The sequence below is a fragment of the Oncorhynchus keta genome, chromosome 5 (assembly GCF_023373465.1).
Source record: "Oncorhynchus keta strain PuntledgeMale-10-30-2019 chromosome 5, Oket_V2, whole genome shotgun sequence".
Classification (NCBI taxonomy): domain Eukaryota; kingdom Metazoa; phylum Chordata; class Actinopteri; order Salmoniformes; family Salmonidae; genus Oncorhynchus; species Oncorhynchus keta.
Genome location: NC_068425.1, coordinates 27,178,120 through 27,321,222, shown reverse-complemented (window position 1 = coordinate 27,321,222; position 143,103 = coordinate 27,178,120). Strand labels below are relative to the sequence as shown.

At 44.8% G+C, this 143,103-nt stretch overlaps 7 protein-coding genes, 3 long non-coding RNA genes and 1 gene segment (V, D, J or C); 5 read left to right on the top strand and 6 right to left on the bottom strand.

Moving 5' to 3' along the window:
• The window catches only part of LOC118384737 (Ig mu chain C region membrane-bound form-like), a 5,594-nt gene extending 4,488 nt beyond the window's left edge, over positions 1–1,106 (top strand). The window contains 2 exon segments of the C gene segment in view: positions 379–533; positions 829–1,106. Coding sequence covers positions 379–533; positions 829–867 — 194 coding nt within the window.
• Positions 1,107–25,184: 24,078 nt separating this feature from the next.
• Positions 25,185–32,832, bottom strand: LOC118384744 (Golgi-associated RAB2B interactor protein 3-like). 12 transcript variants are annotated; one of them, XR_008136768.1, is made up of 5 exons: positions 32,694–32,832; positions 28,961–29,036; positions 28,227–28,297; positions 27,844–28,081; positions 26,236–26,917 (listed from the first exon to the last, which is right to left on the bottom strand). XR_008136768.1 is itself a non-coding variant. In XM_052519348.1 (3 exons), exon 3 carries the CDS (start codon positions 26,104–26,106, stop codon positions 25,438–25,440), a length of 669 nt encoding a protein of 222 aa, XP_052375308.1. In that variant the 5' UTR covers positions 26,107–26,917; positions 27,844–29,036; positions 32,694–32,832; the 3' UTR covers positions 25,268–25,437. The 12 variants fall into 12 exon arrangements, 3 of the variants coding, with proteins under 3 accessions (XP_052375308.1, XP_052375310.1, XP_052375309.1); XR_008136766.1 differs by adding an exon at positions 29,156–29,201 and having other exon boundaries at positions 27,844–29,036; XR_008136765.1 differs by lacking the exon at positions 32,694–32,832 and having other exon boundaries at positions 28,961–31,366.
• Positions 31,960–38,415, top strand: LOC118384738 (aldehyde dehydrogenase family 3 member B1). Of its 2 annotated transcripts, none has more exons than XM_035771486.2 (10): positions 31,960–32,401; positions 33,196–33,359; positions 33,535–33,648; positions 33,801–33,921; positions 34,142–34,227; positions 34,390–34,471; positions 34,663–35,055; positions 35,263–35,429; positions 35,603–35,702; positions 35,806–38,415. In XM_035771486.2, exons 2-10 carry the CDS (start codon positions 33,198–33,200, stop codon positions 36,003–36,005), a joined length of 1,425 nt encoding a protein of 474 aa, XP_035627379.2. In that variant the 5' UTR covers positions 31,960–32,401; positions 33,196–33,197; the 3' UTR covers positions 36,006–38,415. The 2 variants fall into 2 exon arrangements, with proteins under 2 accessions (XP_035627379.2, XP_035627378.2); XM_035771485.2 differs by having other exon boundaries at positions 31,961–32,300.
• Positions 38,416–40,551: 2,136 nt separating this feature from the next.
• Positions 40,552–45,381, bottom strand: LOC118384214 (ATP-dependent Clp protease proteolytic subunit, mitochondrial-like). The gene is made up of 7 exons (XM_052519342.1): positions 45,249–45,381; positions 44,261–44,362; positions 43,995–44,066; positions 43,453–43,549; positions 42,729–42,916; positions 42,390–42,495; positions 40,552–41,059 (listed from the first exon to the last, which is right to left on the bottom strand). The coding sequence occupies exons 1-7, from the start codon at positions 45,258–45,260 to the stop codon at positions 40,842–40,844; spliced, it is 795 nt and encodes a 264-aa protein (XP_052375302.1). The 5' UTR covers positions 45,261–45,381; the 3' UTR covers positions 40,552–40,841.
• An 806-nt stretch (positions 45,382–46,187) lies between these two features.
• LOC118384747 (guanine nucleotide-binding protein G(I)/G(S)/G(O) subunit gamma-5-like) lies at positions 46,188–49,994 on the top strand. The gene is made up of 3 exons (XM_035771487.2): positions 46,188–46,383; positions 47,702–47,828; positions 48,178–49,994. Exons 1-2 carry the CDS (start codon positions 46,291–46,293, stop codon positions 47,825–47,827), a joined length of 219 nt encoding a protein of 72 aa, XP_035627380.1. The 5' UTR covers positions 46,188–46,290; the 3' UTR covers position 47,828; positions 48,178–49,994.
• Positions 49,995–50,616: 622 nt separating this feature from the next.
• LOC118382175 (histone-arginine methyltransferase CARM1) lies at positions 50,617–76,186 on the top strand. 2 transcript variants are annotated; one of them, XM_052519341.1, is made up of 16 exons: positions 50,617–50,843; positions 53,265–53,387; positions 53,747–53,853; positions 54,013–54,117; positions 54,286–54,396; positions 55,968–56,145; positions 56,353–56,443; positions 60,472–60,553; positions 67,207–67,292; positions 67,942–68,031; positions 68,383–68,520; positions 73,247–73,336; positions 73,453–73,565; positions 74,002–74,079; positions 74,207–74,275; positions 74,481–76,186. In XM_052519341.1, the coding sequence occupies exons 1-16, from the start codon at positions 50,702–50,704 to the stop codon at positions 74,636–74,638; spliced, it is 1,761 nt and encodes a 586-aa protein (XP_052375301.1). In that variant the 5' UTR covers positions 50,617–50,701; the 3' UTR covers positions 74,639–76,186. The 2 variants fall into 2 exon arrangements, with proteins under 2 accessions (XP_052375301.1, XP_052375300.1); XM_052519340.1 differs by having other exon boundaries at positions 50,618–50,843; positions 53,262–53,387.
• Positions 76,187–76,870: 684 nt separating this feature from the next.
• On the bottom strand, positions 76,871–81,216 carry LOC118382176 (protein YIPF1-like). Its single transcript, XM_035769034.2, has 9 exons — positions 81,133–81,216; positions 80,757–80,822; positions 80,453–80,601; positions 80,245–80,325; positions 80,004–80,091; positions 79,687–79,803; positions 79,342–79,508; positions 78,919–79,101; positions 76,871–78,588 (listed from the first exon to the last, which is right to left on the bottom strand). The coding sequence occupies exons 2-9, from the start codon at positions 80,785–80,787 to the stop codon at positions 78,499–78,501; spliced, it is 906 nt and encodes a 301-aa protein (XP_035624927.1). The 5' UTR covers positions 80,788–80,822; positions 81,133–81,216; the 3' UTR covers positions 76,871–78,498.
• Positions 81,217–81,405: 189 nt separating this feature from the next.
• On the top strand, positions 81,406–83,994 carry LOC118382177 (mitochondrial import inner membrane translocase subunit Tim29-like). Its single transcript, XM_035769035.2, has 3 exons — positions 81,406–81,499; positions 81,766–81,924; positions 82,433–83,994. The coding sequence occupies exons 2-3, from the start codon at positions 81,795–81,797 to the stop codon at positions 83,179–83,181; spliced, it is 879 nt and encodes a 292-aa protein (XP_035624928.1). The 5' UTR covers positions 81,406–81,499; positions 81,766–81,794; the 3' UTR covers positions 83,182–83,994.
• Positions 83,995–100,189: 16,195 nt separating this feature from the next.
• LOC127930390 (uncharacterized) lies at positions 100,190–101,361 on the bottom strand. Its single transcript, XR_008138050.1, has 4 exons — positions 100,967–101,361; positions 100,599–100,808; positions 100,413–100,528; positions 100,190–100,272 (listed from the first exon to the last, which is right to left on the bottom strand). It is a non-coding gene; the product is annotated as an uncharacterized LOC127930390 (long non-coding RNA).
• Positions 101,362–104,545: 3,184 nt separating this feature from the next.
• LOC127930101 (uncharacterized) lies at positions 104,546–106,998 on the bottom strand. Of its 2 annotated transcripts, XR_008136762.1 has the most exons (4): positions 106,910–106,998; positions 106,365–106,530; positions 104,882–104,964; positions 104,546–104,631 (listed from the first exon to the last, which is right to left on the bottom strand). It is a non-coding gene; the product is annotated as an uncharacterized LOC127930101 (long non-coding RNA). The 2 variants fall into 2 exon arrangements; XR_008136763.1 differs by lacking the exons at positions 104,546–104,631; positions 104,882–104,964 and adding an exon at positions 106,118–106,212.
• A 21,573-nt stretch (positions 106,999–128,571) lies between these two features.
• LOC127930100 (uncharacterized) lies at positions 128,572–129,861 on the bottom strand. Of its 4 annotated transcripts, none has more exons than XR_008136759.1 (4): positions 129,633–129,861; positions 129,063–129,344; positions 128,827–128,873; positions 128,572–128,779 (listed from the first exon to the last, which is right to left on the bottom strand). It is a non-coding gene; the product is annotated as an uncharacterized LOC127930100 (long non-coding RNA). The 4 variants fall into 4 exon arrangements; XR_008136760.1 differs by lacking the exon at positions 129,633–129,861 and having other exon boundaries at positions 129,063–129,156; positions 129,204–129,408; XR_008136758.1 differs by lacking the exon at positions 129,633–129,861 and having other exon boundaries at positions 129,063–129,408.
• Positions 129,862–143,103: the final 13,242 nt, after the last annotated feature.

The window sequence follows — 143,103 nt, the reverse complement described above, 5'->3', positions numbered from 1 at the left end:
AGCCTACATAGTAGTATTATGCTTCCAGTAAGGTGGTTATGGATGTACTATTTAGTGTAAAGGTGTAGTTTGACATAATGTGAGTGGGTGTGCATGTTAATATTAGGCCAAGATATGAGTCTGCACAGATCAGTTTTATGTGTTCTCTGTGGGTTGATCTGTGTGTGTACATATCATTTGAACTCAATTAGCTGTATTTGTTAGAATATGATCAAGACTAATACAATACAGGTTTACAATACACAGACACACATGAACACGCATGAACACATACAAACACACATGAACACACAGACACACATGAACACACAGACACACACACACGCAGACACAAGTATACATCCGTTCCTCACCACCTGTCTCTCTCCCTGTTCTCAGCGAACATCCTACTGACTGAGCCTGAGGTGGGCTTCTCTCTGAGCTGCATGGACAACTTTGAGGATGAGTTCAGCAGCCTGTGGTCCACCACCTCCTCCTTCATCATCCTCTTCCTTCTCTCTCTCACCTACAGCACAGTACTCAGCCTGGTCAAGGTACTGACACCACTTATTTCACGTGATTGTAGACTTCTGATGAAGGCCATTGGCAGCTGAAACGTCACAACAATTATAAATAAAATAATTATTTATGAAGTGTTTAATTGAATGTGAGCATTTCACTACACGAGCAATAACATCTGTGTATGTGACCAATAACATCTGATTTGATTGGGAGCGAGAGTTGCTCCTTTCTGAGGAGAAGCTCTTTGTGGGCCAAAGGTAACCCACTTTGTTCCACTTTGCTGTCTGTTTATTGTAATAACCTGTATCTGTCTCTGCCTCTTTGCAGATGAAGCAGCGAAGAACACATGATGGACTGCAGAGATAGATGTGTCTAGATTAGAAAGATGGTTATGGCACAGTGTTCTTCACTAATAATGTTATGTATATATCCAATACATTATTGATTATGATTGATTTGTTTTGTTGATCTCAATATTATGCAAGCATTGTGGTGATGTGTTATTTTTCCTTCATTGATTTCTATTGTACACTATCTTTAAATTAAGTGTATCCTCTGATGTCTCTGTAATCTATTTCACTTGAATAAAGTCTAAGATTTAGCTAGTCATTGTCTATTTACTGAGACATTCACTGGATACTAATCCTGGGAGATATCCAAAAACATTACTGATTTCTGCTGGGAGTGTTTATGCTTGGCAGAGTTTTCTATGGAAACAATTTACAGCTGTATTCCCTCCCAGGACAGATTTAAACAACGTTAGGCTATATCTGTAATACTCAACTAAGACTTCAACATTCTGTAATCAGTTGATCTAAGGTGGTTTCTTGGTTCTCTAACTTGTCTAATAATAGTGTCATGCAAAAGCAGCTTCCTCTCTCTCTATCCCCTTGATACCACACCTGTGGCACTGAAACTGTCCAGCAACTGCCAGGGCTACAAATACACTTCCTTGAAAGAAGAGAAACACTGCATGTACGATAGCAACGCACACACACACACACACACACACACACACACACACACACACACACACACACACACACACACACACACACACACACACACACACACACACACACACACACACACACACACACACACACACACACACACACACACACACTTGGGCGTGCCGCTTTGTATGTCAATTATTGGGCTACTACGCACACAATATATTTTTCCACTTCTTCCAATAGGTTGGAATTATCTTCTATGTTAAGAAAGTCATTCAATTCCTTCAAACGTGGGTTTCTTTTCTAAGGTATTGATTATTTGGTAACTTAGATCAGTGGTTCCCAATCGATGTGCCGCCACACACTGGTGTGAGTGTAACGTCGTTCTTCGTTTGGAGAAAGAGAGTCGGACGGAAATGCAGCGTGGTGGTTACTCATGACTTTAATGGAAAAAGTGACACATGAAATAACTATACAAAATACAAAACAACAAACGGAACGTGAAACCTATTACAGCCTATCTGGTGAAACTACACAGAGACAGGAACAATCACCCACGAAATACAAAGCGAAACCCAGGCTACCTAAATACGGTTCCCAATCAGAGACAACGAGAATCACCTGACTCTGATTGAGAACCGCCTCAGGCAGCCAAGCCTATACAACACCCCTACTCAGCCGCGATCCCAAATACTACAAACCACAATACGAAAATACAATATAAAAAACACAAAATACAATGACCAAGGCGTGACAGAACCCCCCCCTAAGGTGCGGACTCCCGGACGCACCTCAAAACCATAGGGAGGGTCCGGGTGGGCGTCTGTCCATGGTGGCGGTTCCGGCTCGGAACGTGGACCCCACTCCATTAATGTCCTAGTTCCTCCCCTTCGTGTCCTGGGATAATCCACCCTCGCCGCCGACCATGGCCTAATAGTCCTCACCCAGAACCCCACAGAACTGAGGAGTTGCTCGTGACTGAGGGGCATCTCAGGACTGAGGGACAGCTCGGTACTGAGGGGCAGCTCGGGACTGAGGGGCAGCTCGGGACTGAGGCAGCTCGGGACTGAGGGGAAGCTCGGGACTGAGGGGCAGCTCGGGACTGAGGGGCAGCTCGGGACTGAGGGGCAGCTCGAGACTGAGGGGCAGCTCGAGACTGAGGGGCAGCCCGGAACTGAGGGGCAGCCCGGAACTGAGGGGAAGCCCAGTACTGAGAGGAAGCCCAGTACTGAGAGGAAGCCCAGTACTGAGATGAAGCTCAGGTAGGTAGTAGGCTCCGGTAGATCCTGGCTGGCTGGCGGATCTGGAAGATTGACAGGATCTGAGATTCTGGTTGAGCAGATCTGGTAGAATCTGGTTGACTGGCAGATCTAGAAGATCAAGGCTGACTGGCGGATCTAGCTGCTCTATGCAGGCTGACAGCTCCTTGCAGACTGACAGCTCTGACTGCTCCATGCAGGCTGACAGCACCCTGCAGATTGGCAGCTCCTTGCAGACTGACAGCTCCTTGCAGACTGACAGCTCCTTGCAGACTGGCAGCTCTTTGCAGACTGGCAGCTCTGGCTGCTTTATGCAGACTGACAGCTCTGGCTGCTTCATACAGACTGACAGCTCTGACTGCTCCATGCAGGCTGACAGCACCCTGCAGACTGGCAGCTCCTTGCAGACTGACAGCTCCTTGCAGACTGACAGCTCCTTGCAGACTGGCAGCTCTTTGCAGACTGACAGCTCTGACTGCTCCATGCAGGCTGACAGCACCCTGCAGACTGGCAGCTCCTTGCAGACTGACAGCTCCTTGCAGACTGACAGCTCCTTGCAGACTGGCAGCTCTTTGCAGACTGACAGCTCTGGTTGCTTCATGCAGACTGACAGCACCTTGCAGACTGGCAGCTCAGGCTGCTCCGAACAGGCAGGAGGCTCCGGCAGCGCTGTAGAGGAGGAAGGCTCTGATAGCGCTGAACAGGCGGAAGACTCCGTCAGCGCAGGAGGGAAGGAAGGCTCTGATAGCGCTGAACAGACAGGAGACTCCGGTAGCGCAGGAGAGGAGAAAGGCTCCGACAGCGCTGGAGAGGCGGGAGACTCTGACAGCACAGGAGAGGCGAGGCGCACTGTAGACCTGATGAGTGGTGTTAGCACTGGTGATAATGGAGCGAGGACACGCACAGGAAGCCTGGTGCGAGGAGCTGCTACCAGAGGACTGGTGTGTGGAGGTGGCTCTGGATAGACCGAACCGTGCAGGCGCACTGGAGCTCTTGAGCACCGAGCCTGCCCAACCTTACCTGGCTCGATGCCCACTCTAGCCCGGCCAATACAAAGGACTGGTATGAACCGCACCGGGCTATGCACCCGCACTGGAAACACTGTGCGCTCCATAGCATAACATGGTGCCTGCCCGGTCTCTCTAGCCCACCGGTAAGCACAGGGAGTTTGCGCAGGTCTCCTACCTGGCATAGCCATACTCCCTTTAAGCCCCCCCCCCCAATAATTTTTTTGGGCTGCTTTTCGGGCTTCCATCCGCGTCGCCGTGCTGCCTCCTCATACCAGCGCCTCTCCGCTTTAGCCGCCTCTAGTTCTTCCTTGGGACGGCGATATTCTCCAGGCTGAGCCCAGGGTCCTCGTCCGTCTAATCTCTCCTCCCAAGACCAGAAGTCCTTATATCGCTGCTCCTCACGATTAACAGGGATAGTAGGCTCAGGTCTGACTCCTGACTCTGCTACTCTCTCCCTGAGCCCTCCCCCAATAAATATTTGGGGGTGACTTTTGGGTTTCGCTCTGCGCCGCCGTGTCTTTCTTTTCGACTCCATTCGCCTATAGCCCTATTCGCACTGCTCCAGCGAATCCCAGGCGGGCTCCGGCATTCTCTCTGGGTCGGCCGCCCACCTGTCTATTTCTTCCCACGTCGTATACTCCAAGCCTCTGCTGTCCATAACGTCCTCCCTTCGCTGCTGCCTGTTAACACGCTGCTCGGTCAGAGTGTGGTGGGTGATTCTGTAACGTCGTTCTTCGTTTGTAGAAAGAGAGTCGGACCGAAATGCAGCGTGGTGGTTACTCATGACTTTAATGGAAAAAGTGACACATGAAATAACTAAACAAATACAAAAACAACAAACGGAATGTGAAACCTATTACAGCCTATCTGGTGAAACTACACAGAGACAGGAACAATCACCCACGAAATACGAAGCGAAACCCAGGCTACCTAAATACGGTTCCCAATCAGAGACAACAAGAATCACCTGACTCTGATTTTTTTTTTTTTTTTTCACCTTTATTTAACCAGGTAGGCAAGTTAAGAACAAGTTCTCATTTACAATTGCGACCTGGCCAAGATAAAGCAAAGCAGTTCGACAGATACAACGACACAGAGTTACACATGGAGTAAAACAAACATACAGTCAATAATACAGTATAAACAAGTCTATATACAATGTGAGCAAATTAGGTGAGAAAGGAGGTAAAGGCAAAAAAAGGCCATGGTGGCAAAGTAAGTACAATATAGCAAGTAAAACACTGGAATGGTAGTTTTGCAATGGAAGAATGTGCAAAGTAGAAATAAAAATAATGGGGTGCAAAGGAGCAAAATAAATAAATTAATGAAATACAGTTGGGAAAGAGGTAGTTGTTTGGGCTAAATTATAGGTGGGCTATGTACAGGTGCAGTAATCTGTAAGATGCTCTGACAGTTGGTGCTTAAAGCTAGTGAGGGAGATAAGTGTTTCCAGTTTCAGAGATTTTTGTAGTTCGTTCCAGTCATTGGCAGCAGAGAACTGGAAGGAGAGGCGGCCAAAGAAAGAATTGGTTTTGGGGGTGACTAGAGACATATACCTGCTGGAGCGTGTGCTACAGGTGGGAGATGCTATGGTGACCAGCAAGCTGAGATAAGGGGGGACTTTACCTAGCAGGGTCTTGTAGATGACATGGAGCCAGTGGGTTTGGCGACGAGTATGAAGCGAGGGCCAGCCAACGAGAGCGTACAGGTCGCAATGGTGGGTAGTATATGGGGCTTTGGTGACAAAACGGATTGCACTGTGATAGACTGCATCCAATTTGTTGAGTAGGGTATTGGAGGCTATTTTGTAAATGACATCGCCAAAGTCGAGGATTGGTAGGATGGTCAGTTTTACAAGGGTATGTTTGGCAGCATGAGTGAAGGAGGCTTTGTTGCGAAATAGGAAGCCAATTCTAAATTTAACTTTGGATTGGAGATGTTTGATATGGGTCTGGAAGGAGAGTTTACAGTCTAACCAGACACCTAAGTATTTGTAGTTGTCCACGTATTCTAAGTCAGAGCCGTCCAGAGTAGTGATGTTGGACAGGCGGGTAGGTGCAGGTAGCGATCGGTTGAATAGCATTCATTTAGTTTTACTTGTATTTAAGAGCAATTGGAGGCCACGGCAGGAGAGTTGTATGGCATTGAAGCTTGTCTGGAGGGTAGTTAACACAGTGTCCAAAGAAGGGCCGGAAGTATACAGAATGGTGTCGTCTGCGTAGAGGTGGATCAGGGACTCACCAGCAGCAAGAGCGACCTCATTGATGTATACAGAGAAGAGAGTCGGTCCAAGAATTGAACCCTGTGGCACCCCCATAGAGTCTGCCAGAGGTCCGGACAGCAGACCCTCCGATTTGACACACTGAACTCTATCAGAGAAGTAGTTGGTGAACCAGGCGAGGCAATCATTTGAGAAACCAAGGCTGTCGAGTCTGCTGATGAGGATGTGGTGGTTGACAGAGTCGAAAGCCTTGGCCAGATTACATTTACATTTACATTTAAGTCATTTAGCAGACGCTCTTATCCAGAGCGACTTACAAATTGGTGCATTCACCTTATGACATCCAGTAGAATAGTCACTTTACAATAGTGCATCTAAATGAATGCGGCTGCACAGTAATGTTTCTTATCGATGGCGGTTAGATATCGTTTAGGACCTTGAGCGTGTCTGAGGTGCACACATGACCAGCTCTGAAACCAGATTGCATAGCAGAGAAGGTATGGTGAGATTCGAAATGGTCGGTAATCTGTTTGTTGACTTGGCTTTCGAAGACCTTAGAAAGGCATGGTAGGATAGATATAGGTCTGTAGCAGTTTGGGTCAAGAGTGTCCCCCCCTTTGAAGAGGGGGATGACCGCAGCTGCTTTCCAATCTTTGGGAATCTCAGACGACACGAAAGAGAGGTTGAACAGGCTAGTAATAGGGGTGGCAACAATTTCGGCAGATAATTTTAGAAAGAAAGGGTCAGATTGTCTAGCCCGGCTGATTTGTAGGGGTCCAGATTTTTCAGCTCTTTCAGAACATCAGCTGAATGGATTTGGGAGAAGGAGAAATGGGGAAGGCTTGGGCGAGTTGCTGTTGGGGGTGCAGTGCTGTTGACCGGGGTAGGAGTAGCCAGGTGGAAAGCATGGCCAGCCGTAGAAAAATGCTTATTGAAATTCTCAATTATGGTGGATTTATCAGTGGTGACAGTGTTTCCTATCTTCAGTGCAGTGGGCAGCTGGGAGGAGGTGTTCTTATTCTCCATGGACTTTACAGTGTCCCAGAACTTTTTGAGTTAGTGTTGCAGGAAGCAAATTTCTGCTTGAAAAAGCTAGCCTTGGCTTTTCTAACTGCCTGTGTATAACGGTTTCTAGCTTCCCTGAACAGCTGCATATCACGGGGCTGTTCGATGCTAATGCAGAACACCATAGGATGTTTTTGTGTTGGTTAAGGGCAGTCAGGTCTGGGGAGAACCAAGGGCTATATCTGTTCCTGGTTCTAAATTTCTTGAATGGGGCATGTTTATTTAAGATGGTTAGGAAGGCATTTTTTTTTTTAAAAAATATCCAGGCATCCTCTACTGACGGGATGAGATCAATATCCTTCCAGGATACCCCGGCCAGGTCGATTAGAAAGGCCTGCTCGCTGAAGTTTTTCAGGGAGCGTTTTACAGTGATGAGTGGAGGTCGTTTGACCGCTGACCCATTACGGATGCAGGCAATGAGGCAGTGATCGCTGAGATCTTGGTTGAAGACAGCAGAGGTGTATTTAGAGGGGAAGTTGGTTAGGATGATATCTATGAGGGTGCCCGTGTTTAAGGCTTTGGGGGTACCTGGTAGGTTCATTGATAATTTGAGTGAGATTGAGGGCATCAAGTTTAGATTGTAGGATGGCTGGGGTGTTAAGCATGTTCCAGTTTAGGTCGCCTAGCAGCACGAGCTCTGAAGATAGATGGGGGCAATCAGTTCACATATGGTGTCCAGAGCACAGCTGGGGGCAGAGGGTGGTCTATAGCAGGCGGCAACGGTGAGAGACTTGTTTTTAGAGAGGTAGATTTTTAAAAGTAGAAGTTCAAATTGTTTGGGTACAGACCTGGATAGTAGGACAGAACTCTGCAGGCTATATTTGCAGTAGATTGCAACACCGCCCCCTTTGGCAGTTCTATCTTGTCTGAAAATGTTGTAATTTGGAATTAAAATTTCAGAATTTTGGTGGTCTTCCTAAACCAGGATTCAGACACAGCTAGAACATCCGGGTTGGCAGAGTGTGCTAAAGCAGTGAATAGAACAAACTTAGGGAGGAGGCTTCTAATGTTAACATGCATGAAACCAAGGCTATTACAGTTACAGAAGTCATCAAATTTTATTTTATTTTTTTATTTCACCTTTATTTAACCAGGTAGGCTAGTTGAGAACGCCTGGGGAATAGGAGTGGAGCAAGGCACTGCAGGGCCTGGATTCAATGTGTGCAAAAGGCATCTAATACAATTTTGCAGATTAACACTGGAGAGGAACATAGGAGGAGAAGAATAAATAAATAAAAACAGTATAAAAACAGTATGGGAATACGGCTAAAAGCAATAAGACTATGTGGTCGGTCTAGAACGTCTGGAACAGAGAGTAAAATGAGGTTTCTGGGGGCTGATAAAATAGCATCAAGGTATAATGTACAGACAAAGGTATGGTAGGATGTGAATACAGTGGAGGTAAACCTAGGTATTGAGTGATGAAGAGAGAGATATTGTCTCTAGAAACATCATTGAAACCAGGAGATGTCATTGCATGTGTGGGTGGTGGAACTAATAAATTGGATAAGATAAGGTATAGTGAGCAGGACTAGAGGCTCTACAGTGAAATAAGCCAATAAACACTAACCAGAACAGCAATGGACAAGACATATTGACATTAAGGAGAGGCATCCTTAGTCGAGTGATCAAAAGAGTCCAGTGAGTGGAGTGGTTGGTTTGGGGGGTCACAGCGATTTAGACAGCTAGCCAGGACATCGGTAGCAAGCTAGCATAGGATGGAGGTCTGTTGTTAGCCACCTCTTGCGTTCCGTCAGTAGATTAGTGGGGTTCCGTGTGGTAGAGGGGATTAGTCCAAATCACACAACAACAAAGAAAAAAAAAACAATAGATATAGTTATAGAGGCCCAAGAAGAAAAATAATAATAATAAAAATAAATAAATTGTCTGATTGTCTATTCTGAGAGCAGCCGGTAAGACAGCTAACGGTTAGCAGGCCGCAGATGGGCGTTCAGGTAACGTCGCGACGGAGGAGCCAGTCGGATCTCCTTCAGGTAGATAATGTCGGCAGTCCAGTTGTGAAGGCCCGGTGGGGCTCTGCGTAGGCAGTAAAAACGGGTCCGGATAGGTGACTGCAGCCCAGGAGTGATTGACGGAGCTCAGGAGTGATTGACGGAGCTGGCTAGCTCCGGAGTAATTGATGTTTGCTCCGGAATCGACGAGAGCAGATAGACACACGGATAGCAGCTAGCTAGCTGTGAGATCCGGGAATGAATGTCCAAAGAGCAGTTGAAATCCAAGGACATGGAGAGAAAAATTGGTCCGGTATGTTCCGTTCCGAGCCGCGCTGCGCCGTACAAAACTGGCGATAGATTTTCGAGCTAAAGGATAGCTGATGACCACAAACCGTGGTTAGCTGAATACTAACGATTTGCCAGTAAAGAAGCTAACTAGCTTCTGAACTAGCTTTTGATTAGCTTCTAGCTAGCTCCCGGCTAGCTTCTGGTTAGTTTCTGGCTAGCTTCTTGGAGTTTCTGGCTAGCTTCTGGCTAGCTTCTTGGAGGATTGCAGATTTGAGGTAAATAATACTTATTTATAAATATGAATTGGTGAGGCGGGTTGCAGGAGAGTGTTTTGAAGATGAGTTGATGGAAAATAAAAAGAAAATGTATGTGAAAAAAGTTGTAAATATATATATATACAGGACACGACAAGACGAGGACAAAAGACGTCTGAACTGCTATGCCATCTCGGGCAAAAAAAAATAAGAGAATTGAGAACCGCCTCAGGCAGCCAAGCCTATACAACACCCCTACTCAGCCGCGATCCCAAATACTACAAACCCCAATACGAAAATCCAATATATAAACCCATGTCACACCCTGGCCTGACCAAATATATAACGAAAACATGGGGGAGGTTTGGGCGAGTTGCTATGGGGAGTGCAGGGCTGTTGACCAGGGTAGGGGTAGCCAGGTGGAAAGCATGGCCAGCCGTAGAAAAATGCTTATCGAAATACTCAGTTATTGTGGACTTATCGGTCGTGACAGTGTTTCCTAGCCTCAGTGCAGTGGGCAGCTGGGAGGAGGTGTTCCTATTCTCGATGGACTTTACAGTGTCCCAGAACCTTTTTGAGTTTGTACTACACGATGCAAATTTCTGTTTGAAAAAGTTAGCCTTAGCTTTCCTAACTGCCTGTGTATATTGGTTCCTAACATCCCTGAAAAGTTGCATATCACGGGGCTATTCGATGCTAATGCAGAACGCCACAGGATGTTTTTGTGCTGTTCAAGGGCAGACAGGTCTGGAGTGAACGAAGGGCTATATCTATTCCTGGTTCTACATTTGAATGGAGCAAGCTTATTTAAGATGGTGACGAAGGCACTTTTAAAGAATAAAAATCCTCTACTGACGGGATGAGGTCAATGAGGTAAATGTCATTCCAGGATACCCCAGCCAGGTCGATTAGAAAGGCTTTTTCGCTGAAGTGTTTTAGGGAGCGTTTGACAGTGATGAGGGGTGGTCTTTTGACCGCAGACCCATTACGGATGCAGGCAATGAGGCAGTGATCGCTGAGATCTTGGTTGAAAACAGCAGAGGTGTATTTGGAGGGCGAGTTAGTTAGGATGATATCTATGATGTTGTTCGTGTTTAGGAATTTGGGGTTGTACCTGGTAGGTTCATAGATCATTTGTGTGAGTTTGAGGGCATCAAGCTTAGATTGTAGGATGGCCGGGGTGTTAAGCATGTCCCAGTTTAGGTCACCTAGCAGCATGAGCTCAGAAGACAGATGGGGGCAATCAATTCATATATGGTGTCTAGGGCACAGCTGGGGGCAGAGGGTGGTCTATAGCAAGCAGCAACAGTGAGAGACTTGTTTCTGGAAAGGTGAATTTTTAGAAGTAGAAGGTCGAATTGTTTTGGTACAGACCTGGATAGTAAGATAGAACTATGCAGGCTCTCTCTGCAGTAGATTGCAACACCGCCCCCTTTGGCAGTTCTATCTTATGAGGATTATGATTTATTAAAGGTGATTGTTAATGAAAGGTCCAGACATATAGCTTTATTTACAGGAGGTCTTGACATTCTGAAACAAAACCCATGCCTCTTAAGTAGAACCAATGAATGTTGAACATGTACAGACTTAAGTAAATGTAAGGCCCAGTCTATCCTGTCTCAGGTGCCAGACACCAGACAGAGCACTCCATCTACAGTGGATTGTTGCTTTTCAAACAGTTATGCTGTGAAGTCATGCAAATGTACAGAAAGGATAACAATGCTAATGTTTTCAGCTACAGTTGTGGTCTGTAGCACCAGCAAGGACCAGGAGAACTTTACCTCATAAGTATATGACTTTCTGGGCCTGAGAAATTGAAACTTTAATGTAATGTTTAAGAGGTAAAATGTACAAGTAACCAAATAGATTCTGACCAAATTGACTGAACATATCAATATAAACTGACTATTTAATCATACATACTTAGAGTATGGAATAAACACATTTATAGTTACTTTTGCCATAATTATTATTCTTTAAGTCACACAGAAACATGATATTTTCCATCATTTTGGTCAGGCTAAACTATGTTTGATAATCCATTCTGTTCCACACTGGTCCTGTTCTCCTTTTCTCAGTTGTGTCTGTTTCTCTCACACACCCCACCCCTCTTTCTTCCCCTCTGTGACCCTCACAGCTGTGTGGCACCACGCTTGGTGAACTCCAGTCTGTCACCTGGGTGTTTCAGGGTCCCAGTTTAGCATCTCTGATGATTCAGATAGACAGTTAAAGTAGTTAAGTAGCCCAGGAACTGCAGTGTCCCTATTCACTTTCATGATCTAATTCTCATTTGTTTCAGCTGAGGATAAAAAGCTTTTTTTTGCATAAGCCAGCTGGTGGCTGAAATCAATACAATGTTTCAACCACATGGACACGATTTGACTTTGATTTTATTAAATGGTGAGATGGATCAAAGAATCAGACAATTTAATCACAATTTAATTTATATGAAATACCTTGACAGTTGTATTAATTATATTATTTAATATGTTCAGTCATTCACTGCTAGTCACACATACTTTTATTGACAGTCCATATTCATGGTTTGTGTTTGTATTAAATATAACACACTTTTCAAGAATTGCATTGAACAATGAGCCCTTATCTAAAGTAATAAATTGCTCTATATGGTTTCTCATATCTGTCCTGGGCACCTCCCCTTAAGTACTTTAGTATGTATTGATTCTAATTTATAGGGAAGAGAGTTTAAGAATGTGTTTTTATCAGGTGGATCTATCAAAATGAGTGTTGGGCGTAGTAGTTCAAACCTACTCAAGCATGACTTCTAACCCAGGAAGCACCTGCACTCTGATAAAGCCATTTCCCTGATATAGCATCTTGATTAACCCTAAAAAATGACCAACATATAATTGTAAAAGTGCAGTAATATTTTAATCACTGCACCTCCATAAGAATATCATATTCATGTTGCTGTCCAAATCAATTTTGTATTTATCTCAACTCGCACATTATTTCCCCTTGATTCCTGCATAACATTTTGTTTGGTATAACAAGGGTTCATATAAGCTGTCTACCTATCAGCCATCGGATGACCCCCCCTGCAGAGTGAATGGTTGTGTTGCCCTGCTCAGACGTTGCATGCATCAACCAATGGTTGGGTGCCACGTCATTGACAGTGTCATGAGATCCTATTAAAGTATTAATTCCTAATTCTAGGCAGATTGTTTTAACCTGTTAATCCTACCCCCTACTTTTTCGAACATTCTGTTAAAAATCGCGCAACATTTCAGCGCCCTGCTACTCATGGCAGGAATATAGTATATGCATATGATTAGTATGTGTGGATAGAAAACACTCAGACGTTTATAAAACTGGTTAAATCACGGCTGTGACTATAACAGAACGTGCGTTTCATCGAAAAGTGCAGGAAAATCTGATCACTGAAAATGGAAATATATATCCATGCGCGACTTGAACCCATTGATAAAGGTGAACCACATTTAATGGGGCTGAGGTTGCAATACCTACAGCTTCCACACGTTGTCTAGAGTCTTGTCATTTGCCTAGGCTTTGTTTCTTGGTCAAACAGACGCAAGGCAACGCATTTCCTCCGGTCTCCGACCGGATATTTTGGTTGAGAATTACACAGACATTTTTTCCAGACGGACAGCTAAAGAAAATACTTCGCCTCGTGATCAATTTGATCGCTTATTAACGTTTAATAACACCTAAAGTTGCATTACAAAAGTATTTCTAAGTGTTTTGTGAAAGTTTATCGTCGACTTTTTTAATTAAAAAAAATGACGTTATGTTATAAGACGCTATTTTTTTCCGTTTATCACACAGTCTTCATAGATCGATATCTAGGCTATATATGGACCGATTTAATCGAAAAAAAGACCCAATAGTGATTATGGGACATCTAGGAGTGCCAACAAAGAAGATGGTCAAAGGTAATGAATGTTTTATATTTTATTTGTGCGGTTTCTGTAGCGACGACTATGCTAATTATTTTGTTTACGTCCCCTGCGGGTCTTTTGGGGTGTTACATGCTATCAGATAATAGCTTCTCATGCTTTCGCCGAAAAGCATTTTAAAAATCTGACTTGTTGCCTGGATTCATAACGAGTGTAGCTTTAATTCAATACCCTGCATGTGTATTTTAATGAACGTTTGAGTTTTAACTAGTACTATTAGCATTTAGCGTAGCGCATTTGCATTTCCAGATGTCTAGATGGGACGCCTGCGTGCCAGGTAGGACCAAGAGGATAACATACAATGTGGTTAGCTGATAGGTAAAATACCTATCCAGGCGTGGTAAGATTTGGCAGGCTTCACCAACGCACAGGCTATTGTGTCAGACCAAACAACGGCATTTATCTCTGACTGTGTTCAGAACATAACACGGCTTCTTGTGCCGTATAGCTTAATTACATAATATACACTGAGTGTATAAAAAATTAAGAACACCATCCTAATTTTGAGTTGCACCCCTCCAATTGACCTCAGAACAGCCTCAATCCTTTGGGGCATGGACTCTACAAGGAGTCTAACGCATTCTAGAACATTCTAGATAAACATGGAAAACTGTTGAGTGTGGAAAATCCCTACAGTGTTGCAGTTCTTGACACAAACCGGTGCTCCTGGCACCTACTACCATACCCCGTTCAAAGGAACAAATCTTTTGTCTTGCACATTCACACGCTGAATGGCACACATACAAAACTTTTTCAATTTTCTCAAGGCTGAAAAATCCTTCTCTAAGGCGGCTCCTCCCCTTCATCTACACTGATTGAAGTGGATTTAACAGGTGATATCAATAAGGGATCATAGCTTTTACCTGGATTCACCTGCTTAGTCTATGTCATGAAAAGAGCAGTACAGGCATAGTGAGGTGTTGAATCTCATTAAGCTGTGTTCATTCATGATGAACAAGGAGTCTCCTTGACAAAATGATGTCCATTATCTGCCATTTAAATGAACCCACAATTTAATGAAATCATGAAGGTTATCAATATTTAGAAAATCCTCATGTTCCCCACAGTTCCTCCAGTCCTTGAGTCAGTTATGTGTGTGGTGAGTAGGCCCTGGAGATTTTTCTGACTAAGTGACTAGACCAGGAGAAACTCTGTTTTTTCCTTGTCAGGTCATGTGATCAAGGACAACACCTGACCCAACTGATGAGCCATAACTTGACCTCTGATCTTAGAGTCATCAGCCCCTCCTCCATGACATCATAATGTAAATCCAGATCCCTCAGAGTTCATATATACTTATGTTCTGCTGCTGACTTGTTGTCTTGTTGTATTGTGTGGAGCAGCTGAGTTCATATTTCCACCCTCAGTATGACTGAAAAACTCTACCTTCTGCTGCTCTCTCTCTGTCTGCCATGTGAGTTCTGCTTGGATATACTCCTTATCAACTGTTGTTCGTAGAATGACTGAAAATTTAAAATATTTTTTGTAAACTCTGTTCTGATTTCCTTAAATGTTCTTCGTCCTTCCTTTTTCTCCAACACATTTTTCCTATGTCTTTCTCTCTCTCCATCAGGTTTAAATGGTCAGAGTCTGGAGTCCATTCCCTCCAGTCCAGTCCTGAAAAAGCCTAGAGAAACTCTCAGTCTCTCCTGTAAGATATCTGGATACACTTTTGACAGCCACAACACACACTGGATACGACAGCCAGCAGGAAAATCCCTGGAGTGGATGGGTTATTCTGGATTAGGCCGAGGTTACCATGCTAAAAGGTTTGAAGGACGTATGGAAACCACTAAAGATACAAGCAACAGCATGTTGACTTTGAAGCTGTCTGGTCTGAGAGCAGAGGACTCTGCAGTGCATTACTGTGCAAGAGAGACACAGTGGTGTGAGCGAGTGGAGGATCTGTACAAAAACACCTCAGAGAATCTAACTGGCAGCAGAGTCAACAGAGGGCAGTAGAGCATCAGTACAGCAGAGTAACATCCAATGAAAGTCTCAGCCACAACATGCCCCTGAGAGCCTCACAACCAGCATATTGTCAACACAACTACATGTACATGAACACAATGTACACCAGAGGAGGCTGGTGGGATGAGCTATTGGAAGACAGGCTCATTGTAATGGATGGAATGGAATCTATTTAAATGGAACGATGTCAAGCACATCAATCAAACATCAGTTTTAAGGTCTCTGTACTGGCTGCCTGTGAGTTTTAGAATTAATTGTACAATTATTCTATTGGTTTTTAAATCAATCCACAATTGTACACCACAATACATTACAGACATGCTTTTAATTTATGTACCCAATAGGTCCCTCAGGTCTTCTGGAACTGGCCTTTTAACTATCCAAAGCCTAGGACCAAGAGGCATGGAGAGGTAGCCTTTAGTTACTATGCCCAAAGCCTGGAATAGCCTGCCAGAGAACCTGAGGGGGTCCGAAACGGTGGACATATTTTAAAGGGATCTTAAAACACACCCTTTTAGCATTGCTTTTTCTTAGGGTTATTTTTAGTTATTCAGTCTTATTATTATTATTTGTATTAGTTTTTTTTCCTGTGAAGCAAATTGCATTGCATTCCATGTCTAAAATGTGCTGTATAAATAAAGCTTGATTTGATTTGATCATGTGGAAACCACATGTTTTACTCTGTTCCATTTACTCCATTCCATTAGTTTTTCCTGACCTTGTGACCTTAGCAGGAAAACATTTATAGACTCAAACAAGGCGCTCAGAGTTATTTCTGCCCAGATCATGTGATCAGAGAATACTACCCTGTATCATAGAGATGTATAGAGATCTCTACTTGGAAATAACCTGTTTTAGCATTGACATTTCCATTAAGGGATTCCACCATTTAAACTTCTTCAGGATCAGTGGGTCCCCTGCGGGACGTTTGAGCTAACGTAGGCTAATTTGATTAGCCTGAGGTTGAAAGTAACAAGAACATTTCCAAGGACATAGACATGTCTAATATTGGCAGAAAGGTTCAATTCTTATTAATTTAACTGTACTGTCCTATTTACAGTAACTATTACAGTGAAATAATACCATGCTATTGTTTGAGGAGAGTGCACAGTTTTGAACAAAAGTTATTAATAAACAAATTAGGCAGATTTGGGAAATCTTGATACAACATTTTGAGTGGAAATGCAATGATTCATTGATCAGTCTAAAACTTTGCACATGCACTGTTGCCATCTAGTGGCCCAAATCTAAATTGCACCTTGGCTGGAACAACACATTATGGCCTTTCTCTTGCATTTCAAAGATGATGGTACAAAAAAATGCAAAAACACGGTTAGTTTTTTGTTTGTATTATCTTTTACCAGATCTAATGTGTTATATTGTCCTACATTCCTTTCACATTTCCACAAACTTCAAAGTGTTTCCTTTCAAATGGTACCAATAATATGCACATCCTTGCTTCAGGGCCTAAGCTACAGGCAGTTAGATGTCTGTACGTCATTTTAGGCGAACATTTTAAAAGGGGCGGATCCTTAAATGTAGTAAACTGGTTGAGGTTGGGAGCAATCAGTCAATGATCAGAGCATTGACTTCTTCTTCAAATTGGGTTGTTTGTAAATGGCTTTAAGCTATATCATTTCCATCTAGTGGCTACAATACATGAATGAAACATAGGACTTGATTCAAGATTTCAGCAGTGCAGATAGTGGTTAGTAACCAATATCCACTTAACACTTTTTTTCAAACACAAAAGAAGAAGAAAATTGACTACTTTAATAGTTGTTATTTAGTCAGTATCATTATGAATGGTTTGACCTTTAATAGTTGTTATTTAGTCAGTATCATTATGAATGGTTTAACCTTTAATAGTTGTTATTTAGTCAGCATCGTTATGAATAGTTTAACATTTAATAGTTGTTATTTAGTCAGTATCATTATTAATGGTTTAACCTTCAATAGTTGTTATTTCGTCAGAATTTATATGAATGGCTTAACTCTTGGCCTCTAAGAACTGTGTGCTTGTAGAGACATCCTCAGTCGGGGAGAACAGGCCTTTCAGGGAGTCTGAGTAGTCTGGAGCATCTGTTGAACCAGAGTCAATAATCCCAATCCAATACCACCAATACATGACCATTTAACACCTGAGAAGGTGACTGATCCATTTCATCACAGCAAACTCCTGCAAAACAAAAATGTTGACACTCAGTTGATGATCTGATATTTACATACATTTTGAGGTTAACCATGATACTCAGACATTCTTCAGTCACCATGTAATGCTTTACTTACTGTGTATGGAAATCACCATGACAACTAAACTCCAGACAGTCATAAGCTCCATTGTTTAGTATTAGTTAGTACAGAACTTGTAATGTTGTAATGTCAGTCCAAGCTGCGTATAATGAGAAGGCCAGAGCTGTGTCTGATTATAAATGGGAGGAAGGCTTTGCATAGACCACGCTCTAAAGGTTTATATACAGACTGAGAGGTTGAGATCTTTGAGAGTTGGTATTATCAGCATTGGTTCTTGGAACAACACAGAGTGAGAAAATCTATTGAGCCCCACAGGGATCTATACTTTACATGATTATTTTACATGAATGACATTTATTGTACTGTATCCACATTGTTACCTTCTGTTCTACCACATTGCAGTAAATGACCACATAATGGATTTCATCTGCATGAGATTGGTACTTATTTATTTAAACTTTATACATTTCACTGAATGACTGCATATGTTTGGGGTTATTTGCTGTTGTCATCTGCCTTTGAATGGCTGTAAAGATATTCATACAGTTAGTTATCTTACAAAAGATGACCGGTATATTTTGTGCTTTTCGAGTAATTATGTTTATACTTAGGAGTATGATGTGTCTATTCTTTCCTATAGTGTTTAAGGGGCCATAGGATTAACAGAGAGCCATAGGTTAATGGAGATCAGAATGATCTCTCAGACTCACAGTGAGAGAAGTGCTTGATCAGTTTTTGTACAGCCCTGCAGCCTCCTGTGTCACTGTGTCTCTGGCACAATAATAAACAGCAGAGTCTTCAGTCTTCAGACTGTTCATCTGGAGATAAACCTGCTGCTTGCTGTTGTCTCTGGAGATGGTGAACCGACCCTGAACAGACTGGGAGTAGTACGTGCTGCCACCACTACTGCTAATATAGGACACCCACTCCAGTCCTTTCCCAGGAGCCTGTCTGATCCAACCCATCCCATAGCTATGTGAAGCCAGAGGCTGTACAGGTCAGTTTGTGGGATTCTCCAGGATTTTTAACTACTGGTCCAGACTCAGTCGATGTCTGACCATGAACACCTGTGGAAATTAAGTACCCAAAACTTTAGAATGCAGACATTCATACACATGACCAGTGATGTCTTAAAACATGTCTTTATACCTATTTGTAGCAAATGCCTTCTGAAAAATTACTGGAAATGATGGAACATTCATTCTAGTGAACACAGAATATTGTAACTTACTTTTTACAAACACCACCATGAGAACTAAACTCCAGACAGTCCTCATTGTTCAGTGATAGTCAGGTTATATGCAGTGCTTGCTATCAAATCAATCCACACTGCCTATAATGAGAAAGCCAGGGCTGAGTGTCTGATTATAAAGGGATAAACAGAGGGAGACTTTGCATAGACCACCCTCTAATTAAGGGCCAGAGCCAGCGTTCGGCAATCAAAGCTGTATCGGAGGCGGCAGAAGGCAGCAGTCAGTGGCTCTGGATGAAGAGGAAAGACCCCAGCTGGGCCCCGAAGTGAGAGGGCCAGGAGGTATGCGGTCAACAATGCTTGACTCAGGGAGGAGGACGCCCCTGCCATGCATAGTCCCATGGGATGTTGGCTATCAACAACAAGGCAACTCCTATGACTAATTGGGAATGGGACGCAAGCGTAGGATTGCTCACCCTGTCGCTGGCCGCCTTTGGGGAGGGTGTATAGTGTGAAAGGCCGAAACACCATAGGAACCAAAGGTACACTACTGATGATGCGCTCCCCAAATTTCACCAGGCTCACTGTTCATGAACTCTTGGAAGTGCTTGCACAAAGGATAGTAACATCTCACCCTGTGTTCTTGGAATCTAGAGGATTAAATATCCTGACAGGGAGAGATCTGCTTTATTCCTTTATTCTCTCTCCTCCCTGTCCTTTGTTCTTCTCTCTGTAGTTCAGATTCTACTTATGAGACATGTTGACTATAATGGCTTTAGTATGATGTGTTGACTATATATAATGGCTTTAGTATGATGTGTTGACTATATATAATGGCTTTAGTATGATGTGTTGACTATATATAATGGCTTTAGTATGATGTGTTGACTATATATAATGGCTTTAGTATGATGTGTTGACTATATATAATGGCTTTAGTATGATGTTTACTATATATAATGGCTTTAGTATGATGTGTTGACTATATATAATGTCTTTAGTATGATGTGTTGACTATATATAATGGCTTTAGTATGATGTGTTGACTATATATACTGGCTTTAGTATGATGTGTTGACTATATATAATGGTTTTAGTATGATGTGTTGACTATATATAATGGCTTTAGTATGATGTGTTGACTATATATAATGACTTTAGTATGATGTGTTGACTATATATAATGGCTTTAGTATGATGTGTTGACTATATATAATGGCTTTAGTATGATGTGTTGACTATATATAATGGCTTTAGTATGATGTGTTGACTATAATGGCTTTAGTATGATGTGTTGACTATATATAATGGTTTTAGTATGATGTGTTTACTATATATAATGGTTTTAGTATGATGTGTTGACTATATATAATGGTTTTAGTATGATGTGTTGACTATAATGGCTTTAGTATGATGTGTTGACTATATATAATGGTTTTAGTATGATGTGTTGACTATATATAATGGTTTTAGTATGATGTGTTGACTATATATAATGGCTTTAGTATGATGTGTTGACTATATATAATGGCTTTAGTATGATGTGTTGACTATATATAATGGTTTTAGTATGATGTGTTGACTATATATAATGGCTTTAGTATGATGTGTTGACTATATATAATGGCTTTAGTATGATGTGTTGACTATATATAATGGCTTTAGTATGATGTGTTGACTATATATAATGACTTTAGTATGATGTGTTGACTATATATAATGGCTTTAGTATGATGTGTTGACTATATATAATGGCTTTAGTATGATGTGTTGACTATATATAATGGCTTTAGTATGATGTGTTGACTATATAATATAATGTGCTTTATAATGTATGATGTGTTGACTATATATAATGGCTTTAGTATGATGTGTTGACTATATATAATGGCTTTAGTATGATGTGTTGACTATATATAATGGCTTTAGTATGATGTGTTGACTATAATGGCTTTAGTATGATGTGTTTACTATATATAATGGCTTTAGTATGATGTGTTGACTATATATAATGGCTTTAGTATGATGTGTTGACTATATATAATGGCTTTAGTATGATGTGTTGACTATATATAATGGTTTTAGTATGATGTGTTTACTATATATAATGGCTTTAGTATGATGTGTTGACTATATATAATGGCTTTAGTATGTTGTGTTGACTATATATAATGGTAGTGTGATGTGTTGACTATATATAATGGCTTTAGTATGATGTGTTTACTATATATAATGGTTTTAGTATGATGTGTTTACTATATATAATGGTTTTATGAGTATGATGTGTTGACTATATATAATGGCTTTAGTATGATGTGTTGATTATAAATGGCTTTAGTATGATGTGTTTACTATATATAATGGCTTTAGTATGATGTGTTGACTATATATAATGGCTTTAGTATGATGTGTTGATTATAATGGCTTTAGTATGATGTGTTGACTATAATAATGGCTTTAGTATGATGTGTTGACTATATATAATGACTTTAGTATGATGTGTTGACTATATATAATGGCTTTAGTATGATGTGTTGACTATATATAATGGCTTTAGTATGATGTGTTGACTATATATAATGGTTTTAGTAGTATGTGTTGACTATATATAATGGCTTTAGTATGATGTGTTGACTATATATAATGGCTTTAGTATGATGTGTTGACTATATATAATGGTTTAGTATATAATGTATGTGTTGACTATATATAATGGCTTTAGTATGATGTGTTGACTATATATAATGGTTTTAGTATGATGTGTTGACTATATATAATGGCTTTAGTATGATGTGTTGACTATATATAATGGCTTTAGTATGATGTGTTGACTATATATAATGGCTTTAGTATGATGTGTTGACTATATATAATGGTTTTAGTATGATGTGTTGACTATATATAATGGCTTTAGTATGATGTGTTGACTATATATAATGGTTTTAGTATGATGTGTTGACTATATATAATGGCTTTAGTATGATGTGTTGACTATATATAATGGCTTTAGTATGATGTGTTGACTATATATAATGGCTTTAGTATGATGTGTTGACTATATATAATGGCTTTAGTATGATGTGTTGACTATATATAATGGCTTTAGTATGATGTGTTGACTATATATAATGGCTTTAGTATGATGTGTTGACTATATATAATGGCTTTAGTATGATGTGTTGACTATATATAATGGCTTTATGTGTGATGTGTTGACTATATATATGATGTGCTTTAGTATGATGTGTTGACTATATATAATGGCTTTAGTATGATGTGTTGACTATATATAATGGCTTTAGTATGATGTTTAGTTGACTATATATAATGGCTTTAGTATGATGTGTTGACTATATATAATGGCTTTAGTATGATGTGTTGACTATATATAATGGCTTTAGTATGATGTGTTGACTATATATAATGGCTTTAGTATGATGTGTTGACTATATATAATGGCTTTAGATACTATATATAATGGCTTTAGTATGATGTGTTGACTATATATAATGGCTTTAGTATGATGTGTTGACTATATATAATGGCTTTAGTATGATGTGTTGACTATATATAATGGCTTTAGTATGATGTGTTGACTATATATAATGGCTTTAGGTCGATGTGTTCAAGATCAGCAACAAGGGGACAAAAGTTCACCATTTTTACTTGGAGTTTAAATGTCTGAAAATTGTTTAATGATGTATGGTTTTGACGCTTATGGTAAGGTTAACTTATTAAAATATAATTTGACAGTTTTTGAGACTGAGCATTAGTCTTAATATCTTGTTATCTTGGTGTGGAGATACATTTATATTATGTTGTGCTTGCATCATTCTTACATGGGTATCTGGGTATTTGTTCAGGTCTGGTGCTGGTTTGTATCACTCTGGAGGGTATCGAACACAGTAATACACAGCTGTGTCTTCAGGTTGCAGGCTCTGCCCTTGTAAAGACACAGAGTTGCTGGAGGCATCTCTTGAAATGCTGAACTTGTTTTTCAGTGCATCATTTTTGTATATTTCTCCATTATCCCATATATGTGAAATCCACTCCATTGATTTCCCTGCAGGCTTTCGAACCCAACCTGTGGCAAAGCTTATGCTGCTATCACTAACAGAATAACCAGAGACCTTACAGGTGATGCTCAGAGACTCTCCAGGCTTTACAACCATTACACCTGGCTAGCTGAGTTCAAGACCACAGTAGACATCTATGGGGAAAAACATAATTAGTCATATACTATACAGGATAGCTAAGTATGACTGTTAAGGCTATTGTTAAAATAATATTTCCTCAATATATTCTATTGCGCCTCAATCCATTCCTTCCCCAAATCCCAAGAGACTTACAGGAGGCAGCTGCCAGCAGGAGCAGCAGCAGAGATGCAGGTAACATGGTTTGTGCTGAAGCTGAACTGGTGGGAGCTGCTCTTCTCTACTCCAACTGAATCTGAGACAAACAGTCCACGTTTTATACAGAGAGGGGTGGTGTGTTAGGCTCCTTTGCATATAGAGCTGGTATAAAACGATATACTGTTTTAAACCGGGTTGACCTGCATTATGAACAGTAAAAATTAAATACAAAATGTCAACTTTGGATTGTCATTTTCTTTACAGGACAGTGTATTATCACTAATATTGTTATAGTCGTCACTGAACAGCTCTGAATCTGAACATAATAATTACATTTGGGGGTTTCTCAAGGATCTATCTTTGGTCCATCACTGATTTTAGTTTACATTAAGGACTTTCATGTGATATCTAAAAGTACATTTGATGAGTTTCATTCCAAACCCTATATCCATTTTTCAGAAATGTTGGTAAATTAGACATCCCGACAGTTGGTATTTTCACAAAGATGTCTGTAGTGTCTGAATGGTTATGTCCACTCTATGGAAAGGGGAGACTCTCACGAACATGATGGTGTTCGTTTTGCTCTATGACCCCCACAAGTGTCATGGAACTCATCTGAAGGTAACCGCTACCGTTTTTTTAAATGTATGGAAGTATGAAGGTAGTTTTTTAACTACCCAAAAAAGAGGTAGGTGTAAAAAATATATATATAGTGCATTCGGAAAGTATTCAGACCCCTACACCTTTTCCACATTTTGTTTATGTTACAGCCTTAACGTCTTCTGGCCTGGTCTGAAAAATTATGTTGTGTCTTACAGTAAATCCTTTGCCAGCAGATGGGTAAACCGAACGAAGCTATTAAACCTTTGCAACCTATTCCGGCTTTTGACTTACCTTTCAGCAGGGTTCTGGTAAACTGACATATGGAAATGTTTTAAAATGGTCATGCTATTGATTATTTAGCTATTTGATTTTGAATTTTAGGACCCCTTTAGGTATAAAATAATATATAAAAATAATACGATTTGATAAAATATTTAATTTGGCCTTTACTACTATAGCCCAGAGAAACGCATTGAATAACATGTTATAAATTTATTTGAGGGAATTAAGTATTTAACCCCTCTGCAAAACATGACTTAGTACTTGGTTGGCAATCACAGAGGTCAGACATTTCTTGTAGTTGGCCACCAGGTTTGCTAGACAGTCAAACAATAAATCAAAATAAACAAGTTTTGATTTAGGTTACAGCCTTATTTTTTCATTTTTTTTTGCAAAAGTAATCAAATTAAAATAAAAAACTATCTTATTTACATAGGTATTCAGACCTTTTGCTATGAGACTCCAAATTGAGCTTGACAGAGCTTGAGAGGATCTGCAGATAAACTCCCTAAATACAGGTGTGCCAAGCTTTAAGCGTAATACCCTAGAAGACTTGAGGCTGTAATCACTGCCAAAGGTGCTTCAACAAAGTACTGAGTAAAGGGTCTGAATAATTATGTAAATGTAATATTTCCGTTCATTTTTTAAAATACATTTGCATAAAATATCAAAAAACTGTTTTTTGCTTTGACAATATGAGGTTTTGTGTGTAGATTGATGAGGTATGAGATAAGATATGGTCATACGTCTTGTTGACCGCAGGATGTCCTGCCATACTACCATCATGAGCCAACCTCAGTATCACTTGTCGAAGAGAAACTGGAACGACAATTTGAGATACACTGGGCCAATCATCCTGCCCAGAAGTGGTGTGAGAACGCCATTTCCTCATTAGAACACCGTCTCGTCAAGGTAACCCACACGAACTTCATCAAACTCTCCTCTGGATGTATCTCAGCAAAAATATGGGAGATCGAAACATCTTTACTCTGTTCCGCAATCAACTGCTTCCTAGACATTAAGTATAAACTATAGGGACCCTCTCTTCCTTCAGTGGTCCTACTGGGATTTTCTAAGGAGAGGTCAACTCTCAACACTAGAGTTTCTTAAACATACAGTGAGGGAAAAAAGTATTTGATCCCCTGCTGATTTTGTACATTTGCCCACTGACAAAGAAATGATCCGTCTGTAATTTTAATGGTAGGTTTATTTGAACATTGAGAGACAGAATATCAACAAAAAAATCCATAAAAACGCATGTCAAAAATTGTATAAATTGATTTGCGTTATCATGAGGGAAATAAGTATTTGACCCCCTCTCAATCAGAAAGACTTCTGGCTCACTTGAACCTGGTAAGTTCTGGGTCCCATTTGTCCATTTCCCACCCCTTTTGTGCGGAGCGGCGACCCTCGCAGCCGACCTCGGACTGGGGACCCTTGCAGAGGGCCCCAAATAGTTGGCAGACTCCGGCAGCGCCGGACAGGCGGGAGACTGCAGCAGCGCCGTAGTGAAGGGCGACTCCGGCAGCGCCGTAGTGACGGGCGGTTCCGGCAGCTCCTGACTGACGGGCGGCTCTGGCAGCTCCTGACAGACGGGCGGCTCTGGCAGCTCCTGACAGACGTATGGCTCTAGCAGCTCCTGACTGACGGGCGGCTCTGGCAGCTCCTGACAGACGGGCGGCTCTGGCAGCTCCTGACAGACGTATGGCTCTAGCAGCTCCTGACTGACGGGCGGCTCTGGCAGCTCCTGACAGACGGGCGGCTCTGGCAGCTCCTGACAGACGGGCGGCCGGTCCCTCTCTCTCCACGGTAAGCACGGGGAGTTGGCGCAGGTCTCCTACCTGACTTCGCCACACTCCCCGTGTGCCCGCCCCAATACATTTTTGGGCCTGCCTCTCGGGCTTCCAACCGCACTGCCTCCTCATACCACCGCCTCTCGGCTTTCGCTGCCTCCAGCTCTGCCTTGGGGCGACAATACTCTCCTGGCTGTACCCAGGGTCCCTTGCCATCCAGGAACTCCTCCCATGTCCAGGAGTCTGGAGATCACTGCTGCTGCCCGTTACCACGCTGCTTGGTCCTTTGGTGGTGGGTGATTCTGTAACGTTCGTTGTTGGAAGAAAGAGAGGAGGACCAAGGTGCAGCGTGGTAAGTATTCATTATGCCTTTTAATGAAAACGAATACTCGAACAAAACAACAAACACGATAAACTAAACATTTCTGTAGGGTGAACATACACTACAGAAAATAATCACCCACAACTCAAAAGTGATACCAGGCTACCTAAGTATGGTTCTCAAACAGGGACAACGATTGACAGCTACCTCTGATTGAGAACCATACCAGGCCAAACACAGAAATCCCAAATTATAGAAAAAGGAACATAGACTGCCCACCCCAACTCACGCCCTGACCATACTAAAACAAAGACAAAACAAAGGAACTAAGGTCAGAACGTGACAACCTCTACAATGCTTGCAGTAGGATACTACTGTAAGTGATCAACATCAGATACTACCTATGCTACAGTGATCATGGAGGATTTAGGCTTTTTTTCCCACAGAGACCAGACTGAGAGAGTATTAATAAAGTACCTATCTAGTTTGTCAAAAGATAGCAGATCAAACCACCACCTACCCACAGCAGCACTACTATAGATTGCATAGTCAGATGTTCTATGTCAGATAGTTAGTTAGCTCAATGTATCATTCACCACAGAGATTTGGAGCAGATTTTGTGCCTGCGGAGAGAGTCTCATTTCATACAAGCACATTTCCGTCCATGTTCCTTCTCCTCGCCGCACCTCCTCGATTCCCTTTGGCCTTAAAAAAAAAGCAAGAACGACCCACTTTGTGTACATTGTCAATGCATTATTACAATTCAGAGGTTGTTGATTAAGCGTTGTGAACATATGTAATATGTAATGTGTTGGGTGTGAAGACTTTTACACAAACACATCTGATATTGACAGTCTAGGCCCTTATGCAGTGTCGCCTCTAGCCCTCTTGGGACCCTAAGCCAAATATGGTGTTCACCCCCCCTTGCCATGACTTATGACATGTTTATATGATATCTGTATGATAGTGACTAACAAAATCAATGGGGTCACCTTGGGGATCAGGGACCATGTGCTCTTGCCCTGTGCACACAATCAGTCATTTGGTTCTGATAGCTGGTTAGATTACCTTACCTAGCAATCAAAATAATGGTAACTGACATGGGCTTATTGAGTTACTGACATAACAAGTGGAAATCTGATGATGCCCTACCAATTGTTTTTTGTTAAATTGGTTGGGCGCCCCCTAGCGGTCGCAGTCTGCGTATAGGAAAAGGCGTCTCTGTCCTTATCATCAGCTTATTTAATTTAGATGTGTTAGCAAAATCCTGGTCATTGTGAAAGATGACTCCTACACATGATGACCTGTGCATGTTTATTGTCTTATTTTTCTAACCCTCCTCAAAATAATACTCAAGGCCCTATTCATGAAGCATAGACAGTGTTTCTATGGTAAGGACATCTCATATTAAAGCATATGGTTTTTTTACCCCAGCTGTTTACAGAGGAGGGTTAGTGAAGTGTGTCAGGGGAGTACAAGAGTGTGTACATGTTCCACATCCTGTCTCTATCTATGTCTGAGGTGGTGTACAGATCCACCACACATTCACATCACTGTGCCCAGCGTGCACAGTAATACACAGCAGAGTCCTCTGCCTTCAGACCAGACAGTTTCAGATGTGTCATGCTCACTGAGCTGTCTTTGGTCAGTTCAATCCGTCCCTCCAGGGTTTTGGCATAGCCTGCTGCTCCAGTATTGGTGTTGATCCAGCCCATCCATTCCAGTGGTTTCCTGTAGGTTGGTGAATACAGTTCATACCAGAGCTTGTAAAGGTGTACCCAGTTCCTCTGAAAGAGAGGTTGAGAGTTTCTCCTGGCTTTTTCTAGAGTGGACTGGAGGGAATGGATTCCATAGTTTGACCATTTAAACCTGAAGGAGAGAAGGAGAGAGAGGAAACAGGGGGAGAGGAGAAAGGAGAGAGGGTGGAATATTGAGTGAAAACAATGAAAAATTGTCTTCAGTCTTTGCTCAGCATAAGAACAGTTGATAAGGAGTAAAACCAAGCAGAACTCACAGGGCAGACAGAGAGAGAGAAGCAGAAGGTAGTGTTTTCCCATCATCCTGAAGGTTGAAATATGAACTCAGCTGCTCCACACAAGACAACAAGTCAGCAGCAGAACATAAGTATATATGAACTCTGAGGGATCTGGATTTACATGTACAAGTAGTTCTGTTGTTTTGGCTCTTAGGGGAATATTATGCTTCAGTAGATGTTACTCTGTTGTTCTGATGCTCTACTGCCCTCTGTTGACTCTGTTGTACTGATGCTCTACTGCCCTCTGTTGACTCTGTTGTACTGATGCTCTACTGCCCTCTGTTGACTCTTCTGTACTGATGCGCTACTGCCCTCTTTTGACTCTGCTGTACTAATGCTCTTCTGCCCTCTGTTGACTATGTTGTACTGATGCTCTACTGCCCTCTGTTGACTCTGCTGTACTGACGCTCTACTGCCCTCTGTTGACTCTGCTGCCAGTTAGATTCTCTGAGGGCTTTTTGTACAGATCCTCCACTCACACCACTGTGTCTCTTGTGCACAGTAATACACAGCAGAGTCCTCTGCTCTCAGAACAGACAGCTTCAGATACACCATGCTGTTAGAATTATCTATGGTGACTTATATCTGTCCTTCAACTCTTTTTGCATACGTAGTTTCACTAGCATTAATGCCTATCTATTCAAGTGCTCTTCCTGCAGGTTGACGTATCCAGGCCATGTTGTAGCTACTAAAGGTAAAGCCAGATCCCTTACAGGAGAGACAGAGTTTCTGCAGGCTTTTTCAGGCCTGGACTGGAGGGAATGGCCTCCAGACTCTGACCATATATCCCTAATAGAGAAAAGAGAATGAAGACAATAGATCACTAATATGTTTACTCAATGGATGTTATAATTATCTATATGTAAAATACCTTGTTCCAATGAATTGCTAGATTATTGAGTACATACTGCAGAGGCCCAGCAAGACCAGGAGGAGGTGTAGTTTGCCTGTCATCTTTTCAGGATGGAAGACAATTCACACATGGTAGGAAACATCACAGAAGGACTTGAGAGACAGAACTTACATGACAATCATGGTTGGGTGATAACCCTTTTTTTGCATGTGACAGGCTTTCAAGGCAATTCAGGATGGAAGACAATTCACACATGGTAGGAAACATCACAGAAGGACTTGGGAGACAGAACTAACATGACAACCATGGTTGGGTGATTGCCTGTCACATGCATTTAAAAGGGGTTTCAAGGAAATCAATTCTAAGACAAAGCCAGACATCAATGATCACTGTCAATCAGCAAACATTTTCTGTAATGTTTATACAGTAAAGTAAGTTGCTGCTCCAGCCACAACTGTTTTTTCACGTCTCTCATTCAAACCTTTCTTCATGTATTAAGAAGATTAATTAAATAATTGATATTAAATCATATTACATTTTGATATTTCTCACAACAATAAGAAATTGTGGTATGTTGTCTCATACGTTTTAGGCATAGTTTTGATTCTGGCCTACTGCCCTTTGGCACAACCTCTATCTTTCATAACTGTCATCCTCTCTCTCTCTCTGTTCAATAAAGTCAGAAAACACCATACAAATGTATTTCTTTAAACAACACACAAAACAAGTTCATTTAAAAAAATGAACAATTCAGATCCTGAAGTACTGTACCCTGAAATGTGTTCCTGTTGTTTCAATGTCCAATGATCAGCAACTGTCAAACCAATACATGGCTAAACTTCACTCAATGACTTTTTCAAATCATAATTTGACATTTTCTCCCACATCTGCAGTACATCACTGTTGTGTGTTGTTTTGAAACGTGTTACTGCACTTTCACAATGATATATTGGTCCTTTTAAGGGTTAATCAAGATGCAATATCAGGGAAATGCCTTTACCAGAGTGCAGGTGCATCCTGGGTAGAAGTCATGCTTGGGTAGCTTTGAACTACTGTGCCCAATGCTCATTTTAATAGATATGCCTGATAAAAACACATTCTTAAACTCTCTCCCCTATAAACAAGTTCAGTAAGCAAGATACACTAAAGTATTTAGGGGGAGGTGCCCGGAACAGCTATAAGAAACCACAAAGAGCAATTTGTTATTTTAGTTAAGAACTCATTGTTTTATGCAATTCTTGAAAAGTTTGTTATATATATTACCAACACAAACCATGATATGTGATGAGTGGCAGTGAATGACTGACAATATTAAATAATTGAAGTACTACTGCTGTGAACAAGGTCTATAATATAAATTAAATTGTGATTAAATTGTCTCATTGTTTGATCCTTCTCACCATTTAGTCAAATCAAATTAAAATCATCTTCACGTGGTTGAAACATTGTGTGGTTACCAGCCACCAGCTGGCTTATGCAAAAAAAGCAGTTTCTCCTCAGCTGAAACAAGGTAGTGAGAATTAGACCATGAAAGTGTATAGGAACAGCCCCTACAGTCCCTGAGCTACTTAACTGCTTTAACTGTCTATCTGAATCATCAGAGATGCTAAACTGGGACCCTGAAACACCCAGGTGACAGACTGGAGTTCACCAAGCGTGGTGCCACACAGCTGTGAGGGTCACAGAGGGGAAGAGAGAGGGGTGGGGTGTGAGAGAGAAACAAACACCTGAGAAAAGGAGAGCAGGACCGGTGTGTGTGTTTACTTCAAGATATCTACTACTGAACAAAAATATAAACTCAACATGTAAAGTGTTGGTCACGTGTTTCATGACCTGAAATAAAAGATCCCAAAAATGTTTGATACACACAACAAGCTTATTTCTCAAACATGTTTGTTTCCATCCCTGTTAGTGAGCATTTCTCCTTTGCCAAGATAATCCATCCACCTGACAGGTGTGGCATATCAAGAAGCTGATTGAACAGCATCATCGTTACACAGGTGGACCTAGTGCTGGGGGCAAAAGAACACTCTAAAATGTACAGTTTTGTCACACAACACAATGTCACAGATCTCAAGTTGAGGGAGTGTGCAATTGGCATGCAGAGCAGGAATGTCCAACATAACTGTTGCCAGAGAATTGGACGTTAATTTCTCTACCATTACAACACCTCCAACTTCATTTTTGAGAACTTATCAGAACATCCAACCGGCCTGACAACCGCAGACTTTGTGTAACCACGCCAGCCCATGAGCTCCACATCTGGCTTCTTCGCCAGCTGGATCATCTGAGGAGGGGGTAGAGGGGGTGCTGAGGAGTATAACTGTTTGTAATAAAGCCCTTTTGTGGGGAAAAACTCATTCTGATTGGCTGGGCCTGGCTCCCCAGTGGGTCGGCCTGGCTCCCAAGTGGGTGGGCTTATGCCCTCCCAGGCCCACCCATGGCTGCACCCCTGCCCAGTTGTGTGAAATCCATAGATTAGGGTCTAATGAATTCATTTCGATTAAATTATTTCCTTCTATGAACTGTAACTCAGTAAAATCTTTGAAATTGTTGCATGTTACATTTATATATTTTCTTGAGTATACATCTACCATTCATACAATTAAATAATACTGCTTGCAAGATAATGGTCTAAACATAAATATATGCAATGCATTATATTCAGTAGGCTAGTCTATGGCAACTAAAACAGTCTGCCCACTTGAACCTGAATTTGATTCCAGGGATTTGATTTGATACCAGGGATATTCAAATATTACCCAATGAGGTCTGGATTAGCCTACTGCTGTTTTTTGTTTTACCTGATAATTAATTTATCCCACCTGGTGTCCCAGATCTTAATCATTCCCTGATTAGATGGGATAGAATGAGAAACAAAGCAGCGGAACTGGCTTTAAATCCAGGGTTTAATTTGAAGGGCCCTTAGTCTATGGATACTCATGTTTCTCGTTAGCCCCCAGACAGGTTTACAGGCTTGTTTTTCAAGTTCTACCAAAAGTCTATTCTGCTTTCCAGATTAACTCGCCGCGTTGGTAGGAAAACCACTAGCACCCGGAAATGCGCCACTTTCTTCGGGTTCCCATAAGTCAAAGCCACCGGCAAATTGGAATGTGAATGATCTGAATTCAGAGACCGGTCTAAAGAGTGGCTCGACAGGGCAACATACGACCATTTAGGCTACCTTTGGGCAGAATCAGGTGCGCTTTAACTTTTTAATTTCCTCAAATTCCGAATAACTTTTTGTTAGGTTTCAGTTCATTTTTATTCATCAGCAGCATCTATTTACGGGAAAATTCAGGTAGGACTTCACAACTTCATCCATCCTGAAAAGAGTGCAGCTTGTACAGTTTCCTAACAAAGAGGGTTTCCGACGTAAACTGTTAATGTGTAACAATTTGATACTCTAGTTTAAATCGTTAAAGTTGCCTGTCCATGCCTGTCACTATTGACATCCCGCCCACGCTTTCACATAATTAAGGTTTTACCGCGTTCATTCAAATGTGAGCAATCAACCGTGAATAACTTTCAGCAAGACTTAATTTCCACCTTTTTATAGCCCATATAACGGACCGTATATTTGGTCATCTTACCTTCTTAGCCTGCCTTTTTGCGTTTTCTACACTTGACCTGAGCCAGGTGGTTCTAACGATGAAACCGTGCCCTGGGTGTAGGCCTATTCATTACACCTACGAAACGAAAACGAGAATTTCAATTGGACACATTTTTCTAGGTCCGTTCCGTTCTTAAACGCTAAAAGGTTTCTGTTAAAATATAATGAATACACCCCTGGATTCATCATGTGTTCTCAATGCGCAACAAACGTATCTTGACTGAAAATATAAAACAGTGCTCAAGGTTACTTCATGTGGGCGTTTTTAAAAGACTACTGAAGTTTAGTCAGACAATGGCCAAGACCAGCAGCCATTGATATCTGGAATTTACAACTCTATATTGCTATTGGCAAAGTGCATGTCCAATAGCCAGGCTCTTCTCTCATCACTGGTTATTTTGGTTGTGTGGTGTCTCAATCCTATTTTACCAGGTGACATTATCCGCTAACTCACTTTGTGTGTCTGTCTGTTGCGTGGACAGAGATGGCCAGCCAGAGCGAGGTGATTGACAGGTTGAGGGCTACGTTCCGCTCAGGCGTGACCTTTCCAGAGCAGTTCCGTATGACCCAGCTCCAGAACCTTCTCTCCCTGGTTGAAGAAAACGAGCAGCTGATACAAGATGCTCTCCACAAGGACCTCCATAAGGTACTAGCATACACTCAGACACGCACAGACTGCTGTACACTCTGCATATCCTCTGCCTCTCTCTCTCCGCCTCATCCTCTTTCTCTGTCCCTTTTTCTTCACCATAGATCTTCCGTTGTCCTGTTCCCTCTCTCCCTCGATCATTTCACCTTCTCCCCTCTCTCTCCCCCCTCAGCCCAAGTTTGAGTCGGTCCTGTCAGAGATTCAGATAACCCTGAATGACCTGTACTTCGCCATGGAAAACCTCAGGACCTGGATGCAGCCGGAATACAACATTGGCAAGAATCTGGTAAAGATTCCATCAACATTCACTGTCGACTGTTTGACTCTACCACCTTTTACTATGGCTCAACATGTAAACACACACAATTGGAATATTTTTTTAATGACTTATATAATAATTGTCCAACCATCTACTTTCCTCTCTCCATCCTGTTTTAGGCCACTAGGATGGATGACTGTTTCATACGCAGGGAACCCTTGGGGGTAGTTTTAATCATCGGGGCGTGGAACTACCCTCTACATCTTATTCTCTTACCTTTGGTTGCTGCAATTGCTGCAGGTACACATCTGTCATGCATTTGTATACCTAGAGGCTTTGTTAATAGTAATGGATTGGATTTTGTAGCGTTTTTACAGTAGTTCAAAGCATTTTACATCCACCAATGTTGCCTTATCAGTAATGTATGTGTAAAGTGAATGCTGACTCTGTTAGCACTTCATTATTGATTAGGTTTGATTTTGTGACGATTACATATTTATTCCATGATGTCGTGAACCAGGAAACTGTGCCATTCTGAAGCCGTCAGAGATCTGTCAGGCCACCGAGCAACTCCTGGCAGAACTCATCCCCAAATACCTGTCTCAGGTAGTACACACACACACACCTATGTGCTTTAATTTCCCCCTGCTTCTGTTACCTGTTGTGGATCATCAATGGAATGAAGGCCAACAGTGCCATATTTGCTCTATACCTGCCCACTTATTGTTTGTTTTTAATGTTTTGAGTTTTGCCATCTGACTATTGTAGGACTGCTATGCAGTACTATGTGGTGGAGCAGAGGACACCAAGTCATTGCTGAAGAATAAATTTGATCACATCTTCTACACAGGTAAAGTCTAACAGAGAGGACTCCTTAGACCAATAATATGTATTAGCTCAATCCCTCTTTTTAGTATGTTTTTGTGTTTAAAAATGTTGGCCTTATGCCCCTTAACTCACCTCTGCCATATCACCTCTATCGCACACTCTTGCATACCCTTTCCTTCTCCTCTTCCTTTCCCTTCCCCATCTCCTCCCCAGGTTCCCAGGGGGTGGCCCGTTCCATCCTGCTAGCAGCAGCACCTCACCTGACCCCCGTCACCCTGGAGCTGGGTGGCAAGAGCCCCTGCTTCATCTACGGCCATATCGACATCCAGAAGGCCGCCAAGCGCCTGTGCTGGTCCAAGTTCTTCAACACTGGCCAGAGCTGTGTGGCACCCGACTACGTCCTCTGCACAGCCCAGACCCGGGACGCCCTACTGCCCGCTCTCCGGGAGACCCTGCGGACCTTCTACGGGCCGGACCCCGGAGCGAGCCTGGACATGGGGCGCATAGTCACCCCACGCCACTGGAGACGCCTGATGGACATGCTGGAGAAGTCCAAGGGGAAGGTGGTGATCGGAGGGGGGAGCCGCGAGGAGGACAGGTATATTGGTGAGTTTTGGGGGTACAGGAAAGGACGATGAGATGCAGGCAGTGATGTTGAGTTTGGTCTGTATACTGCTGCCACCTTGTGGGTGTGAATGCAAGTTGAAATATGTTGAGGTGGTAGCCTTGCTGTTAAAGTGGCTTTAATTTCAAATATGAATAACTAATCAGGCATATAGAAGCAAATTCTTGCTGATCAAGTGGTGTTTCTAGCTCCCACAGTGTTGGTGGACGTGCAGGAGTCTGATGCTCTAATGCAGGAGGAGATCTTTGGCCCCATCCTGCCCATCCTAACCATAGAGTCTCTGGAGGAGGGCATAGACTACATCAACCGGCAAGAGAAACCCCTGGCCCTCTATGTCTTCTCTGACGAGACCTCGGTAAGACCATGACCTACATTACAGCACATAGATGTTTCTTCTCATATCTAGATTCTTGTTATAGTCATGGTGGTGTCCTCCACACAGCTATAGTTCAAAGTTATCTAGTTCTATGGCTGCCTGTGGCTTCACTCTTATGGAATAAATGCACATTCCTCCCCTCTTGCTGTCAGGTAGTGACCACAGTGTTGAACAACACCAGTAGTGGTGGTTTCTGCGGCAATGATGGTATAGTACACATGGCCTTGCCAGGCCTGCCCTTTGGGGGAGTAGGTAAGTGTGTGTCTGACAACATAAATAAAGTAGTCATTATCAGAAGAAAAGCACTAGACATGGATCTGATCATGGTGCCGTGGCATCTTCCTCTACCCTCCAGGTGCCAGTGGGATGGGTAGCTACCACGGCCGCTGGGGCTTTGAGACATTCAGCCACAGGCGGGGTTGTATGAACCGGAGCTGGTTGCTGGAGAGGGTCAACGTCCTGCGCTACCCGCCCTACAGCGACTACAACCTGGGCTGGTTGCGCTGGGCCACCACCTTCAAGAAGAACAGCTGGGGAGGCTGCTCAGTCATGTGAGAGTGGCACCCGGTGCGTGCCTGACTGTACTTCCAAAGCCGATGGGCTTTTCTTAAAGGTCCAATGCAGCTGTTTTTATCTCAATGTCAAATCATTTTGGGGTAACAATTAAGTCCCACCTTCCCACCTAAACGGGCTGAAATTTCAGGCGGTCTTTTTAAACTGCTCTTTCACTAAAAGGGTATTGTCATTGTTCACAGTATTATTCCTCCAACATAGTGTGGAAATGTATAAAACACAGAAGAAAAAAAAAAAAATGACTGCACTGGGCCTTTAAAGTCTGTCCAGTGTTCCAGATTTCTATTAAATAATTTACCTAAAATTCAAAAAATATAATTAAGGATGTTAAAAAACCAGGGTTTCTCTGTTCCCTGCTTTGCCTGATTGGAAACAGTGGTTGGGTGTATACTGGTAGAACAAAAAGCTGACATGCCAGATCAGCCAATGAAATGCACAAACACTTGGATATTCAAATGAACTACCAACTCCATGTGGAGCAGTGCTGTACGCACTGCCTAGTACACTTGCCTTCTTTTTTTGGGTGGCCTTGGCTGTGTATACATTGCCTGCCCTGTCCACTAAGAATCCAGATCACGTTCTGCACATGTTATTTTACGCACACTACATAACTGCTCACACTCTCCTTCCTTTACGTTTCTCTTTACTCACCCTCTTCTGAACTATGATACTATGATTCCTATCTCTGCCTTATGTTTCTGAACAGCTGAAATAAAATTAAAACTGCTGCAATTTGATTGAACATTCCCCAAAATATTGTTAATGCAACTCCCCACTTGAGTTTTGCATACGAACTCTCTGCGTTTTCCACACACAGGCCCTACTAACTGCTATTTTGCTTTTCAATTATCATGCAAGTACAGCATGAGTAGCGGTTCCACCTCTAGGCAGCCGAGCGTGTGAATCCGGACTGGTAACCTCAGTCTGACAATGGGCGAGTTCGTTCTGTGGTGACCGTGTGCTATTGCCTCATATTGTTTGTCAACTACTGCCTACTATACTGAACAAAAATATAAATGCAACAATTTAAACAATTTTACTGATTTACAGTTCATATAAGGAAATCAGTCAACTGAGAAATTCCTTAAACCTTAATCTATGGATTTCACATGACTGGAGGGCATATGCCCACCCACTTGGGAGCCAGGCCCAGCCCATCAGAATGAGTATTTCCCCACAAAAGGGCTTTATTATTGACAAATACTCTGCAGTTTATCAGCTGACTGGTCCTGGGCTGGTTACACTGCGGTTGAATGTACTACCAAATTCTCTAAAATGACATATGGTAAATAGATTAACATTATATTTTCTGGAAACCGCTCTGGTGGACATCTTCCTTGTGTTTGATGTACTGTTACAACAGACCACAAGTTTGCACAAACATGTCGATCATGTTTTCTGTGTACAACATGACAGCTGCATGTTAGCCTTAACACCCCTCCTGAAAAAAGAACATTGAAATTGCACTTGAGGCATGGAATGCATAGTTTGAACATGCCCACCATATCTTTAGTGTACAACACAATGTTTCCCCCTCCATGTTAAGGAGGAAGGAGCGGCAGCAGAGCATGTTAACTTACTGCTTCTAAACAGCCAGCAGGCCAACTTACAAACCCCAGATTTTGAAATGGAAGTGACTGAGTTGTTGTATAGGCTTACTCCTTTTTCCTAACACAACCTGTGGATTGCTTGGCTTGTGTGCTGCAGTGTGTCCTCTCCATTAACTGTTTCAGTGGGCCTGTTTGGTTTGAGTACTTGAAAAGGCTGTACTTGTATAGGGCTATTGAGTCAGCAGAAAAGAGCTGTGAGAAAAGGGGAAAGAGGTGCTACCTGTGGTTCTGGTTGAACCAGGTTATTCAAGGGAGGGACACGGGCTGCATCTCAATAGTCTTGATTTGGCTTCCTTCCCTTATCTCTCCTTTACCACAAACTGGCAAGGTGAAAGTAATGTGGTAGATGCCAATGGCTTTCACCTGTCCTGTTCTTTCAAATCTTTGCAGCTGATGGGAAGGAGAGCCGCTATTGCAATCCACCCAGGGTGTGGTTTCAGTTCTGTGTGTTCACTGCTACATCACAATGGTCTAAAACTGTTTCTTCCACTTGTCTTGCTTTGACCCATCAGATCAGAATAGATGAGTGGAAGCCACTATATTGAAATGTTTCCCCAGATTTTGAAATGCACTGGCTACCAGGGTCTGGAGAGGTAAAGGGTTTTTAGCACTGTTGCACAATACCCCCATTGTTTACCATGGGGTTAGTATAGTTCACAGAATGGTCTTATGTAACAATTTTACTGGGTTTTGTTAGACGCTGTGTGACATTAGGTGGTGGGTGTTTTTTTATTTTAAAAGTTTTGTTCAGAAGACATTAACTAATAAAACCTTACTTTACATATATTTGTTGGCTTATACTTTAAGTGTTAATTGTACTGTTATACCCCATTCTCCCTCATCCCAGCATGTTGCTTTTCTATGCAAGTCATTGCATCATTAGTGCTTTACTCAATTACTTTTTGCAGGTAAGGTGACTGACAAACTTTTCAATATCATTGAGACAAAATCCCACTCTTTAAACATTTTCAATTTCCATCATGACTTGATTAAAACTTACTCTTACAAGACGGGCTTCATCTCCAAAATCCCCCAAGTCGTATCATAGAATCTGAACCGACAGAGTGAAGCACTCTAGGCTTACACAAGTTGCATGTACAGTTTAAGTTGGAAGTTTACATACACTTAGGTTGGAGTCATTAAAACAAGTGTTCAGCCACTCCACAAATTTCTTGTTAACAAACTATGGTTTTGCCAAGTCTGTTAGGACATCTACTTTGCATGACACGAGTCATTTTTCCAAAAAGTTGTTTAGACAGATTATTTTACTTCACTGTACCACAATTCCAGTGGGTCAGAAGTTTACATACACTAAGTTGACTGTGCCTTTAAACAGTTTGGATAATACCTGAAAATGTCATGGCTTTAGAAGCTTCTGATAGACTAATTGACTTCATTTGAGTCAATTGGAGGTGGACCTGTGGCTGTATTTCAAGGCCTACCTCCAAACTCAGTGCCTCTTTGACAGCATGGGAAAATCAAAAGAAATCAGCTAAAACCTCAAACATTTGTAGACTTCCACAAGTCTGGTTCATCCTTGGGATCAATTTCCAAATGGCTGAAGGTACCACGTTCATCTGTACAAACAGTATGTAATTATAAACACAGTGGGACCACGCAGCCGTCATACCGCTCAGGACGGAGACTCGTTCTGTCTCCTAGAGATGAACGTACTTTGGTGCGAAAAGTGCAAATCAATCCCAGAAGAGCAAAAGACCTTGTGAAGATGCTGGAGGAAACGGGTACAAATGTATATTCACCTGAAAGACCACTCCGCAAGGAAGAAGCCACTGCTCCAAAATGGCCATAAAAAAGCCAGACTAAGGTTCGCAACTGCACATGGGGACAGATATCGTACTTTTTGGAGAAATGTCCTCTGGCCTGATACAAATATAGAACTGCTTGGCCATAATGACCATCGCTACGTATGGAGGAAAAAGGGGGAAGCTTGCAAGCCGAAGAACACCATCCCAAGCGTGGGGGTGCTTTTCTGCAGGAAGGACTGGGGCACTAAACAAAATTGATGGCGTCATGAGGAAGGAAAATTATGTGGATATATTGAAGCAACATCAAGACGTCAGTCAGGAAGTTTAAGCGTAGTCGCAAATTTGTCTTCCAAATGGACAATGACCCCAAGCATACATCCAAAGTTGTGGCAAAATGGCTTAAGGACAACAAAGTCAAGGTATTGGAGTGGCCATCAAAGCCCTGATGTCAATCCCATAGAAGATTTGTGGGCAGAACTGAAAAAGCATGTGCGAGCAAGGAGGCCTACAAACCTGACTCAGTTACACCAGCTCTGTCAGGAGGAATGGGCCAAAATTCACCAAACTTATTGTGGGAAGCTTGTGGAAGGCTACCCAAAACATTTGACCCAAGATAAACAATTTAAAAGGCAATGCTACCAAATACTAATTATGTTCACTTCTGACCCACTGGGAATGTGATGAAAGAAATAAAAGCTGAAAAAAATCATTATTATTCTGACATTTCACATTCTTAAAATAAAGTGGTGATCCTAACAGACCTAAAACAGGGAATTTTTACTAGGATTAAATGCCAGGAATTGTGAAAAACTGAGTTTAAATGTATTGAGCTAAGGTCTATGTAAACTTCCGACTTCTATATATTGCAAAAGAAAACTGCTCAGTTGATTTCATCACCGAGGCAATCAAAACACTTTACAGACTCGAAACACGCGTTGATACAATTATAATTTGTTTTTACATCACAGCCTGTATTCACAAAGCGTTAAGAGTAGGAGTGCTGATCTAGAATCTGTTTTGCCTTGTCTGTCACAATGAATAAGATTGCATGGACAGGAGGAACTGATCCTAGATCAACACTCCTACTCTTAGATGCTTTATGAGTACAGGCCCAGGTTGGGTGTGTGACTCAAAGAAAATGTATAGAGCATAGAGGTATACAATGCAGGTCCTTTGTTCCAAACCGACCCCTATCCACCCAGAGAACTTCTGTAAATTGAAGGATTGGACAGGTATAAGCAATATAGTAATAGCTCCACTTTGCCCTCTGGTAGGCTACGCTGTAACTTCTCGCATATTAGTATCCACTCCAATACATTTGGATTTACGGGACATCAGCATATGCTTGCACCTGTCCAATCCATTCCGATCTACAGAAGTGTCGGTAGAAGATAGAGGATGGCTTGTGATTGGGTGTGGGACTGCTTCCTGGTAGTCTGAGGTCAGGGTTCGGGTTTGTGTGAGTAGGGGGGGTTGGTCCCGGGGGGGCTCTGCTCGGTGGTGGAGGCTGGCGAGGGGCAGATGGCGGTAGGGGGCTCCTTCTGGACCAGCTCTGGGTCATCCTGGCCCGCCTGGGGAGGATGCACCAGCACTCGGTCGATAATCCCAAAGTCCTGTGCCTCAATGGGGCTCATGTAACGATCTCTCTCCATCACACTCTCTGGGAGAAAGAAAACAGAAGGGAATAATTGTATGGTTACGAGTTTTGGTGAAAATGTGCAACACATTGGTGGTGGCTGAGGGGAGTTCACTCTTACAAAGTGCTTTGAGTGAGGAAGGACTCAATCATCAAATCACTTAACCTTGAAATAGTGCTTGAATTTAGTTAGGAGTCACTAATTCATATGGGACTCAGAGGCTATGGTACATTGTCCATCAGACAATAAAGACATTTTCAAGTATTTTTATTGGAATTTTACTGTTGCATATTGGGATGTGTTTGGAAATACGTGCCAGTACTTAAGTGTATTAGAAAACACAAGACAAGTATAATTTCATGCATTTGAACCCAAGTCTGTGTGGTCCTACGGAAATTTGAAATAAGACTAAACGATTTAATCAAACCGTCCCGCCCCCCTGGATGCCTTTTGCCCAGAGCTAAACAACCAAATCAAATTCTGCGCATATTGTGTTAGTCTCTGCCTCATCTTTATGAGCAGCTGAAATAAAAACCCTGCAGCGACTTAAACACCCCCCCCCCCAAAAAAAAAAAAAAAAAAATTAAATAGTTGGCTAATTTAGGATGTAGGCTATAACTTTCTCTGTCTGTTGTAAATAAGGATATTGAAATGGTACAAACACTGACTCTGTACCGGTACCCCCTGTATGTAGCCTCGCTATTGTTATTTCACTGCTGCTGTTTATTTTTTTTATTTAATGTACATAACTTCTTAAAGCATTGTTGATTAAGAAAAAAAAGTGTTAAGGTTTACCTGTTGTGTTTGGCACATGTGACAAACAAAAATTGATTTTGGGGCAGGATGCAGTCTACACATTGCATTGTGGGGCAAAACAACATTAGCTTCTCAATGATCGTGCAACGCCACACGATTTGATACAGCACATGATTGAAATTAGTCAGAATTTCCTGTTCCACCTCTGTGCAGCTGAAAGTTCTGCACATGTAGACAGTAACCAGAGTTTGACAATGGGCTTGTTTGTAAAGTAGAGAATCCCACACATTCACAGAAGGTTCGGTTGTTTAGCTATCGAAAAGAGGCATCCAGAGAATTCGGCCATGCAGCCACTCCATTGATATAAGTATATGAAATTTGTTTTAGCTATTTATAGGAAGTCATAAGAAAATACTTTCAAATAGAAGTAGCTGATTTGGCCACATTATTTGAAAATACACAAGTATATTAATAACGAATAAATAATGACACATGTATTTGAACCCAGGTCTGTCTTCATTGTTTGAACTTTTGTATGCTTACTCAAGGCTTTTCCCTCTGAGCCAGACTACTGAACTGGATGCCTTAGCTACTTACCTATATGTGTCAACAGCTGGCCAGTGTGTTTAGCGTAGAGTTGATTGATCTGTTTCTTTATCTTCATGATCTCCTCAGCCTGAATGGCGATGTCTGTAGCCTGACCCTAATAACACACAGGAGAGAGAAGACAGATGTTATGTAAAGGCAACTGAGGTGTCAAAATACTTAACTCATATTTACATGCCCAATCACAGGTCTGGCTTTTGATGGCAACACAAGCTCAACCAACCAACATCTGTACCAGGTTCTCTAACCCCCCTTACCTGCCAGACTTCAACCTGTCCCCCCCAGCTATTCCTGCTGCCTCCCTAGTCGCATTCCCCCTTCCATCCTTACCCTGGCTCCTCCGGAGGGCTGGTGCACCATGATGCGGGCGTTGGGCAGGGAGTGCCTCATGCCGGCCGTGCCCGAAGCTAGGAGAAGACTGCCCATGCTGGCCGCCTGGCCCACACACCACGTGGAGATTGGGTTGAGGATGTACTGCATGGTGTCGTAGATGGCTAGGCCTGCCGTCACAACACCGCCTGGGGAGAGGAACATCATAGTGAACCAGGATTAATGGTTAGTTGGCTTTAGTTCATCGATGTTCCTCTTCTCCCAGACTTTTCTATCTCTCCATAAAGCTGGAATCCATAGCGGTGAACCTGCCATGTCCATTTGCAATATTACAACAAAGACTTACTTCAAACAAAGACATTTTTCCATCTGACATCATTAGAACCAAGTATGTATGATTTTATTTTTTACCACAATGCTGGATGCTCATTTCCTCAAAACAATAATACATGCTCCTGGGGCTGTTGCGCCCATCATGGATCTCAGCTTTAACGTTAACCTAATGAAGTTCATTTGAAGTCAAGGTAAAAGGAGTTTCTGACTGCACCCTTTATCTCCCATTACTGTCATCTGATCCACCTGTCACTTGTGTTCTCTGTCTCTTTCCCCTCCAAGAAACATGCTTTTTAAAGTAACCATCCCTATTCCACCAACCATCCCCTGCACCACCATCTGTTCCTCTTTGTGGGAGGTCCCCCTCTATTCTCCTCCCCTATTCTCTTACCAGGACTGTTGATGTACATGTGGATGGGTTTGTTGTTGCTCTCTGACTGCAGAAAGAGTAGTTGAGCAATAACCAGACTGGCCACAGAGTCATCTATCTGAAAAAAAGGCAGGGGGAGAGGAGAGAGATTAACAAATGAATCTTAACTGCAACAGCAGACTCGGAAATCCAATGTTTGAATCGGTGTGGGCTTACTTCGATTATGACCTTGCGCCTATAAGCAGAGTAAGTTGTATACATTTGATTTATTTTCTTACCTTTTATTTAACTAGGCAAGTCTTAATAACAAATTCTTATTTACTATGACAGCCTAGGAACAGTGGGATAACTGCCTTGTTCAAGGGCAGAACAACAGATTTTTACCTTGTCAGCTCGGGAATTCCATCTAGCAACCTTTACTGCCATAATCAGTTTCATATCGAATTATTAGTGTGCATGTAAACATACCCAATGTCTCCTGGTGTAGGTTTTGAATCCCAAACTACTACACACACAGACTTACTGGCCCTATTACACCGACAGTGACACACAGCTAGACTTACTGGCCCCATTACACAGATGATCCTCTCCCTCAGAAGACGAGAGTAGATGTCATACGCACGCTCTCCTCGACCCTAAGAAAGAAGAGAAAGACAAGGAAAAGGAATGAGGGGAAGAAAGATCTTTGAACATTGGAAAGCAGCTAGAATAGCAAGGACCAGGAACTTAGCAAAAACCACTAACTAAACCGTTCCAAAACAAGAGTGAATCAAGTTGCATAGAAATGTTGCAGTCCTACATAGAACTCTGTTGGGGTTCCAATTCTTACCGTCTGCTCCACAACGATGGGTACGAGAGGACTCCTCCATTGAGCACTGTGGTGAATGGTCCTGCATGACTTTAAAGCTGTCACTCCACATTGTAACACCCTCTAAGAGAGGGGGATAGAGAGAAAGAGTTAACATGTCTGTAAGATCTCAACCTAAGTGTTGGACAGGTTATTTCAATAATGATATGTTAAAGTTACATTCAGAGATAGCATGGTTATTAAAATAATGATATGTTAAAGTTACATTCAGAGATAGCATGGTTATTAAAATAATGATATGTTAAAGTTACATTCAGAGATAGCATGGTTATTAAAATAATGATATGTTAAAGTTACATTCAGAGATAGCATGGTTATTAAAATAATGATATGTTAGTTACATTCAGAGATAGCATGGTTATTAAAATAATGATATGTTAGTTACATTCAGAGATAGCATGGTTATTAAAATAATGATATGTTAAAGTTACATTCAGAGATAGCATGGTTATTAAAATAATGATATGTTAAAGTTACATTCAGAGATAGCATGGTTATTAAAATAATGATATGTTAAAGTTACATTCAGAGATAGCATGGTTATGTTTTTACAACTCTGGCCCCTTGAAGTGTGTTCAAGACAACGCTATCAAATGTATTATGATCTTACATCAACTCTGAACATTACACACACTTGCTACAGTTACTCATGATTTCACATTAACTGTTAGAGAAATGTTGAGTGGTTTCCTTAAAAAAATAGTAATTAAATTTAGCTAACTGGAGATGGGAATGAGTTAGGTTAGCTACACAATTTTGGTCAAGTTACACAAGTGTGGCTAGCCAGCTAGCTTTAATCCTCGCAGGTGCATGCTGCATACTATTCATCTGATTCGAGAATGCACCGCTGAGACAGCTAATAAACATTTGCACATTGTAATCTATATAGTTTACAACACAAACTATGCATTTCCAAAATATGTTTTCACTCTTTAGTTCCAATACTTACTCGTATAAGCATTGTGATGTCTTGTAATGTGCAATCCCCTCTGTTTGACCCCAATTTAACCGGAAACAATTCTAATTTGAGCGTCGAACTGTTCCTGAAGTGGCTGAGCAATATTCCTCTGTCATGTGACGAGTTTGTGTTTACAGCCACGAATATGTGGGCGCTAGATGGCAATCGTGCGCAAGAAAAATCCACTAACATAATACTACAGTATTGCTTATCGTTGCCTTGATAGTTTTCAGATACCGAATATTTTTTAAATACAAAAGCCTATTTGTTATTTAAATAATTATACTATTGAATAATAATGTGACGATTAAAGTTTAAAATGAAATGTTATTAAAATACAGAAATGTGTGTTGAAGAGCCAAAACTCGTGACATTGTAGATGGGGGTCTCTATAAATAAACATTTTAAAAAAGGAGCACATGACAAGACTGTATTTCGCTAATGATATCCTCGTGGTTATGGGGTTGTTTAGAAAAAAGTATCTTTATACAAAAGAGCGCCAAGACCATTCTAATAAAATACGTTTCCTTTGATTTACTTCACCAACGCCAGGGTAGTGGGTTCGATTCCCGGGACCACCCATACGTAGAATGTATGCACACATGACTGTAAGTCGCTTTGGATAAAAGCGTCTGCTAAATGGCATATATTATTATTATATTATTACTGTATAGGCCGAGAAACCAGTGTATTATTGGCGACACAATATAAAACCCAAATGAACATTTAATTTTAAGAAAATAGCCCATTCATTTGTTTAACTGACTGGTCTATTATTATTATGTTGTTGTTGTTGTTGTTGTTGTTGTTGTTGTTGTTGTTTTTTACATGTACACATAAGTGCCTCTACTGATAACCATCTTTAATTAGGGGCCATTCTGAAAGCAGTGGGGAGAACATTGCGCAAAAAAAAGCGGTGCGTTTTTTCAGAGAGAGGGGGAGCACTTGAGTCGCAGCGGCCTCATCAGAAAATCTCGTTCTTTCAAGTGATAGTCGGACACTTTCACTTGGCCGTTGGACATACCTCGCAGACATGTCAAATAACAGCGCAAACAGCAGCAACTTAGTTATCGCTCAGAAGGTGGTAAAACAACTTCGCCTAGAGGCGAGTGTTCGCAGGATCAAGGTAAAGAAATTACATTCAGAAAGACTGATCAAAAACTGTTCTGCATTGGGTGTGACTGGCTGACTTGTCAACATGGCCCTTTGGTATCTATTGAAAAGCTATATATTATGTAAAGTTTGACTATTTTATGGGAAGCATCGCGTTATTTGTTACAAAATGCTGTTCCACTGGAAATATGCCATCTGTTTGCAGAATTGTAACTAACTGCAGCGCTGTCCCGTAGACTAACGGAGTAGCCCGTAAATTGACGTGCTCAATCGAGCGCCGCCTATCACCTGTCATGTTACCGAAAGAAAAATGTAAGATTATAATGCGGTTCTAGTATTGCTGTATGCATAGGTGTTATGGCAAGTCTAGGCTACTCCTCAGCTCTTCAGCTAGTTTAACGCCGTTTTGAATGGATGAATTTATTATATATTTAGAAGTTAACGATTTGCTGTTAATTGTGCTCTAAGTTAATCATGTGAAATATGAAGATTTCCTGCTGTAGGCTGTGTTGTCCGGAGAAAGCAAACAGCTCGTAGGCTAGTTTCCGCGAATATTGCAGCACAGTGGTGGCCTTTGTTGATTGTGGCTGTGACAGTAGTGCGATTGTTGGCCAAATTACTCCTTTTAGAGGAGAAAGCCAGATTAGTCCGCAGACCTTAAACCACCCTGTAGCACTCAAGCATACTGTGCTTTGAAGGGCATATGAGAATGCAGGGAAAATATAGGCTTTTATCTATAGCTTATGAAATACGTTTATACCATATTATTAACTAACTAGATAAATAATAAACTTAATGCATAACCCATTTGTGACTTGGTCCTAAAGTGCCATCTTGTGTTAATGGGGACAATGTTATTACAATGTTATGACAACTGTTATAGACTTCACCCATGAAACAACCCTCTAGTAAAGTACCAGATCATTATGCTATTGCTGAGTCAAGTCCTAGGTAGGGACTTTAGGAAAATAGCTGATCATTGCTCAGTTTCTCTCACAGTGTGAGCTTGGAGCATATTACTTTAGGTTCATTAAACTGAGTATCAGTAGGAGTTTTGTGGCAGAGTGAAAGTGTTGGCCCCTATATTTATTGATGCGTGGACCAGGTCTCTCATGAAAAGCTGAGTTAAAACAAGTAGAAGTTAAGTAAAGCAGGATTGAGCTCAATTTACTTGGAACTTCTTTATAGAAAACGCTGTCACTGTCAATGATGACTCATTCTCATGAATGCCTATGACATTGATATGTCATCTTTACTGCAGTCTTATGTAGCCTTTATCACACAGAATTAAAGTATAATGGAACTGACAATGTCTCTGTTTCCACTCTCAGGTGTCCCAGGCAGCAGCGGACCTGAAGACCTTCTGCCTGCAGAACGCCCATAAAGACCCTCTCCTCATGGGGGTGCCCTCCAGCGACAACCCCTTCAGACCCCCCAAGTCCTGCGCCCTCTTCTGAGGTGAAATGACAGTCTGATGTGGTAGAGTAGGCTTCATAGGCTTCAACTAACTCCCTCCCTCTCTATCTCTCTCTTCTCTCTCTTCTGTCTCTTTCTCTCACACACACACATGCATGGACACACACACACTCTCTCTCTCTCTCTCTCTCTCTCTCTCTGTCTCTTTCTGTCCTGCTTTCTTTCTCTACCTTCCCTCTACCTGTTCCTCACTCTCCTTTTCTCTCTCTGTTTGCGAACCTTTGACCCTTCTGGCTTTGATTGTTACAAAGAGAGCGTAACCAATAGCAGCCATATCTCATCTAACTCCTGTGCCAATGATCTGATCGGACTCTATGCTTTGTCACTGCAGGCGATGGTGATGATGGAGGCTTGTAAAACACGTCTGAACATTCCCCAAGGATGCCTTTCAATTCCAAGCCCCTGGCGTCTCCTACACCCTTCCCCACCACGTCCAGTCACTGAAGACCTCAAGGCCAGAACACAATCACAAGCATTAACCCTATGCTGAGTGAGTTTTGACATGTGTTCTGTTCTGTTCTGTTCTACAGCTCAATAAGGATAACATTTGCAGTCCTTTGTGTGTTGAGATCATTAGAATGAAAGCACTCCTCAAAGTAGAAATATGGCAGTCTCAACCCCAACTCTCCCTGTAGTCTCTACCTTTTGTTACTTTTATTTTACTCAAAGTGAAATTGAACCGTATTAGGTTTTACACATTGTTGTTGGTGAGCCTTTTAAAGTGGTTGACCCAGTGCCATTACATGAGTATAGCCTACCATATCATTGTTGTGAAGCTATGTTCAACACACTACAAGATATTACACCCGAGTTTGATCTCAGAGCTTGTTTTTCAAAATGGTGCTCAGTTGGTTGCACACAAACTCGCCTTAACACTGTCACTGTGATTTTTCTCAGATAAAATCGTGAAGCATTTCGATAAGTGTAATTTATGATTCTCTTCTAAATGTGTGGTGACTCCATGAGCCTCTCAAGAGAATTTAGTCTTTTGACAGAAATTTTGCACGCATTCTCATGTGTTAAACACTCGACTACACTGTTAAGATCCTCAGTTGACAGTTAAACCACTGTGATGCAAAATTGAATTCAAAAGAAAATGGTGTTACTATGTCTTGAAAAGAGTGACTCAGATGTTAGAGGTTTCTTATGGGTGTTGGCATATAGAGATCTCAAACTCAGGTCATGCAACAGATCTGTTTCAATGCTGGTTTTGTGGTGTTGCTCAGTCAACATCAGAATAATGATATGAAGGATCATAACAAGAATATTAGGATTACTGTACTGACACTATAGATAAGTATAATTGCTGTGTATCATCATTATAAATAAGCCTGATCTCAGGACACTCAGTGGAAAGAGACTGCTACTCCATTGGTGGATCTAAGTTCAAGTAAGGACACATTCTAAATGGTTTAAAGTCATTTTTCGGGTTCCCCACCCCTTTTACCTTTTACTCTTTGCGTACTGCTTCAAACTAATGTGCCTTAGTATGTGCCAAACCTCTGGTAATTTAAATGCCCCGGTTTTAGCACGAGACCTGTTGAGGCCTAAATCTGCATTTACTTTCCCACTTGATTAATCAGAAACACTTAAAGAGGACCTGAAGAAGTTGAAAAACAACACAAGAGAATGAGTAATGTTTACTGTGTTCTTATTACAACATGAAGTATTGCTAAAAACCTGAGAACAGCCCTTCAACATGTTCCAATACCCAGAAACATGTCTTCAATAATGTCCTCAGACTTGACCACTGATAGGTGAAAGGACTAGGCCTACATAGATTTTCACAGTACTATTAGTCTTGCCTACCAAGTCCTTTCAAATCAGTGGCCATGCAGGAAAGGAGATGGAGGAACGCAAGCTCTTTTCACTATGGTGACAGAGACTGAGCTCTGAATTCCTCTGACGTTATAATAAAGTGAACAGAGAACCTTTGAGGATTACAGTGTCCATAATGCATGGGGAAAGCAGAGCACCTCTTTTTACAAATATTAGTCACTGAAATGCTCTGGTGGATGGATTCATACATGTGGAAAACACTGTCATCCTGTTGTGCCTTAACGTTTATTTTGTGTGTATTTGTCTTAGAATGGTACCGTGATATGCATTGACTGAATAATTTAATAAAATGTATAATTTCACCTTCAACATCTCCTTGAGTCTCATGTTTTATCAAGAAGTTTGTTAAGAGTGGGCCCCCTTAAGCTGACTGGCCAGAACACACAAGAGTATCAGGGGTAGGCAACTCCTGTCCTGCAGGGACCTGAGTGTCTGCTGCTTTTCTCTTTCGCCTGACACTTAATTAATCCACTGATGCCATACCTGGTTTATAAATCAGATGCTGATTTGGAGAGAACAAAAGACAACAGACGTGCACTCGGGCCCCCGTGGACCAGACTTGCTCATCCCTGTCACGTAGAATGCTGCTCAAGCAATACCAGTGCATATTTGCCAATAGTCTGCCAGATAAACTGTATTTAGCCACTGCCCAAAGTTATAGGTTTTGGTACTTGCTGCATGACATGTTACACAGCAGAACCAATATTATTCACACAGATTTAACAGACCAGGATACGAAACGCAGCCTGGCTGACAGTCTGACATTTGTATTTAATTCAAATGATTATTCAAGATCCCCTATTTCTCTCTTTGTCCAACTAACTATACTGTCTTTGCTGAAAGTGTACAGCAGTGACAACAGAAGTCAGCGCAAAGTCTACTGTATTTGCACTAAGCAGTTTGCCTCTCGGCCACAGAGTGGCGGTAGAGCTGTGTGTATCCCGTTTCCTGTCGTGAGTGCACGTCCAACGCTGGATGTGAGGCCACAGTGAGCTGTCTCTTCCCACAGATCGAAGATGGCGGTGTCGGTGTTTCCCGGCGTGCGGCTCCTCTCTATCGGAGACGCAAACGGAGAAATACAGCGTCACTCCGAGCAGCAGCCTCTACGACTGGAGGTGAAAGCCACACAGGACGCGGCCCTGATCAACCTCTCCAACGGTGAGTGGACTTGAGACAGCTCTTCCATACCCCGGTTCGGCCTGGGCTCCTTGTTACCCTGGCGAACTTAGCCAGAGCTAAATGCTAAAAAGCTAGCCTAGCTAACCGATGCGAGTGCCTGGTCTTGCACGTGTGTGCGGGTTCCACTTCAAAACCGACTGGTTCCACCTATAGAATCCAACGTAATGGGGACTGTTGTTTTCGCTTATCGCTATTAGCTAGCTAGCTAACATAACTTAGTTAGCTAACGTTACTTCTCCAGCACCACGACAGCGCACACTGTTGTTAGCTTAGCTAACTATATGTGGTTAGCTTTAGCAAGCTTACTGCGCTCATTTCGTGGATTGTGCACCACGTTTTTTTATTTCCTATCTGTTTGTCTTGAGGACTATTCTTTAAAGTATTTATTTAATGCGAAGTAGTCTGTTTTAGCTCACACGAGACGTTTCCTGGACAGCAAGCTAAGTGTGACCAAGCACATTAGATACCTATCTACCCCTGTTTACTAATATCAACTTGCTAACAATTTAGCGCCAGATTGCCTTTCAATTATGCACTATCCTATCCCGCAGCTGAGCACTTTATCCAGCTCGCTACACATTGACGCAGATAGCCAAAGCTAATTGACATGTTAACGTGCTCTTTCATGTTTGCCCCATTAACAATAAGCTATCAGCCATACTACGCAATGGTTTGCCCTTAATGCCACGGAGTTCTAACAGTTAAAACAAACTGCGTCATATGAGCATTGCCCTCTTTATTAGCTAGTTAGATAGTTATGATAAAGCAAGATAACATTTGACCCTTTGAGATGGGTATCTTCAAAGTGTGTTTTGTTTTGGAACGTGGTCTTTGCGCACAGATCATACTAGTAGCGGTGCAAACAAGCAAGCTAACCCCGGTGGCTCCCGCGTACTACTTTATGGCAATCTAATCTACTGTAGGTGCCTAGCTGAGTGAATAAATATCGATAAACGAAATATATTTTTTTTAAACAGGCTAAATATGGGTCCTTGTGTTTCGATAAGATAAACCAGGCTCGTATTAGTTATTCATCTTTGTTCTCTCCTGAACAATAGCCAGCTAGTCCCCCACCTCCCTACTCCCCTGTCGATCACTTGTGTGCTCGCGCTGAGCGCTTGCAGCTTTTGTTACACGGTGAGGCACATATGGGATGTCCCTTTCAGGAAGCCGTGATATCCCTAGTTTTAATACAGTCAAGCTTGGGCTGTGGGGAAAGTAGAAATGTATGTGTGGCAGGATGTTTTTCAAGGTGTCCTATCAAAGTTTTCTGATATGTGTGATTGCCTGGTCCGGTCCATAGGCCCAACAGCCGTTTCCTCTTCCAAAATTCCCATGATGATGGAAGATAAACGTTTCCACACCAGGCAGGAATTAACTCCCGATTGAATTGCTACATAGAGCAGCACGACTGAGTCTAAAGTAATTCCACTTGGGAAAATAATCTCAGAGTCTTGCCACACAATCATTTTATTTCTGCTTTATTATAGACACAAAAGCACCTCAATCAAACACAGCACATTAGTAATGTCTGTCTATCGTGCTGGAATGGGTGTAATTACATTGTCCATGAGGGGCAATGCCTTGACCCAGCAAAAATAGCACAATTTTGCTCTTCACTTTGACAAGTGTCTATTATGACCTGACATTATCCTGTTAGAACATTGACATGCCTGTCATCTGGTTGTTACATATCTGTAACATGTCTATAGTGACAGTCCGTGTCCCCCATCTGTCATTGTCATTTCACACAATGTTCAGCTGTGGGCCTTGTAGACAGGCCAGGTCTAGTGGAGGGAGATGGTTGTAGCCTACATATTTTAAAGCATGCACTCTATCTCTCAGCCCTTGCATCGAACACACACTTGTTAAGCAACACACACACTCCCGCTCTCATATTTATCGCAGGTTAATCCGGTGTCAGTCGCTAGTTTGGTCTGTTAATAAAACATGTTGCATCTGGGTAATCTAAGTAACAGCGCTAGTCTTAATCCCATCACAACTGCTGGATTAAACCACAGATTATCTCACTGCCATGTAGGCACAGCACTAGACCTACCTTGCCAATATATTGCTTTCACAAATCCAGTCTTTAAAACTATGTCATCTTAATCATCCAGGGGTGTGTGTGAAATAGCTTCAATAGAAGAAATTACTGACTTTCCCTCGGCTAAAGGAGGTTAAAAATAGCTCTCTGCTTGCTGCTATGCATGAGATCCTATAATGCTAATTGAGTCAATAAAGCGCTGTGTGTGATCAGGCCAGTTCTGTTAGCATGTTGTTCTTCATGTTGTGTGACCTACGGTAAGCCACGTACTCCTGTGCCACACTTATTCGACGAATGACCTGTTGTAGGGGTGTTGCTGGGCCCTAACTATTGTATGACTCCTCTCACAGCAGAGGAGACATGTGTGTTCAAGTGTTCGGTCTCCAGGGACACCGAGTGCAGTCGCGTGGGGAAACAGTCGTTCATCATCACGCTGGGCTGCAACAGCGTCCTGCTACAGTTCACCTCACCTGCAGGTAGCTAACCCCCGGCAACCAACGCCACTCTTTCTCGGAGAATGCTGTCATTGTCTGTCTGTTTTTTCTGTCTGTCTTTGACTGCCTGCCAGTAGGCTATATATATCTGTCTCTGTCATTGACCCTCTGTCTCCTGTGTGTCTGTCTTTGACTCCCTGTCCTAGTGCACATGTTCTTGTCCTCATAAAGAGATTCTTATTGTTTCTCATACTTGTCTTGCCTCTGTCATCCTTGTGAACTGTTATAATTGGTTATTATTATTGTTTGTTTGATTTCTCCCCATTATGACTGGCTTAAGACCGTTTTATAACTTATGTCTGATTTGTCCTGCTTATAACGTGTTATGACGATCTCCTCAGAGTTCTCATCGTTCTATAACCTCCTGAAGAACTGCCGTGGCCACAGTGGAGAGCAGTCGGTCTTCAGCGACAGGACAGAGGAATCATCCGCAGTACAGTACTTCCAGGTGCACACGCAGAATCTGCCATGCATTGCAATAAATAATTTATTCCAACCTTTATTAGCTCAGTGACAATATTAAAACACCTCATGAAAAATAAGCTGTTCTGTCACTTTATTTTCCTCTCACTCCCTTGTTCTCTCTCTCTCTCCTTCGCTCCTCCAGTTCTATGGCTACCTCTCCCAGCAGCAGAATATGATGCAGGACTACGTCAGGACAGGAACCTATCAGAGGGCCATCCTCCAGAACCACACTGACTTCAAGGACAAGGTACTGATGCACTGTCCTGGGACTTAAATATAGCTTGTTCTGAATTGAGTCCTTTGCTGTATTTGAAACTAAACTGTTGTTTAATTGGTTTGGGCAGTAGACACTGCTGGATTTCATTGATGTCTTTATCGGGGAAGAATTAGAGTCCATTCCCCTCTCTCTCTCTAGGTGGTGTTGGATGTGGGCTGTGGTTCAGGGATTCTGTCATTCTTTGCTGCTCAGGCTGGGGCCAGGAAGGTCTACGCTGTGGAGGCCAGCACCATGGCCCAGCATGCAGAGGTAACAGACACACTAAACTATGCTGAAATTAAGTGACCTATATATTTTCAATTAACTGCACTTTTTCTGGCCCGCAAATTGATTTTGACAAACTAATCAAAGCCCTCGAGCTGAAAGGTTTGCCACCCCTGCTCTAACCCTATCCTCTTCTTGACATGCTATGTAGCCATTAATCTGGCAGATGTATCAGTCTCACTCTAATACACACACACACACTAACCCTCCACTAGGTCCGGGTGCCCTCTAACCCTCTGGTGTCCCCTCCACTAGGTCCTGGTGAACACTAACCCTCTGGTGTCCCCTCCACTAGGTCCTGGTGAACACTAACCCTCTGGTGTCCCTCCCCACTAGGTCCTGGTGAACACTAACCCTCTGGTGTCCCCCCCACGAGGTCCTGGTGAACTGTAACCCTCTGGTGTCCCCTCCACTAGGTCCAGGAACACTAACCCTCTGGTGTCCCCCCCCACTAGGTCCTGGTGAACACTAACCCTCTGGTGTGTCCCCCCACTAGGTCCTGGTGAACACTAACCCTCTGGTGTCCCCCCCCACTAGGTCCTGGTGAACACTAATCCTCTGGTTTCCCCTCCACTGGGTCCTGGTGAACACTAACCCTCTGGTGTCCCCCCACTAGGTCCTGGTGAACACTAACCCTCTGGTGTCCCCCCACTAGGTCCTGGTGAACTCTAACCCTCTGGTGTCCCCTCCACTAGGTCCTGGTGAACACTAACCCTCTGGTGTCCCCCCCACTAGGTCCTGGTGAACACTAACCCTCTGGTGTCCCCCCACTAGGTCCTGGTGAACACTAACCCTCTGGTGCCCCCCACTAGGTCCTGGTGAACACTAACCCTCTGGTGTCCCCCCCCCCCCACTAGGACCTGGTGAACACTAACCCTCTGGTGTGTCCCCCCCCACTAGGTCCTGGTGAACACTAACCCTCTGGTGTGTCCCCCACAAGGTCCTGGTGAACTGTAACCCTCTGGTGTCCCCTCCACTAGGTCCTGGTGAACACTAGCCCTCTGGTTTCCCCTCCACTAGGTCCTGGTGAACACTAACCCTCTGGTTTCCCCTCCACTAGGTCCCGGTGAACACTAATCCTCTGGTGTCCCCTCCACTAGGTCCCGGTGAACACTAACCCTCTGGTGTCCCCCCCACGAGGTCCTGGTGAACTGTAACCCTCTGGTGTCCCCTCCACTAGGTCCTGAGGAACACTAACCCTCTGGTGTCCCCCCACTCTGTCCTGGTGAACACTAACCCTCTGGTGTCCCCCCACTAGGTCCTGGTGAACACTAACCCTCTGGTGTCCCCCCCCCACTAGGTCCTGGTGAACTCTAACCCTCTGGTGTCCCCTCCACTAGGTCCTGGTGAACACTAACCCTCTGGTGTCCCCTCCACTAGGTCCCGGTGAACACTAATCCTCTGGTGTCCCCTCCACTAGGTCCTGGTGAACACTAACCCTCTGGTGTGTGTGTCCCCCCCTCCACTAGGTCCTGGTCAACACTAATCCTCTGGTGTGTGTGTGTCCCCCCACTAGGTCCTGGTGAACACTAACCCTCTGGTGTCCCCCCCACTAGGTCCTGGTGAACACTAACCGTCTGGGGGACCGTGTGGTGGTGATCCCTGGTAAAGTAGAGGAGGTTACGCTACCTGAGCAGGTGGACATCATCATCTCAGAGCCCATGGGCTACATGCTCTTCAACGAGAGGATGCTGGAGAGCTACCTCCACGCCAAGAAGTTCCTCAAGCCTAGTGGTGAGACAGGGGGAAGGTTGGAGGGAGAGCATAGAAAGGGGTAGAGTAGGGGGGGAAGGAGAAAGGGAGAAAATTTCAAATGGTCTAAAGATTATTTTGAAGCCCAAGCAGTAAATAATATTCTACATTTTAAAACTGAGAGACATATTCATCGTGACTAGCCACTGGTGATTGTACCATCATTAACTGACTTCATGTGTGTCTCAGGTAAAATGTTCCCCACCATCGGTGACGTGCACCTGGCCCCCTTCACAGACGAACAGCTCTACATGGAGCAGTTCACCAAGGCCAACTTCTGGTGAGTAGGAGGGGAGGGAGGAGAGAAACTGAGTAGGAGGGGAGGGAGGAGAGAAACTGGGAGTAGGAGGGGAGGGAGGAGAGAAACTGGGAGTAGGAGGGGAGGGAGGAGAGAAACTGAGTAGGAGGGGAGGGAGGAGAGAAACTGGGAGTAGGAGGGGAGGGAGGAGAGAAACTGGGAGTAGGGGGGAGGAGGAGAGAAACTGAGTAGGAGGGGAGGGAGGAGAGAAACTGAGTAGGAGGGGAGGGAGGAGAGAAACTGGGAGTAGGAGGGGAGGGAGGAGAGAAACTGGGAGTAGGAGGGGAGGGAGGAGAGAAACTGGGAGTAGGAGGGGAGGGAGGAGAGAAACTGGGAGTAGGAGGGGAGGGAGGAGAGAAACTGAGTAGGGGGGGAGGGAGGAGAGAAACTGAGTAGGAGGGGAGGGAGGAGAGAAACTGAGTAGGAGGGGAGGGAGGAGAGAAACTGAGTAGGAGGGGAGGGAGGAGAGAAACTGAGTAGGAGGGGAGGGAGGAGAGAAACTGAGTAGGAGGGGAGGGAGGAGAGAAACGGGGAGTAGGAGGGGAGGGAGGAGAGAAACGGGGAGGAGGAGGGGAGGGAGGAGAGAAACGGGGAGTAGGAGGGGAGGGAAGAGAGAAACGGGGAGTAGGAGGGGAGGGAAGAGAGAAACTGGGGAGGAGAGAAACTGAGTAGGAGGGGAGGGAGGAGAGAAACTGGAGTAGGGGGAGGGAGGAGAGAAACTGAGTAGGGGGAGGGAGGAGAGAAACTGAGTAGGGGGGAGGGAGGAGAGAAACGGGGAGTAGGAGGGGGAGGGAAGAGGGAGAAAGAGTAGGAGGGGAGGGAGGAGAGAAACGGGGAGGAGGGGAGGAGGGAAGAGAGAAACGGGGAGTAGGAGGGGAGGGAGAGAGAAACGGGGAGTAGGAGGGGAGGGAGGAGAGAAACGGGGAGTAGGAGGGGAGGGAGGAGAGAAACGGGGAGTAGGAGGGGAGGGAGGAGAGAAACGGGAGTAGGAGGGGGAGGGAGGAGAGAAACGGGGAGTAGGAGGGGAGGGAGAGAGAAACGGGGAGGGAGGAGGGGAGGGAAGAGAGAAACGGGGAGTAGGAGGAGGAGGGGAAACGAGAAAGGGGGAAACGGGGGAGGGAGGAGAGAAAACGGGGAGTAGGAGGAGGGAGGAGAGAAACGGGGAGTAGGAGGGGAGGGAGGAGAGAAACGGGGAGGGAGGGAGGGAGGAGAGAAACGGGGAGTAGGAGGGGAGGAGGAGAGAAACGGGGAGTAGGGGGGGAGGGAGGAGAGAAACTGAGTAGGAGGGGAGGGAGGAGAGAAACGGGGGGAGTAGGAGGGGAGGGAAGAGAGAAACTGAGTAGGAGGGGAGGGAGGAGAGAAACTGAGTAGGAGGGGAGGGAGGAGAGAAACTGAGTAGGGGGAGGGAGGAGAGAAACTGAGTAGGAGGGGAGGGAGGAGAGAAACTGAGTAGGAGGGGAGGGAGGAGAGAAACTGAGTAGGAGGGGAGGGAGGAGAGAAACTGAGTAGGAGGGGAGGGAGGAGAGAAACGGGGAGTAGGAGGGGAGGGAAGAGAGAAACTGAGTAGGAGGGGAGGGAGGAGAGAAACGGGGAGTAGGAGGGGAGGGAAGAGAGAAACGGGGAGTAGGAGGGGAGGGAAGAGAGAAACGGGGGGGGGTAGGAGGGGAGGGAGGAGAGAAACTGGGGAGTAGGAGGGGAGGGAGGAGAGAAACTGAGTAGGGGGGAGGGAGGGAGAGAAACTGAGTAGGAGGGAGGGAGGAGAGAAACTGGGAGTAGGGGGAGGGAGGAGAGAAACGGGGAGTAGGAGGGGAGGAGGGAGAGAAACTGGTAGGAGGAGGAGGAGAGAGAACGGGGAGTAGGAGGGGAGGGAAGAGAGAAACGGGGAGTAGGAGGGAGGAGAGAAACGGGGAGTAGGAGGGGAGGGAGGAGAGAAACGGGGAGTAGGAGGAGGGAGGAGAGAAACGGGGAGTAGGAGGGGAGGGAGGAGAGAAACGGGGAGTAGGAGGGGAGGGAGGAGAGAAACGGGGAGTAGGAGGGGAGAGAAACGGGGAGTAGGAGGGGGGAGGAGAGAAACGGGAGGAGGGGAGGAGGAAACGGAGTAGGAGGGGAGGGAGGGGAGAAACGGGGAGTAGGAGGGGAGGGAGGAGAGAAACGGGGAGTAGGAGGGGAGGGAGGAGAGAAACGGGGAGTAGGAGGGGGGGAGGAGAGAAACGGGGAGGGGAGGAGGGGTAGGAGGAGGGAGGGAGGAGAGAAACGGGGAGTAGGAGGGGAGGGAGGAGAGAAACGGGGAGTAGGGGGAGGGAGGAGAGAAACGGGGAGTAGGAGGGGAGGGAGGAGAGAAACGGGGAGTAGGAGGGGAGGGAGGAGAGAAACGGGGAGTAGGAGGGGGAGGAGAGAAAACGGGGAGTAGGAGGGGAGGGAGGAGAGAAACGGGGAGTAGGAGGGGAGGGAGGAGAGAAACGGGAGTAGGAGGGGGGAGGAGAGAAACGGGGAGTAGGAGGAGGGAAGGAGAAACGGAGTAGGAGGGGAGTAGGAGGGGAGGGAGGAGAGAAACGGGGAGTAGGAGGGGAGGGAGGAGAGAAACGGGGAGTAGGAGAGGGAGGGAGGAGAGAAACGGGGGAGTAGGAGGGGAGAAGAGGGGAGAAGGGGGAGTAGGAGGGGAGGGAGGAGAGAAACGGGGAGTAGGAGGGGAGGGAGGAGAGAAACGGGAGTAGGAGGGGAGGGAGGAGAGAAACGGGGAGTAGGAGGGGAGGGAGGAGAGAAACGGGAGTAGGAGGGGAGGGAGGAGAGAAACGGGGTAGTAGGGAGGAGGGAGGAGAGAAACGGGGAGTAGGGGGGGAGGAGAGAAACGGGGAGTAGGAGGGGAGGGAGGGAGAAACGGGGAGGGGAGTAGGAGGGGAGGGAGGAGAGAAACGGGGAGGGGGAGGAGGGGAGGGAGGCGAGAAACGGGGAGTAGGAGGGGAGGGAGGGAGAAACGGGGGGAGTAGGAGGGGAGGGAGGAGAGAAACGGGGAGTAGGAGGGGAGGGAGGAGAGAAGCGGGGAGTAGGAGGGGAGGGAGGAGAGAAACTGGGAGTAGGAGGAGGGAGGAGAGAAACTGGGAGTAGGAGGGGAGGGAGGAGAGAAACTGGGAGTAGGAGGGGAGGGAGGAGAGAAACTGGGAGTAGGAGGGGAGGGAGGAGAGAAACGGGGAGTAGGAGGGGAGGGAGGAGAGAAACGGGGAGTAGGAGGGGAGGGAGGAGAGAAACGGGGAGTAGGAGGGGAGGGAGGAGAGAAACGGGGAGTAGGAGGGGAGGGAGGAGAGAAACGGGGAGTAGGAGGGGAGGGAGGAGAGAAACGGGGAGTAGGAGGGGAGGGAGGAGAGAAACGGGGAGTAGGAGGGGAGGGAGGAGAGAAACGGGGAGTAGGAGGGGAGGGAGGAGAGAAACGGGGAGTAGGAGGGAGGGAGGAGGAGGGGAGGGAGGAGAGAAACGGGGAGGAGGAGGGGAGGGAGGGGAGTAGGAGGGGAGGGAGGAGAGAAACGGGGAGTAGGAGGGGAGGGAGGAGAGAAACGGGGAGTAGGAGGGGAGGGAGGAGAGAAGGTGGGAGGAGGAGGGGGAGGGAGGAGAGAAACGGGGAGTAGGAGGGGAGGGAGGAGAGAAACGGGGAGTAGGAGGGGAGGGAGGAGAGAAACGGGGAGTAGGAGGGGAGGGAGGGGAGTAGGAGGGGAGGGAGGAGAGAAACGGGGAGTAGGAGGGGGAGGGAGGAGAGAAACGGGGAGTAGGAGGGGAGGGAGGAGAGAAACGGGGAGTAGGAGGGGAGGGAGGAGAGAAACGGGGAGTAGGAGGGGAGGGAGGAGAGAAACGGGGAGTGGGAGGAAGGATGGGGTTGGAGGGACAGAGGGGGAAGTGGCAAGAGAAGAAGCTCTGGGAGTAGAAGCAGTGAATGTACAGAGATATCAGTCACTTTTCATTGGGCTGCTGTAGTTGATGGGATTGAGTTGATGATGATTCTCTCTCACTCCCTCATTCAGGTACCAGCCTTCCTTCCATGGTGTGGACCTCTCAGCCCTGCGAGGAGCAGCGGTGGATGAGTACTTTCGCCAGCCCATTGTGGTACGTAGAATTCTCAGTTGTATGTCAGACTCTTGAACACCTATCTTCTGACATTGCCTGCCCCGCACACCATGTCGGTTAAAGCGATACCCCCCCCCCAGATGATTGGGGTGCAGGGATGCGGTTAACTAGGAAATGTATATGGGAGGGGTGTTTTTTTTATTTTTTTATATATATATATTTTATTTTTGCATTTTCCAGTTAAGAACATTCAAAACAAAAGGGAAAAGATATTAGACAACGATAGGACAAAGTGACAGTAACAGACGAACGTAACAAAAATTAATTATAATTATAGTTATATAAACAAACATACAATAATAAAATATAAAAATTAAAATAAAAAAATAACCGAGACATTGGATCACCTGCCGTAGGCTACATATTATACATTACGTGTGAAACATTATGTGAGGATTATATATAGATTCAATCAATGAGATGTGGGGGGAGATTCTCCATATAGTCAATAAAAGGTTGCCAAATTCTGTCAAATGTCTTTAACTTATTCCTCAAGCAGTAAATGATTTTCTCCAAAGGGATACAACTATTAACTTCCGAAAGCCACATTGCAACTGGCAGGGAGGAATCCAATTTCCATTTCAAGGCAATTCATTTCTTGGCAATCGCAAGCAATATTTCTGTTAGCTTTATAGTATGGCTTTGCCTAAGATTGGTGTTAGTAAAGTTACCCAGTAGACAGACCTCCGGGTCTAAAGGGAATGCAACCCCGTGAATTGAGGATATGGTATCGCATACCCCTGCCAGAAACCGTGTAGTTTTGAACACTGCCAAGTGGAATGGAGGAATGTTCCTTCATCTGAGCCACATCTAAAACATAGGGAGGAGATATCTGGGTTGAACCTGTGCAGTCTAGATGGAGTGATATAGAGCTGATGGAGGAAATTAAACTGGATCAGTCTGTATCTGGAGTTCAATGTGGATGTAACCCCATCCCTGCATAGGTCACTCCATAGATCCTCATCAAGATCAATACCCAGATCTCTCTCCCATCTAAGTCGGGGTTTATCTAGCCCAGGCAGTGTTAGTCCTGACATAAGAGCATTGTAAACACGGGAAATGGTCTTGAACAGTGGTTGGTCTGCGTGGCAGAGTTGTTCAATAGGTGACATCTTAGGTAGGTTCCATTGTCCCTTGAGAGTCACCCTAATAAAGTTTCGTAGTTGTAGGTAGCTAAAGAAGTCCCTGTTAGGCAAGTGGTATTTCTGTTTCAGCTGATCAAAAGACATAAGAACTCCTTCCTCGTAACAATGTTCCAGAAGAGTGATCCCCTTATCAGACCATGGTCCAAAGTTACTATTCTGTAAAAACATAGGGATCAATCTATTGTATTCCATAAAGGGGTTTTAGGGGAAAGGAATCCCCCTCGTCCGAACAGCTCATGCAGTTTGCACCATGCCAGGACAGAATGTATGATTAAAGGGTTGTCTGTGATGGTTTTTATAGATTTTCTGTCCCATTTGTAAAACAAATCTGCCCCAGTGTCATCATTTACCTCAAGCTTTTCAATGTTCAACCATGAGGGAGAGGGACCATTGTCAAATCTCTGAGCCAGAAACCTAGACTGTGCAGCCCAGTAAGTAGTACATTCTAAAATTGGGGAGGTTTAAGCCCCCTTGACTGTAAATCAAGGGTCAGTTTATCCAGGCCAACCCTAGGGGTTTTGCCGTGCCAGATAAACCGTCTGGTCAGCTTGTCGAGAGAGGAAAAAAATGCTGCGGGAACAGGGATAGGGAGAGATTGAAACAGATATAGAAACCTGGGCAGGACATTCATTTTAATTACATTGATTCTACCCAGTAGAGTGAGAGGTAGGTCCATCCATTTACAAAGGTCAACCTCCACCTTTTGCAACAAACTGGCCAGATTGAGTTTATAGAGGTTGTTCAGATTACCATCCACCATTATGCCCAAATATGTGAAGCCCATAGGAGACCATCTAAAAGGAAACTTGTGCTTGATGGTATGATGGTCAAAGACAGACAACGGTAAGATTTCACTTTTATCAAGATTGACCTTATATCCAGAGAAAGAACTATAACACTGTAGTAGGATCTGCAAGTGAGAGAGGGAGTGTTCTGGGTTTGTTAGGAATAAGACAAGGTCGTCCGCAAAGAGTGATAATTTATGGGTATGGGGGCCCACCTCGAAGCCATGTATGTCAGGGCACGTTCTAATAGCCTCAGCCAACGGTTCGATGGCGAGGGCAAAGAGGTGGGGGCTAATTGGGCAACCTTGTCTGTTCCCCCTATAGAGGGGGAAAGAGGAGGAAGTAATCCCATTGGTAGCAATCCTAGCTTTAGGAGATTTGTAGAGTGATTTTTATCAAATTTACAAACACGGTACCTAAACCGAACTTTTCCAAGACGCGAAAGAGGTAAGGCCATTCAACCCTATCAAAGGCCTTTTCAGTGTCGAGGGAGACTGCGACACCAGGTATTTTGTTTTTGTTAGCAAGGTGAATTATATCAAAGAACCTTCTGAGATTATTGGAGGACAATCTATTAATTATGAAGCCAGTCTGATCTGGGTTGACCAACAGGGAAGACATGACTCCAGTCTCTTCGATAGCATCTTGGTGACCAGTTTACAATCTGTGTTATTAAGGAGAGAGATTGGTCTATAGGAGGCTCACTTTAGCGGGTTTTTCCCTTTCTTGTGGATTACAGTAATCACTGCTTGAGAGAAGGACTCTGGAAAGCAGTTGTCTTCTGGCTTTTTTAAGTACCTCCATAAGGTAGGGGACCAACAGCTCCCTAAATTCTTTATAGAACTCTGGAGGGAAGCCATCCTCCCCAGGAGATTTATTAGAAGGTAAGGATTTAATGGCCTCCAACAATTCAGGGACTGAGAAGTGTTCAGGGCATGGGAGGTTGAGAGAGGAGAGAAAGGAGTCTATCTCTGATAGATCATCGCTTGATTGGGAAGTGTAGAGGTCTTCATAGTATTTCTTAAAATTTCAGTATTATCTCTTTAAGAGTTTCTAGGCAATCACCACCTTCCGGAGACACCTGAAACCCCACCTCTTCAAGGAATACCTAGATATCCTTCTTTCCCCCAACAAGATTTAGATGCAGTTTTCCACTGGTTGTCATAGGTGTTTGCACCAATTTGTAAGTCGCTCTGGATAAGAGCGTCTGCCTTAAATGTAAATGTAAATGATTAATTGTCCTCTTACATTCCTCTGCTTTCAGTTGCCATGCCAATACTTTGAGCTTTCTCTCCAAGCTCATAATAACGCTGTTTTGATTTAGTGATGGCCCTCTCAGCTTGATATGTGTTCAGAATATTATATTTAAGTGTTTTATTTACCAAAAGCCTGTATAGATCTTTAGTCGGGCCTCTTTGGTAGGTTTTCTCTAGCTCGGAGATTTCAGATTCAAGGGCACTCAGTTCCGCACCGTGTTTTTTCTTCAGCCTTTTAGTATAGGAAATAATCTGTCCCCTCAGATAGGCCTTCAATGTGTCCCAAAGAATGAAGCTGTCAGGAGCAGGGGGTTTGTTTGTCAAAGTAAAAATATTGATCTGCTCTTTGATGAATGCACAAAATTCAGGTTGCTTTAGAAGTGTAGAATTTAGTCTCCATCTATATGTTCCATTTACCTTGGTAGGAATGGAGATTGATAATACCAGAGGAGAATGGTCACTAAGCAATCTGGGGAGATACTCGACATCTAACACTCTATGAAACAGTTGTGTCGAAAGTAAAAAGTTATCTATGCGTGTGTGTGTCTTGTGTGGGTGTGAATAAAAAGAGTAGTCCCTATCCTGTGGGTGCAACTGTCTCCAGATGTCTAGTAAATTGAGATCTTTCATGAATGACATGGTGAGCTTGCCGGCTTTGGTAAGAAGTGAGGGTTTATAAGAAGACCTATCAAGAACTGTATCTAAGCAAAAATTAAAATCTCCTCCAACCAGTAGCCATCCTGGTGGTGCTTGAGCAACCTGAAGGAAGACATTCTGAATAAGAATATGGTCATCGAAGTTAGGAGCATAAATATTCAATAGGGTCCAAGACTCTGAAAACATATGCCCCTGCACCAAAATAAACCTGCCAGAGGGATCAGAGATGGTGTTGTTGACGCAGAAGGGGATGTGTCTACTTATCAAAATTACCCATTCCCACTTCAATTTCTTGTGTTCACTGGCTGTAAGATGTGTTTCTTGTAAAAACACAATGTCTGCCTTTAATTTCTTAAGGTATGTATAGACTCTTTTCCTTTTAATCGGGCTGTTAAGACCTTTTACGTTGAATGTGACATATTTTAGTGGATTAAGCATAGGTTGGCTTTCAAATATGTAACTGAATAGAAATCTATCATATGCAGATAATTAGGAAATGTTTCAACTTTGGTTTGAGAACAAAAGTGACCTGTGTGTCTCTTTAAGAAGGAAACAATAAACATAGAAAAGGGGGATACATTTTTTTTTTTTTATCCCACCCACCCCGATTGTCAGACTAGAACAACAGTCCCAACAATCAAACATGAATACACTTGTAGAGATACGTTGCTGCTCGCTTTCCATCTTGCTCTTACTAGCTAAACCTTGGCGTAAACTAAAACCTGCGAGCTCTCTAAATTGAAAACAAACGTTGTGAATAGATATTTATGGCTGAATATTTACTGCCCACGGTAAGGGCTGCTTGAGTCTCTTTACGAAAGATTAACATAAATGAGGGGGAAAGCAGTGGGCCTAAACCCACTTATTGCTTCGCCCAGTATATATGGACTAAACCAAAATATACTCTCCTGTAAATGTAATAGAACTCACCCCGGGAAGATACGGTTAGTTGAAAATGTACAAATCAATTAAAGTGACCGGGAGATACCATCAGTTCAATCCGGATAAGAGAAAACAAACAAACTGCATTTTATCCCCCAGAGAGACCGTCCTGGCTCAGACTCAGACGTTGCTCAGTTCTTTGAGAAAAGTGTGCACTTCTCCCGGTGTGTTGAAGAGATGGCTTCGGCCTTTGTACTGAACTTTCATCCTCGCAGGGTGGATGAGGTAGCCGGTGATGTTCTTCTCCTTCAGTGCTTTGGCGGCAGGTCTGAACTGCTTGCGGCGTCTGGCGAGGTCCGCGCTCATATCCGGGAAAAGGCTGACCCTCTTCCCATCGATGGCGATGTCCCCTTTGGCTCTTGCGAGTTGCAGTATCTTCTCTCTGTCTTGGAAACGGGGGAACCTGATCAGGACGGCTCGTGGGAGCTCATCTGGCCGGGGTTTCGGCGCTGATGTTCTGTGGGCGCGTTCGATTTCCAGCGGCTTGGTGAAGTTGATTATGCCTCGGACCTCCGGGATCCATTGAGTGAAGAAACGGACCGGGTCACGGCCCTCGCTGTCCTCTTTCAATCCCACCACACGGATATTACTACGTCTACTCTGGTTCTCCATCTGATCTACTTTGTTTTTGAGGTAGGCATTGTCCTTTTGCAGTTGTGTCAAGACCTGGTCATGTCTAGCGATGGTATCTTCAACTGTGCGAATGCGCAGCTCTGCCTCAGTCGTTCTCAAAAGGAGATCATTCATGGAGGATTTGAGGTCGTCAATGGAAGAATGGAGTTCAGCCGATTTCTTATCGATTTTCAGAGAAAGACCTCTGTTACCATCCTGAATTTCCCGGAGGAGAGTAGCCAGCATGTCGGCAGGCTCGCAAGAGGCTGCTGAGAGCAACAGTCTGGAACTGTCGTCTTGAGTTATGAGGGCTAATGCTAATCTTGCTCGCTGTAGCGTTATCGTTATCTTGGGAATCAACAACGTTTTGGTCGTCCTTCTTGCCTCTCGGTCGGAGGTCCATGGCTCTTTGGGAAGGTAAGTACTTGACAATTTATCAGCCGGTGTTAGAATATTGTTTCAACGTTGTTATTTAGGTAAAAATGGAATAACTTTGAAGAGCTCGGTTTGTCAACGTCTGCTCAGCTCCGCGGCATCACGTGTCTCATGGGAGGGGTGTTTAAGGCCTGAAATAGTCAGGGGGTATGTGGGGACGAGCTGTTTGTGGAAAATTGGGTTGCATAGTACGGACTGGCCTGTGTGTTTGTTTATGTCTTAAGGGTGGTACATGAGGTGTGTGTGTTTATGGGCAAATGCTGATGCAGGATAGGAGATGGACTGTATGGGAGTGTGTGTTTGTGGTAGAAGATACCACCGTCACACTGTGTGTGTTATGACGGCTGGGATAAATAAGTTAGAAGCGGTCTGCATTTAGGATCCCAATGTTTTCGCCCAGTCCAGCTCCCCCAGTCTAACACCACAGAACCAACAGTGAGATTTCAACAGCACTATCACTGCTCATAATGGGTATTCATTGAATTCATCTCAACCCTTTTTATCACACACAGCGACACACACCGACACATACACATCATTTTCCAGCGGTAGTAAGCTGGGTAGGCCTCCTCCGTGCCTACTCTGTTACTCTGCTGGGCGAGCCGGGCCCGGCCGGAGGGCCTGATTCTGGGTACAGCCTCTGTTGTAGATCATTCAATTAAGGCATAGACCGTCTCCGTACCCACTCTAGCCAATGCTGCCGTAAAAAATGTCTACCTCACTGGGACTTACCTGGATACTCTTGCTTCCCTCTTCCCCGTCTCTCTCCTTCCTCTTTTTTCTTTCCCTCCACCTCTCAGGACACATTTGATATCCGTATCTTGATGGCCAAGTCTGTCAAATACACAGTCAACTTCCTGGAGGCCAAAGAGGAGGATTTGTACAGGTCTGTGTGCCGTCTGTCTGTGTCTGTTATTCCCTCATATATTTATTATTGAATTGTTATTCATAGATTGAGTTGAGAATTGAGATGCGTAGATACATGTTACTGAATGTAGGGATGTCCTACTTCTCTAATATGGGCCTACTTCCGATTTTGAATTTTCTACATCAGCAAAAATACTACATAATTCCTTCTAGTGTCTAAAAATAACCTTAAAGCAGCAATCAGCAGTAGTAACGATAACGAAGCGAATTCCCCGTCCTTTATGTAAAAAGCGGAGGGATGGGGTTGGAGAAATGTAACCACTCTCAAATTCATAGACTGAGCTATGGATGCAAGGACTGACCATCCATGATATCAACATTATAGTTTCAACCATGTTTTGACGATATATATTGTTTACATTTACGTTGTTTACAAACATTGGAGTAAAACAAACTTATATTTTGGGTTCTGATGGGGTACGGGCGTTGAACTAAGCTCATGAGGTATTTATAAGTTATATTCTTCAAGACTTAATGGGTATATCTCATTAATTTATAAGTCCAAAAAATGGATGTAGCAACAGCTGATTGCCCCTTTAACTAGACTAACGCTTATCCCACTCTTCTCTCTTTCCCTCTCTCTTCCCTTCTCTCGCTCTCTCTTTCAGGATAGAGATTCCCTTTAAGTTCCATATGATGCACTCAGGGCTGGTGCACGGCCTGGCCTTCTGGTTCGACGTAGCGTTCATGGGATCAATGTAAGTTGGCCTGAGCTGCCATAACCAGGACTGAAGTGTGTGTGGTCAGGAGTAAAATCACTTGATCCAGGACTCCTGACCTACATGGATCCTGACTACAGCTATACCGTCACTTTCCTTTTTCTTTCATCACTTGGTTTTTCTCACAGACATTGTAATAAACACAAAGACAGAAAGCGGCTACAACTTAAAAGCAATACAATATAGTACAATACATTCACTATAGAAACATTTCACAATAAGTTGTAAAGGGCTGTTCCTACTGAATATCTGACCATGCTTGTACAGTAGTAGGATGACGCTGATTGAACCTTAAAGTATTCTGACCTCTAATCCCCCCCCTCTCTGCAGGGTGACAGTGTGGCTCTCTACAGCCCCCACAGAGCCCCTGACCCACTGGTACCAGGTCCGCTGTCTGCTCCAGTCACCTCTCTTCACCAAGGCAGGAGACACACTTTCCGGCACAGCGCTGCTCATCGCCAACAAGAGGTGAGAGACTGTAGAGGGATCTACTGGGAGTCTGTTGGGGAGGGGAGGCTTTGGTGTTAGTATGTTGCCATTTACCTCTAGACCCAGGCTTGTGTTACATGACAATTCTAAATGAAGTAGGTGATATACACTGAGCTCCAAAGGTATTTGGACAGCGACAATTATAAAGAAAATTGCCTCATACAATGACTATGGGGATGAAGTGCAGACTGTCAGCTTTAATTTAATTTTCATCCATATCAGGTGAACCATTTAGAAATAGGTTCCAATTATTTTGTGCCCAATTTAAATTAATGGAAACTAATGAATTATCATTTTTGAGTCACTTTTATTGTAAATAACAATATAATGTTTCTAAATACTGTGGATGCTACCATGATTACATATATTCCTGAATGAATGGTAAATAATTGGTGAGGAAGTTAGTGTAACCTCATGCTAACCTCTCACCACTACAATAACAGGGGAGGTTAGCATTTGGTGGGGTGGGGGGTCGTGGATGATATTTGTGCGTCTGCAACCTCATGTATCAAAACAACAAAATGTCTCACTGCCTCTACTTTTGGAGTTCACTGCCTCAATACTTTTGGAGTTCACTGCCTCAATACTTTTGGAGCTCACTGCCTCAATACTTTTGGAGTTCACTGCCTCAATACTTTTGGAGCTCACTGCCTCAATACTTTTGGAGCTCACTGCCTCAATACTTTTGGAGCTCACTGCCTCAATACTTTTGGAGCTCACTGCCTTAACTTTTGGAGCTACCCAGTGCATTGGGAAAGTATTCAGATCCCTTGACTTTTTCTACATTTTGTGAGGTTATAGTCTTACTCTAAAATGTATTAAATAAATAAAATCCTCAGCAATTTACACACACATAACGACAAAGCGAAAACAAGTTTGTAGAAATGTTTGCAAATGTATTTAAAATACATGAACTTACCTTATTTACTTAAGTATTCAGACCCTTTGCTATGAGACTGGAAATTGAGCTAAGGTGCATCCTGTTTCCATTGATCATCCTTGAGCTGTTACAACTTGATTGGAGTCCACCTGTGATAAATTAGATTAATTGGACATGATTTGGAAAGGCACACACCTGTCTATATAAGGTCCCACAGCTGACAGTGCATGTGAAAGCAAAAACCAAGCAATGAGGTCGAAGGAATTGTTGGGAAACTCCGAGACAGGATAGTGTCGAGGCACAGATCTGGAGAAGGGTGCCAAAACATTTCTGCACCATTGAAGGTCCCCAAAGAACACAGTGGCCTCCAGCATTCTTAAATTGGAAGAAGTTTGGAACCACCAAGACTCTTTCTTACTGGAGCTGCCCTCCCGGCCAAGCTGAGCAATCTGGGGAGAAGGGCCTTGGTCAGGGAGGTGACCAAGAACCCGATGATCACTCTGACAGAGCTCCAGAGTTCATCTGTAGAGATGGGAGAACCTTCCAGAAGGACAACCATCTCTGCAGCACTCCACCAATCATGCCTTAATGGTAGAGTGGCCAGATGGAATGCACATGACAGCCTGCTTGGAGTTTGCCAAAAGGCACCTAAAGGACTCTCAGACCATGAGAAACAAAATTCTCTGGTCTGATGAAACCAAGATTGAACTCTTTGGCCCGAATGCCAAGTGTCACATCTGGTGGAAACCTGGCACCATCCCTACGTCCCTAGCATGGTGATGGCAGCATCATGCTGTGGGGATGTTTTTCAGAGGCAGGGACTGGGAGACTAGTTAGGTTCGAGGCAAAATGAACAAAGCAAAGTTCAGAGAGATCCTTGATGAAAACCAGCTGTAGAGCACTCAGGCGAAGGTTCACCTTCCAACAGGACAACAACTCTAAGCACACCGCCAAGACAATGCAGACGTGGCTTCGGGACAAGTCTTTGAATAACCTTGAGTGGCCAGCCAGAGTCCGGACTTTAACCCGATCAAACATGTTTGGAGAGACCAGAAAATCGTATCAAATTGTATTTGTCACATGCGCCAAATTCAACAGGTGTAGACCTTACTGTGAAATGCATACTTACAAGCCCTTGACCAACAATCCAGTTAAGAAAATGCCAATAAAAAAGTATGCCATAAGAATAACTAATAATAAAAGAACAGCAGTAAATAACAATGGCTATATACAGGGGGTACCTGTGTCAAGGTAATTGAGGTAATATGTACATGTAGGTAGAGTTATTAACCTTAGTTATTAACCCATCCCGGATCCGGTATATTTGTCATCAGCAACGCTGAATAGCATAGCGCAACAGTCAACAAATATTACTAGAAAATTTTCATATTCATGAAATCACAAGTGAAATATAGCGAAACACAGCATAGCCTTTTGTTAATCACCCTGTTGTCTCAGATTTTGAAATGATGCTTTACAGCAAAAGCAATACAAGTGTTTGTGTAAGTTTATCGATAGCCCAGCATAGCATTATGTACACTTAGCATCAGGAAGCTTGGTCACCAATCAGAAAAGCAATCAAATGAATTGTTTACCTTTGATGAGCTTTGGATGTTTTCACTCACGAGACTCCCAGTTAGACAGCAAATGTTCCTTTTGTTCCATAAAGATATTTTTATATCCAAATACCTCCGTTAGTTTGATGCGTTATGCAGAGGAATCCACCGGAAATAGCAGTCACGACAACGCAGGCAAGAATTCCAAATTATATCCATAATATCGACAGAAACATGGCAAATGTTTTTTATAATCAATCCTCAAGGTGTTTTTAAAATATCTATTCGATAATATATCAACCGGGACAGTTGGCTTTTCACTAGGACCGGGAGGAAAAATGGCTACCTCTCTGTGATGCGCAGAGGGGGGAGGGCAATAAAAATAGTCTAGGTAGCCATTTGATTAGCTGTTCAGGAGTCTTATGGCTTGGGGGTAGAAGCTGCTTCGAAGCCTCTTGGACCTAGACTTGGCGCTTCGGTACCGCTTGCCGTGCGGTATCTGAGAGAACAGTCTGACTAGGGTGGCAGGAGTCTTTGACAATTTTTAGGGCCTTCCTCTGACACTGCCTGGTATAGAGATCCTGGATGGCAGGAAGCTTGGCCCCAGTGATGTACTGGGCCGTACGTACTACCCTCTGTAGTGCCGTGTGGTCGGAGGCCAGGCAGTTGCCATACCAGGCAGTGATGCAACCCGACAGGATGCTCTCGATGGTGCAGCTTGTAGAACCTTTTGAGGATCTGAGGACCCATGACAAATCTTTTCAGCCTCCTGAGGGGAAATGGGTTTTGTCATGCCCTCTTCACGACTTCCTTGGTGGGCTTAGACCATGTTAGTTTGGTGATGTGGATGCCAAGGAACTTGAAGCTCTCAACCTGCTCCACTACAGCCCCGTCGATGAGAATGGGGGTGTGCTCAGTCCTCCTTTTCCTGTAGTCCACAATCATCTCCTTTCTCTTGATCACATCGAGGGAGAGGTTGTTCTTCTTGCACCGCACGGTCAGGTCTCTGACCTCCTTATAGGCTGTCTCAACGTTGTCGGTGATCAGGCCTACCTCTGTTGTCATCGGCAAACTTAATGATGGTGTTGGAGTCGTGCCTGGCCGTGCAGTCATGAGTGAACGGAGTACAGGAGGGGACTGAGCACGCACCCCTGAGGGGCCCCCATGTTGAGGATCAGCGTGGTGGATGTGTTGTTTCCTGCCCTTACCACCTGGGGGCGGCCCGTAAGGAAGTCCGGGATCCAGTTGCAGAGAGAGGTGTTTAGTCCCAGGGTCCTGAGCTTAGTGATGAGCTTTGAGGGCACTATGTGTTGAATGCTGCGCTGTAGTCAATGAATAACATTCTCACATAGGTGTTCCTTTTGTCCAGGTGGGAATGGGCAGTGTGGAGTGCAATAGAGATTGTATCATCTGTGGATTTTTTGGTGCGGTATGCAAATGGCATCGATGTGAGACATGACCAGCCTTTCAAAGCATTTCATGGCTACAGATGTGAGTGCTACGGGTCGCTAGTCATTTAGGCAGGTTACCTTAGTGTTCTTGGGCACAGGGACTATGGTGGTCTGCTGTGCAGCAACGCTCCCCATCCAACCTGACAGAGCTTGAGAGGATCTGCAGAGAAGAATGGGAGAAACACCCCAAATACAGGTGTGCCAAGCTTGTAGCGTCCTACCCAAGAAGACTAGGCTATAATTGCTGCCAAAGGTGCTTCAACAAAGTACTTAGTAAAGGATTTAAATACTTATGAAAATGTTATATTTCAGTTTTTTTAAATAATATAAATCAGGAAACTACAAACTTGTTTTTGCTTTTGAGGTATTGTGTTTAGATTGGGGCGGTAGCGTAGCCTAGTGGTTAGAGCGTTGGACTAGTAACCGGAAGGTTGCGAGTTCAAACCCCCGAGCTGACAAGGTACAAATCTGTCATTCTGCCCCTGAACACTGTTCCCAGGCCGTCATTGAAAATAAGAATGTGTTCTTAACTGACTTGCCTGGTTAAATAAAGGTAAAATACAAATAAAAAGATTGAGGGATTTAAAAAATAAAATAACAATAAATGTTTAAAATTATGTAATAAAATGTGGAAAACGTCGAGGGGTCTGAATACCTTCCGAAAGCACTGTGTATATGTGTATTACAGATGTGTGCTTGCTGAATCTGTGCTTCTCTGTCTGTCTGTGTTAATCTATCCACCTCCATTCTCACCTACTCCCATACCAACCCCCGGCTCTCCTCCCATACCAATCCCTGGCTCTCTTCCCTCCTCACAGACAAAGCTACGACATCAGTATTGTTGCCCAAGTGGACCAGACAGGCTCCAAGTCCAGCAACCTCCTGGACTTGAAGAACCCCTTTTTCAGGTGAGTTGGTCTGTTCCGCTGCCCTCGGCCTGTGCCATTCAGGATAACGAGGGGGGAAGGGGAGCTCCCTCTCATGGCGTGTATGTTGTTGTGTGTGTGTGTGTGTGTTTTTGTAGGTACACAGGCAGCACCCCCACCCCCCCTCCTGGGTCGCACTACACCTCCCCCTCTGAGACCATGTGGAACACTGGGGGGGCCTACAGCATGAGCCAGGGCATGGCTGTGTCAGGTAAATACACACACATAGAGGACACTGGTAGAGGACACACAGAGGACATACCCACACACACTGCATGGGGCAGAACCCACACACACACACTGCATGAGGCAGAACACTGCTGTGTCAGATAAATGCACAGACGATACACACAATCTGACACATGATAGCATCATCAAGCAAAAGTATCCATACAACATCATGACTAAATGTCTTACTAAACTGTAGGGATATCACAGAATAGATCAGGCTGACAGAGCAGCTGATAGATGGGGGATGCATGCTCTCTCTGAGGGGAAAACGGTGTGTGAGAGAGAAAGGATGCTAATGTTCTGCTGTGCTTTATTCCCATTTCGCTCCCTTTCTCTCCCCATCTCTCTCGTTCTCTCTCCTCCCCATCTCACTCTCTTCCCCGTCTCACCCTTTCATCTCTCTCTCTCTCTCTCAGGGATGCCTACAGCCTATGACCTCAGTACAGTCATGGGCAGCGGCTCGACGGTGTCCCACAACAACCTCATCCCCCTCGGTAGGATACTACGGACTGATGGGCTGACAGACAAGCACAGACCGTGTGACTGACTGACTGTGTGTGTTTGCACGTTTGTGTGTGCGTTAATACACAGTCTCACTATTTCCTCTGCTCCCGCCCTCAGTGAACACAGGGATAGTGAATCACACCCACTCCAGGATGGGCTCCATCATGAGCACCGGAATCGTCCAGGGTACGTCTCTTTATACACTATACAAGGGTTTCCTAAAATTATTTAAATAACGAACTCCTCAAATTTTGATTCTTTGAACCAGCTATGTAGTGCTAGGGCGAAAACCAAAATGTGCACCTGGGGGCTGTGACATAGTTGGCCCACAACCAATCAAGGGAAGGTGATAACACTTTCTCCCTCCCTCCCACCCCCCCAATCTCTCCAGGAGCTTCTACTGGCCAATCAGGTCCTAGCAGCAGCAGCAGCTCTAACCAACAGCAGCAGCATTATCCCGTCACCAACCAGTTCACCATGGGGGGACCCGCCATCTCCATGGCCTCTCCCATGGCCATCCCTAGCAACACCATGCATTATGGGAGTTAAGACCTCGTCACCCTTCACCTCCGAATCCCTGCATGACCTCTACTAGCCCCTCCCCCTGACCGACCAGAACCAGAATACCAAAACCAGTGCTGTCGTGTTGTCCCTTCAGCACCTTCCTTTCTCCTTTACTGTCCATCTCTCTATCACTGGAGTTATTCTCATATCCGTCCCTCCCCGCCGCTCTCTCCGCTTTGAGAGCTGTTCCCCATCTCCCCCCCTCTCATCATCGTGCAGCAGCTATGATATCACCAGTCCAGCCAGAGGGTGGCAGCACCTCTACGTTCAACTGACAGACTGATCAGCACAAAGAATTGGCAGTTTTTCTGAATGGAGAGCTGAGCTGAACTGAACTTTGTTTGACTGGACCTTTTTATGCTTTACAGACACATGTACACCTACACATACACATTGAACACAGAGACTTTTGCTGCAAAAAATAACTCATTGCACGACTGTACAGCAGGTATCATCTCCTTTATCCAGGTTCCCTCCCTTTTGGACATTTCGCCTCCCCTAGTGCCAGTGTGATGCCCCACCCTTCACCCTCTACCAAACACACACCCAACCCAATCCACTACAGCCAGTCGCTATCCCCCCTCCCCCTATCGCTGGATTGGATGTCCCCCACTACAGATCTGCACTGAAAGGACAGAGGGCTTTCCTGTACAGTAGAACACTATGAACACCCCTCACTGATGCCATTTTGTTTTCATATCGAGGTACTTCTCCACCTGCCTGTAGAGCCTCTCTCCTTAAACGGCCCCATTCCAGAGCGATAGCTAGCTCCCCCCAAGGTGTTTGTCTGGTAGCCTAGGTCTACTGGGCTAAAGACTATCTCAAAAGACACCCTATTCCATATACAGTGCTCTACTTTTGACGAGAGCCACATGGACAAATGAAGTGCACTGTATAGGGACTAGGGTGTCATTTGAGACGTAGCCTAGATGTCAGTGTGTAGGACGTGATCTTGAAGAACATCAACTCTGATTGAGGTGTGTTGTCCAAAGCCAATGAGCTTCGAGGACACTGCAGCAGACCCGGCCCCCCACTCCACTTCATAGCCAATCAGGATTGCAGTGAGCCGATGGTATTGGTGGAAGCAGGATGAACCCACAGACTGACAGTATGGACCAAGGACACTGATGTCGGCCGTTGGAGCAGCTGTATCCTAGTTTACATTCTTCCCCGGTTTCCTTTAAGACTGCGGTTCAGACTGAGGTGGGGAGTTCGGAGGTACCTCTTTCCCTCCTCACTACCTATGATATCCAGACTCTAACATATCTAAACCTCTCCTCCCGCCTTTCCCGGGCAAGTCGATTGCCCAACCTTCATACAAAGACTTAATGGACATGTATGCATTGCTTCCAGTCACAATTTGTGGACTGAGTTTAAATTTTGATTTAGCAAGTTTTATGAAGAGAAAATGTCTTGCTAGTTTGTAGGGTTAACTTTTCAGTTGTCTTTATTTGTTTCACAGAAAAGCAACAAACAAAAAACAAGTATAAAAGGAGTAAATTAAATGTTGGTGGAGAAGTCCCCAAAAAAATCTTTGGATCGGGTCTTATAATTAACTTGAGATATTAGTTAGAATTTCAACACCAATGTTGTGATAGTTGCTAGCTTAGCATTCAAACACTACTTTTCTCTGGGACCTCTTGATGGAAAGTGCATCAGGAAGACTATTGTGCCGCCCCCTGTTTGTATTGCTCAAGGTAAGAAATTGCCCCTGATCTAGGATCATATTTTCCTAACCAAAACCAGCAGTTCGGGACGACTAATGAAATCTGATTTTATAAGGGTAAGTCAAATCTTGTGCCTTACACTATGAGCCTACATGGTCAGCAGACATTAACGTGTCCAAGGAATATAGCTGTAAATGTATGTCCTCCAAGCACACATCTGAAGTGCTCGGCTGTCTCAAATCTCAGGACCAAGCCCCTCTGAGGCTTCAGGACAAACAAGAATCCATGTTTTCAACGTACAGTAAGCAGATCATTGACAACTTGAGGGCTGGAACCTCATGAAATAGTAGATCAGATGGAAGGCTGTGAAATATCCACCATCTCCAGCCCCTAGTTGTGCAGGCCTTTTTTCCCAGCCCAGTACCTACCAACTAATCTTAATTGAATCAGATGGCAGGATTTTGTTCCAGCCCAGCACAAGACAGCACTCCAGGACCGGCATTAGAGACCCCTGCCCTCGGGCTGTAGTCAACACCAAGAAGACAAGCAATTGACTGGAATGACAGTTTATTCACACAATCCCAGAAGTCTGAACAAAGAGGAAATAATAATTAAATACACTGACAAACCCTTTTACAAGTATCTACAAAAAGAAAAAGTTGTGGATACATTAGTCAGCACAGTACTACACGTTCCAGGTCATAGGAGTTGTTTGAGTTCTAGAACAACCCATTTCAATCTCAGAGGTGTACAACCTCACCCCCAGATGGCTGGCGTGGGGGTAGTAGGCCTTGGTTCCAGCCAAGCTGTAACATACCTGTTGATCCAACTCGTCTGATTGTAGAATCAGGTGTTTTTGCTTGGCTGGAACAAAAGCATGCACCTTTATGGATAAGGTTGGCCACCCCTGTATTAGTACATTAGTTAACATTCATACAGCATTTCCCTCATCTCAAGATCAGACTGCAGCTGAGGATTTCAAGTTTAAAGAACTCCTTTCCTTGGTCTCCATCTGCACTGACATGACAGAACTGAGCTGGTTAGAGCAGATATCATATGCTTCCTCATTTAGTGCAGATCTTAGTGCACCCAACTTCTCCATGATAAATATTGATTTATTACAATATACAAGTGCATAATTTACAGCGGAATCATTTTTTTCTTTACCCCTTTTTCTCCCTCCGTGGAATCCAATTGTTTTAGTAGCTACTATCTTGTCTCATCGCTACAACTCCCGTACGGGCTCGGGAGAGACGAAGGTTGAAAGTCATGCGTCCTCCGATTCACAACCCAACCAAGCCGCACTGCTTAACACAGCGTGCATCCAACCCGGAAGCCAGCCACACCAATGTGTCGGAGGAAACACCGTGCCCCTGGCAACCTTGGTTAGCGTGCACTGCGCCCGGCCCGCCACAGGAGTCGCTGGTGCGCGATGAGACAAGGACATGCCTACTGGCCAAGCCCTCCCTAACCCGGACGACGCTAGGCCAATTGTGCGTCGCCTCACGGACCTCCCGGTCGCAGCCGGTTACGACGGAGTCTGGGCACGAACCCAGAGTCTGATGGTACAGCGCCCTTAACCACTGCGCCACCCGGGAGGCTAGCGGAATCATTTCTGCAGCATAAGCAAGACATTTCCCCCCAATGCAATCCTCATAACCCATAATTTGTTTACTCATAGACCAAGATCCTTGTCCCTTCTCTTTGTAATAACATATGTAGTCAATTACACAGTACTTTTAATGGGCTGCTGATCCAGTTAAGTCCATAATGTACTAGAGTAGGGCTCACACATCCAGAACCTCCACAACGTTATAGGTACCTTTGACCACTTGTCAGTCCTCTGTGGATCCTTATTATTGGTTAGAGCATCGGAGTATGCAGGAGCTATGTCCCCTTCTCTGATCTGAAAGGACTGGATAATGTGTGACCCACAGAGCTAAAAACAACATCCACACAGGTGTCAAACTGATTTCATCCAACGTTCCCTCTCGACTCACACAACAACAATGTAGTTAGCGATTTCGCCATTGACTATCATCCGTTTGGTGGTTAGCCAGCTAGCTACTCTTCCAATGCTCACAGAGTAGGTAACAAAAACAACCTTTTATCTAGTCCTTTCAGATTCCCCAGTGGTCTCAAACATTGACACATCTCCCTCCCTCTGGTTCCTCTTGGTCAGTGGGTCTTGTTGGTCAATATTGCTGCTGTGTGGTTGGGTGCGAGTGTAGGAACTGGTGTGAGAGTCGCTGTCTGGAAGAAATACATCTGAAAGATAGCATAGAGGGACAGAGGAGACAGGTATAAAGGGTTAGAAACTTAACGAAGAACTGAGGTTTATAGCTAGCCATAGACTGAAGTAGGGTGTTGGAGATGAGACATGAAACATTTCCCCTGAGGCTCATACAGCTGAGACATTCCCATTTAGATTATGATTAGGGCCTGGTTCAAACATTTTTTGGGAGAAGTGAAATGAGGACTACTTTTTATATTCATGTCAGACCATGATCACTGCCATTCTTCAAAGTATTTGAACAGGGCCTAGGAGGATGGGGCTAGGTAACTATTGCCCATAGCACTCTTATAGTGGGCTCTTACCTTGCAGCCAATTGATAGCAGTGCATGGAGAACGACGATTGTTGCCACGGTGGCAAAAGCAGTCACCTTGGTGTCATCGCGGACGACAGGCCAGAAGGTGAGCACCAGGACCGACCCAGAGATCACCATGGCGACCAGGATGAGGAGCCATCGGAGCCACTCAAATGGTAAGATCCACAACACCTGAGGGGGAGGTGATTGGTTTGTTACTTGAGAATAAAATGTTCAGATTGGGTCCCAATCAGATAGAAATATACTAAAGGAAAGGGTCATTCACTAGGCACAAAAACGAAAACTATGAAACCGTAAAGTAGGTACCATCTGAACTTAATTTTCCATTGCAAAACATTTAGCTAGGGGATGAATATGTTTTGCTAGCTGAATACAACCCAGACATTTACTAGTGTGTGTCTGCTGACTCACTGAGGTGGGGATGTAGATGAAGAGGGAGTAGCCGTAGACACACACTGTCTCCAGGAAGGAGTAACCACTCTGCTGCCTCTCCTCCCTCTGCCTCCAGGTCAGGAAACCCCATACACCCAGGGGCACCAGCCAGGCATACAGGAAGATCACTACTGCAGCTATTGTCACTGAGAGAGTGAGAAAAAGCAATCAACACTGCTATTGCATGTAATATAACATGGTCTTGAAAAAGGCCTCTGTGCTGAAACGTAAAAAGAAAAAAGTCAACAATCCCCTTTGTTTACATAGCAAATCTCACATGAAACCATTTATAAGGAGCCACGCTGTAACCCCCAGGTACCATACCTCTGTGGAACTGGGGTCTGTAGTGGTAATGGGGGCTCCCCAGAGAGTTCAGGAAGGTGGACAGGTTTCCACTGATGGCCAGAGAGAACACCAGCGTCACGCAGATCCAGAAGGGACCTGGACATACGGGGAACCAGGAGGTAAGGTTAGTCTGGGTAGAGGTGGTTCACATTACAACCTAAGATATGCAGAGTTTGGCAAACTGTCTTCCAGTTTCACAGCAATAAAAGTTAACATTCTAAGGTCCATTCTAATTCAGATCTAACTATCTAGGAACAATTGTATCTAAGCTATAGTGGTGATTTGTGTCCCATTACCATACAAATCTGGACTCGACTGGAGGGTGTGTTTGATGAAGTTCCGTCCTGGTAAAGGCATCACCGATCCCTTGACCCTGTCCAGCACCTGCATCCCATGACAGGAAGTCAGTCAACCAATTAACATTGTACAGCAACTAACACCACTACATTTACAGTTTCTATATGGCAGATGTTAAACAGCAACATATAGGCCAGTCACATGAGTGCAGATTAAACTGTTATTTCAAGCCTTTTGTACCTGCATTGTATCCACATTGAAGAACGACTGGTAGTACTCAAAGGTCCAGAAACCGCTAGTTTGTTTCTCCCCTCTTAGGAGCTGTAAACAGTAATGTCAATCAGTTATCCCCATATTGCTTGGTTTTTGGCTGTTTGTGCAAACGTCATTAAAGGCAATTTCAGATTATTAATGTAGCGATGTGATTGGACTCATTCATCGTCCTGACCTCTGAACTCTCCTCCTGTCCCTCATCATCGGACATGTCCAGTTTGATGTCCCCAGTGGCACCGGCCGGTGCCGTACTGCTGGAGCCAGACATACTGAGGGTGGAGGCCCCAGGGTCTGCTAACAATAGGTCAGTGGCCTCCTCAAACTCTAGAGGAGAGGAAGACAGGAGGTTAGAGTGAGGGAATGAGAGAGGAGGTGCGGGACAGTGGCAGTGAGAGATGTAGAGACAAGGAGAGAGGGGAAGAGGAGGTGAAAGGGGATAAACAGAGAGAGGAGGATGGGAGCCACTCCATGAGCTTCACCTTGGAACTTCAGATCATCTGGACTCGCCATGGTAACTCTGGAAAGATGACCACCACATGCAAAACCTGGAAGGAGATGAGAAAATGTACTCTTAACTGTTGAGTCTGACGTATGGCAACAGTCTGTTCTCCCAGATAGGGTAGCCTGCTAGCTTTTGCTACATATGGACAAGATGTTCTTTGTTGGCTGCCTTTTAAAGCATACGTAACAACATGTGTCGGCATGCGACATCGAATATGCAGGTGCAATTTTTTAATCTGACAAATGACAGATTGTGTTGATCTATTTGGCAGGCAAGCAGTCTGTGTGTCATGTTCATGCCTATAGTTTACTGTAACTCTAGCTAGCTAGATCCAGTCGTGATCCGAGACTTACCCGTTTGTCGCAGGAGGTTCTGTTGTGTTGTATCCGCAATGCGAGCCAGTCAGCTATGTTAGCAGTGCTGACACGACCACCTCGCTAGCCTGACAGCTGTCGAGCTAGCACTGTTGTCTCGCTTTATATCTCAATATCAACTCACCTAACAGCAGCAGCACATAGTTAAATATTTTTTTCAAATGTGTACTTCGTTGGATGCCTGAATAAACTAGCTAGCTAATGGTGTTAATTTCAACTACGGTGCACTAAATTATCATTATCACTCGCCAGTTCCACGTCACCTTTATGTACACGACGGATCTTGTGTTGGATCATCGTGTTCACGTGACCAGGTACAGACGGAAGATAATGCGGTGAGCCAAATGTGAGTGTTTTCTTTGTAATATGGGTGTTATCCGAATGTAAAAAATAAAAACATTTGTACTTACATTATATGTATTACTTTATAATGATATTACAGGGATTAAATGACAGTCTTTTTAAGCAGGACTGGATATTTGTTTATTTACGGGAAGAAAAAAAACAATACAACTTTTCACTGACATGCCATTTTGTCTCAATAAATTCAATTTTTTCACATTGGAAATTAATGTATTTTCCGACCCGCTGTGTTTTTCCGATCCGAGCCAGTCCGAGTCCGAATGTGAACTTCCGGAACGATGGGCTTCTGTCTGACGAACATGGCTGCCTCGTGGGTGCTCAGGAGATGGTGCTCCACCTCTGTAGCAGAAGCAGGAGCAGCACCCGTCAATGGCACCCGATGGGAGAGGTTGAAAAATAGCAAATTGGGTAAGAAATCGACCTATCTCTTGGTTGCTGTGTTAGCCCACCACGCCTTTACGAACCTGAACGAACTCATGATCTTTCTTGCTTAACGGTCTTGCCAAAGTCATTAATGAGGTAATCCGATTATGTGACATTACCTTCAAACAAACTGTATCACGTTGTGGCTTTTACACAAGTTAGATTTGAACATGTACTTCATACACGTCTATGTAAAGGCATTGTTAGCTGTTGATCCTTCACAGTTGCCCCTGCTTGCAATCACAGGGTGGAGGAAGGTACGTGACAGGTTATTGCTGTGACCTCTCTCTTGAGACAATCCCTGTCAGTTTGGAGATGCAATGCAATACAATACAGTGTTGGCACACAAAACATTATAATTGTGTGCATGCCTCACTGCCATGTCTAGGGATATGGTGTCAGTCTGTTTTGCCTTTGTTTTAGTAAACCATCTATATTATCTCGTGTGAATGCTGTCTGTATTTTTCTCACAATTCTCTCCCCTCTCAATCAGGTGTGTGGTTTAGCGGCATGTCCAGAGACTACAAGGAGGCGTGTCGTGAGATTGTGGTGGGTGCGTGGGAGAGGCCAATCAAAGCTTCCATCTACCTGAGCCTTCTGGGCGGAGCCGGCACCTGCATCTACACAAACCCCGACGACGCCTCCTTCGAGACCACCGTCCTGGATACAGCCAATCAGCTCGGGCTCCTGACGCCGTGGATACGCAGTGGAACATCGGATGGGCACGTGCAGAAGCTGGCGAAGCTTCGTAACGAGGGAAGGTTACGTCACCTCAGCCTGGGAGTGGTCTCACTCACCTACTTCGCCGATTACAACCCAGACGCCAGTCTTTACGAGGCCCAGTGCTCCAACCTCTCTATCCCCTGGAGGGAGCTCCACACGCGGGTACTGGACGTTGGTTTCGCAGGTCGCTGGTGGATCCTGGACCATAAGATGAAGGACTATGATGTGAACGACGAAGAGTTCAAGCAGCTGCCGCCTGCTATGGCCGCCACAGTGCCCCCTGGTGTCCAGGGGGTGGAGAATAACGAGAGGCTGCACAAAGAGTCATGGATGCCTCTGAAGACGGAGGAGAAGGAAAAGGTATCGGCAGCCGTAGGGGAGGAGGGGGGCATTGTAGAACAGATAAAGATGGATAGTTTAGATCTTGTAGAAACAATACAAATAAAGACAGGCATTGTAGCTCAACCACAGGAGATAGCTGACCAAGAACCACAGGAGCTGACGGAGACACAGGAGTAGCAGACACAAGCTCAAGCAAAGGCCTAATGGACTCACACATAATGAGATGGCTGAACAAGAATCTCTGAAAGGACATATTTATTGGATGTTGACAAGATGGTATGTGTGTATGAGTACCTTCTGCACTGTTTAACGTGTTATATAGCGCCTAAGCCTATTAACACTCTGGACTATAGCTACACATGACATGATGTTAAATAGATTACTGTTAACAGTTTATTAATGATACTTATTTGGTATATAGTGCTCTATACTGAGATATGATAATTGATGGCATGGTCAGCAACATGTTAAAGAGATTATCTAAACAGCCACTACAAAACGTGATATTCTCTGGCCCTTTTGAATTCGTTTTAGCCAGTAGTTCTGAAAGTAGCGCTCACGAGCTAAAAGTGGTCCCCGGAAATGGTGTACTACGTCACATGTGCACCATGTCATTGCTCTCGTTCTGCTGTGTGCATCTTGTTAGCTGTCACTAAAATAGTGAGGGGCTGAAGCTCATTAGCTAGAACTAGAATTGTTAGGGGGCTGGCCCATGTGGGGGAAACTGTAGGAAAATGGCGAAGCACAGCTTCCAGGAAAACAGTTGCTTTCAAACTAGGGATTTCGTGGTTAATTGAGGTGAAACAGTAATTCTGCTCATGGATTATGCCTGTATGAACTACACATTGACACATCCAGCCCAAAGCAGTAGGTTTAAAAAATACTTAGAAGTCGCCAAAGTTCCGGAGCACGTCTTTAACAATACAATAAACCTCCTGTAAATGGTCTGGATTTATTAATTATTGTCAAATTAAAGTACTATTGTAAGAATTTGAGTTTTGTGATGATCATTTCCTCTGAATACCTCCCCATGATTTGATCTTAGACAAAGCAGAGGTACTATCCAGGGAAAAATATACCAAGATTTTACATTTAAGTGGAACATGTAGCAATTTTGGATTCCTCCAGTCCAGACTGTTTTTTAATACTTTCCTCCTCAGGACTAATATCACAGTAGCATTAATTCTCAGTGTGTGACTTCTTCCATAAGAAGTGAGTGTTTGTCTCCCTGAGGTAAGTCTATCAGTATTTTTGCTGCCGCCTCTTCCTGGGATTATAGAAGCTGTGTATTGCTGTGCTGCCCTTCAGGCAGATAGAATGGACATCCTTTCTTCCTAACGTTTGAGAGTAATTATTCCGCTAATCGTATTGCCTTTGACCAACCTCCCTTATCTTTGTGGAGCTTAACTCATTTTGTGGAAAAATCCTCTCCAGATTAATCTCTCATACCCTTCTCTCTCTTTCACTCCATCTCTCTTCTCTCTCTGTTCATGTCTGTTATTGATCCTGCTGTTGTCTTGACACTGATCCTGCTTTGCCTCCAGTTACTGATCGCCATCTGATCTTTAGGATAGGATCATTCATCGTGGTCAGGGGCCATTCACACACGGACAGGGAGCTATTGAGGTCTGCAACACGAGTCAAGGTGGACTAATAGTCTCTCACACGAACAACTAGACTCTCAAACATTCTCAAACAGAACTAGACTCTCAAACATTCTCAAACAGAACTAGACTCTCAAACATTCTCAAACAGAACTAGACTCTCCAACATTCTCAAACAGAACTAGACTCTCAAACATGCTCAAGCAGAACTAGACTCTCAAACATGCTCAAACAGAACTAGACTCTCAAACATGCTCAAACAGAACTAGACTCTCAAACATTCTCAAACAGAACTAGACTCTCAAACATTCTCAAACAGAACTAGACTCTCAAACATTCTCAAACAGAACTAGACTCTCAAACATTCTCAAACAGAACTAGACTCTCAAACATGCTCAAACAGAACTAGACTCTCAAACATTCTCAAACAGAACTAGACTCTCAAACATTCTCAAACAGAACTAGACTCTCAAACATTCTCAAACAGAACTAGACTCAAACATGCTCAAACAGAACTAGACTCTCAAACATGCTCAAACAGAACTAGACTCTCAAACATGCTCAAACAGAACTAGACTCTCAAACATGCTCAAACAGAACTAGACTCTCAAACATTCTCAAACAGAACTAGACTCTCAAACATTCTCAAACAGAACTAGACTCTCAAACATTCTCAAACAGAACTAGACTCTCAAACATTCTCAAACAGAACTAGACTCAAACATGCTCAAACAGAACTAGACTCAAACATGCTCAAACAGAACTAGACTCTCAAACATGCTCAAACAGAACTAGACTCTCAAACATGCTCAAACAGAACTAGACTCTCAAACATTCTCAAACAGAACTAGACTCTCAAACATTCTCAAACAGAACTAGACTCTCAAACATGCGCAAACAGAACTAGACTCTCAAACATGCGCAAACAGAACTAGACTCAAACGTACTCAAACATGTCTAGACCTATATGCAGCCTACATCTCACTCAGCGCATGCCAGATGTGCATGATATCTCTGAGCAGCTCAGCAACATTATTGTATCTGGATGATGGCTACTTGCAAATACTCAGAGAAACATACACACTAAAAAAGGCAGCAGTTATCAGAGTACGAGTTTCAAAAGGTGACTGAGGGCCTGCCCTGAAGTTTGCCCCCTTTTGGATCTCGACCCTGAGGTCCAGATTCTTTGTAACCCAACCCCAGGATGGAACCAAAGACAAACCTGAAACTGACCCTTTTTTTTAACTAGACAAGTCAGTTAAGAACACATTCTTATTTACAATGACGGCCTACCCCGGCCAAACCCAGACGACGCTGGGCCAATTGTGCGCCGCCCTATGGGACTCCCAGTCATGTCCGGATATGATCCAGCCTGGATTCAAACCAGGGACTGCAGTGACGCCTCTAGCACTGAGATGCAGTGCCTTCGACCGCTGTGCCACTCCGGAGCCCAAAGGGGTCAAGAGGTGAAACAATTGTCATTTACAAACCACTGGTGAGGACGGTCGAATGTCACCTACGAGAGGCAGGTGTTCTGGATCAGAACTGCCTTAGTTGGAGGATTCATATTTTATGGTTCAAAACCCCTTGTCAAACCTAATGCTCATGAATAATACAAATGATTCAAACCAAACAGTCTTGTTTTTGGATGGATGCAGGTACTCATACACTCTGTTTATGTGTCAAGTCCACAGAACTAGAATGAGATTCTATTTCTATGGTCAAGTCAATATAGGCAGTGATAATACCAGTCTACAATCTCCTTTAAGACATAAATGGGTAAAACTGTTTAAATCAGCGTGGAATTCCTGTCATCCATCACCACTCTATTATCTCACATCCTTCTACCCAGCCGTCTCTCAATCCCCTTTCCCCTCCTCACATCCTTCTACCCAGCCGTCTCTCAATCCCCTTTCCCCTCCTCACATCCTTCCACCCAGCCGTCTCTCAATCCCCTTTCCCCTCCTCACATCCTTCTACCCAGCCGTCTCTCAATCCCCTTTCCCCTCCTCACATCCTTCTACCCAGCCGTCTCTCAATCCCCTTTCCCCTCCTCACATCCTTCCACCCAGCCGTCTCTCAATCCCCTTTCCCCTCCTCACATCCTTCCACCCAGCCGTCTCTCACATCCTTCCACCCAGCCGTCTCTCAATCCCCTTTCCCCTCCTCACATCCTTCCACCCAGCCGTCTCTCAATCCCCTTTCCCCTCCTCACATCCTTCCACCCAGCCGTCTCTCAATCCCCTTTCCCCTCCTCACATCCTTCCACCCAGCCGTCTCTCAATCCCCTTTCCCCTCCTCACATCCTTCCACCCAGCCGTCTCTCAATCCCCTTTCCCCTCCTCACATCCTTCCACCCAGCCGTCTCTCAATCCCCTTTCCCCTCCTCACATCCTTCCACCCAGCCGTCTCTCAATCCCCTTTCCCCTCCTCACATCCTTCCACCCAGCCGTCTCTCAATCCCCTTTCCCCTCCTCACATCCTTCCACCCAGCCGTCTCTCAATCCCCTTTCCCCTCCTCACATCCTTCACACCAGCCGTCTCTCAATCCCCTTTCCCCTCCTCACATCCTTCAACACCGGCCGTCTCTCAATCCCCTTTCCCCTCCTCACATCCTTCCACCCGGCCGTCTCTCAATCCCCTTTTCCCTCCTCACATCCTTCCACCTCCTCACATCCTTCCACCCAGCCGTCTCTCAATCCCCTTTCCCCTCCTCACATCCTTCCACCCAGCCGTCTCTCAATCCCCTTTCCCCTCCTCACATCCTTCCACCCAGCCGTCTCTCAATCCCCTTTCCCCTCCTCACATCCTTCCACCCAGCCGTCTCTCAATCCCCTTTCCCCTCCTCACATCCTTCCACCCAGCCGTCTCTCAATCCCCTTTCCCCTCCTCACATCCTTCCACCCAGCCGTCTCTCAATCCCCTTTCAATCCTTCCACCCAGCCGTCTCCCCCTTTCCCCTCCCACATCCTTCCACCCAGCCGTCTCTCAATCCCCTTTCCCCTCCTCACATCCTTCCACCCAGCCGTCTCTCAATCCCCTTTCCCCTCCTCACATCCTTCCACCCAGCCGTCTCTCAATCCCCTTTCCCCTCCTCACATCCTTCCACCCAGCCGTCTCTCAATCCCCTTTCCCCTCCCCTCACATCCTTCCACCCAGCCGTCTCTCAATCCCCTTTCCCATCCTCACATCCTTCCACCCAGCCGTCTCTCAATCCCCTTTCCCCCCTCACATCCTTCCCCCTTTCCCCCCTCACCTTCCAGCCAGCCGTCTCTCAATCCCCTTTCCCCCTCACATCCTTCCACCCAGCCGTCTCTCAATCCCCTTTCCCCCTCACATCCTTCCACCCAGCCGTCTCTCAATCCCCTTTCCCCTCCTCTCATCCTTCCACCCAGCCGTCTCTCAATCCCCTTTCCCCTCCTCTCATCCTTCCACCCAGCCGTCTCTCAATCCCCTTTCCCCTCCTCACATCCTTCCACCCAGCCGTCTCTCAATCCCCTTTCCCCTCCTCACATCCTTCCACCCAGCTGTCTCTCAATCCCCTTTCCCCTCCTCACATCCTTCCACCCAGCTGTCTCTCAATCCCCTTTCCCCTGTGCTCCCTTTCGACCGTGACTCCCAACCCCATCCCTCTCTCCTCCATTGACTGCTGATGGTCATTCTCTCTACCAGAGGGGTCAGTGTTGTCATTGTCAGTTTGTGTGGTCTATCAGCAGATGACCACTGCTTGTCAATCAGGCTGGTCTCATAGACTGGACATTACATAGTAAAGGAACATCTGGGACACTCAAATTAGTATGATATGTTACGTTTGGTTTATTTCTTTTAGTCACATGTCTGTGGAACCTGTTCAGTTTTATGTCTCAGTTGGTGAATCTGTTATGTTCATACAAATATTTACACATGTTAAGTTTGCTGAAAATAAACGCAGTTGACAGTGAGAGGACATTTCTTCAAATCAAATCAAAGGTTATTTGTCAAGTGCGCTGAATACAACTGGTGTAGTGAAATGCACAGTGAAATGCTTACTTACAGGCTCTAACCAATAGTGCATAAAAGCTATTAGGTGAACAATAGGTACGTAAAGAAATAAAACAACAGTAAAAAGACAGGCCATATACAGTAGTGAGGCTATATACAGTAGCGAGGCTATATACAGTAGCGAGGCTATATACAGTAGTGAGGCTATATACAGTAGCGAGGCTATAACAGTAGCGAGGCTACATACAGACACCGGTTAGTCAGGCTGATTGAAGTAGTATGTACATGTAGATATGGTTAAAGTGACTATGCATATATGATGAACAGAGAGTAGCAGTAGCGTAAAAGAGGGGTTTGGCGGGTGGTGGGTGGTGGGACACAATGTAGATAGCCCGGTTAGCCACTGTCTCGGAGCACTGGTTGGTCTGCCCAATTTAGGTAGTATGTACATGAGTGTATAGTTAAAGTGACTATTCATATATGATAAACAGAGTAGCAGCAGCGTAAAAAGAGGGGTGGGGAGGACACACAATGCAAATAGTCTGGGTAGCCATTTGATTACCTGTTCAGGAGTCTTATGGCTTGGGGGTAAAAACTGTTGAGAAGCCTTTTTGTCCAAGACTTGGCACTCCGGTACCGCTTGCCATGCAATAGTAGAGAGAACAGTCTATGGCTGGGGTCTTTAACAATTTTTAGGGCCTTCCTCTGACACCGCCTGGTTTAGAGGTCCTGGATGGCAGGCAGCTTAGCCCCAGGAATGTACTGCGCCGTACGCACTACCCTCTGTAGTGCCTTGCGGTCAGAGGCCGAGCAGTTGCCATACCAGGCAGTTATGCAACCAGTCAGGATGCTCTCGATGTTGCAGCTGTAGAACCTTTTGAGGATCTCAGGACCCATGCCAAATCTTTTTAGTTTCCTGAGGGGGAATAAGCTTTGTCGTGCCCTCTTCATGACTGTCTTGGTGTGTTTGGACCATTCCAGTTTGTTGTTGATGTGGACACCAAGGAACTTGAAGCTCTCAACCTGTCCACTACAGCCCGTCGATGAGAATTGGGGCATGCTCGGTCCTCCTTTTCCTGTAGTCCACAATAATCTCCTTAGTCTTGGTTACATTGAGGGATAGGTTGGTATTCTGGCACCACCCGGCCAGGTCTCTGACCTCCTCCCTATATGCTGTCTCGTCGTTGTCTGTGATCAGGCCTACCACTGTTGTGTCGTCTGCTAACTTAATGATGGTGTTGGAGTCATGCCTGGCCATGCAGTCATGAGTGAACAGGGAGTACAGGAGGGGACTGAGCACACACCCCTGGGGAGCTCCAGTGTTGAGGATCAGCGTGGCAGATGGGTTGCTACCGACCCTCACCACCTGGGGGTGGCCCGTCAGAAAGTCCAGGATCCAGTTGCAGAGGGAGGTGTTTAGTCCCAGGATCCTTAACTTAGTCATGAGCTTTGAGGGTACTATGGTGTTGAACGCTGAGCTGGAGTCAATGAATAGCATTCTCACGTATGTGTTCCTTTTGTCCAGGTGGGAAAGGGCAGTGTGGAGTGCAATAGGGATTCTATCATCTGTGGATCTGTTTGGGTGGTATGCAAATTGGAGTGGGTCTAGGGTTTCTGGGATAATGGTGTTGATGTGAGCCATTACCAACCTTTTAAAGCACTTCATGGCTACGGACGTGAGTGCTACGGATCTGTAGTCATTTAGGTAGGTTGCCTTTGTGTTCTTGGGCACAGGGACTATGGTGGTCTGCTTGAAACATGTTGGTGTTATAGATTTAATCAGGGACATGTTGAAAATGTCAGTGAAGACACCTGCCAGTTGGTCAGCACATGCCCGGAGCACACGTCCTGGTAATCCGTCTGGCCCCGCAGCCTTGTGTATGTTGACCTGTTTAAAGTTCTTACTCACGTCGGCTACGGAGAGCGTGATCACACAGTCAAACTGGAACAGCTGATGCTCTCATGCATGCCTCAATGTTGCTTGCCTCAAAGCTAGCATAGAATTTGCTGAGTTTAAATTTGTGTTAACCCCTCTACCATCTGGAGGATAAAACTGAAATTGTATGGCTTTCAGCTGAACGTGGGGGGGGGGTGGCGTTCCCTGAGGGGAACCCCTGGCTTCAACAGGTTTTAAGAAAGGGCGATACTTTAAACAAAATTTCATTTTCAATTAGTAGGAATTGAGAAGTTGTAATCTGTATAAAGGCAAAAAGGCCATTTTTGAACAATAATAATCTACTGGAAAACCATTTTGGGTTTGTCATATTAATTTTAATTCATAATATATCATACAAATTGTCATTTGTAACATATCATAAAAAATGGATGATGGACATTCACAAAGGAATACATACCATACCTGTCACATTAGCATAAATGATTCGGGAGACAGACACAGGAACGCGTAATATATTTTTTTTATTAAGCCCCAAATTATGGCATACCGTGTAAAGGCACGGGGACGACGACCAAACAAACACGTAACAAAAACACAGGGTTGAAACCAAACAAAAGAGAGAGGAGTACCTCTAATAAATAACACACGCGCACAATAATTAACACACTGGACAAGACCCGTAATCATCTGCACAATCCACAATGGCATGAAGGCCAAAACACACAGCGCAGGTACTCACACGCACCAACGGACATAGTAACAATAATGGACAGCCCAATGGGAACCAAAGGGCAAACTTATACAAGTACTAATCAGTAGAAATAGGGGACAGGTGTGCGTAATGAAAGTTCCGGAGGGATCCGTGACAATACCAAACATAACATATCATACTAATTTCAGTGGCCCGGATTTTCATTTACTATGTTACGCCTACCCCTCAGTCCAAGTTGCAGATCTATAGGATTAGGACAGGACCAGACGTACAGGATATTCAGCCTCATATTCTATACATGGATCGGGAGAAGACAACCATGATGTCATAGACTAAAGCGATGTTCTTCTGCTGCTCTTTTGGTTTGCCAGATTGTTATCTTATACAGATTTAGTGAACTCTCAAGTGTTTGTTGCAATGTAAGTGGTCCACAAAGAAGGAACAGCAATATCATGTCCAGTCCCGCATGGCCCAAGGTTGAGAGACACTGGAACAAGGAAAAGCTCTTATCCAGTTCCACTCATCAGTACAGGAATAGTCTCCGGAGAATGTTGGCATTGTTGTCCCATATCTTTTTCACATAATTCTTTAGGTGATTGTCTGGCCACCATGTTGGCCTCAATGAGCACAGCAGCACCAGCCCCATACACACTAACTAATCAATATGTAACTAAGGAAGGAGAGCAGATGATGGAGAGAGGGGTAGAGAGCAGGAGGAAGAGTAGAGGAACAATGATATTGGAGGAATGGTTTATCAATAACGCAGGGGAATTGTTCGGTTTTTAGGTTTATCCCACAAACAGCACGCTTATTTTTTATTTGGTTAGTTTTATTTCATGCAAATTACATTCATAAAATGTGAACCAATGCATCCATCCAAACTCTCTGGAAGATGCAAAACACAAGTAACAGTATTTTTTGTTTCACTTGCCATTTTTTGGCACATGGCTAAATTTAGATTTGTTTTAGTTTCTTTATCAAAGTAGTACGACTACAAAAGGAAACACCATAGCTCCAAATGTCTCCCAATAAATAATGACATGCCTGTGAGTCTATAGTCTTTCAGTTACAAAAGACTTGGAATAGAGCAGTATTTACATGATAGTATTATACAAAGGGGGTTAATAAATACTGTGTGTGTGTGTGTGTGTGTGTGTGTGTGTGTGTGTGTGTGTGTGTGTGTGTGTGTGTGTGTGTGTGTGTGTGTGTGTGTGTGTGTGTGTGTGTGTGTGTGCAAGAAAAAGAAAGAAAGAATAAAGATAGTGGAATGACAGGGATTAAGGGTGGCACGTGTATAAATATAAATGGAGTGTGAACATTTTTGAAGGTGGGAGAGAGAGGATGCAAGCACACACGAGAGGGAGAGAGAGGATGCAAGCACACACGAGAGGGAGAGAGAGGATGCAAGCACACACGAGAGGGAGAGAGAGGATGCAAGCACACACGAGAGGGAGAGAGAGGATGCAAGCACACACGAGAGGGAGAGAGAGGATGCAAGCACACACGAGAGGGAGAGAGAGGATGCAAGCACACACGAGAGGGAGAGAGGGATGCAAGCACACACGAGAGGGAGAGAGAGGATGCAAGCACACACGAGAGGGAGGGGATGCAAGCACACACGAGAGGGAGAGAGAGGATGCAAGCACACGAGAGGGAGAGAGAGGATGCAAGCACACACGAGAGGGAGAGAGAGGATGCAAGCACACACGAGAGGGAGAGAGAGGATGCAAGCACACACGAGAGGGAGAGAGAGGATGCAAGCACACACGAGAGGGAGAAAGAGGATGCAAGCACACACGAGAGGGAGAGAGAGAGCTGCAAGCACACACGAGAGGGAGAGAGAGGATGCAAGCACACACGAGAGGGAGAGAGGGGATGCAAGCACACACGAGAGGGAGAGAGAGGATGCAAGCACACACGAGAGGGAGGGGATGCAAGCACACACGAGAGGGAGAGAGAGGATGCAAGCACACACGAGAGGGAGAGAGGATGCAAGCACACACGAGAGGGAGAGAGAGGCTGCAAGCACACACGAGAGGGAGAGAGAGGATGCAAGCACACACGAGAGGGAGAGAGGGATGCAAGCACACACGAGAGGGAGAGAGAGGATGCAAGCACACACGAGAGGGAGGGGGATGCAAGCACACATGAGAGGGAGAGAGAGGATGCAAGCACACACGAGAGGGAGGGGATGCAAGCACACACGAGAGGGAGAGAGAGGATGCAAGCACACACGAGAGGGAGAGAGAGGATGCAAGCACACACGAGAGGGAGAGAGGGGATGAAAGCACACACGAGAGGGAGAGAGAGGATGCAAGCACACACGAGAGGGAGAGAGAGGATGCAAGCACACACGAGAGGGAGAGAGAGGATGCAAGCACACACGCGAGGGAGAGAGGATGCAAGCACACACGAGAGGGAGAGAGAGGAGGCAAGCACACACGAGAGGGAGAGAGAGGATGCAAGCACACACGCGAGGGAGAGAGAGGATGCAAGCACACACGAGAGGGAGAGAGAGGAGGCAAGCACACACGAGAGGGAGAGAGAGGATGCAAGCACACAGGAGAGGGAGAGAGAGGAGGCAAGCACACACGAGAGGGAGAGAGAGGATGCAAGCACACACGAGAGGGAGAGAGGATGCAAGCACACACGAGAGGGAGAGAGAGGATGCAAGCACACACGAGAGGGAGAGAGAGGATGCAAGCACACAGGAGAGGGAGAGAGAGGATGCAAGCACACACGAGAGGGAGAGAGAGGATGCAAGCACACACGAGAGGGAGAGAGAGGAGGCAAGCACACACGAGAGGGAGAGAGAGGAGGCAAGCACACACGAGAGGGAGAGAGAGGATGCAAGCACACACGAGAGGGAGAGAGAGGATGCAAGCACACACGAGAGGGAGAGAGAGGATGCAAGCACACAGGAGAGGGAGAGAGAGGATGCAAGCACACACGAGAGGGAGAGAGAGGAGGCAAGCACACACGAGAGGGAGAGAGAGGATGCAAGCACACACGAGAGGGAGAGAGAGGATGCAAGCACACACGAGAGGGAGAGAGAGGATGCAAGCACACACGAGAGGGAGAGAGAGGATGCAAGCACACACGAGAGGGAGAGAGAGGATGCAAGCACACACGAGAGGGAGAGAGAGGATGCAAGCACACACGAGAGGGAGAGAGAGGAGGCAAGCACACACGAGAGGGAGAGAGAGGATGCAAGCACACACGAGAGGGAGAGAGAGGATGCAAGCACACAGGAGAGGGAGAGAGAGGATGCAAGCACACACGAGAGGGAGAGAGAGGATGCAAGCACACACGAGAGGGAGAGAGAGGATGCAAGCACACACGAGAGGGAGAGAGAGGAGGCAAGCACACACGAGAGGGAGAGAGAGGATGCAAGCACACACGAGAGGGAGAGAGAGGATGCAAGCACACACGAGAGGGAGAGAGAGGATGCAAGCACACACGAGAGGGAGAGAGGGGATGCAAGCACACACGAGAGGGAGAGAGAGGATGCAAGCACACACGAGAGGGAGGGGATGCAAGCACACACGAGAGGGAGAAAGAGGATGCAAGAACACACGAGAGGGAGAGAGAGGATGCAAGCACACACGAGAGGGAGAGAGAGGATGCAAGCACACACGAGAGGGAGAGAGAGGATGCAAGCACACACGAGAGGGAGAGAGAGGATGCAAGCACACACGAGAGGGAGAGAGAGGAGGCAAGCACACACGAGAGGGAGAGAGGGATGCAAGCACACACGAGAGGGAGAGAGAGGATGCAAGCACACACGCGAGGGAGAGAGAGGATGCAAGCACACATGAGAGGGAGAGAGAGGAGGCAAGCACACACGAGAGGGAGAGAGAGGATGCAAGCACACACGAGAAGGAGAGAGAGGATGCAAGCACACACGAGAGGGAGAGAGGGATGCAAGCACACACGAGAGGGAGAGAGAGGAGGCAAGCACACACGAGAGGGAGAGAGAGGAGCAAGCACACACGAGAGGGAGAGAGGGAGGCAAGCACACACGAGAGGGAGAGAGAGGAGGCAAGCACACACGAGAGGGAGAGAGGATGCAAGCACACACGAGAGGGAGAGAGAGGATGCAAGCACACAGGAGAGGGAGAGAGAGGATGCAAGCACACAGGAGAGGGAGAGAGAGGATGCAAGCACACACGAGAGGGAGAGAGAGGAGGCAAGCACACACGAGAGGGAGAGAGGGATGCAAGCACACACGAGAGGGAGAGAGGGATGCAAGCACACACGAGAGGGAGAGAGGGATGCAAGCACACACGAGAGGGAGAGAGGGGATGCAAGCACACACGAGAGGGAGAGAGAGGATGCAAGCACACACGAGAGGGAGGGGATGCAAGCACACACGAGAGGGAGAGAGAGGATGCAAGCACACACGAGAGGGAGAGAGAGGATGCAAGCACACACGCGAGGGAGAGAGAGGATGCAAGCACACACGAGAGGGAGAGAGAGGAGGCAAGCACACACGAGAGGGAGAGAGAGGATGCAAGCACAGAGAAGGAGAGAGGATGCAAGCACACACGAGAGGGAGAGAGAGGGTGCAAGCAAACACGAGAGGGAGAGAGAGGATGCAACACACGAGAGGGAGAGAGGGATGCAAGCACACACGAGAGGGAGGGGATGCAAGCACACACGAGAGGGAGAAAGAGGATGCAAGCACACACGAGAGGGAGAGAGAGGATGCAAGCACACACGAGAGGGAGAGAGAGGATGCAAGCACACACGAGAGGGAGAGAGAGGATGCAAGCACACACGAGAGGGAGAGAGAGGATGCAAGCACACACGAGAGGGAGAAAGAGGATGCAAGCACACACGAGAGGGAGAGAGAGGATGCAAGCACACACGAGAGGGAGAGAGAGGATGCAAGCACACACGAGAGGGAGAGAGAGGATGCAAGCACACACGAGAAGGAGAGAGAGGATGCAAGCACACACGAGAGGGAGAGAGAGGATGCAAGCACACACGAGAGGGAGAGAGAGGAGGCAAGCACACACGAGAGGGAGAGAGAGGATGCAAGCACACACGAGAGGGAGAGAGAGGATGCAAGCACACACGAGAGGGAGAGAGGGGATGCAAGCACACACAAGAGGGAGAGAGAGGATGCAAGCACACACACGAGAGGGAGAGAGAGGATGCAAGCACACACGCGAGGGAGAGAGAGGATGCAAGCACACACGAGAGGGAGAGAGAGGATGCAAGCACACACGAGAGGGAGAGAGAGGATGCAAGCACACACGCGAGGGAGAGAGAGGATGCAAGCACACACGAGAGGGAGAGAGAGGATGCAAGCACACACGAGAGGGAGAGAGAGGATGCAAGCACACACGAGAGGGAGAGAGAGGAGGCAAGCACACACGAGAGGGAGAGAGAGGATGCAAGCACACACGAGAGGGAGAGAGAGGATGCAAGCACACACGAGAGGGAGAGAGAGGATGCAAGCACACACGAGAGGGAGAGAGAGGATGCAAGCACACACGAGAGGGAGAGAGAGGATGCAAGCACACACGAGAGGGAGAGAGAGGATGCAAGCACACACGAGAGGGAGAGAGGGGATGCAAGCACACACGAGAGGGAGAGAGAGGATGCAAGCACACACGAGAGGGAGAGAGAGGATGCAAGCACACACGAGAGGGAGAGAGAGGATGCAAGCACACACGAGAGGGAGAGAGAGGATGCAAGCACACACGAGAGGGAGAGAGGGGATGCAAGCACACACGAGAGGGAGAGGGGGATGCAAGCACACACGAGAGGGAGAGAGGGATGCAAGCACACACGAGAGGGAGAGAGAGGATGCAAGCACACACGAGAGGGAGAGAGGGGATGCAAGCACACACGAGAGGGAGAGAGGGGATGCAAGCACACACGAGAGGGAGAGAGAGGATGCAAGCACACACGAGAGGGAGAGAGAGGATGCAAGCACACATGAGAGGGAGAGAGAGGATGCAAGCACACACGAGAGGGAGAGAGAGGATGCAAGCACACATGAGAGGGAGAGAGAGGATGCAAGCACACACGAGAGGGAGAGAGGGGATGCAAGCACACATGAGAGGGAGAGAGAGGATGCAAGCACACATGAGAGGGAGAGAGAGGATGCAAGCACACACGAGAGGGAGAGAGAGACAGGGTGGAGGAGGGGCAGAGAGGGGGTATAGGGAGAAGCGGAGCGTGCACAATATTCATTCAAACTGACACAGGCTGCATGTCCTGGTTTGCACTTCCCACTCTCTCTCTCTCTCTCTCTCTCTCTCTCTCTCTCTCTCTCTCTCTCTCTCTCTCTCTCTCTCTCTCTCTCTCTCTCTCTCTCACAGACAGACAGACAGACAGACAGACAGACAGACAGGACACACACACATAGGCATGGAAACACCAGACAGTCTGCAGTTAAGTTTACAGCAGCAGGAAGAAGACATTGGAGAGGTGAAGAAGGAGAGAGAAAGAGTGATAGACCGGGGAGGGGAAGGAAGGAAATACAAAACAGGGAGAGGCACTGGGGGGGTGAAGGAGACGGATGAGTGAGAATAGAGAGAGAGAAATAGAGTGAGAGAAAGAGAGGGCAGAGTTTGCAAACGGGGAGAATAGAGGATGTAAAGGAGAGGGGCTAAAGGAAGGGATTGAAGACAGAGATAGAGGAATGCGGGGCGAGGGAGAGAAACAGGGCTTGGCGTACGGAGGGGGCAGAGAGGAGGAGAGAGAGACAGAGTGTCTGGCTGCATGTGTCGGGGCTGGACACAGGAGGACAGAGGGTAAGTGCATTCTACCTGCAATCTATCTTAAATCATTACAGTCATTTACTATTTTTATATCCTGCTTGTAATGTTGTATATAAAGTATATCTTCATGTTGTAAGGAAGGACATAGCACTTTCATAGATCTGGATATAACATCTGAGTGCATTGTCATCCTATGGAAGAGTTTCTTACAACCAGACATAAATATGATGTGACAAATGTGTCAAGGGCTGCTTGGACAGGAATGCATGATGCAGCTACTGGGGGCTATTTAATGGAGGCTTGCATGGCTCGTGTTTTAATATGCATCTATGTAGTCATGCATGGAGAACATTTTCACAATAGTATGAGTTCCAGCGAGTGAATTTATTTGTGGTGAGTGATTTCCATTCACACCTCAGAGTGTTTGTTATATGATAGTATGATAGTAGTGACAGTGCATGTTGTCGTCTTACCCATGTCGGTTTGATAGTACTAATTGAATCCCTGCCACTGAATGTGTCTGTTTTAGAGTGTTAGGCATAATACATTAACGTGTGTGTTGTGAGGGTTATTGATGAAGATGTCAGAGGTAATGGGAATGGTGATGGACCTTCCCCCTCGTCTGGGTGACTGAGTCTGTGTCTACCTGCCCCAGACTGGATCAATACTTTAATGCAATTGCCATTCACTTCAATTGGGACTGGTGCGCGTGCACGCACACACACACACACGCACGCATACGCACACACACTAACAAAAGTAAACGCAGACTTAGTGACTGTGTTGAAAATGACTATGCAAGTATGTAACACACAGAAGCTTCATGTGAAACACAGACACACACCCACACACAGTTCACAGTAATGGCGGTGGCTCCCTTGAACTCATTCACTATAGGGTCATGGGTTCAAGTCCCAGGTGGGAGGAGAAGTGGGGACGGGGGTTGGTCATGACCCTATCCTTCCTCTCAGACCCTCCCCCACTCTTCCTCACTTCACACTCCAGCCACCACAATGCTGAGACAGAGACCATCATCAAGGGCTGTAATCTGTCTTCTCATTCACATATATACACACGCATCTCACACACACACACACACCAATTCACTGACCCTGACATAGCAGTTCAGCAACATCAGACAGAGACCGAGTAAAACCCTGGCTTCCCCTTCGCTCTGTGTGTGTGTGCGTACATAAGTGTTTGCGTGTGAGGGTGTGTGAGGGTCGATGCTAAATGTTTATTTTGGTTGTTGTTAGCAGAGAGTTGTGCTAACAGTGGAGTGTTAAGTGTCCCCACTCCATCACTGTCTGTGTGGGTGCAATTAGCATGCTCTCTCTGTCTGCAATTTGTGTGGTTTGGTTTTCCTATCCTTGTGTGGACCAGAAGTCTGGGACCAGAAACCTTCACAAGGATAGTTAAACAAGTACAATTCAGACATTTGGCCAGTCCCCACAAGAAAAATGTTTTTTTAGGTTTAGGGGTTAGGTTTAGGGTTAAGGTTAAGAATAGGGCTAGAAATAAGGGTTAGGGGTTAGGTCTCGAGTTAGGGAACATAGGATTTTGAATAGGAATCAATTGTTTGGTCCCCACAAGGATAGTACAATAAATGTGTGTGTTAGACAAGTGGCTAAAACATTTTACTTCCAGCCCTGTATATATGTAGCCTACCAATATATGCATGTGTGTTTGTTTATGTGTGCAAATATATAAATAGCCTAGATGTTTTGGATATATGTATATGTTTATGTCTGTGGGTAATTATACATGTATAACGTGGGTTTTAATAAGTGTATAGGATACAGCTGTGTGTGTAAGTGGGGGTGTGCATGGGTGTTAGTATCTATTTAGATGTTTGTTGCTGGCGGTATGTCCATGTGATCTTGTTATGTGAGCAGCCAGCCCAGCCCCATGCAGGAGGAGTGCGGGAGCAGACAGACAAACACACGCATGGCCAAACCAGACAGACACACACAACCTCTCTTTCATAGGAAATGAGACCAGGTGACCTCTGACCATTCAGCCTGTCTGGAAACGCCAAGCCTGGAATCGATCAACACCCCCCTGCCCAGACTTTTTCCCTCCCTCCCTCCCTACCTCTACTCCTTCCAACCATTCCTCCTCTCCTTCCCCCCCACTTTCTCTCTACCCCGGTGACCCCCCTCACCCTTAACTCGCTCTCCCCTCCCCCACATACAGATGATCAACCCCACAGCGGCTATGCTATACCTCACTCAGCAGCACAGCAACCTCAAAACACTGAACAAGACCTACCGCTCCCTCTCTCTTCTTCTCCTCCTCTTGCTGGGTCTGAACCTCTGACCAAACACTGAACAAGACCTAACGCTCCCTCTCTCTTCTTCTCCTCCTCTTGCTGGGTCTGAACCTCTGACCAAACACTGAACAAGACCTACCGCTCCCTCTCTCTTCTTCTCCTCCTCTTGCTGGGTCTGAACCTCTCACCAAACACTGAACAAGACCTACCGCTCCCTCTCTCTTCTTCTCCTCCTCTTGCTGGGTCTGAACCTCTGACCAAACACTGAACAAGACCTACCGCTCCCTCTCTCTTCTTCTCCTCCTCTTGCTGGGTCTGAACCTCTGACCAAACACTGAACAGGACCTAACGCTCCCTCTCTCTTCTTCTCCTCCTCTTGCTGGGTCTGAACCTCTGACCAAACACTGAACAAGACCTACCGCTCCCTCTCTCTTCTTCTCCTCCTCTTGCTGGGTCTGAACCTCTGACCAAACACTGAACAAGACCTACCGCTCCCTCTCTCTTCTTCTCCTCCTCTTGCTGGGTCTGAACCTCTGACCAAACACTGAACAAGACCTACCGCTCCCTCTCTCTTCTTCTCCTCCTCTTGCTGGGTCTGAACCTCTGCTGGGTCTGAACCTTGACCAAACACTGAACAAGACCTACCGCTCCCTCTCTCTTCTTCTCCTCCTCTTGCTGGGTCTGAACCTCTGACCAAACACTGAACAAGACCTACCGTCTCCCTCTCTCTTTCTTCTCCTCCTCTTGCTGGGTCTGAACCTCTGACCAAACACTGAACAAGACCTACCGCTCCCTCTCTCTTCTTCTCCTCCTCTTGCTGGGTCTGAACCTCTGACCAAACACTGAACAAGACCTACCGCTCCCTCTCTCTTCTTCTCCTCCTCTTGCTGGGTCTGAACCTCTGACCAAACACTGAACAAGACCTACCGCTCCCTCTCTCTTCTTCTCCTCCTCTTGCTGGGTCTGAACCTCTGACCAAACACTGAACAAGACCTACCGCTCCCTCTCTCTTCTTCTCCTCCTCTTGCTGGGTCTGAACCTCTGACCAAACACTGAACAAGACCTACCGCTCCCTCTCTCTTCTTCTCCTCCTCTTGCTGGGTCTGAACCTCTGACCAAACACTGCACAGGACCCTGCTATGTCCCCAAAACATAAGGTAGGAGGCAAGTCTTTCTTTTTTTACCTTTAACTAGGCAAGTCAGTTAAGAACAAATTCTTCTTTACAATGACGGCCTACACCGGCCAAACCCGGACAATTGTGCGCCGCCCTACGGGACTCCCAATAACGGGCCGGCTGTGATACAGCCTGGATTCGAACCAGGATGTCTGTAGTGAAGCCTCAAGCACTAAGATGCAGTGCCTTAGACCGCTGCACCACTCGGGAGCATGTGTGTGAAATTGATGGCAATTTATGAGTTGTCATCTATACATGTCATTCTATATGCAAGTTAGATTTGGGATTTCCCACTGTACTTTGTTCAGTCAAATGTATTTTATAAAGCCATTTTTATATCCGCAGTTGTCACAAAGTGCTATACAGATACCCATCCTAAATCCCCAAAAGAGCAAGCAATGTTTTTGATCACTGCTTATGTGTACAGGTGTATGTAATCCGGATTGTGTGTTATGTTGCATTCTATATTGGGGTTTTATGTGTACAGGTGTATGTAATCCGGATTGTGTGTTATGTTACATTCTATATTGGGGTTTTATGTGTACAGGTGTATGTAATCCGGATTGTGTGGTTATGTTGCATTCTATATTGGGGTTTTATGTGTACAGGTGTATGTAATCCGGATTGTGTGTTATGTTGCATTCTATATTGGGGTTTTATGTGTACAGGTGTATGTAATCCGGATTGTGTGTTATGTTGCATTCTATATTGGGGTTTTATGTGTACAGGTGTATGTAATCCGGATTGTGTGTTATGTTGCATTCTATATTGGGGTTTTATGTGTACAGGTGTATGTAATCCGGATTGTGTGTTATGTTGCATTCTATATTGGGGTTTTATGTGTACAGGTGTATGTAATCTGGATTGTGTGTTATGTTATATTCTATATTGGGGTTTTATGTGTACAGGTGTATGTAATCCGGATTGTGTGTTATGTTATATTCTATATTGGGGTTTTATGTGTACAGGTGTATGTAATCCGGATTGTGTGTTATGTTATATTCTATATTGGGGTTTTATGTGTACAGGTGTATGTAATCCAGATTGTGTGTTATGATGTGTGTTATGTTATATTCTATATTGGGGTTTTATGTGTACAGGTGTATGTAATCCGGATTGTGTGTTATGATGTGTGTTATGTTACATTCTATATTGGGGTTTTATGTGTACAGGTGTATGTAATCTGGATTGTGTGTTATGATGTGTGTTATGTTACATTCTATATTGGGGTTTTATGTGTACAGGTGTATGTAATCCAGATTGTGTGTTATGATGTGTGTTATGTTACATTCTATATTGGTGTTTTATGTGTACAGGTGTATGTAATCCAGATTGTGTGTTATGATGTGTGTTATGTTATATTCTATATTGGGGTTTTATGTGTACAGGTGTATGTAATCCAGATTGTGTGTTATGATGTGTGTTATGTTACATTCTATATTGGGGTTTTATGTGTACAGGTGTATGTAATCTGGATTGTGTGTTAGTGTGTTATGAATGTTGTGTTTATGTTACATTCTATATTGGGGTTTTATGTGTACAGGAGTATGTAATCCAGATTGTGTGTTATGATGTGTGTTATGTTACATTCTATATTGGTGTTTTATGTGTACAGGTGTATGTAATCCAGATTGTGTGTTATGATGTGTGTTATGTTATATTCTATATTGGGGTTTTATGTGTACAGGTGTATGTAATCTGGATAGTGTGTTATGATGTGTGTTATGTTACATTCTATATTGGGGTTTTATGTGTACAGGAGTATGTAATCCAGATTGTGTGTTATGATGTGTGTTATGTTACATTCTATATTGGTGTTTTATGTGTACAGGTGTATGTAATCCGGATTGTGTGTTATGATGTGTGTTATGTTACATTCTATATTGGGGTTTTATGTGTACAGGTGTATGTAATCTGGATTGTGTGTTATGATGTGTGTTATGTTACATTCTATATTTGGGTTTTTATGTGTACAGGTGTATGTAATCCAGATTGTGTGTTATGATGTGTGTTATGTTACATTCTATATTGGTGTTTTATGTGTACAGGTGTATGTAATCCAGATTGTGTGTTATGTTACATTCTATATTGGGGTTTTATGTGTACAGGTGTATGTAATCTTGTGGTCCTTCTGTGGCTCAGTTGGTAGAGCATGGCGTTATGTAACGCCAGGGTAGTGGGGTTTTATGTGTACAGGTGACCACCCATTGTGTAGAATGTATGCACACATGACTGTAAGTCGTAATTGGATTGTGTGTTATGTTAAATTCATATATTATTTTATTATATTATTAATCTGGATTGTGTGTTACGTTATATTCTATATTGGGGACTTTTTAAACATGTATTTTTTCCATATTTACTAAGAAGCACCAGGTTACTGGTTTGCACCTATTACACACAGTAAAACATAGTAAAACAGGTTATGACACAGTAGGCTGTAGGCAGGTCTGATAGTCAATCTGTCTATAGCATTCATGTCCCAGTGAACATTCAACGCTGTCGGTGAGTTTGTGACTTTGAGAAACCATCGAGTGTTGAGTGTACCCTGCCTCTTGAGTTCACATCTTTGCACACACACTCGCACTAAAACACACACACACACACACACACACTCGCACTAAAACACACACACACACGCACTTAAACACACACACACACACACACACACTGGCACTAAAACACGCACACACACACACACACACACACACACACACTCGCACTAAAACACACACACACTCGCACTAAAACACACACACACGCACACACACTCACACTAAAACACACACACACACACACACACCTCATCTGGATTAGAGTACACACTGTAGCCCTTACCAAGATGGCTGCCAACGAGGTCCTTCAGTGAGCAGTGATGTTGCTATGAAAAGGCCTTATCTCTTCACCCACGATGATGTCATAAGGAAAAGGACCTATCTCTTCACCCACTATGATGTCATAAGGAAAAGGCCCTATTTCTTCACCCACTATGATGTCATAAGGAAAAGGCCCTATTTCTTCACCCACTATGATGTCATAAGGAAAAGACGCTATCTCTTCACCAACTCTCACAGAGCAGGGTCCCGGTTCACATTCATCGCTGTCGGTGGGTTTACATGCTTTGACTCGCCCGATGATGAATGACAACTGTGGCCAAGCCTGACCTAATTTCCCCCTGATGAAACATCCTTCATGTCTGCTGTCTGGATCTATCTGTCTGTCTTCCTGTCTGAAGGGATTAGTTATTACCTGTATATGATGATGAAACATCCTTCATGTCTGCTGTCTGGATCTATCTGTCTGTCTTCCTGTCTAAAGGGATTAGTTATTACCTGTATATGATGATGAAACATCCTTCATGTCTGCTGTCTGGATCTATCTGTCTGTCTTCCTGTCTAAGGGATTAGTTATTACCTGTATATGATGATGAAACATCCTTCATGTCTGCTGTCTGGATCTATCTGTCTGTCTTCCTGTCTGAAGGGATTTTAGTTATTACCTGTATATGATGATGAAACATCCTTCATGTCTGCTGTCTGGATCTATCTGTCTGTCTTCCTGTCTGAAGGGATTAGTTATTACCTGTATATGATTATGAAACATCCTTCATGTCTGCTGTCTGGATCTATCTGTCTGTCTTCCTGTCTGAAGGGATTAGTTATTACCTGTATATGATGATGAAACATCCTTCATGTCTGCTGTCTGGATCTAATCCGGATTGTCTGTCTTCCTGTCTAAAGGGATTAGTTATTACCTGTATATGATGATGAAACATCCTTCATGTCTGCTGTCTGGATCTATCTGTCTGTCTTCCTCTCTAAAGGGATTAGTTATTACCTGTATATGATGATGAAACATCCTTCATTTACATTTACATTTACATTTAAGTCATTTAGCAGACGCTCTTATCCAGAGCGACTTACAAATTGGTGCATACACCTTATGACAACCAGTGGAACAGCCACTTGCATCTAAATCTTGTTGGGGGAGAAGGGGGGTGAGAAGGATTACTTACCCTTACTTACCCTATCCTAGGTATTCCTTGAAGAGGTGGGGTTTCAGGTGTCTCCGGAAGGTGGTTTGCACCTCACACTGTCCTGGCGTAGTAAGGGAGTTTGTTCACATTGGGGGTAGAGCAGCGAACAGTTTTGATGGGCTGATGTCCCAGTGAACATTCAACGCTGTGGTGAGGTGACTTTGAGAAACCAGAGTGTGGATGACGCTGCCTCTTGTTTGGGTGTACACCTGACTAAAACAGAGCCTGGACACACTGAGGTGCACACACACGCACTCCCACACACACACTCCGTAAAACACGCACACACACACACACACACACACACACACACACACACACACACACACACACACACACACACACACACACACACACACACTTGTCTCGGACACTGGATTAAGTACACACTGTAGCCCTTACAAGATGGCTGCAGGTTAGCTATAAACCTTATCTCTTCACCAAGATGGCTGAACAGGTCCTTCAGTGAGCAGTGATATGATGTGCTATGAAAAGGCCTTATCTTTCACCCTGACGATGATGTCATAAGGAAAGGACCTATCTCTTCACCACTATGATGTCATTCCCTATTTCTTCACCCACTATGATGTCATAAGGAAAAGGCCCTATTTCTTCACCCACTATGATGTCATAAGCTGTCTGGCAGGGTCCCGGTTCACATTCATTCTTTGACTCGCCCGGATGAATGACAACTGTGGCCAAGCCTGACCTAATTTCCCCCTGATGAAACATCCTTCATGTCTGCTGTCTGGATCTATCTGTCTGTCTTCCTGTCTGAAGGGATTAGTTATTACCTGTATATGATGATGAAACATCCTTCATGTCTGCTGTCTGTCTTCCTGTCTGAAGGGATTAGTTATTACCTGTATATGATGATGAAACATCCTTCATGTCTGCTGTCTGGATCTATCTGTCTGTCTTCCTGTCTAAAGGGATTAGTTATTACCTGTATATGATGATGAAACATCCTTCATGTCTGCTGTCTGGATCTATCTGTCTGTCTTCCTGTCTGAAGGGATTAGTTATTACCTGTATATGATGATGAAACATCCTTCATGTCTGCTGTCTGGATCTATCTGTCTGTCTTCCTGTCTGAAGGGATTAGTTATTACCTGTATATGATGATGAAACATCCAGCCAACTGTCTGGATCTATCTGTCTGTCTTAGTAATCAAGACCTGTATATGATGATGACATCCTTCATGTCCTGGATTAGGACCTGCTGTCTGTCTTCCTGTCTAAAGGGATTAGTTATTACCTGTTGTATGATGATGAACATCTTCAGGAACTGGGACTATCTGTCTGTCTTCCTCTCTAAAGGGATTAGTTATTACCTGTTGATGATGACATCCTTCATGGTGTTGTCTGGATCATCTGTCTGTCTTCCGCTCTGGGAGGGGACACAATGGAGTTGTCACCTGTGATGATGAGATCATGTCTGCTGTCTGGATCTATCTGTCTGTCTTCCTGTCTGAAGGGATTAGTTATTACCTGTATATGATGATGAAACATCCTTCATGTCTGCTGTCTGGATCTATCTGTCTGTCTTCCTGTCTGAAGGGATTAGTTATTACCTGTATAAAAATTGTGATTTTGTCAAAGAGGTGAGATTTACTTTTCAATAAACACCCTAAAATGTATAACCTGAGAATTCTCATGTTGTATTTTATGAAATGTCATGATTTCACAGTATTCGCACACAAAAAAGGCTGGGTAAGGACATCAATGCAACACCTGTTTTTTCATGTGATGGTTACTCATAATTCATCCATGGAGTTTAAGTGAAGAGTCATTTTTACAGTACAGCCCTGTAAAACAATTAGAAATAAAGAGAAAAAGAGGTAAGAAGTTGACATAAAAAGGGTAGATAAAGAAAGGGAGAGTCTCCCTCAAATGAGATAAGAAGGAGAGAAGAGAAAGAGGGAGATTAGAGATGACAGAAAGAGGAGGAGCCATGTTTTTTCCTCCAGACAGCTCCAGTATATATACACTATATACACACTCACTCAAACACACAACACTGTCACTCTTACAACAAAAAACACACATTCACATACACTACACATGCACATAAACACATAACATACATAAGCATACCGATGCCACATAAACATACAGTACACACACACACACACACACACACACACACACACACACACACACACACACACACACACACACACACACACACACACACACACACACACACACACACACACACACACACACACACACACACACACACACACACACACACACACACACACGTTTACACTCACATGCTGCTGCTACTCTGTTCTTTTCCTTATTCTTATTATTATCTATCCTGATGCCTAGTCACTTTACCCTGCCTTCATGTACATATCTACGTCAAATACCTTGTTCCTCTGCACAGTGATATGGTACTGGTACTCCTTGAATATAGCTTCATTCTTTGTATTTTATTCCTCTTGTGCTAATATTTTTAGAAAATTGGATTGATTGATTGTCTATATGGCCTCCAGACAGCTCCAGTATGACTGTATGGCCTCCAGGCAGCTCCCGTATGACTGCATGGACTCCAGACAGTTCCAGTATGACTGCATGGCCTCCAGACAGCTCCAGTATGACTGTATGGCCTCCAGGCAGCTCCAGTATGACTGCATGGACTCCAGACAGCTCCAGTATGACTGCATGGCCTCCAGACAGCTCCAGTATGACTGTATGGCCTCCAGGCAGCTCCAGTATGACTGTATGGCCTCCAGACAGCTCCAATATGACTGTATGGCCTCCAGGAAGCTCCAGTATAACTGCATGGACTCCAGACAGCTCCAGTATGAATGTATGGCCTCCAGGCAGCTCCAGTATGACTGCATGGACTCCAGACAGCTCCAGTATGACTGCATGGCCTCCAGACAGCTCCAGTATGACTGTATGGCCTCCAGACAGCTCCAGTATGACTACTTGGCCTCCAGACAGCTCCAGTATGACTGTATGGACTCCAGGCAGCTCCAGTATAACTGCATGGCCTCCAGACAGCTCCAATATGACTGTATGGCCTCCAGGCAGCTCCAATATGACTGCATGGCCTCCAGACAGCTCCAGTATGACTGCATGGCCTCCAGGCAGCTCCAATATGACTGTATGGACTCCAGGCAGCTCCAGTATAACTGCATGGCCTCCAGGCAACTCCAGTATGACATGCTGAGCACTTGTTGGCTGCTTTTCCTTCACTCTGCGGTCCAAATCATCCCAAACCATCTCAATTGGGTTGAGGTTGGATGATTGTGGAGGCCAGGTCATCTGATGCAGCACTCTATCACTCTCCTTCTTGGTCAAATAGCCCTAACACAGCCTGGAGGTGTGTTGGGTCATTGTCCTGTTGAAAAACAAATGATAGTCCCACTAATTGCATGCCAGATGGGATGGCGTATTGCTGCAGAATGCTGTGGTAGCCATGCTGGTTAAGTGTGCCATGAATTCAAAATAAATAAATCACTGACAGTGTCACCAACAAAGCACCCCACACCTTCACACCATCACACCTCCCCCTCCATGCTTCACGGTGGGAACCACACATGCAGAGATCATCTGTTCTACTATTCTGCATCTCTCAAAGACACGGAACCAAAAATCTCAAATTTGGACTCAACAGACCATAGGACAGATCTCCACCAGTCCAATGACCATTGACCGTGTTTCTTGGCCCAAGCAAGTCTCTTCTTAGTATTGGAGTCCTCTAGTAGTGTTTGTTTTGCAGCAATTCGACCATGAAAGCCTGATTTTGTTACGTGTTTGTTTGGTCTTTGTCCTCGTGCCTTTACATGGCACGCTGTAATTTTGGGTAAAGAAATTTTAAAAACTATTACACATTCCTGCGCCTGATCCTTCACACAACGTGACTCTTTTTGTCTTTAAGTAATATATATATATATGATGGACTTTCTTTTCTCTTTGCTTATTTGAGCTGTTCTTGCCACAATATGGACTTGGTCTTTTACCAAATAGGGCTATCTTCTGTATACCACCTCTACGTTGTGACAACACAACTGATTGGGTCAAACGAATTAAGAAAGAAAGAAATTCGACAAAATAACTTATAACAAGGCACACCTGTCAATTGAAATGCATTCCAGGTGACTACCTCATGACGCTGGTTGAGCGACTGCCAGAGTGTGCAAATCAAAATCAAATCAAATCTTATCAGTCACATGCGCCGATACAACAGGTGAAGGAAGACCTTACAGTGAAATGCTTACTTACGAGCCCCTAACCAACAATGCAGTTTAAAAAAGAATACAGAAAAGAATAAGAGATAAAAGTAACAAGTAATTAAAGAGCAGCAGTAAATTAACAAAAGAGAGACTATATACAGGGGGGTACCAATACAGAGTCAATGAATAGACTGACGAGTTTCAGAAGAAAGATCTTTGTTTCTGGCCATTTTGAGCCTGTAATTGAACCCTCTGATGCTCCAGATACTCAACTAGTCTAAAGAAGGCCAGTTTTATTGCTTCTTTAATCAGAACAACAGTTTTTAGCTGTGCTAACATAATTGCAAAAGGGTTTTCTAATGATCAATTAGCCTTTTAAAATGATAAACTTGGATTAGCTAACACAACGTGCCATTGGAACACTGATGGCTGATAATGGGCCTCTGTACATCTATGTAGATATTCCTTTAAAAATCGGCCTTTTCCAGCTACAATAGTCATTTACAACATTAACAATGTCTACACTGTATTTCTGATCAATTTGATGTTGTTTTAATGGACAAAAAATGTGCTTTTCTTTAAAAAACAAGGACATTTCTAAGTAAACCCAAACTTCTGAACGGTAGTTGTCACGGTAGTGGTCTTAGTATTTTGTGTTTTCGTTATTTATTTGGTCAGGCCAGGGTGTGACATGGGTTTATTTTTGTTGTGTTTTCGTATTGGGGTTTTAGTAGGCATTGGGATGGCGGCTGAGTAGGGGTGTCTAGCATAGGTTGGCTGCCTGAGGCGGTTCTCAATCAGAGTCAGGTGATTCTCGTTGTCTCTGATTGGAAACCATATTTAGGTAGCCTAGGTTTCACTGTGTGTTTTGTGGGTGATTGTTCCTGTCTCTGTATTTGTTTTCACAAGATAGGCTGTATAGGTTTTCACGTTCCGTTTGTTGTTTTGTAGATTTAGTTATTTCATGTATCGTTCATTTTTTCATTAAAGAACATGAGTAACCACCACGCCGCATTTTGGTCCGACTCTCCTTCTACAGACGAACGTCGTTACAGTAGTGTATATTTTACACAATAAAGAAAATAAATTACGGGTCAACAGCTGAATATTGGTCCCAGTGTTGATGAAAGCTCAGAACGCTTATATTCTTGATCTGAGTTCTAATCGGGCCTGCCTCTTTGCGAACAAGTGGAGTAATGAACAGTGATTTGTTCGCTATGTTCACCTGCATTCCCCGGATTTGCCTCCTGGATTCTCCTTTATAACAGCGCGTTCACCACTCTTTCAAACGGCCAGTTCCGCCCTCTCACAGCACAGGCCAAGGTCCTGAGACATAAAACAAACTACCCTAGCTCGCAGTCAGCTCAAGTAGGTGAATATAGACACTGTGGATGTGAGATGCCGGTCAAAAGGCAATTTTTAAAAACGTCTCCCGACGTACTACAGACATCCCCCAAACAAACAAAAACCGACTCTTGGAGATTGACTGAACAAATAGTAGTTTATAGATATGTCAGTCAGGTGGCTGCCGGCAGAGACTTCTATTGCAGTAACATTGAAGGGCTCTGGCTAGTATTACTTAGCCAGCTAGAAGAATGAAGTATGAAGCTAACGTTAAATGGAGTCTACCTCAGCAGGAGCAAAAAATACTCTACTAGGTTCTCATAATAACCTTACTTTACAAAGAGTAGGATACTGAGACAGACAATGATGTGGTGCTGAGTGGTGAGGCTGAGCCAGGCTGCAATGCATGCAGGAGGAAGCACAGGAGACACAGAGAGAGGAAGGAAGCAGTAAGAGAGGTTGGTACAGTGGTTCCCAAACTAACAGTGGTTCCTAAACTAAACCCTGCTTATGGCCCTGAATAGGATGTCAAATGTAGTGCACTAGTACAGGTAAATGGCTGTCATCTCTGAGGCAGCACCTGTCAAAAGCTCTACCACAAAACCCTGAGCTGTGGTGGTTAGTGGTGGGGGTGACAGTACTTCAGGTCCCAGGGTAGGTTGATGTAACTGTGGTAATGTCCCTTAAAATAGCTGTCATCTGCTTCGGTTACTACATAGAAGCCTCTCCAAGCCAATGAAACAACAGAGGCAAACAGCCCCACCAATCAGAGACACACTTGAGGGGGCTTTGGGTTCTATATGAGCTTCTCTTTCAAACCATAAGCAAAATAATGAGGGGCGGCGCCTGAGGAGGCTTCAGTGAATGAAGTAACCTGGTCCAGGGCGTATCTCAATAGAATAGTCTGAAGTGGCTTCCTTACATTTACATTTACATTTAAGTCATTTAGCAGACGCTCTTATCCAGAGCGACTTACAAATTGGTGCATACACCTTATGACAACCAGTGGAACAGCCACTTGCATCTAAATCTTGTTGGGGGGAGAAGGGGGGAGAAGGATTACTTACCCTTACTTACCCTATCCTAGGTATTCCTTGAAGAGGTGGGGTTTCAGGTGTCTCCGGAAGGTGGTGATTGACTCCGCTGTCCTGGCGTCGTGAGGAGTTTGTTCCACCATTGGGGGCCAGAGCAGCGAACAGTTTTGACTGGGCTGAGCGGGAACTGTACTTCCTCAGTGGTAGGGAGGCGAGCAGGCCAGAGGTGGATGAACGCAGTGCCCTTGTTTGGGTGTAGGGCCTGATCAGAGCCTGGAGGTACTGAGGTGCCGTTCCCCTCACAGCTCCGTGGCGAGCACCATGGTCTTGTAGCGGATGCGAGCTTCAACTGGAAGCCAGTGGAGAGAGCGGAGGAGCGGGGTGACGTGAGAGAACTTGGGAAGGTTGAACACCAGACGGGCTGCGGTGTTCTGGATGAGTTGTAGGGGTTTAATGGCACAGGCAGGGAGCCCAGCCAACAGCGAGTTGCAGTAATCAAGACGGGAGATGACAAGTGCCTGGATTAGGACCTGCGCCGCTTCCTGTGTGAGGCAGGGTCGTACTCTGCGGATGTTGTAGAGCATGAACCTACAGGAACGGGACACCGCCTTGATGTTAGTTGAGAACGTCAGGGTGTTGTCCAGGATCACGCCAAGGTTCTTAGCGCTCTGGGAGGAGGACACAATGGAGTTGTCAACCGTGATGGCGAGATCATGGAACGGGCAGTCCTTCCCGGGAGGAAGAGGAGCTCCGTCTTGCTGAGGTTCAGCTTGAGGTGGTGATCCGTCATCCACACTGATATGTCTGCCAGACATGCAGAGATGCGATTCGCCACCTGGTCATCAGAAGGGGAAAGGAGAAGATTAATTGTGTGTCGTCTGCATAGCAATGATAGGAGAGACCATGTGAGGTTATGACAGAGCCAAGTGACTTGGTGTATAGCGAGAATAAGAGAGGGCCTAGAACAGAGCCCTGGGGGACACCAGTGGTGAGAGCGCGTGGTGAGGAGACAGATTCTCGCCACGCCACCTGGTAGGAGCGACCTGTCAGGTAGGACGCAATCAAGCGTGGGCCGCGCCGGAGATGCCCAACTCGGAGAGGGTGGAGAGGAGGATCTGATGGTTCACAGTATCGAAGGCAGCCGATAGGTCTAGAAGGATGAGAGCAGAGGAGAGAGAGTTAGCTTTAGCAGTGCGGAGCGCCTCCGTGATACAGAGAAGAGCAGTCTCAGTTGAATGACTAGTCTTGAAACCTGACTGATTTGGATCAAGAAGGTCATTCTGAGAGAGATAGCGGTAGAGCTGGCCAAGGACGGCACGCTCAAGAGTTTTGGAGAGAAAAGAGAGAAGGGATACTGGTCTGTAGTTGTTGACATCGGAGGGATGAGTGTAGGTTTTTTCAGAAGGGGTGCAACTCTCGCTCTCTTGAAGACGGGAGGGACGTAGCCAGCGGTCAGGGATGAGTTGATGAGCGAGGTGAGGTAAGGGAGAAGGTCTCCGGAAATGGTCTGGAGAAGAGAGGAGGGGATAGGGTCAAGCGGGCAGGTTGTTGGGCGGCCGGCCGTCACAAGACGCGAGATTTCTCCTTGTTCCCTCTCCTTAATCAGAACTGATCTAAAAGGAGAAGACATCTGAAAACATTATGGTTTAAGCCCACACAACGGACCTTCTCCTTAATCTGAACTGATCTAAAAGGAGAAGACATCTGAAAACATTATGGTTTAAGCCCACACAACGGACCTTCTCCTTAATCTGAACTGATCTAAAAGGAGAAGACATCTGAAAACATTATGGTTTAAGCCCACACAACGGACCTTCTCCTTAATCTGAACTGATCTAAAAGGAGAAGACATCTGAAAACATTATGGTTTAAGCCCACACAACGGACCTTCTCCTTACAAGGTCAATGCATGCAAAAGGAGAGAGAGCAACTTCGGACTATTGGCAAACACAGCATTTCCTGCAAAGCTGACTGCCTCCACACACAGTCTAGTCCTCTTTGACCCCCCATGACCTATGACCCCTGTTCATTATCTGAAGCATCTTCTGCCACGGTGGCTCAGGAGCAATTAGTGGAGCTGCAGTGATCATACATAACACTATAACTGACTTGGATTGGATCTGTACAGCCCCAAGAGAGAGAGAGAGAAATGTTATGCCAAGGATTGGATTGAGAGAGCGAGAGAGACAGAGAGAGACAGAGAGAGAGAAATGTCATGCAAAGGATTGGATTGAGAGAAAGAGGCCCCAGACTCCACTGATAAGCAGACATGCTAGCTAATGTGAAAACAGCAGGTCTGTGCCTGTGTGTGTGTCTCTTTACAGTCCCTGCTGTTCAATAAGGTGTATTTTTATCTGTTTTTTAAATCTGATTCTACTGCTTGCATCAGTTACCTGATGTGGAATAGAGTTCCATGTAGCCATGGCTCTATGTAGTACTGTGCGCCTCCCATAGTCTATTCTTGACTTGGGGATTGTGAAGAAACTGCTGGTGGCATGTCTTGTGGGGTAAGCCTGGATGTCCGCGCTGTGTGCTAGTAGTTTAAACAGACGCCCGTTTGCATTCAGCATGTCAACACTTCTTACAAAAACAAGTAGTGATGAAGTCAATCTCTCCTCCACTTCAAGTCATGAGAGACTTACATGCATGTTATCAATGTTAGCTCTCCGTATACATTTAAGAGCCAGCCGTGCTGGCGTTCTGAGCCAATGTTCCTTAGTCCCTCTTTGTGGCACCTGACTACACGACTGGACAGTAGTCTAGGTGTGACAAAACTAGGGCCTGTAGGACCTGCCTTTGTTACGCCCCTGAAAACAGGGGAGAAATAATCACGAGAGTGATACGGTGTTGTATTCTCAAGTCAACATTTAGTTCAATGAGAAAAGACCGCGAATTTCCCCAGGAATATGCGTGGAGACCAGAGCAATCGATCTCCGGCTCATTAGCTTAAGAGCATTTCGTAGATCACAGATTAACACTTTTAGGCACCACAAAATAAAGTAATCAATATAACGTTTACACATTACTCCCACAATTCGTACCCTTTGACAGATTTGAACTTTAACACAATTATATGAATGTTATCAATCTCTATCAACTAATACTGAATGCATCTTTTTAACCTTAGATGTTTTAAGATCCTCACATACTTTGAACTTACTAATACTTTTCAATGTATAACAGGCTATGAATATGTCCTTTAACCTGTCACACCTTGTTGACAATGTTGTTAAGAAGGCAGAGCAGCGCTTTATTATGGAGAGACTTCTCCCCATCTTAGCTACTCTTGCATTAACATGTTTTGACCATGACAGTTTACAATCCAGGGTTACTCCAAGAAGTTGTAACCTCAACTTGCTCAATTTCCACATTATTCATTACAAGATTGAGGTGAGTTGAGGTTTAGGGTTTAATTAATTATTTGACCCAAACACAATGCTTTTAGATTTTGAAATATTTAGGACTAACTTATTTCTTGCCAACCATTCTGAAACTGACTGCAGATCTTTGTTAAGTGTTTAAGTAATTTTACTGGATCTAGTAGCTGACATGTGAAGTGTTGAGTCATCCACCACATACATAGACACACTGCCATGTCATTAGTAAAGATGAAAAAAGTAAGGGACCTACACAGCTGCCCTGGGGAATTCCTGATTCTACCTGGATTATGCTGGAGAGGCTTCCATTAAAGAACACCCTCTGTGTTCTGTTAGACAGGTAACTCTTTGTCAACCATATACTGTAGCAGACTATGATCGATAATGTCAAAAGCCACACTGAATACTAACAAACATTATCATCAATTTCTCTCCGCTAATCATCAGTCATTTGTGTAAGTGCTGTGCGTGTTGAATGTCCTTCCCTATAAGCGTGCTGAAAGTCTGTTGTTTACTGTAAAATAGCATTGCATCTGATCAAACAATTTTTTCACAAAGTTTACTAAGGGTTGGTAACAGACTGATTGGTCGGCTATTTGAGCCAGTAAAGGGGGCTTTACTATTCATGGATAGCGGAATGACTTTTGTTTCCTTTTAGGCCTGAGGGCATATGCTTTCTTGTAGGCTTAGATTGAAGATATGGCAAATAGAAGTGGCAATATCGTCCGCAATTATCCTCAGTAATTTTCCATCCAAGTCGTCAGACCCAGGTGGCTTTTCATTGTTGATGGACAACTAAAATTGTTTTACCTCTTCCACACTCCCTTTTCGAGTGAATTCAAAATTACAATGCTTGTCTTCCATAATTTGCTCAGTTATACTTGGATGTGTAGCGTTGGCATTTGTTGCTCACATTTCATGTCAAGTTAGCAAATTTTGCCAATGAAAAATCATTAAGGTAGTTGGTAATATCAGGGATTTCTGTGATGAATGAGCCATCTGATTCTATGAATGATGGAGCTGAGTTTGCCTTTTTGGCAAAAATTGAATTTAAGGTGCTCCAAAGCTTTATCATTATGGTTAGTGACAGAGACAGGGACTGGCTGGTTGAAAGCTGCTTTTTCATTAGCTTTAAGGCGTGGGTCTGTGGAGTCTAGGGCCTCTCTCTTTCCCCCCCCTCTCTCTATCTTCCTTTTCTCTCTCCCATGCACAGGCCTACTCCTGTCCCTCTGCAGTCAGTCGGGTGTAAATCACAGTGAACACATGCTCATAAACCAGCGATATGAGGCCACACCTCACCCTACTCCTCTACACCAACCCACAGCCTTCCTTCCTCTCTTTCTCTAATAACGCCTTCAATCTCTCTACCATCTCCTTTCTCTCTCTCTCTCTCCCTCGCTCTCTCACAACTCCTCATATCCTCTTCACCTTATGATATCTCAGTCTTGTTACCCTTTTTCCACGCCTCACTTTCACATCTCCCTCACTCACAGCATCTGTCACTCTTCTGCCTCACTCCATCCCTTCCACACAACTCTCTCTGTCCTTCTCACCCGCTCCCACTCTATCTCTCTGTCTCCCCCATACCTATGTCTCTTTTGCTCCCTTCCCATTCTCCCTATCGCTCTCTGCCTCTCTCTCTCTCTCTCTCTCTCTCTCTCTCTCCCTGTCTGTCTCTCTCTTTCTCACTCCAACCAGCCTTCCCTTCCTTCCTCTCTCTCTCTTTCCTGCAGTTTTATGATCTTCAGCTGGGAGGTCAGTCACAGTACCAAGAGCACAAGGAGAGGGCAAACGAGTCAAAGCCAGGATCAGCTGATTTGGCTACTTCTACATGTCCTAGTCTTTTAAAGGCGTCCTTTGTTAATACAATAATAACGGAGTGCTTGATAATTCTGTAAATATGTGTGCATGTTGAGCATTGCATGACTGGTAGTGGTATCCTGTAACTGTGTTTTTTAAATAAATGTAGGCCTACAGTATGTGTGTGCTCTCCACTAAGAGCAGGAGAGGACAACCCCACAGCCAACATCCATGTAAACACTCCTAAACAACACACACCATCAAAGCTGCCACCATCTCCCTTAAGCTGAAACACAAGCCATTCATACCCGACTGAGATGACGATTGACGGCCTGGGACTATACCTGTTGTTCCAGTGATCCCCTTAGGAACCAGTTCAATGGCTTCTAATTTGGAATCGGAAGGCTTGTCAATTCAATCTACTGATCTCCAACTGCCACCCAACATTGAGGGGGTGAAACTCTTGTGACCTGTTGTCACAAACACACAGAGTACACAGATACAGTGTACTCACAAGTGACAGTAATACAGCGTTCCAAAATCAGTCTAAGAGTGTTCACTATGGCAGCAAAAAAGAAAATACTCCAAAAAGGAAAAACAATGGCAGCAGAAATGGGAAAGAGAGAGAATGTATATCTGAGTGTGAGAAAGAGAGAATGTATATCTGAGTGTGAGAAAGAGAGAGTGTATATCTGAGTGTGAGAAAGAAAGAATGTATATCTGAGTGTGAGAAAGAGAGAGTGTATATCTGAGTGTGAGAAAGAGAGAATGTATATCTGAGTGTGAGAAAGAGAGAATGTATATCTGAGTGTGAGAAAGAGAGAATGTATATCTGAGTGTGAGAAAGAGAGAATGTATATCTGAGTGTGAGAAAGAGAGAATGTATATCTGAGTGTGAGAAAGAGAGAATGTATATCTGAGTGTGAGAAAGAGAGAATGTATATCTGAGTGTGAGAAAGAGAGAATGTATATCTGAGTGTGAGAAAGAGAGAATGTATATCTGAGTGTGAGAAAGAGAGATGTATATCTGAGTGTGAGAAAGAGAGAATGTATATCTGAGTGTGAGAAAGAGAGAATGTATATCTGAGTGTGAGAAAGAGAGAATGTATATCTGAGTGTGAAAGAGAGAATGTATATCTGAGTGTGAGAAAGAGAGAATGTATATCTGAGTGTGAGAAAGAGAGAATGTATATCTGAGTGTGAGAAAGAGAGAATGTATATCTGAGTGTGAGAAAGAGAGAATGTATATCTGAGTGTGAGAAAGAGAGTATATCTGAGTGTGAGAAAGAGAGAATGTATATCTGAGTGTGAGAAAGAGAGAATGTATATCTGAGTGTGAGAAAGAGAGAATGTATATCTGAGTGTGAGAAAGAGAGAATGTATATCTGAGTGTGAGAAAGAGAGAATGTATATCTGAGTGTGAGAAAGAGAGAATGTATATCTGAGTGTGAGAAAGAGAGAATGTATATCTGAGTGTGAGAAAGAGAGAATGTATATCTGAGTGTGAGAAAGAGAGAATGTATATCTGAGTGTGAGAAAGAGAGAATGTATATCTGAGTGTGAGAAAGAGAGAATGTATATCTGAGTGTGAGAAAGAGAGAATGTATATCTGAGTGTGAGAAAGAGAGAATGTATATCTGAGTGTGAGAAAGAGAGAATGTATATCTGAGTGTGAGAAAGAGAGAATGTATATCTGAGTGTGATGTATATCTGAGTGTGAGAAAGAGAGAATGTATATCTGAGTGTGAGAAAGAGAGAATGTATATCTGAGTGTGAGAAAGAGAGAATGTATATCTGAGTGTGAGAAAGAGAGAATGTATATCTGAGTGTGAGAAAGAGAGAATGTATATCTGAGTGTGAGAAAGAGAGAATGTATATCTGAGTGTGAGAAAGAGAGAATGTATATCTGATGTATATCTGAGTGTGAGAAAGAGAGAATGTATATCTGAGTGTGAGAAAGAGAGAATGTATATCTGAGTGTGAGAAAGAGAGAATGTATATCTGAGTGTGAGAAAGAGAGAATGTATATCTGAGTGTGAGAAAGAGAGAATGTATATCTGAGTGTGAGAAAGAGAGAATGTATATCTGAGTGTGAGAAAGAGAGAATGTATATCTGAGTGTGAGAAAGAGAGAATGTGTATCTGAGTGTGAGAAAGAGAGAATGTATATCTAAGTGTGAGAAAGAGAGAATGTATATCTGAGTGTGAGAAAGAGAGAATGTATATCTGAGTGTGAGAAAGAGAGAATGTATATCTGAGTGTGAGAAAGAGAGAATGTATATCTGAGTGTGAGAAATAGAGAATGTATATCTGTGTGAGAAAGAGAGAAACTGAGATTATGTAAAGTGCTTTGGTCATCCCCAGTCTGCACACGCACAGGGGACCTGCATCACAGAGCCAGGAGAGCAAAGTCATAGCTCATCTCATAGCCCACCAGTGTGCTGGGGGGGTTGTCTGGGAGGAAAACAATACATACTGTATGGATGCTGTGAGTCTGAGACTGGGATGTGACTCTCATACCAAATGTACGTTTTTAGCCTACAGTTAAATGGTCTATTATGAAAACCCTTTCTGTTATTCTGAGTGAAGAGATATCGATTCAAAGTCCACCACACCTCTGTTGTTGATACATGCTAGGCCACCACCACATATACAGTGACTTCAGAAGTATTCATTATCCTTGACTTATTCCACATTTTGTTGCGTAATCGCCTGAATTCACCCATCTACACACAATACCCATTAAAGACAAGATGAAAACATGTTTTTATTAATTTTTGCAAATTTATCGAAAAGGAAATACAGAAATATCTAATTTCCCTAAGTATTCACATGCCCGAGTCAATACTTAGTAGAAGCACCTTTGGCAGAAAGTACAGCTTTGAGTTGTCTTAGGTAGGTCTATATCAGCTTTGTGTTGTCTTAGGTATGTCTATATCAGATTTGTGTTGTCTTAGGTATGTCTATATCAGCTTTGAGTTGTCTTAGGTATGTCTAGATCAGATTTGAGTTGTCTTAAGTACGTCTATATCAGCTTTGTGTTGTCTTAGGTATGTCTATATCAGCTTTGTGTTGTCTTAGGTATGTCTATATCAGCTTTGTGTTGTCTTGGGTATGTCTATATCAGCTTTGAGTTGTCTTAGATATGTCTATATCAGCTTTGAGTTGTCTTAGGTATGTCTATATCAGCTTTGTGTTGTCTTAGGTATGTCTATATCAGCTTTGAGTTGTCTTAGATATGTCTATATCAGCTTTGTGTTGTCTTAGGTATGTCTATATCAGCTTTGTGTTGTCTTAGGTATGTCTATATCAGCTTTGAGTTGTCTTGGGTATGTCTATATCAGCTTTGTGTTGTCTTAGGTATGTCTATATCAGCTTTGTGTTGTCTTAGGTATGTCTATATCAGCTTTTAGTTGTCTTAGGTATGTCTATATCAGCTTTGTGTTGTCTTAGGTATGTCTATATCAGCTTTGTGTTGTCTTAGGTATGTCTATATCAGCTTTGTGTTGTCTTAGGTATGTCTATATCAGCTTTGTGTTGTCTTAGGTATGTCTATATCAGCTTTGTGTTGTCTTAGGTATGTCTATATCAGCTTTGAGTTGTCTTAGGTATGTCTATATCAGCTTTGTGTTGTCTTAGGTATGTCTATATCAGCTTTGTGTTGTCTTAGGTATGTCTATATCAGCTTTGAGTTGTCTTAGGTATGTCTATATCAGCTTTGTGTTGTCTTAGGTATGTCTATATCAGCTTTTAGTTGTCTTAGGTATGTCTATATCAGCTTTGTGTTGTCTTAGGTATGTCTATATCAGCTTTGAACATTTGGATTTGGGCATTTTTCCCCATTCTTCCTTGCATATTTTCTCAAGCTCCATTAAGTTAGATGAGGAGCAGCGGTGAACAGCAATCTTCAAGTTTTTCTACAGATTTTCAATGAGATTTAAGTCTGGGCTTTGGCTGGGCCATTTAAAGACTTTCACATTCCTGTTCTGAAGCCTTTTCAGCATTATTTTGGCTGTATACTTGGGGTCATTCGCCTGTTGGGACATAAATCTTCTCCCAGGTCTAAGGTCATTTGCACTCTGAAGCAGGTTCTCATCAAGGATATGCCTGTATTTGACTTCATTCATTGTTCCCTTTATCCTCCTTTTATCCTTATCAGTATCCCAGTCCCTGCTGCTGAAAACCATCCCCACAGCATAATGCTGCCACCACCATGTTTTATGGTAGGGATGATTTTTGACGGATGATGAGCTGTGCCTGGTTTTCTCCAGACTTTGCATTCAGGCCAAAGTGTAAAACTATTGTCTCATCAGACCACATAATGTTATGCCTTATTCTCTGAGTATTTCACGTGCCTTTTTGCAAGCTCCAGGTATGCGTCATGTGCCTATTTCTCAGGAGTGGCTTCTGTCTGGCCACTCTCCCATAACGCCCAGATTGGTGTTGTGCTGTAGAGACTGTTCTGGCAGTTTCTCAAATATCAGCCGAGGAACTCTGTATTTCTGTCAGAGTACACATTGGGTTCTTGGTCACCTCCCTGACCAAGTTCCTTCTTGCCCAGTTGCTCAGTGTGGTCAGATGGCCAGCTCTAAGCAGACTCAGGGTAGTTCCATTTCCCAATGACAGAGACCACTGTGGTCTTGGGAACTTTCAACACTCTATAAATAGTTGTTACCCTTCCCCAGATATATGCCTCATCACAAATCTATTTCGTAGATCTATGGATAGTTCCCTGGACTTGGTATAGTTTCTTCTCTGACATGCACTGTCAACTGTGGGACCTTAAATAGAAGGTGTGTTTCTTACTAAATCATGTCCAAACAATTGAATTGGCCACAGGTGGACTCCAATCAAGTTGTAGTGACATCTCAAGGATGATCAAAGGAAATTGGAGCTCCATTTGGAGTTTTATTCCAAAGGGGGGTGAATACTTATGTAAATGAGATATTTCTGTATTTTATTTTCAAAATATTTGCTAAAATTTCAAAAAACATGTTTTCACTTTGTCATTATGGGGTATTGTGTGTAGATGGGTTAGAAAAAAAACGATTTAATCCATTTTGAATCCAGGCTGTAACAAAACAAGATGTGTAATAAGTCAAGGCGTGTTAATGCTTTCTGAAGGCACTGTATGTAGTTACATGGTTATAAACCGTTTTGCTTTTTGTTTCCATTCATTCATGTCATCATGCATGAACAGAAGTGAAGGCTCTCTAGTCTGTGACAAGAGGTCTGGACCTTTATGGCACACATGAAGTAGTTCACTGGGCTGGCTAGATGCAGTGGCTGTTCCAGCCTGTGGATTCTTCCTCTAAACATTAAACAGATGCTTTAATCCAGAGTTGACAGGCCAGGCATGTATAGAGATTGTAAAGTATATCGGCTATATAATAGCATACATGTGATTGTTAAAATATTAGGTTCAACTCACTTGCTGCAACCAATGTATATATAAATCATTGGCTGTGACCCGCAACATGCAGCACAGAGACAAAAGGACGATGTTCACTTCAGAAGGCTCTATGATTGGTTGTTCGTGTTACCATTGGAAACAGTGAGAAGGAGGAAGTCATTTTCCAATTTTCCTTAACCTTTTCCCTCACCTCGACATGGTAATGTAATGATATTTTACAGACATGAGAATTTCACGTCATTGTATTCGGTGCATACAGCTGACAAGAACAGACACATAATGAAGATATCCTAATATAACGTATTCATGGTGTGTTTGACAAAGGTGAACTACCTGATATAGTCTTACATGGTGAGGTGTGTTAAATTACACATCAAGTAGACAGACTGGGGTTACACTAGCATGAGGCTTAATAGGTTTACCTTTATATAGTGGTCTATAGGGGCCATTTACAATGCAAAACATTTACAGTATGCTGTCTATGAAGGACTCATAAATTATCAGAAAGAGTCAGAGAGAGAGAGATTGTCATTTGTTTTCCAGAGAAAGTCATGTTTTGAACAACTTTGGGCAGAAGTGTCTGGCAATGAGATTTGAAATAACCAAATATCTGACATCATGTTTTGTTTACAGGTACTGCACATTCTGATCAGACTCTGATTGGTCGACCATGAGTGACAGCAGGGAGGACCCTCCTCCTCAGGCCACAGTGTCTCCTGACCCCTCCTGTCTCAGCCTCCAGTATTTATGCTGCAGTAGTTTATGTGTTGGGGGGCTAGGGTCAGTTTGTTATATCTGGAGTACTTCTCCTGTCCTATCCGGTGTCCTGTGTGAATTTAAGTATGCTCTCTCTAATTCTCTCTTTCTCTTTCTCTCTCTCTCTCTCTCTCTCTCTCTCTCTCTCTCTCTCTCAGAGGACCTGAGCCCTAGGACCATGCCTCAGGACTACCTGACATGATGGCTCCTTGCTGTCCCCAGTCCACCTCCAGCTTCAACTGTTCTGCCTGTGATTATTATTATTTGACCATGCTGGTCATTTATGAACATTTCAACATCTTGGCCATGTTCTGTTATAATCTCCACCCAGCACAGCCAGGAGAGGACTGGCCACCCCACATAGCCTGGTTCCTCTCTAGGTTTCTTCCTAAGTTTTGGCCTTTCTAGGGAGTTTTCCCTAGCCACCGTGCTTCTACACCTGCATTGCTTGCTGTTTGGGGTTTTAGGCTGGGTTTCTGTACAGCACTTTGAGATATCAGCTGATGTACGAAGGGTTATATAAATACATTTGATTTGGAGGAGACAGAAAGGTAAGCTAGGCTAACATGAGTATGATGATGCTGATAGGCTAACATGAGTATGATGATGATAGGCTAACATGGGTAGGATGATGATAGGCTAACATGAGTATGATGATGCTGATAGGCTAACATGAGTATGATGATGATAGGCTAACATGGGTAGGAGAGGCTGATAGGCTAACATGAGTATGATGAAGCTGATAGGGTAATATGAGTAGGATGCTGATAGGCTAACATGGGTAGGATGATGCTGATAGGCTAACATGAGTATGATGATGCTGATAGGCTAATATGAGTATGATGATGATGATAGGCTAACATGAGTATGATGATGATAGGCTAACATGAGTATGATGATGATAGGCTAACATGAGTATGATGATGCTGATAGGCTAATATGAGTATGATGATGATGATAGGCTAATATGAGTATGGTGATGATAGGCTAATATGAGTATGATGATGATGATAGGCTAACATGAGTATGATGATGATAGGCTAACATGAGTATGATGATGATAGGCTAACATGAGTATGATGATGATAGGCTAACATGGGTAGGATGATGAGGATAGGCTAACATGAGTATGATGATGATAGGCTAACATGGGTAGGATGATGAGGATAGGCTAACATGAGTATGATGATGATAGGCTAACATGGGTAGGATGATGATAGGCTAACATGAGTATGATGATGATGATAGGCTAATATGAGTATGATGATGATAGGCTAACATGAGTATGATGATGATAGGCTAACATGGGTAGGATGATGATAGGCTAATATGAGTATGATGATGATAGGCTAACATGAGTATGATGATGATAGGCTAATATGAGTATGATGATGATGATAGGCTAACATGAGTATGATGATGATAGGCTAACATGAGTATGATGATGATAGGCTAATATGAGTATGATGATGATGATAGGCTAACATGAGTATGATGATGATAGGCTAACATGAGTATGATGATGCTGATAGGCTAATATGAGTATGATGATGATGATAGGCTAACATGAGTATGATGATGCTGATAGGCTAATATGAGTATGATGATGATGATGATAGGCTAACATGAGTATGATGATGATAGGCTAACATGAGTATGATGATGCTGATAGGCTAACATGAGTATGATGATGCTGATAGGGTAATATGAGTAGGATGCTGATAGGCTAACATGAGTATGATGATGCTGATATGCTAAGCTGAGTAGGATGCTGATAGGCTAACATGAGTATGATGATGCTGATAGGCTAACATGAGTATGATGATGCTGATAGGCTAACATGAGTATGATGATGATAGGCTAACATGAGTATGATGATGATAGGCTAATATGAGTATGATGATGATGATGATAGGCTAACATGAGTATGATGATGATAGGCTAACATGGGTAGGATGATGATAGGCTAATATGAGTATGATGATGATGATAGGCTAACATGAGTATGATGATGATAGGCTAACATGGGTAGGATGATGATAGGCTAACATGAGTATGATGATGCTGATAGGCTAACATGAGTATGATGATGCTGATAGGCTAAGCTGAGTAGGATGCTGATAGGCTAACATGAGTATGATGATGCTGATAGGCTAACATGAGTATGATGATGATAGGCTAATATGAGTAGGATGATGCTGATAGGCTAATATGAGTAGGATGATGCTGATAGGCTAATATGAGTAGGTTGATGCTGATAGGCTAACATGAGTATGATGATGCTGATAGGCTAACATGAGTATGATGATGCTGATAGGCTAACATGAGTAGGATGATGCTGATAGGCTAATATGAGTAGGTTGATGCTGATAGGCTAACATGAGTATGATGATTACATTTACATTTACATTTAAGTCATTTAGCAGACACTCTTATCCAGAGCGACTTACAAATTGGTGCATTCACCTTATGACATCCAGTGGAACAGCCACTTTACAATAGTGCATCTAAATCTTTTAGGGGGTGAGAAGGATTACTTATCCTATCATAGGTATTCCTTAAAGAGGTGGGGTTTCAGGTGTCTCCGGAAGGTGGTGATTGACTCCGCTGTCCTGGCGTCGTGAGGGAGTTTGTTCCACCATTGGGGGTGCCAGAGCAGCGAACAGTTTTGACTGGGCTGAGCGGGAACTGTACTTCCTCAGTGGTAGGGAGGCGAGCAGGCCAGAGGTGGATGAACGCAGTGCCCTTGTTTGGGTGTAGGGCCTGATCAGAGCCTGGAGGTACTGAGGTGCCGTTCCCCTCACAGCTCCGTAGGCAAGCACCATGGTCTTGTAGCGGATGCTGATAGGCTAACATGAGTAGGTTGATGCTGATAGGCTAACATGAGTATTATGATGCTGATAGGCTAACATGAGTATGGTGATGCTGATAGGCTAACATTAGTGGGATGATGCTGATAGGCTAACATGAGTAGGATGATGCTGATAGGCTAACATGAGTGGGATGATGCTGATAGGCTAACATGAGTATGGTGATGCTGATAGGCTAACATGAGTATGAGGATGCGGATAGGCTAACATGAGTAGGATAATGCTGATAGGCTAACATGAGTATGATGATGCTGATAGGCTAACATGAGTATGATGATGCTGATAGGCTAATATGAGTATGATGATGATGATAGGCTAACATGAGTATGATGATAATGATAGGCTAACATGAGTATGATGATAATGATAGACTAACACGAGTATGATGATGATGATGATAATGATAGGCTAACACGAGTATGATGATGATGATGATAATGATAGGCTAACATGAGTATGATGATGATGATGATAGGCTAACATGAGTATGATGATAATGATAGGCTAACACGAGTATGATGATAATGATAGGCTAACACGAGTATGATGATGTCTCCACAGTGTCTCCTGACCCCTCCTGTCTCAGCCTCCAGTATTTATGCTGCAGTAGTTTATGTGTCGGGGGGCTAGGGTCAGTTTGTTATATCTGGAGTACTTCTCCTGTCCTATTCGGTGTCCTGTGTGAATCCAAGTGTGCGTTCTCTAATTCTCTCCTTCTCTCTTTCTTTCTCTCTCTCGGAGGACCTGAGCCCTAGGACCATGTCCCAGGACTACCTGACATGATGACTCCTTGCTGTCCCCAGTCCACCTGGCCATGCTGCTGCTCCAGTTTCAACTGTTCTGCCTTACTATTATTCAACCATGCTGGTCATTTATGAACATTTGAACATCTTGGCCACGTTCTGTTATAATCTCCACCCGGCACAGCCAGAAGAGGACTGGCCACCCCACATATGCTCTCTCTAATTCTCTCTTTCTTTCTCTCTCTCGGAGGACCTGAGCCCTAGGACCGTGCCCCATGACTACCTGACATGATGGCTCCTTGCTGTCCCCAGTCCACCTGACTGTGCTGCTGCTCCAGTTTCAACTGTTCTGCCTTATTATTATTCGACCATGCTGGTCATTTATGAACATTTGAACATCTTGGTCATGTTCTGTTATAATCTCTACCCGGCACAGCCAGAAGAGGACTGGCCACCCCACATAGCCCGGTTCCTCTCTAGGTTTCTTCCTAGGTTTTGGCCTTTCTAGGGAGTTTTTCCTAGCCACCGTGCTTTTACACCTGCATTGTTTGCTGTTTGGGGTTTTAGGCTGGGTTTCTGTACAGCACTTTGAGATATCAGCTGATGTACGAAGGGCTATATAAATAAATTTGATTTGATTTGATGATGATAGGCTAACATGAGTATGATGATGATAGGCTAACATGAGTATGATGATGATGATAGGCTAACATGAGTATGATGATGATAGGCTAACATGAGTATGATGATGATAGGCTAACATGAGTATGATGATGATGATAGGCTAACACGAGTATGATGATGATAGGCTAACATGAGTAGGATGATGCTGATAAGATCAGTTTTGGTGAATTGATACTGGCTATAGTCTGTGTGAAATTAGTTATTAGTTACTGAGTAATTACATGTAATTACTAAAGAGAGAGACAGTCTCAGCAGTTTGTTGCGTCACTCCCCTGGGACTCTGTCTGGTGACTAACACACCATTAATAGTGTATAGACCAATCAGCACACCTTTGTTAACAGTGTCATCATGTGTGCAGTTTTGTACCCACCAAATCCAGCTCCTAAATTTGTGTGTTACACCTCCCCGGATGCATTTACACCAGCTCACCCTATTACACAGCGGCCTCCAGTCTTGGTGTCTGACTACCTTTCTTAGAGGGGTCCCCAAATCCCAACCTTAACCCTTAGTGGATGAATGAGTAATATTGACCCTGTGATTATGGGACTTTCATGTACTCTAACCCAGCATGGACTCGGCTGTTTGCCCACGGTAGGGCCTCTTTTAATGGGTATAATGAGGCAGCCTCCATCTGCCATTATGATGGAAATAAGACTGTGTAGAGCCAAGAGGCTCTTGTCCAACAGGTGTTTCATACAAGCACAGCCACCGCCAATAAGTTAGGAGCACTAATGAAAAATCTTTCATAGAATATTCAGTCCTCTCTATTATCACAAATGGGCAAAAGGCGTCTATCCCTCCTTCTCTCTTATCCTTCTCTCCATCCCTTTCTTCTCCAACAGCATCACACCCTTCTCTTCTTCCCCATCCATCCTTTCTCCTCCTCCATCCATCTCTCAGCTTGACGTGCAGAGGGTGTAACCTGTCAGGGCAGAGCAGTAGAGAACACAGGTTGTTACCATGGAGGATGGGTCAGGGCAGAGCAGCAGAGAACACAGGTTGTTACCGTGGAGGATGGGTCAGGGCAGAGCAGTAGAGAACACAGGTTGTTACCTTGGAGGATGGGTCAGGGCAGAGCAGTAGAGAACACAGGTTGTTACCTTGGAGGATGGGTTAGGGCAGAGCAGTAGAGAACACAGGTTGTTACCTTGGAGGATGGGTTAGGGCAGAACAGTAGAGAACACAGGTTGTTACCTTGGAGGATGGGTCAGGGCAGAGCAGTAGAGAACACAGGTTGTTACCTTGGAGGATGGGTTAGGGCAGAACAGTAGAGAACACAGGTTGTTTACCTTGGAGGATGGGTTAGGGCAGAGCAGTAGAGAACACAAGTTGTTACCTTGGAGGATGGGTTAGGGCAGAGCAGTAGAGAACACAAGTTGTTACCTTGGAGGATGGGTCAGGGCAGAGCAGTAGAGAACACAAGTTGTTACCTTGGAGGATGGGTCAGGGCAGAGCAGTAGAGAACACAGGTTGTTACCTTGGAGGATGGGTCAGGGCAGAGCAGTAGAGAACACAGGTTGTTACCTTGGAGGATGGGTTAGGGCAGAACAGTAGAGAACACAGGTTGTTACCTTGGAGGATGGGTTAGGGCAGAGCAGTAGAGAACACAGGTTGTTACCTTGGAGGATGGGTCAGGGCAGAGCAGTAGAGAACACAGGTTGTTACCTTGGAGGATGGGTTAGGGCAGAGCAGTAGAGAACACAGGTTGTTACCTTGGAGGATGGGTTAGGGCAGAGCAGTAGAGAGACACCTGAAACCCCACCTCTTTAAGGAATACCTAGGATAGGATAAGTAATCCTTCTCACCCCCCCCCCCTTTAAGATTTAGATGCACTATTGTAAAGTGACTGTTCTACTGGATGTCATAAGGTGAATGCACCAATTTGTAAGTCGCTCTGGATAAGAGCGTCTGCTAAATGACTTAAATGTTAAATGTTAAAACACAGGTTGTTACCTTGGAGGATGGGTTAGGGCAGAGCAGTAGAGAACACAGGTTGTTACCTTGGAGGATGGGTCAGGGCAGAGCAGTAGAGAACACAGGTTGTTACCTTGGAGGATGGGTTAGGGCAGAGCAGCAGAAAACAGAGGTTCATAAGAGCAGACCAGGTGAAGAGGGTGGAACGAATAGATAGATTCTCTATATAGATCACAAATATGTATGCACATTGCCATATACTGGCACATTTTAAGTCGAACCTTTCTGAGACAAATGCAAAGAATGTAATGGAATTCATATCAGAACTACACACATTACCACTGAATGGTTGAATCTTGTGGTTTCTTTGTTGCATAATATGAAATTGTTTTACCAATAGATCAATAAAAATGAATTGCGGAATTTGAATTGAATGGCCATAAATCAACATAATCCATTTAACTGAATGAATATGTTTTTAATATTGTGAATGGTGCTCATTGACATTTTTCATTCATTCTTTATAGACCCTTCAATCCTTTATTGTCTTTTAGACCCTGCGGTCCATGTTGGCGACCGTAAAATGGGACAAATGAATCAATAAGGAGGTAATCCCACCACATGTAGCCACAGGCCACAGCAACCCTGTCATTCAACACACAAGTCACTGGTGAGGAGCAGGTTTATCACTCGCCTCCATCTACTACCTCAACCAATGACAATGCATCGCAGGGTGTTGAGCCAACCCCCTCTGACACGCCCAGCCAACCAGAGCTCAGTCAATCATGTACAAGAGTGCATATTGTCAACTAACTAAGTACTGTGTAGATGACAGAGTGGGACTCGTAACAGACATGCACACACACACACGCACTCACCTAACTCTCTGACTCCCGCGCCAGAATTAGACACACACACTTGGCACCCTAACTCTCTGCCTCCCGCACCAGAATTAGACACACACACTTGGCACCAGCATCTCTCGGCTCAACCCAACCACAACCCAAGCCTGAGTTGTTACTGCATCTCCAAACCCGACAGTCAGTTCTTTATCATCAATCATATTAAACCGTGGCCTTCTCTTAATGAGATTTATAGGCGTGGCTTTCACAACGTGATCTGCCCTCTCAGTCTGCTGTGATTGATCACTGTGTGTGGGTCCCCTTCGTCTCCACAGACTGAGAGTGAATTAGCTATTGATCCCGGCCTGGGCTCACTGTGTGTTATAGGACAGGACCCTGACTGGAAGTGTGGTTTGTGGGGTGTGAAGACACTCCTACTGCTTAAAGTCATGGAATGATAGTTTCCTCTTAGTGTTAATGAGGAGATGATGAATTGTATAACGGAGGAAATATTGGAAGCCACTGTATGTTGGTTGACTGTGGATCAGGGATGGATGCTCATCCTCTGGCTACTACAGTATACAGTGGTGGTGATATGGATGTGTGTGTTCATCCAGATCCTCAGGGCTTGGTCCTGAGCAGACAGAGAGTACAGAGTGGCAGCAGTCCAGGCCAAGCGGGCAGGAGACATAGAGCTAGCCAGACGTTACTATCGGACAGCAAAGGTACCACACACACCACTCATTCACTCTCACCTGACTAAGGCGAGTCACACACCACATGCCCAAACATGACACACAGCCAAGATGCCACCAGCGTGCTACCAACCAGCTACTTGGCAAACACTGCTCTGCCCAGTAGGGCCAAACCCAGATGGGCATCTTTACTGCCATCCTTCGCTGTGCCCACCAACCAACCAGGGATCTGGGTCACAGCCGTACAGTATATTCTCCCCGGTCATCGAGGGCAGACGTCTCTCATAACTCTCCTCAGGATAATGTGTGTGTGTGTGTGTGTGTGTGTATATGCCATTTAGCAGAAGTTTTTGTGTGTATGTGTATGTGAGTACACAACAGTCAGTCTGATATATTGCATGCTGCTGAGGCCATCTAATAGAGTCAATAATGAGGGTCATAAGTCAAGTTAATGGTTTGTTTGCTTGCTCGTGTGTATTTCTGTGTGTCTCTCGCTCTCTTCTACCCTCTCTCCTCCTCCCCCTCCTCCCCTCTTTCCTCCTCCCCCCACCCTCTCTCTCTCCCTTCACCCCTCTCATTCATTCTCTCTCTCCATCCATCTCATCCCCCTCCCTTTCTTCTTCTTTCAGAAATTAGAGATGATGGTTGAAGAGGCATCTGAGAAGAGTGAGTGGTCATCAGCTCTATACAGCCCCCTCCTGGTGAGTCCTTATCATTACACCACAATGGGAACTGGCAGTATAGCTGGAGCTCAGACTACTACTCCATCGATTACTGCTCTCTCCCCAGTAACACCAATGTCATTATTTTAGTGCATAATACCCCCCCCCCCATATGTAGTTCATATATTCCATTGAAGCTTTAAGGGCAGCTAGTACAGACAGTGGTCTGGTAATTAATAACAGCTTTTTGAGAGAACTTCAAACAAAAAAGGTCAGTCTCCCTCTCATTTAATTGTTTTGAGGGCTTGAGCTCTATAATGGGAGTAGGCTAATGAAGAGGGCTAATGAGGGAGAGAGAGGAAGTCGCTTACTAATTCTCTCTCTCCTGAGGCGGACTGGTTGTTTCCATCTCCTCCTCCCCCAGACGAACCACTCAAACAACAGACAGAGTCAGACGCCAGCCTCAGTCACATGACTTGTCCTGCCAGTAAGAAGGAGCCTCCTGGCAGCATGATCATGGTATATATCCTCTCCTCTCTAGCCGCTTCAAATCATCCTCTATGTTTTCACCTCCACCACTGTGTTGTCATTCTCGGTGTCAAGAACAGAAGACAAGGTACAAGTCCACTCCCAGCCCCTCCCAGTGCCTCCTGGGGCCCCAGACCAGTACAACCAGCTGACAGAGGTCCTCACACAGCAGCAGTGCTGTCAGAGGGGTGTAGGAGACACCTGGAGGTAGTGAAACAGGTTCAGAGTAGAGGACACCTGTTACCCCCATACACAGAGGAACGCACCTTCAACACATACAGGTACACTACCAACACACACCTCAAGCACACCTCACACAACACACCCAGTCACAAATGACACATAGAGGAACTCACCTTCTACACGTACAGGGGCTTGTTACAAGTGCATTGAGAGACCAGTGCTGTGGCCCTCTAGTGGTGGTGTTGTGATATAGCCATTCAGTCCAGTCCTGGGGTTTGTTTCTGCTAGTGCAAGGTGAGGTAAGTACAGCCAGACAACCCTATGGCTTTTTCCAGTTCCAGGCATTGAATAAGAATGATTTCCCTGAAACGTCTGTGTGTGCATGTGTGTGTCCACGGCAGACAGCTGCATTGACTGTCCCTGACAGAGAATGAGGCATAGACACACTCGCCCTGTCTTTTCATCCACCCTCTGATTGAATAACTGATTTACTGATCCATGCCAATGTCCAGAGGCTGATAGATATACTGGGCCGAGCAGCACACACACACCCTACATTTCTCCATTCCTTGTGTTTCTATCCAGTAAGATCATCCTCTCGCTAACAGGTGTTAACAGGTGCTAACATGGTGTTAACCATAGTGAAGGGCATCAAACTCCCGGTCCCTACAAGTATGAATAACTTAATCATACTGTAGGATTATATACCCCGTTGTCTCAGGAGGAAGCGCAGAGGCACCAAACCGCTCTGTGAGAAGCACTTCCTGTCCAGGTACCTGCTCTATAACACTCCTCAAACACTACCCGTCCAGGTACCTGCTCTATAACACTCCTCAAACACTACCCGTCCAGGTACCTGCTCTATAACACTCCTCAAACACTACCTGTCCAGGTACCTGCTCTATAACACTCCTCAAACACTACCTGTCCAGGTACCTGCTCTATAACACTCCTCAAACACTACCTGTCCAGGTACCTGCTATTTAACACTCCTCAAACACTACCCGTCCAGGTACCTGCTCTATAACACTCCTCAAACACTACCTGTCCAGGTACCTGCTCTATAACACTCCTCAAACACTACCTGTCCAGGTACCTGCTCTATAACACTCCTCAAACACTACCTGTCTGGGTACCTGATCTATAACACTCCTCAAACACTACCTGTCCAGGTACCTGCTCTATAACACTCCTCAAATACTACCTGTCCAGGTACCTGTTCTATAACACTCCTCAAACACTACCTGTCCAGGTACCTGCTCTATTACATTTACATTTAAGTCATTTAGCAGACGCTCTTATCCAGAGCGACTTACAAATTGGTGCATTCACCTTATGACATCCAGTGGAACAGCCACTTTACAATAGTGCATCTAAATCTTTTAGGGGGGGGGGGTGAGAAGGATTACTTATCCTATCCTAGGTATTCCTTAAAGAGGTGGGGTTTCAGGTGTCTCCGGAAGGTGGTGATTGACTCCGCTGTCCTGGCGTCGTGAGGGAGTTTGTTCCACCATTGGGGTGCCAGAGCAGCGAACAGTTTTGACTGGGCTGAGCGGGAACTGTACTTCCTCAGTGGTAGGGAGGCGAGCAGGCCAGAGGTGGATGAACGCAGTGCCCTTGTTTGGGTGTAGGGCCTGATCAGAGCCTGGAGGTACTGAGGTGCCGTTCCCCTCACAGCTCCGTAGGCAAGCACCATGGTCTTGTAGCGGATGCGGGCTTCAACTGGAAGCCAGTGGAGAGAGCGGAGGAGCGGGGTGACGTGAGAGAACTTGGGAAGGTTGAACACCAGACGGGCTGCGGCGTTCTGGATGAGTTGTAGGGGTTTAATGGCACAGGTAGGGAGCCCAGCCAACAGCGAGTTGCAGTAATCCAGACGGGAGATGACAAGTGCCTGGATTAGGACCTGCGCCGCTTCCTGTGTGAGGCAGGGTCGTACTCTGCGGATGTTGTAGAGCATGAACCTACAGGAACGGGCCACCGCCTTGATGTTAGTTGAGAACGACAGGGTGTTGTCCAGGATCACGCCAAGGTTCTTAGCGCTCTGGGAGGAGGACACAATGGAGTTGTCAACCGTGATGGCGAGATCATGGAACGGGCAGTCCTTCCCCGGGAGGAAGAGCAGCTCCGTCTTGCCGAGGTTCAGCTTGAGGTGGTGATCCGTCATCCACACTGATATGTCTGCCAGACATGCAGAGATGCGATTCGCCACCTGGTCATCAGAAGGGGGAAAGGAGAAGATTAATTGTGTGTCGTCTGCATAGCAATGATAGGAGAGACCATGTGAGGTTATGACAGAGCCAAGTGACTTGGTGTATAGCGAGAATAGGAGAGGGCCTAGAACAGAGCCCTGGGGACACCAGTGGTGAGAGCGCGTGGTGAGGAGACAGATTCTCACCACGCCACCTGGTAGGAGTGACCTGTCAGGTAGGACGCAATCCAAGCGTGGGCCGCGCCGGAGATGCCCAACTCGGAGAGGGTGGAGAGGAGGATCTGATGGTTCACAGTATCGAAGGCAGCCGATAGGTCTAGAAGGATGAGAGCAGAGGAGAGAGAGTTAGCTTTAGCAGTGCGGAGTGCCTCCGTGATACAGAGAAGAGCAGTCTCAGTTGAATGACTAGTCTTGAAACCTGACTGATTTGGAACAAGAAGGTCATTCTGAGAGAGATAGCGGGAGAGCTGGCCAAGGACGGCACGTTCAAGAGTTTTGGAGAGAAAAGAAAGAAGGGATACTGGTCTGTAGTTGTTGACATCGGAGGGATCGAGTGTAGGTTTTTTCAGAAGGGGTGCAACTCTCGCTCTCTTGAAGACGGAAGGGACGTAGCCAGCGGTCAGGGATGAGTTGATGAGCGAGGTGAGGTAAGGGAGAAGGTCTCCGGAAATGGTCTGGAGAAGAGAGGAGGGGATAGGGTCAAGCGGGCAGGTTGTTGGGCGGCCGGCCGTCACAAGACGCAAGATTTCATCTGGAGAGAGAGGGGAGAAAGAGGTCAGAGCACAGGGTAGGGCAGTGTGAGCAGAACCAGCGGTGTCGTTTGACTTAGCAAACGAGGATCGGATGTCGTCGACCTTCTTTTCAAAATGGTTGACGAAGTCATCTGCAGAGAGGGAGGAGGGGGGGAGGGGGAGGAGGATTCAGGAGGGAGGAGGATTCAGGAGGGAGGAGAAGGTGGCAAAGAGCTTCCTAGGGTTAGAGGCAGATGCTTGGAATTTAGAGTGGTAGAAAGTGGCTTTAGCAGCAGAGACAGAGGAGGAAAATGTAGAGAGGAGGGAGTGAAAGGATGCCAGGTCCGCAGGGAGGCGAGTTTTCCTCCATTTCCGCTCGGCTGCCCGGAGCCCTGTTCTGTGAGCTCGCAATGAGTCGTCGGGCCACGGAGCGGGAGGGGAGGACCGAGCCGGCCTGGAGGATAGGGGACATAGAGAGTCAAAGGATGCAGAAAGGGAGGAGAGGAGGGTTGAGGAGGCAGAATCAGGAGATAGGTTGGAGAAGGTTTGAGCAGAGTGAAGAGATGATAGGATGGAAGAGGAGAGAGTAGCGGGGGAGAGAGAGCGAAGGTTGGGACGGCGCGATACCATCCGAGTAGGGGCAGTGTGGGAAGTGTTGGATGAGAGCGAGAGGGAAAAGGATACAAGGTAGTGGTCGGAGACTTGGAGGGGAGTTGCAATGAGGTTAGTGGAAGAACAGCATCTAGTAAAGATGAGGTCGAGCGTATTGCCTGCCTTGTGAGTAGGGGGGGAAGGTGAGAGGGTGAGGTCAAAAGAGGAGAGGAGTGGAAAGAAGGAGGCAGAGATGAATGAGTCAAAGGTAGACGTGGGGAGGTTAAAGTCGCCCAGAACTGTGAGAGGTGAGCCGTCCTCAGGAAAGGAGCTTATCAAGGCATCAAGCTCATTGATGAACTCTCCGAGGGAACCTGGAGGGCGATAAATGATAAGGATGTTAAGCTTGAAAGGGCTGGTAACTGTGACAGCATGGAATTCAAAGGAGGCGATAGACAGATGGGTAAGGGGAGAAAGAGAGAATGACCACTTGGGAGAGATGAGGATCCCGGTGCCACCACCCCGCTGACCAGAAGCTCTCGGGGTGTGCGAGAGCACGTGGGCGGACGAAGAGAGAGCAGTAGGAGTAGCAGTGTTATCTGTGGTGATCCATGTTTCCGTCAGTGCCAAGAAGTCGAGGGACTGGAGGGAGGCATAGGCTGAGATGAACTCTGCCTTGTTGGCCGCAGATCGGCAGTTCCAGAGGCTACCGGAGACCTGGAACTCCACGTGGGTCGTGCGCACTGGGACCACCAGATTAGGTGGCCGCGGCCACGCGGTGTGGAGCGTTTGTATGGTCTGTGCAGAGAGGAGAGAACAGGGATAGACAGACACATAGTTGACAGGCTACAGAAGAGGCTACGCTAATGCAAGGAGATTGGAATGACAAGTGGACTACACATCTCGAATGTTCAGAAAGTTAAGCTTACGTAGCAAGAATCTTATTGACTAAAATGATTAAAATGATACAGTACTGCTGAAGTAGGCTAGCTGGCAGTGGCTGCGTTGTTGACTTTGTAGGCTAGCTGGCAGTGGCTGCGTTGTTGACACTACACTAATCAAGTCGTTCCGTTGAGTGTAATAGTTTCTACAGTGCTGCTATTCGGGGGCTAGCTGGCTAGCTAGCAGTGTTGATTACGTTACGTTGCGTTAAAAGAACGACAATAGCTGGCTAGCTAACCTAGAAAATCGCTCTAGACTACACAATTATCTTTGATACAAAGACGGCTATGTAGCTAGCTACGATCAAACAAATCAAACCGTTGTGCTGTAATGAAATGAAATGAAAATGTGATACTACCTGTGGAGCGAAGCGGAATGCGACCGGGTTATTGAGTGGGAAGTTCTATTCGGTGGACGTTTGCTAGCTGTTGGCTAGCTAGCAGTGTCTCCTACGTTAAGGACGACAAATAGCTGGCTAGCTAACCTCGGTAAATTAAGATAATCACTCTAAGACTACACACTCTAAACTACACAATTATCTTGGATACGAAGACAGCAAAGACAACTATGTAGCTTGCTAACACTACACTAATCAAGTCGTTCAGTTGAGTGTAATAGTTTCTACAGTGCTGCTATTCGGTAGACGGTGGACGTTTGCTAGCTGGCTAGCTGCTGGGCAGATAGCAGTGTAGACTACGTTAGGACGACGAAATACGATAATTACGCAATTATCTTTGATACAAAGACGGCTATGTAGCTAGCTCAGAAGAAATTGCTAAGATTAGACAAATCAAACCGTTGTACTATAATGAAATGTAATGAAAAGTTATACTACCTGCGGACCGAAGTGCACTACCTGTCCAGATACCTGCTCTATAACACTCCTCAAACACTACCTGTCCAGGTACCTGCTCTATAACACTCCTCAAACACTACCTGTCCAGGTACCTGCTCTATAACACTCCTCAAACACTACCTGTCCAGGTACCTGCTCTATAACACTCCTCAAACACTACCTGTCCAGGTACCTGCTCTATAACACTCCTCAAACACTACCTGTCCAGGTACCTGCTCTATAACACTCCTCAAACACTACCTGTCCAGGTACCTGCTCTATAACACTCCTCAAACACTACCTGTCCAGGTACCTGCTATTTAGCACTTCTCAAACACTACCTGTCCAGGTACCTGCTCTATAACACTCCTCAAACACTACCTGTCCAGGTACCTGCTCTATAACACTCCTCAAATACTACCTGTCCAGGGAGCTGCTCTATAACACTCCTCAAACACTACCTGTCCAGGTACCTGATCTATAACACTCCTCAAACACTACCTGTCCAGGTACCTGATCTATAACACTCCTCAAACACTACCTGTCCAGGTACCTGCTCTATAACACTCCTCAAACACTACCTGTCCAGGTACCTGCTCTATAACACTCCTCAAACACTACCTGTCCAGGTACCTGCTCTATAACACTCCTCAAACACGACCTGTCCAGGTACCTGCTCTATAACACTCCTCAAATACTACCTGTCCAGGTACCTGTTCTATAACACTCCTCAAACATTACCTGTCCAGGTACCTGCTCTATAACACTCCTCAAACACTACCTGTCCAGGTACCTGCTCTATAACACTCCTCAAACACTACCTGTCCAGGTACCTGCTCTATAACACTCCTCAAACACTACCTGTCCAGGTACCTGCTATTTAGCACTTCTCAAACACTACCTGTCCAGGTACCTGCTCTATAACACTCCTCAAACACTACCTGTCCAGGTACCTGCTCTATAACACTCCTCAAACACTACCTGTCCAGGGAGCTGCTCTATAACACTCCTCAAACACTACCTGTCCAGGTACCTGATCTATAACACTCCTCAAACACTACCTGTCCAGGTACCTGATCTATAACACTCCTCAAACACTACCTGTCCAGGTACCTGCTCTATAACACTCCTCAAACACTACCTGTCCAGGTACCTGCTCTATAACACTCCTCAAACACTACCTGTCCAGGGAGCTGCTCTATAACACTCCTCAAACACTACCTGTCCAGGTACCTGCTCTATAACACTCCTCAAACACTACCTGTCCAGGTACCTGATCTATAACACTCCTCAAACACTACCCGTCCAGGTACCTGCTCTATAACACTCCTCAAACACTACCTGTCCAGGTACCTGCTCTATAACACTCCTCAAACACTACCTGTCCAGGTACCTGCTCTATAACACTCCTCAAACACTACCTGTCCAGGTACCTGCTCTATAACACTCCTCAAACACTACCTGTCCAGGTACCTGCTATTTAGCACTTCTCAAACACTACCTGTCCAGGTACCTGCTCTATAACACTCCTCAAACACTACCTGTCCAGGTACCTGCTCTATAACACTCCTCAAACACTACCTGTCCAGGGAGCTGCTCTATAACACTCCTCAAACACTACCTGTCCAGGTACCTGATCTATAACACTCCTCAAACACTACCTGTCCAGGTACCTGATCTATAACACTCCTCAAACACTACCTGTCCAGGTACCTGCTCTATAACACTCCTCAAACACTACCTGTCCAGGTACCTGCTCTATAACACTCCTCAAACACTACCTGTCCAGGGAGCTGCTCTATAACACTCCTCAAACACTACCTGTCCAGGTACCTGCTCTATAACACTCCTCAAACACTACCTGTCCAGGTACCTGATCTATAACACTCCTCAAACACTACCTGTCCAGGTACCTGCTATATAACACTCCTCAAACACTACCTGTCCAGGTACCTGATCCATAACACTCCTCAAACACTACCTGTCCAGGTACCTGCTCTATAACACTCCTCAAACACTACCTGTCCAGGTACCTGATCTATAACACTCCTCAAACACTACCTGTCCAGGTACATGCTCTATAACACTCCTCAAACACTACCTGTCCAGGTACCTGATCTATAACACTCCTCAAACACTACCTGTCCAGGGAGCTGCTCTATAACACTCCTCAAACACTACCTGTCCAGGTACCTGCTCTATAACACTCCTCAAACACTACCTGTCCAGGTACCTGCTCTATAACACTCCCCAAACACTACCTGTCCAGGTACCTGCTATATAACACTCCTCAAACACTACCTGTCCAGGTACCTGATCTATAACACTCCTCAAACACTATCTGTCTAGGTACCTGATCTATAACACTCCTCAAACACTACCTGTCCAGGTACCTGATCTATAACACTCCTCAAACACTACCTGTCCAGGTACCTGATCTATAACACTCCTCAAACACTACCTGTCCAAGGAGCTGCTCTATAACACTCCTCAAACACTACCTGTCCAGGTACCTGCTCTATAACACTCCTCAAACACTACCTGTCCAGGTACCTGATCCATAACACTCCTCAAACACTACCTGTCCAGGTACCTGATCTATAACACTCCTCAAACACTACCTGTCCAAGGAGCTGCTCTATAACACTCCTCAAACACTACCTGTCCAGGTACCTGCTCTATAACACTCCTCAAACACTACCTGTCCAGGTACCTGCTATTTAGCACTTCTCAAACAGTACCTGTCCAGGGAGCTGCTCTATAACACTCCTCAAACACTACCTGTCCAGGTACCTGATCTATAACACTCCTCAAACACTACCTGTCCAGGTACCTGATCTATAACACTCCTCAAACACTACCTGTCCAGGTACCTGCTCTATAACACTCCTCAAACACTACCTGTCCAGGTACCTGCTCTATAACACTCCTCAAACACTACCTGTCCAGGTACCTGCTCTATAACACTCCTCAAACACTACCTGTCCAGGTACCTGCTCTATAACACTCCTCAAACACTACCTGTCCAGGTACCTGATCTATAACACTCCTCAAACACTACCTGTCCAGGTACCTGCTATATAACACTCCTCAAACACTACCTGTCCAGGTACCTGATCCATAACACTCCTCAAACACTACCTGTCCAGGTACCTGCTCTATAACACTCCTCAAACACTACCTGTCCAGGTACCTGATCTATAACACTCCTCAAACACTACCTGTCCAGGTACATGCTCTATAACACTCCTCAAACACTACCTGTCCAGGTACCTGATCTATAACACACCTCAAACACTACCTGTCCAGGGAGCTGCTCTATAACACTCCTCAAACACTACCTGTCCAGGTACCTGCTCTATAACACTCCTCAAACACTACCTGTCCAGGTACCTGCTCTATAACACTCCCCAAACACTACCTGTCCAGGTACCTGCTATATAACACTCCTCAAACACTACCTGTCCAGGTACCTGATCTATAACACTCCTCAAACACTATCTGTCTAGGTACCTGATCTATAACACTCCTCAAACACTACCTGTCCAGGTACCTGATCTATAACACTCCTCAAACACTACCTGTCCAGGTACCTGATGTATAACACTCCTCAAACACTACCTGTCCAAGGAGCTGCTCTATAACACTCCTCAAACACTACCTGTCCAGGTACCTGCTCTATAACACTCCTCAAACACTACCTGTCCAGGTACCTGATCCATAACACTCCTCAAACACTACCTGTCCAGGTACCTGATCTATAACACTCCTCAAACACTACCTGTCCAGGTACCTGATCTATAACACTCCTCAAACACTACCTGTCCAGGTACCTGATCTATAACACTCCTCAAACACTACCTGTCTAGGTACCTGATCTATAACACTCCTCAAACACTACCTGTCCAGGTACCTGATCTATAACACTTCTCAAACACTACCTGTCCAGGTACCTGCTCTATAACACTCCTCAAACACTACCTGTCCAGGTACCTGATCTATAACACTCCTCAAACACTATCTGTCCAGGTACCTGATCTATAACACTCCTCAAACACTACTTGTCCAGGTACCTGCTCTATAACACTCCTCAAACACTACCTGTCAGGGACTGCTCTATAACACTCCTCAAACACTACCTGTCCAGGTACCTGATCTATAACACCCCTCAAACACTACCTGTCCAGGTACCTTCTCTATAACACTTCTCAAACACTACCTGTCCAGGTACATGCTCTATAACACTCCTCAAACACTACCTGTCCAGGTACCTGATCTATAACACTCCTCAAACACTACCTGTCCAGGTACCTGCTCTATAACACTCCTCAAACACTACCTGTCCAGGTACCTGCTCTATAACACTCCTCAAACACTACCTGTCTAGGTACTTGCTCTATAACACTCCTCAAACACTACCTGTCCAGGTACCTGATCTATAACACCCCTCAAACACTACCTGTCCAGGTACCTTCTCTATAACACTTCTCAAACACTACCTGTTCAGGTACATGCTCTATAACACTCCTCAAACACTACCTGTCCAGGTACCTGATCTATAACACTCCTCAAACACTACCTGTCTAGGTACCTGCTCTATAACACTCCTCAAACACTACCTGTCTAGGTACCTGATCTATAACACTCCTCAAACACTACCTGTCCAGGTACATGCTCTATAACACTCCTCAAACACTACCTGTCCAGGTACCTGCTCTATAACACTCCTCAAACACTACCTGTCCAGGTACATGCTCTATAACACTCTTCAAACACTACCTGTCCAGGTACCTGATCTATAACACTCCTCAAACACTACCTGTCCAGGTACATGCTCTATAACACTCCTCAAACACTACCTGTCCAGGGAGCTGCTCTATAACACTCATCAAACACTATCTGTCCAGGTACCTGCTCTATAACACTCCTCAAACACTACCTGTCCAGGTACCTGATCTATAACACTCCTCAAACACTACCTGTCCAGGTACCTGATCTATAACACTCCTCAAACACTACCTGTCCAGGTACCTGCTCTATAACACTCCTCAAACACTACCTGTCCAGGTACCTGATCTATAACACTCCTCAAACACTACCTGTCCAGGTACCTGCTCTATAACACTCCTCAAACACTACCTGTCCAGGTACCTTCTCTATAACACTCCTCAAATACTACCTGTCCAGGTACCTGTTCTATAACACTCCTCAAACACTACCTGTCCAGGTACCTGCTCTATAACACTCCTCAAACACTACCTGTCCAGGTACCTGCTCTATAACACTCCTCAAACACTACCTGTCCAGGTACCTGCTCTATAACACTCCTCAAACACTAC

Coding starts and splice junctions, on each gene's coding strand:
- LOC118384744 (XM_052519348.1), bottom strand. CDS start 26,106: ATGGCAAGGGACCCTGGGTACAGCCAGGAGAGTATTGTCGCCCCAAGG.
- LOC118384738 (XM_035771486.2), top strand. CDS start 33,198: ATGGCCAGCCAGAGCGAGGTGATTGACAGGTTGAGGGCTACGTTCCGC. Junction 33,649..33,800: donor ACAACATTGGCAAGAATCTG/GTAAAGATTCCA, acceptor ATCCTGTTTTAG/GCCACTAGGATGGATGACTG. Junction 35,430..35,602: donor TCTTCTCTGACGAGACCTCG/GTAAGACCATGA, acceptor TCTTGCTGTCAG/GTAGTGACCACAGTGTTGAA.
- LOC118384214 (XM_052519342.1), bottom strand. Junction 42,496..42,728: donor AGCCCTCCGGAGGAGCCAGG/GTAAGGATGGAA, acceptor GTGTGTTATTAG/GGTCAGGCTACAGACATCGC. Junction 41,060..42,389: donor CCAGCTGTTGACACATATAG/GTAAGTAGCTAA, acceptor TCTTTCTCCCAG/AGAGTGTGATGGAGAGAGAT.
- LOC118384747 (XM_035771487.2), top strand. CDS start 46,291: ATGTCAAATAACAGCGCAAACAGCAGCAACTTAGTTATCGCTCAGAAG. Junction 46,384..47,701: donor CGAGTGTTCGCAGGATCAAG/GTAAAGAAATTA, acceptor TTCCACTCTCAG/GTGTCCCAGGCAGCAGCGGA.
- LOC118382175 (XM_052519340.1), top strand. CDS start 50,702: ATGGCGGTGTCGGTGTTTCCCGGCGTGCGGCTCCTCTCTATCGGAGAC. Junction 56,444..60,471: donor TTCACCAAGGCCAACTTCTG/GTGAGTAGGAGG, acceptor TCCCTCATTCAG/GTACCAGCCTTCCTTCCATG. Junction 73,566..74,001: donor CCAGGGCATGGCTGTGTCAG/GTAAATACACAC, acceptor TCTCTCTCTCAG/GGATGCCTACAGCCTATGAC.
- LOC118382176 (XM_035769034.2), bottom strand. CDS start 80,787: ATGGCGAGTCCAGATGATCTGAAGTTCCAAG. Junction 80,326..80,452: donor GACAGGAGGAGAGTTCAGAG/GTCAGGACGATG, acceptor TACTGTTTACAG/CTCCTAAGAGGGGAGAAACA. Junction 79,804..80,003: donor GTCGAGTCCAGATTTGTATG/GTAATGGGACAC, acceptor CCGTATGTCCAG/GTCCCTTCTGGATCTGCGTG.
- LOC118382177 (XM_035769035.2), top strand. CDS start 81,795: ATGGGCTTCTGTCTGACGAACATGGCTGCCTCGTGGGTGCTCAGGAGA. Junction 81,925..82,432: donor GTTGAAAAATAGCAAATTGG/GTAAGAAATCGA, acceptor CCTCTCAATCAG/GTGTGTGGTTTAGCGGCATG.